General features: G+C 38.4%; 2 protein-coding genes, 1 long non-coding RNA gene and 1 other non-coding gene across 7 annotated transcripts; 2 read left to right on the top strand and 2 right to left on the bottom strand.

Annotated features, from left to right (window-relative positions):
• The first annotated feature begins 10,561 nt into the window (after nucleotides 1–10,561).
• LOC117012133 (uncharacterized) lies at nucleotides 10,562–13,655 on the top strand. 3 transcript variants are annotated; one of them, XR_004421129.1, is made up of 4 exons: nucleotides 10,562–10,666; nucleotides 11,163–11,312; nucleotides 12,466–12,499; nucleotides 12,960–13,655. It is a non-coding gene; the product is annotated as an uncharacterized LOC117012133 (long non-coding RNA). The 3 variants fall into 3 exon arrangements; XR_004421130.1 differs by lacking the exon at nucleotides 11,163–11,312 and having other exon boundaries at nucleotides 10,572–10,666; nucleotides 12,960–13,651; XR_004421131.1 differs by lacking the exon at nucleotides 10,562–10,666 and having other exon boundaries at nucleotides 10,678–11,312; nucleotides 12,960–13,652.
• LOC117012601 (small nucleolar RNA SNORD93) lies at nucleotides 12,553–12,626 on the top strand. The gene has a single exon (XR_004421205.1). It is a non-coding gene; the product is annotated as a small nucleolar RNA SNORD93 (small nucleolar RNA).
• A 42,176-nt stretch (nucleotides 13,656–55,831) lies between the features above and the next one.
• Nucleotides 55,832–56,371, bottom strand: LOC117012346 (ubiquitin-40S ribosomal protein S27a). Its single transcript, XM_033088531.1, has one exon. The coding sequence runs from the start codon at nucleotides 56,336–56,338 to the stop codon at nucleotides 55,868–55,870; it is 471 nt and encodes a 156-aa protein (XP_032944422.1). The 5' UTR covers nucleotides 56,339–56,371; the 3' UTR covers nucleotides 55,832–55,867.
• Nucleotides 56,372–66,646: 10,275 nt separating this feature from the next.
• Nucleotides 66,647–131,771, bottom strand: HYCC1 (hyccin PI4KA lipid kinase complex subunit 1). Of its 2 annotated transcripts, XM_033088481.1 has the most exons (12): nucleotides 131,557–131,771; nucleotides 113,641–113,719; nucleotides 107,125–107,226; nucleotides 100,862–101,041; nucleotides 100,119–100,199; nucleotides 99,278–99,393; nucleotides 98,795–98,890; nucleotides 86,666–86,782; nucleotides 83,469–83,556; nucleotides 82,815–82,974; nucleotides 69,962–70,257; nucleotides 68,606–69,177 (listed from the first exon to the last, which is right to left on the bottom strand). In XM_033088481.1, the coding sequence occupies exons 2-11, from the start codon at nucleotides 113,689–113,691 to the stop codon at nucleotides 69,989–69,991; spliced, it is 1,260 nt and encodes a 419-aa protein (XP_032944372.1). In that variant the 5' UTR covers nucleotides 113,692–113,719; nucleotides 131,557–131,771; the 3' UTR covers nucleotides 68,606–69,177; nucleotides 69,962–69,988. The 2 variants fall into 2 exon arrangements, with proteins under 2 accessions (XP_032944371.1, XP_032944372.1); XM_033088480.1 differs by lacking the exon at nucleotides 69,962–70,257 and having other exon boundaries at nucleotides 66,647–69,177.
• Between the last annotated feature and the right edge of the window lie 12,408 nt (nucleotides 131,772–144,179).

Raw genomic sequence — 144,179 nt, 5'->3', positions numbered from 1 at the left:
ATAGCATTAAGTCAAGATTAAGCACAAAAAGCCAGGGGCAAAGGTTCTGCACTTGAATCCTGGCTCTATCACTTAGCTGTAGGATGACGGTCAAGTTGTTTCAACTTCTCTGAGTCTCTTTTCTCATCTGTAAAAGGGAATAACAATAGTGCTCATCTTCAATCAGTTCTAGTAAAGACAAAGAGATAATATGCCTGAACAGTGCCTTGCTAAATAAACACTTAATCAAAGGTAAGCTGATACTATTATCATTAGTATTTTGCTGTTTGCTTCTTCATGCTTACTGATTTCAGTTTCAAAGATCAATCTTTTTCAGAAGTTTTTTCTCTAGACCCTTCTCCAGGAACTGGCTGCACCTACTATAACACAGCCGTGAAATGGGCAAGGGACATACTAATGCAACATGCAATCAAGTGTAAGCTCCTCGAGGAATACATTTCACGCTTAGTCTCCATTGAATCTTAATACATTGCTATGCAATGGAGGGAACCTAGCAACACTGTTGCTGTGAAGAAAAGAATGCAGGCTTAGAAGTCCCGTGGAGCTCAGTGAGATCAGACGTGCCAAAATTCGATGTCAACTCTGCCATTTACTCAAAATGAGAACCTCAAGAACCAGTTGATAACATATCAGAAAAGCTAATTAATTCACCATGGTTACCCGGAAAATAGGGACTACTTTCCAAAATGCAGCCAAATATATGAGCCAAAATGAAAAAAAAAGGGAAAATGTTATCATGCATCTTGTTTTCAAGAAAATGTTATGTTTAAAAATATATTGCTATTCAAGCATCATTTCCTTTCTTGAATGTTAACTCTTACTTTGTCCTTTTTTTCTGCTAGGGTGTTTTTGGGTGGATGCACGATTTCTTATTGTTATGATACAGTTTGGGATTCTTAAGCACATTAGACAAGCATATGCGAGGAATAAAATTTCCGTGAAAAGGAGATTAGTCAAAAAGTGTCACTGGGACATCAACCAAGTGTAAAACTCTGCCAGGAAAAGGGGGTTTTAGAAAACTGTCATACTCGGCCATTGCCCACAAGGATTTGGTAATTTTATTTGGGGACAGAGTACACATACCCTTGGTAAGACAAGAGAGTATGGGGCAAGGACCAAAATGTGTAGGACAGACAATACTCGTATACTGTTAAAGAATTTGGATAAGAGAAAAGTCACAGAGGGCTGAACTCTTCAGGAAAAACTTCCCTGCTGTGAACCTGAGCTGGTTTCTGATGGCTGGAGAAGAGAAAGCGAAGAATAAAGAAATGCCAGGAAGTACACAATTAGGAGAGAGTGAAATGCTTTAGGTAGAACAGAATGCTCCAAGCAGAAAATAATGAGACCAAGTTATAAAAAGAATGTAAATGTCAAGTTAAAAAATTTGGATTTTAGCCAAAGAGTAGCTGGAAAGTCACTGAATATTTTAGAGGAAAAAAAATTTACAAGGTGAAAGCAATTTATTTTTAGGGTTTAATTTTTTCCATTTTCTTTATGTTTCTTGAAAAGGAAATAAATTCACATTGTCTGAATTTAAAAGGTATAAAGGGGTATATTATAAAAGGTTGCCCTCCCACTTCAGTTCCCTGCTGCCCATTTTTATCCCTGGAGGCAAACCAATGTTTCCTGTATGTTACCAGTTTCCTATATATCTTTCAGAGATATCTATTCATATAGAAAGAAAGACACACATTCTTCCCCTCCCACACACCTTTTTAATGAAATGCATACATGCTTATTTACCTTGTGTTTGACACCAAAAAATATAATTTAGAAATTATTTTGTATGAGTACATAAAAAGATTCCTCGTTCCCTTTTTAAAAAATAGATGGATTGGCCCAAAAGAACGTAACAGTTCAAATTCTCTCTGCCTTTGGCAGCTTCATACCCAGTTTCCTACCTGGAGGCAAGTCAATGTGTTTAGTTTCTTATGTACCCTTCCAGAGATACCTAGGCATATGGAAGCAAATACACACACACACACACACACACCCTTCCCCTGTCTTTTAAAATAAACAAATAGAATTCATACTATACACTCTCCATCACACCTTCATTTTTTATTTTAAAATATTCCTTAGAAACCTGAATAAAGTCTTTCTTTGAATTAACAGTGTTGTACCATTGTCAATTTCCTGTTTTTGACGATGTGTATAACGGTTATGTATAAGGTTATTACCGGGGAAGCTCAGTGAAGGGAGAGTTCCTGTAGGCCAGAAACTCACTGTACAATTTTTGTAACTTCTTGTAAGTCTTAAAGTATGTCAAAATAAAAACTATTAAGGATATTTCTTAGTGATTATTCCAGATCAGTACATACATAGCTTCCCCTTTTATAGATTCAAGGTAGTTCTTTAAATAAATTATTTAACTTATTCCCTAGGAAGGCAAAGTATTTCAGATTTTCTTAAAATCGCTACAAGGTAATAACAGTGTCCGTCTGTGTGTACTCAGTCTTTGACTCCATGGTTAATAGTGGTCTATGCACCAAACGGTGTAACCATGATATAGATTCTAGCAGGAAATCCGTAGCTGGGGAATCAGGGTGAGTTCTTATCCTAGGCTGCTGCTTACTGGTTGTTTGACAATGAGCAGGTCACTGAGCTCTTCTGTTTTGGCTGTCTCATCTGCAACATGGGGCTTACCTGCTCTGGTTACCTGCCAGTTATCTTGAGGGTTAGATGACATAGAGGGAGCATGACTTACTTAAGTAGACTCCCCTGTGCAGATAAAAGATTGGCAAGTAAGACTATCACCTAGAGCCATTATCGTCATCCTCTAGCTACAATCAGAAGTAAGAGGAGTTATCTCATGGCAGATTCAATCTCAGCTTAAGGAGTGTCAAAGAGAGCTGCATCCAAATCTAATTTTTATGTAAAACAATATGACATTCTGGGCTCTTTTGTTTTCTAATCCGGTCACTAATGACTGTCAGAAGGTGTGCCACAGAGTCATAACGATAAATAAAGCATTTGGATTTATCAGCCATTCTGCCTCACTTACATAAACAGCTTAATAACCCATCCAAGAGGCTGACCCCTTGGTAATAGCACATTTTACAGGCAAATCATCCTATTGGACACATAGAGAAGCAATTTTAGTTAAAAACCAGACATTCCAAAGGGTCTTATTCATGGGTGATATTCAGAATATTGGCTTGCACCAATCAGAACGGCACCCAAAGTCACACCTATGCTCGTTCATCTGGGCTGGAAAGCAGAGTGCAGGCTTTATTTTTTCCTAAAAGGAACTTCACGTTGAATTTCGCCAAGAACAAGTATGTAACCAACACCTGCCTTTACATTTTTTCAAGCTAAGCATTTTCTCTTCAGTATTCTATGCTACAGAACTTGGAAAGAGTCAAAGTCTTTTTTCTAAGGAAATAGTTGGCACGTCCTGAGGAGTTGCTCCCTGCACACAGCAGGCTCAAGTGCCAGCTCATTTAAATCTCCACGGCCCACTGTTCACAGGGCCCGCCACTGGTGGCATTAGCCAGGTCAGTGGTTATGCCCTTGGACCTAGGAGCTCTCCTTCTCAGAATGTGTCCTAAGGAAATGATAGCCACTTTGAAGGAGGTGTCAGCTCACTCTGGTCATCAGCCCTCCTCACCCACAGGGACAAGTCCCCAGCATCTCTGTCCAGTGTGACCCACCATTGGCCACTGTTGACTGGACAAAGCATAAATTCCCATCTCAAGAAGAGCCAATCAGTCTTTCACACACACACACACACACACACACACACACACAAACAAAACATGACTACTCTAAGTATCCCACCCAAACCCCCTCGGAGTAGCAGAAAATGGTATTAGTGTCGACATCAGGAAGTAGCAAAACTCCGAGGAAAGAGTAGGAACTCCCGAGTATCAGGGTGTGAGACTATCCCCAGGAGCAGGTTACAAGTTTGGAGGCCCTGGGACAGGGTAGTTTTGGACAGAAAATTTACATTACAGACTAAAATCTAGTTCTCACATCCCTAGAGGATAGGAGGACCCTACACAGTGGTAAACAATCTTGAGAGAGGCATAAACTGTTACTACAGGGAATGTGAAAGGGGGTAATATTTTTTGAAATATATGGAGTTTTTCTCTTTTTTTATTTTGCCATATATTCATTTATTCATTCAGCCAACATATAGTAAGTGCCTGCTATGTGTCAGACATTGCTTAAGGACCAGGACATAGAACAATAAAAAATATACACAAAGTTTATGCCTTCATGGACTTTATCGTCTTGTAGGGAAGGCAGTCAGTAATAGAAATAGCAGCAAATACTTACACGGTGCTTTCATGTGTCAGACCCTCTTCATGTAGTAACTCATTTTGTCTTTATCACAACCTATATGGTAGATGCTATTATCCTCATTGTAGAAATAAGGAAATCCCGGCATAGGCAGGCTAAGTAAGTTGTCCAAGTGCACACAGCTGATAAGAAACAGAATGAGGATTTGAACCAGGAAGCTGAGTTTTAGAGTCCATGTTTTTAATTGATACAGATGGGCAGAGGTATAGATATGGGTATGGGAAGGGTGTGGAGATGGAGGTGGAAATATAGACAGAGATAGAAAAGAATATAACTACATACCTTCCCACAGGACAGGACACCCCTAAGTAAATAATCTTGAAAGAAATGTAAAGTCTCACTAGAGGAAACCCGCTGAGAAATGGATAGATGGATAGATAAATAGATACCGGTAGGTGCCATAAAGAAAGCTGGGTAGAAAAATAGAAAGCAATAGAAGGAGGGAGCTTTTTTGAGGATGGCCATGGCAGGTGATGGTGTATTAGTCCAGGTCAGATCCCCAAGGCCTGCCCAAACCGAGAGCAAGTGACCAGGTCCCAGGTTTCAGCAGTCAACCCCAGAGAAGACCCAGGGCCGGCAACAGTCACTTCTCAAGGCTTCACTGTCCCAGGGCAATGCCCAGGGCAGCAAAAGCCGCTTGGAATGCAGAAGATTCGCATCAGCCTCCTGTGCCGCAAACACCTCCCCACATACCTTCATCAGGTGCCATGGAGAGCAGAGGGACAGGAGCAGAAACCCGAAAGTCTGGGCCTTCTACTAAAATAGACTGAATGTTTCCCTCAAAAGCCTGTTTACATGATTGAATCTGAGTCAATTTACTGGGCTTGACTAACATGCAAAGGCCCCGCGCCACCTCGCACCCTATCTGGCAGAATACGGGCTCTCAAAGGAGTGCAGATTAGCAATGGAAAAAATATAGAATAACTGCTCTCCATGCAATATCTGTAATGCCACTGGCCCCAACCTGAAGGCTACATTCGGTAAGGAGAGGAGAAAGGACACAGGATGTAGCAAGAGAAGCTGAACAGGTCCTGCCGCTCTCCTTCAAGGTGGAATAGTCACAGTTGCACAGATGTTTAGTCCCTTCAAGGGTTAGGAATGAAACGCATGTGTTATGCACATCTCTGGAGAGAGCAAAGGGAGTACCCATTGTTTCATTCAACTTTTCTAAAGCTTAAAGCGTGATTTAGAAGAAGTCATTTGTGACATTGCTGCATTCAGTTAGTCAGCACAGGTTTGGATGGGCCTGGCAGCTATTTCCAGGCTTCCAAATGTAGGTCAAAAATATGCATCCATCAGAAAGGACAATGCAATCAAGTGGCTTCATATTTATCATCATTTCTATGAAAGGCATTTATTAGCAACTGCCTGCCTGAGGTTCAGGCAACCTGGGTTTTATGTACAGAAATCAAGCGGTGAAAATCCTTATCCTCTTGAAATTTAAACCTGGCAATGTTGATTTGAACAATTACATAAATATAAAACTGAACAAAGCTGATCTGCAATTATTCTCCATCCCAGACGCCCATTCTGAGCCAGCCACAAAGAGCCGCTTTCTCGTGTCCACTCAGGAATTCTGTCCACACTGTTCTCATACCTGAAACTTCATCCAGATTAAAGTAGACTCATGGAACATGGTGTTGGGGTTACACCCTTTTAGGAATTGAGAAATGTGGCAACTAATTTTCTGGGTGCAAGAGAAAGAGGCTCACGCTACTGGATACCTAGACAATTTCTGTTACTGTGCTACTTCTTTCCCAGTATGGTTTAGGGTGGTAATGTGCCCAGCTTTTTCCTTTTTAAATGCAGTTCCCAGTATCACTTGCAGCTCCAGAAGGGCACGTGACTCAGTTCTAGCCGATGAGATTTAAGTGGAAATCACCAATTGGGGCTTCTGGAAAGGCATTTTTTAACGAGCTACCTCAGATGGCATTTGCTTTGCCATCCACCATTTCCAGTCTTCTCACCTGGGATGCGGATGAGATGCTGGACGTCCAGCAGCCATCCTGTAACCACGAGGAGTCAATCAGCAGGGCTAACGCTGTATCTTAAAGATGGCTGAACAGAAAGAGAAAGGAACTGGGTCCCTTTGCACCAGTTCTGAATTGTTATATGAGGAAAATAAAACCACTATTTAGTTAAGCCCTAGTCTATTGACTTAGCATATGCAGCTAAGTATAATCCCTGATTGATTCCAAGAATTACGTCGGTGCGGCTGCATAAGCTAAGGGACCATTATGCGTAGAGCTCACTTTCTGACAGTATTTTCTTCCTTTGAGCACCTGTCGTTGTCTGAGGAATTTGGAGGCAATGTTAGCATGAGGGAATATTGCCCAAGTTCAATCATGAGCATTTAACAACCACTGAGTGAGGATCGAAGATGTGCCAGATGCGGCACGATGGACTATGGGTCCACGTCTCTGCTCTTACAGCACTGATGTCCTATTCAGGGGAGAGGGACGACAAACAAGCAAACAAGAAAAGGAGGTGAAAGCGCTGTGAAGGGGGCTAGGCATGCTGGGTGACACGAGGGGCCCTGGCGCTTTGTACAGGGTGGCCACACCAGGCCTCGCTTCCTCGGTGGGGTATTAGTCAGTTAGGACGGCCACAACGAAATACCACAACCTGGGTGACTTACACAAGCGACATTTATTTTCTCACCGTTCTGGCGCATCAAAGTCCAAGATCAAATTGTTGTCAGGTTGGTTTCCAGTAAGGCTTCTGTTCCCGGCTTGTAGACAGTGCTTGTGGCTGTATGCTTACATGGCCTTGCCTCTGTTCATGTGGAGAGGTGGGGGGGAGGGGAGAAAGAGAAATTTCTAGTGTCTTATAGGACACCAGTCCTGCCAGATGAGGACCCCATCCTTAGGACCCCCTTTAACCTGAATTATCTCCCTAAAGGCCCTCTCTCCAAATATAATCACACGGGGGGTTTGGGCTTTGACACATGAACTTTAGGGAACACAATTCAGCCATAACAAGTGGCTTATGAACAGAGACCTGAAGGAAGAGACAGTGAGAGCCAAGATGAAACCTGGAGGAAGAGCATTTCAGGCAGAGGGACAGCACGTGCAAGGCCCTGAGGCAGGAGTATGTGTGGCATGTTGGAGGGACAGCGAACAGGCCAGAGTGGCCGAAGCAAATGAGCAAGAGGAAGCATATCAGGGGGTAGGACAGAGAAGAAACGGAGGCCAAATCCTGTACCGCCTTGTAAACCATCGAAAGGACTTGGCCTTTTAATTAATATTAGAACCAATATTATTATGTTAAATTATATTACATTATATTATATTATATTATAAAGACCCAGTCTTATCTTAAAGTAAAATAAGACCAGGTCTTATATTAATTTTTGCTCCAAAAGACTCATTAGAGCTGATGGTCTGGCTAGGTCTTATTTTTGGGGAAACACGGTATCATACAGAGTTGTTTCACTGCCCTAAAAATCCCCTGTGCTCCACCTGTTCATCTTCCCTCCCACCCCAAACTCTGGCTACCATTGATCTTTTTACTGTTTCCATACTTTTGCCTTTTCCAAAATGTCACATAGTTGGAATTGTACAGTAGGGTAAACTTTTCAGATTGGCTTCCTTCGCGTAGTAATATGCATTTAAGTTCCTACAGGTCTTTTCGTGGCTTGATAGCTTATTTCTTTGTAGCACAGGAGATAATATTCCATCGTCTGGGATGGACCAGTTTATTCATCCATTCACCTGTCGAAGGACATCTTGGTTGCTTCAAAGTGTTGGCAATTATAAAGCTATGATAAACATCTGTGTGTAGGTTTTTGTGTGGACGTAAGTTTTCAACTCCCTTGGGTAAATTCCAGGGAGTATAATTGCTGGATTATATGGTAAGAGTAGGTTGAGTTTTGTAAAGGACAGTCAAACTGTCTTCAAAGGTGGCTGTACCAGTTTGCATGATCACCAGCAAGGAATGAAAACTTCCCGTTGCTCTACATCCTCACCAGCACTCAATGTTGTCAGTGTTTTGGAATTCAGCTATTCCAATAGATGTATGACAGTATGTCATTGTTGTTTTATTTTGCTATTCCCTAATGACGTATGATGTGGGGCATCTTTTCACATGCCATCCTATCACTTTTGCTGATTCTAGTCATTAAAAGAAATTGACTAGGTCCAGCCCACACTCCAAGGGAGGTAATCACACAATGACCCGAATAGCAGGAAATGGGGTCCCTGGGGACCATCTTAGGGGCTGCCCAACATAATTCGATTCAGAAAAGAATGGCGGAGAGGAATTGGAGACAAACATAGACAATCATTTTGAGGCGTTTTGCTACAAAAAGAAACAGAGAAATGAGGGGCTAGTGGCAGAACGATGTGGAATTAAAGAATGGTTTTATTTTACTTATTTTACAACCAACCAGATCATTCTTATCAATAAAGGTGATCTATTGAATATGTAAATAAATAGAATTCTATTTTATCTCTGTATTCATTATTTCCTAGAAGTACGGTGACCACCAATGTTCAGGTTTGTAAATAACAAACCTGAGAGGGGATTTTTTTAATAGTCTGTTTGTACCCATGCAGGGGTCCATATGCCAGAGCTTCCAGGATGCTTATCTGTAATGCCCTCTAATTGCTGAAATCAGTCACCCAGGTTTATTTAGGCAGATAAAACCACCAGGCCTCAGCCTGGGTAGACAGTCTCTCTTGGCTTGAAAACCAGCCTGCAGCTGCTTGGAACAGGCAGGTTCCTGGGCCAAGACCTGCACGTGGCAAATGGTCCAATGATGCCAGTTAAAGTGTTACCCAACTGGAGTGATCATTTAAATCATAAATCATGTCTGCAGTTGCTTTGTCTTCTGACTCTACACTACAACAACACACTGAAATATGCACTAAACACAAAGACGAAAGTAAATGAATGGGCCAATTAATTTGTGAAAGCAAACGTCTTAGTAGATCTGTGTCTGATGTTCCTCCACTGAGAAGAGTCAGTGAGTCTTAGGATCTCCTGGGAATGAGGATCAGGCAACTGCAGGGTTTGGGGAGGGTTGTAAATCATGTGCTTTCTTCCCCTTCCACATTCAGAACTAACTCAGACACAAGATACAGGATGGATATTAAAGTGGTAGCTTTACTACTGATGAGATTGTGTTTTCAGAGCTGAGTCTGTTGTACCCCTCTTCTTAGTTCAGACCTTGGGTCACCATCTCCTTATACTGGTCCTGGGCAGTGAAGGAAGAAAAAGAATGTGAGTCCTCATAGCTGACCACCTTCTAATGGATCAGCTCTTCTTTGGGAAAGATGAGCCATTGGATTCCCCCTGCCATCACATGTGGGGGCCAAAAATTTTCAGTGAGTAAAATGCAGGATCCTGTTATTGCAGGGTTCACGAGAAATACTATCTTTCACTTGGCTTGGACTATCGAAAAAACACATAGGTAAAGGTAGTGACACTTATAATTTCCAATTGCCTGTACTCTGAACCAAGAAACCAAGAAACCCTCAGTGGCTTCCAGGTGGTCACTTCTTACCCCCTGTCTCCCCTGCCATCAGAGAAGACAAGAATCTTAATCTGCTCCACTTGGAACAGAGGACAGGCAGCGGATGGATGCCAACAAGCCTACCGCAGTTTGCAAGTCTCAAAATTCATGTTAGCACAGGATTTTATTGAAATTCCTTCCTCTTCTGAAAGGGAATGAGGAAAGAGTGGGCAGAATCTAGGGGTAATATTGTGCAGAAGTTCTTCCACAATGAAATACGTTGCGGGGCGGGTCAGGGGGGCAAACTCCCCTCTAGGAGCAGCAAAACTAGCCAGAGAGGTGATTACAATCCCGTCTTACACTTCACACTACCAGCACCCATCACAATGCCTGGCACAAAGCCAGCACTCAATAAATATTTGTTGCACTGAACAGTCCTTCCAACCAACTAGGAAGCCCCAAATCTCAAAATTTCAAGGACAGATTAAGGATAAAACTAAAGGCTTCTGGGCCTTGCAGACCACCCGGGGGACGTCAAGGAATACTTGGGTTGGAGCGAAATACCTAACCTTATTTAAGTGCCAGGAGCTTAATCGAACCTGCGGCGAAGGAAATGGACACCACATCCACGGAGGTGTTTGGGGTGGATTTCACCGAGTCCGCAGACTCGGAGGACCGGCCTGGGGGACCCGGGCCTCCGCGTGCCCCGCTTTTCCCCAGCCGGCGGCAGGGGGCAGGCGAGGGCCTCCCGGCAGGCGGGGCGGGTGCTAGGCCGGGGCGGCGGCTGGGCGGGGAGCGGCGGTTGGGCAACTTTTTGGTTGGCTGCCTCCGGGTGCTGACGGCCCAGGCCCCTTTTAAACTTAGTCTCCCCGATGCCTTTCCTTTTCGGCCTCGGCGCGCGACTTGGTAAGTGGCCTCCGACTGCCTTGACGCTGGCGCCGGCCAGGTGGCCTGGGGTCTCTCCGGTGACACTTACTGGGCGTGCCCCTCCTTGTCCCTGTACCCTTCCCATCTGGGCCACCAAGACTGGGGTTCGGCCTCAGCTCGGCGACCCCTCGGGAGACGTTTTTCCAGCCCCAGGGAAGGAGCCCCGGAGGAGTCGCTGTGATGGGCGGGGACACCCACGTGGTGCCGGAGGCCCTTCTTCTCCGAGAAGCACCTTCGTGGGACCTAAGGTCCCCTTTCCCCAATGGCCCGGGCGCCTGCCACCTCGTGCCTGTGACCCGGACGCCGAAGGGATCCGGGCGACAGGGAGCTTCATGCTCCTTTTCAATGAAAAGTTAACATTTGGAGAATCAAACCGACCCGGGGCGGAGGCGCACACCCCGGGATGGTGTCGGGGTTCTTGGCGCACTCGGGGCCCTCGCCTGCCAACCGGTGCTAATAACCCGGACGCCGCCAGTTTAGGAAGTGGATGAGATCATGGATCCGAAATGCTTTAAGTTTCCGCGGCGAGCAGTGTAACAACAGGGTTAGCGACAAACCGAGGGGATTTCAACCACACATCCATTCCCCCGCCACAAATGCCTTTCAGCTGCCACTTCGCATGGTGGTGAGTCTTCCCGGGAGCGGATAACGTTTTCAAGGTTGTGAGGCCAGTCTCGGTTTTCTGTCCTGGGAGAAAAATCTGGACCACTGGGGTCCACCAAGATAGAGAAACAGGCAAAGCTGCCTTGGAGAAAGCTGGTCTCCAGGAATCACTTTTAAGTTTCCTGGAGGCTCTCTTCAGTATCGGTGGGCATTTTAAATGTTCGTATACATTGTTATAATACAGTTGTCTGAATTTAGTTACATCTGTAAAGATCTAAATTTAGGGGTCAGTGAGTGAATGAAAGAATCATTGTAACTGTCATAGGTACCACTTAGTAATCTTCTGCAATGTAAGGCTTTACGCATTGGACCCAGTTGTGAGAGATCCTTTTGCTGACTAGGCAACTAGATAGGACGGTGTATCATGCTTTTAAAAAGGATAAAAGTTGTAGTGTTGCAGGCTGTGTTCTAAGTACTCCTTTTCAGCCATATGCACAGACCTGAAGTATATGAGCAAGTTTCCCTGCCCCGAGTACCTCAGTCTCTTGTAAATAGCACTACAACACTGGAAAAAGCAGTGGCTGGGCTTTGTTTTACAATTGCCAGTAGGTGTTGAGCCAGACTGTTTAAACAATTCCTTGTGAAAAAATGACAGGAGCTGAGAGCCAGGCAGCGTTTCACAGCGGCTTGAGGCAGTGTCTATTTAAAGATCATGGAAACTGAGCAAGTGCTAAAGACTGTTCTAAACTCCCCTGGGTAAACATTTCCCAGCTTCCTTTGGTTTTTAAATCTGTTAAAGATTTGTTTCAGTTTATCCTAAGCAAATACTGTTGCCAGTAATGTTTATGTTTTCTAAAATTGATATTCCACACTAATGTCACAAAGATAAAAGGTGGAAAAATGGTGACTGCTGACATTGTATTAAATGGATTTCCAAAGTATAGGAATGTAGTTCACTATTTATTTTACTCCTGTCTAGAAATTACAGGAGACTCCCAAGTGTCAGGAAATTTGGGGAATGTAACTTTTTAAGATAAGACTTCTATTCAAAAGGAGCTTTTCATCAAAGGTATCTAGTAGATCACCACAATCAGAGAAAGACATTCTTCACCCAAACAAAACATGAAAAATATTACCGTGTGGTATTCTTAACACTGTTCTCACTTTTCTACCAGGCTCAGTCCAGTTCAAGATGCTGAAAAACTTCAGGTAAATGGAGAGAATTTGGATTGAGTTATTATTAAATAGTTGAATAGAATTCTTGGCCAAGGATGAGAACTCGAATCTGAGTGAATATGCTTCTGCTCTGATGGGTTAAAGGATTTACCTGAGGCCAACTTGATAGGAATTTATTAAATGCAGTCACATCTCTCCCCACTTCAAAAAGTACGCTTAAGTAATTGAGCCTTAATCTTTCAAAATATTTATCTTTTCCATGGGTGGCCATTTTGAGTTTAAGTCCTCCGGAAAGAAGGCGGGGGTGAATTGTTAGGATTTTGAGGGGGGAGGAAATTGTATTTATGTCAAAACATTACTGTGTCTGAGTTGACAATGTAATATGTTGGGGAACTCTTATTACCTACAGTTTTATAAACTATTTGTTTTCTTAATGATGTGTCTTACACAGCAATTGCTGATCTAATTACCTACTGTTACACTTCTTTTACAGGGCTGGTGCTTGACAGAAGCTTTTCACATAAATAAGGTGTCCTTGAACATGTGACAATTGATAATATACAAAAAAGTTTTTGCTTTCTTTGTCCCTTTCGTGGTAGCAGGCGTAAATTTTGAGAAGGTGCCAAATATCTGTAAGAACATATTATCTGCCCCATATGAAATTTCCATAGAATATAATTCCATTATTTAAAGGATTTTTTTCTAACAGCCTGCAGTTTGACACAGTAACTAGACTAGCTAGTCTACAACTATCGTGGACAACTTTATCAATTGCTTTAATTTTCAAAGATTATTTTAAAATTCCACTCTTCACTGTTCTAAAGATTATGTGTTCCAAAGTACCCCTTTAAAAACTAGGTTTTATATCCTTCAGATTTTTCCATAAGAGATCACTTTAATGATTAAATTTGACCCTTTTGACAAAACTAATCAATGGATTCCTAAGGGGAAGAGTTGGTTGCACAAGGGCAGGAGGGAGTTTTGAGGAACTGTTTTACATCTTGATTATGGTGGTAAATTGCATCGGTCAAATTTGGAGTGAGTTTTACTGACTGTAAATTATGCTTCAATAAACACGACTTTTAAAACTTACCTTTTCTGGCATCATTGACATTTCCGATGAAGTTGATGAGAAGGCAGTGGGGTCAGCACTTGAATGATTTCCTGAGACACTAAAAGTGACAAAAACGTCAAAAATCACTTTGGGGTATAAGTCACATAATTGACTTATGCACCCAAATACCCGAGAAACAGGACCAAAAGATACACATAGGCTCACTTACCAAGAATATAAAATTTCTCCTTACGGATCAGTCAGGCAACAACATATTCCTCTCCTTAACAGCTGCATTTTAAATCTCACTTGTGGTATGGCACTTCTCCCTCAATCTCAACAATCCCTTTTAGTGGCCACATGGTAGACAAAGGAGTGCAAACGTTCTCTTACCCTGTATATGCCCTATAACTTTGTTAGCACTACTTTGGGTTAACCCTGCTTTCCACATTGGCAACTTTCACTTCCAAGAAAATTTTGAGTGGCCTCAGCCAATATTGGCTAGCCTGGGAATTAGGCAAATGGTGTGAGGCGCTAAGCAATTGGGCTTGAGTCAATCTCAAAGGCATAGGCCACGTGACTTATTCCTGAACCAGTCTGAACTCGCCCTTTTGGGATAGTCAAAGAGGTTTTTGAAAGGAAGGATGGGCCAGGCGTTGGCTGTGAGCCCTAGTTCTATAGGGAGTAGGTCTAACCCGCAGAGCCTGACTGCAGGGTTCCAACAGATGCATTGGGCCATCTTGCCTGTAGGAGCAAACACTGCCCTTCAGATGCCCCCTGGTAGTTCCAGGTTTGAGACATTCCCTGCTCCATCTACCCCTAAGTCGTCCCCTTCCCCATACTATGGCAATCCAGTTGTCCAACAAGTTAAGTAAAAAAAGCATCACCAAAGAAAACTGGGTTGAGAGGTTAAGCCAGTCCCACCGTTTTGCAGTCAAGTTGTTCTTGTTGGCACAGCACATACCTGCGTGTTGAGCAGAACTAAAAGTGGGAGTTGGAGAATTGCCAACATGACTACGAAATGACCAGGCTGTGCGGTTGTGCTCAAGTGCCGAGAAGTGAAGCAAATGGACTCGAATGGAATGTTCTTAAAGAGGATTTATAATTCCAAGGGAGGAGCTTGGGCATGAGAAGAATATAAAAGAATGAAATAGTTTCATGCTAATAGTTATGATTCCATTGAAAATAAAATCTTATTTTAGATGTCCAGTCACTAACCTCCACAGATATGACTTGCCCAGTATCAGTTATGCTATTGCTATGTCACTTCAGGTAGATTAAGTCAATTTGATTTCAAAAATGGGCATATCCCATTTTTGACAGATACTCTACAGCTCTTGAGTACAGGTAGTTTTTGTTTCTTAAAAGCAAGCACATTTTTATAGTTCAAGTGAATATTCCAAACTAAGGTATGTATTTTTGAGATCCCTAAAACCTTAAATATTTATATAATTTGGCAAATATTTACTGTGCTTTCCCTGTGAATTAAGTTGTGTGATAGACAATTTCTGACTTTATGAAGGTTACACGATGTGGCTTACCCGTATCGCTATGAAGCCAGTTAGAATGTGTCTCAATCGACGTGTTACAAGGAGTAATTTCACTTCGTATCTGAGTCAGTATCTGAAAGATTCAATTGTTAGGACAAACTGTGGGGAGACAATTACATCTATTTATACTCCCCACCACCACAACCACCACATTTCCAGAACCGTTGGGTGGCTCATACACAAAGAGCAAACAATAACAATAATGAGAAGACGGAATAAAAGCTCAGCAAGAAGAGCAGGATTATAAAACAAGCCATCAGACTTCTGCTTCAAGCTCCTGCCACTTTAACTCTGAGCTTCCTAGGGGCCAGAGAGAAGAGCAAGTTGGCAAATAAGCCATTTGGCACTTTAATATAAGTTTAAAATGGAGGAAGAGAAGGGGGCAAAGTCATTTGCATTCTAGGCTTCTTGGAACCAAGTGAGAATATGCTTCCCCCTGCTCCCCTCATGGTCTCAAGTACCTTGAAGGATGAAGTAGAACAGAGAAGGTTGTCAGGGATCTAGAGATAGTGGAGACTGATGCATTTGGCTCCAGAGTAGTAAGGTTAGTTGACCGGTGAGCCCTGTGAGGCTGGACCTACTCATCTGATTGTCAAGCCAAAGTCAGGGATAATGCGTTGTGAGAGAAAAGCCTTGTTGAGATTAGGTGAACAGCTAAAACAGCCAGAGATGTGTTTGAAAAGCTTAATTTTTAATTTGTACTCATAAAAGTTGCCTTAAAAAAAGTTGCCTTTCCAAAATTTACCTTGTATTCATACACTGAAAAGTTCTGATTCCACTATTTTGTTATAAAGTTGTGATGTATTACAGTCTGGGACTATGCAACCATGACTGGAAGGACCCCTAGTGGAGTTTATCGGTACCGCAAGGGGCCAGTTGTCTTGAGGTGCCCTCCACCGCTGCCACCTTCATCGCTAAGACAGCTCCACATCTGTTTCAGAGATAAAGAGATAAAATCCAGTCAAATTAGTGTGATCTATGTCATGATTTGCTCCCGGGAACAGAGCAGAATGTTGTCGTTGATGAAATGGAGCCTAATAGCACTGATTCGCCATTGGACAAATGCCCTGGCAGGTTACCCCCACTCTCTAGGGTGGAACAGAGCCCACTGTATGATTTATAGACCTCCTATAGTGGAAAAATATGTGGAACTTTGGGAATTACCATAGAGTCCAAACTGCAGCCCTATACAGTTGCCACTAACCACATGTGGCTATTGAGTATTGAAATGTGGCTAGTCTGAATTGACATGTGCTGAGGGGTGTTAAAAAATCAGCTTAGGAAGAACTAACATTAAAGAATGTTAAATATCTCAATTTTATGTTGATCATAAGTTAAATGATAATATTTTGGGTGTATTGGGTTAAATGAAATGTATTAAAACTATATAAATGTCATCTGCATTGTATTTCTATTGGGCAGTTTCCAAAATATTCATGGAAACATGCAGGCAGTGGTTCCACAATCCAATAGAGAGAAAGGTGTTGCTTTTCTCCTATACAGGACCTGGGGGGGAAGCAAGAGTAAAATTAGCACTTAAAATGCAGAATTTACAGGTAAGCAGCTGTTTTGTTTTTTTTTTTTTTCAAGGACAGAAGGTGCAGGTGCAGGGAGCCAGTGCTACTTAGAAGACCTGACATAAATTCTACACACAAGCTGCGAGCACATCTGGGGATTTTCAATAAAAGACTTCAGAATGTATTTATTAAACCATCTTTTGTTCTAAGACTACTCTGTGCATGTGTTGGTGGGTTCATGAGAATAATCCAGGGCCAGAGGACTTGGTATGCTACAGCTCGTCAAAACACAACTTCCTTAGTGAAGAATCCATATAATGGACAGTTCTGGTTACCCCACCGAGTTGGCTTCCTCTGTGTGTGTGTGTGTGTGTGTGTGTGTGTGTGTGTGTGTGTGTATTTGTATCTATAGTAAGGTAGTCTTTCAGCATTTTTTTCTTTTATGGAAGAGGCAAGCTTGGGGGAGGTGGCACCATAAATATTACCAGAACTTGTATAAAGTACAATTTTTCAGAGTAGCTTATGTTAAAGCAAAATGTTCCAAAATTCTCTTTCCTTCGTTTTCTCTTAACTCAGCTCTGAAAAGCAGGTCTGTGTAAAATCCCCTTCTGTAGTTTCCTTACTACTAGTAACAATGATTTTTTTGTCATTTTGTCTTTTAACAATAAGTTGATTCTTCCCATAGGTTTCACATTTCTCTTAAGCAGTGGTTCTTCAAGGGGGTGGTGATGGGACATGATTTTGCCCTCCTGGGGGACATTTGGTAATGTCTGAAGACACTTGATTCCCACAAGTGGGTGGATGGGGAATGCTACTGACATCTAGAGGGTAGAGGCCAGAGATGCTGCCAAATACTCTACAATGCACAGGACAGTGACACACCAACAGATTGTTGCACCCAAAATGTGCAGAGGTTGAGAAACCCTGTCTTAGAAAATCTCATTCCCAGCAATGCCAACCTGCGAAGGTGCTACTGAGTATGCTACAGCCTATTCCCAAAATGTGACTTTCCCCCACACACAACAGGTCCCTGTACTTTGAGGTCCAAGGGGCCTTAATTACTAGCCTCATTGTTCTTATTTCTAAGTGAACATCTATCTCACAGCATTTACAAACTAGCAATTCATTATTTTAAGCGAAGAGCTATAGAGATTTTCTTCTAGGCTCCTCAAAAGATAGTTTCCATGTCGATAAGTGGCCAGAAACTCAAAATTAGCACATCACAAACAAGTGACTTTCTTAACCAGACTTGGTCAAACTGGACGTCTCAGCTTGGTCACTGAGGTGAAGCTTGCCCAGATCTGTGGAGGGACCATCAGGCCTCTGACCTGGCCTCGGACTCTAGAAACTACCCAAAGGTTGTTCATGATCTACTTCCATCAAATAGCTTCCATCCTCAGGAGGGGCACTTAGCACAACAAGGGAACATTCACAAACCAGCTAGAAACCAAAAACCCACACCCAAGGAACAGAGACCAAGCATCTTTGACCTATACTCCATTTCTCTAATTTTCACATGAACCAAAAAATTCTAACTAATTTTAGAGCCCAAAGAACAACAAAACCCTGAAAACATCGAATCCCTATGTTGGCAGAATGAAACCCCTTCAGATTGTGTGGAGAGCAGTCTGAGTGCAGTTAACGAGCCCTTTCAAACTCTGGCTGGTATCCATCACCACAAAGACGCATTGAATGCAGTGGATACGATTGACAAAATGGTGATGGGTGACACAATTGCTCTCAAATGTAGCAGCAGTGCAATGGAGGCACCTAGTAGCAACGCAGGGAACTCACTGGAAACACTGTGAGATGGGGCCAGTGTTACCAGAGCTCTGAGCAGTCCAGAGGCGCTGCCTACCTCTCAGGTTAAAATGCCCTTCTTCTCTGTCTTCTGAGCATGGGCATTTTTAATCTTACACTTTCTCTCATTAAAAAAAAACAACAATACAGCGCATGCCTCCTGGTGACAAACAGCGGGGAGATAAAGACCAGCACGCCAAACTGCTGTGGACGAGGGGTCAACATGACAAGGATGAAGTGGATGAGGTCCATGAGGTAGTTCAGGGAGCACTGCACGCTGTTCACAGCCCCTCGCTCCCTTTCTGGAATGTTCTCCCGAAGAAGCTGAATCACGGTGAGGTCAAAGGACCAGAGATCTACAGGGCAGCAGTACTGGGAGAGAATAAATGTGAATTCAGTGAGGATCTCGGCTCCAGCGACTGACTGGTTCCATTTGTCATGTTGCCTAAATGGAACTTTCTGTGGCTCAGTGTCCTCATCTGTAAAATGGGAACATTTAGAGCACTCTCCCTGGAAGATTGCATGATATGGTATTGTACAGTGTAGCGAATCATGCCTGGCCATCTGTGCCACTTACCCTTCTTCCTAGTAGAATTACAAATGACCTTGGGGTTGCTGGTGTGCAGTGGAAACTGCACAGGTTAAAAGCACCAGCGCCCGGGATACACTGTGCATTGACTCAATGCAAACTATAGTTACTGCCATAATTTGTGGCATTATAACTACCCTTGTGAGCCACCATTACCACCTTCACCACCCAATAGCAACAAAACTTCGTTTTGGATGTTTTTGTTTATGCTTTCCACTTCATTCCAAAAGTGGTTAGGAAAGAGAGTGAAGTCTTGAGCTTCAAATCTAGTTCCAGTTCCAGAGCTTTCCTCTTCACCCCTGGCCTAGCAGAGAAGGAATTAGCCTTCCTTCTCCCCTGCAACTGCCACTTTCAACCACATAAAGGGGCTGAATTTGATTACACTTCAGCAGCAGCTTCAGGACCTGCCATACAGGCACCGAACAGGCAGAAGCCCACCGTGGTGTTGCCAATGTTGTCTTTGAGTGACAGCATCTGCCCTGCGGTCCTGGTGCTGCCTTCATGGGCACCCACTCCCAGCTCCTGCCTGCCTGGTTGGTTTCCCAGCCAGCTGGCCTTCCAGCTTCCCTAAGACTCAGCTCTGGCCCTCCAGAAACCTCCTGGTAGACCCCTGTCCTGATCCCCAGATTGAGCGCTGTACTCAAGAAGTATTTGGACCAAAAATGCTGCGTCTTCCAGTGTCTGTCTTTGCAGGGCACTGACCAGGCCTTTTGTCCTCATGGCCTGGCCTTGTCACCCTGCTGTGGCCCCCACCTAGGTCCTGATCAGGCCCCCCCATCCTCCTGGGCTGTCCTGACACCCAGAATGACCTCTAAGTCTAGGGGCTCAGCCCACCAAAGGCTTTGTCCTGCAGTGGACTCTGATCTGGAATTCACCTGTCAAATCCCGACACCTGGCCCTTAAGAAGCAGGGCTTGCAGAGTTAGGCAGTATTTGTAACAGGCTGCAGTGGCACAATGTGAAGCGCTCCAGGAAGTGAGGGCTAATTATGCACTGACACCATTTTTTCTAAATTGAGGGAACAAAGCGTTGTAGTTCTTAGATTTTTAGAGAGCAAGGTGACTTACAGACAATGTGCGAAATTGTGTTGTAGCCAAAGTTCTGTGACTTAGTTTCCATCAGGATGGAAACAAGTATTTACTGAACAAATGCCTAGAATGAGCCCTGTGCCCGGGAATACAGGTAGATACCCAGGCGGGCCACAGGCCACGCATCCTAGTGAGAAGTCCAGTCATCACGGCCACCAGGCCTGGCCAGGCTAACCAAGTGAACTAAGGCGTGATACATCGTGAGCACTGGTGCTTTTAACCTGCGCAGTTTTGACAGCATACCACCACCCCCAAGGTCATTTGTAACTCTGCTGGGAAGAAATGAAAATAGCGCTTGCTGGCGCTGGGTATTGGGAGCCACACAGCACCCATTTCGTTCAGCATTGAGGTTCTCTCCGTCTCTCACTGCCCACCCCACACTCCACCCTGACACCACAATGCTCGTGAAAGCACCAACATTACAGCCAAAACATAAGAATGACGATGATGACTGAGGATGAGTTACTGCTTCACAAGCAGCTCCCGTACATGTGCAAGTTTTGTGCTAACCCCACGACCTGCGGGAATGACTCCAACGCATCCTCCAGACTTCCCTGATGCGCAGGCACTATCATTCCTTTCCCATCTTACAGAGAAGGAAACGGGGACGCGGGAAGCTCACGTAACTTGCCAACATCATCAGGTCACTTGGCTCCGTGTCCTGAGCTGTCTCCCTCAGGAGGGTCGAGAGTGTTCTGTGTCTGGCATCTTTATCAAGAGTCAGCAGAAAGAACTGCTATTGCGATGGAGAAAAGCATCAAGTGTCTCTCCTACTGAATGCTTCTCCAGATTGCAGGCGTTGCCAATGAGATTTCATATTTTCCAAATGTGATCATTTCCTGTGTGTCAGGAAGAGTCAAGTCACGTGGGGATAGGAGTCAGTGGGGGGACTTTTTTTTTTCCTTTTGAACGACATACTTGAATAGCATCATATAAGATGAACGGCATAAATCTTAAATGGCCAATCTGCTCTCAGTTGTTCATACAATTAAAGGCTGCATGTGCAAGCCAAATACCCTACTTAATAAAAGATAATCCACCCATCAGGCACGACACTTAAAATATTTTAGAAGTTAGGGAATCGCCAGATGGAAGCACAGCTTTCTAAATCAGTTATTTGGAATTAAGAACATAGCTTCTTTCTTACACATTATATCAGAGAAATAAGGTTCCCAGGCTAGTCCATGGTTTTGTAACCTCTTAAATTGGACTTAACAAAACTTTCCTTTCCCTTCTCCCAATATGCAAAGCTGTGTGGACCAAGGGTTTCTGGGTCTCTGTGGCAGAAATCAGGAACACATCACCCCAGCCCCGTGCTCCCAGCCCACTATGGCTCCAGAGGTGAGAAGGTGAAGCTCTGAGCCCCAAGAGGGCAGGGACCTTGCTGAAGCCTGGTGCCTGGAGTAGTGGACGAGGCACACGGAGGAGCTGTGCAGGAAGTTCACCGAATGAATGGGAAAACATACTTGGGTTTTGATCCATTCCTTCCACCACAACCACCACCACCACCACCACACTTTCCACTCTGCCCCTGTCTGACATGGGAGTGGAAAATCGGCTGTCTCTGACCTATGGCCTCAGGAAGGGCCTTTAAGGGTGGTGCCTTTAGATTTGGAGGAGGGAAGGGGGCTTAGGGCAAAGAAATGATGCTCTCTGGGTGGAAACCTGATCGCTGGGATTCCATACCTAAGAGCAAGGCCCAGACTCTTCCTGGGCTGGGATTCTGCAAGTCTAATCACTCAGGCCAATGTGCTATTACGTGATTTCTGTCATCGTCACTTGTGAACCCCAACATGTTACTGTTGGATTCATCAGGCATCAGATGACCAAAAACTTTTTAAAAGATTTTTTAAATACCCTAATAAATCAGATAGGTCCTCACTGCCAGGTGTGATGACATAAAGTTGGTGGCAGAGTTCAAAAACCAAATTCTTGGGGGTGGGCAAGCTTGTAGACCCTCAGTTAGGACCCTATCCCTGGGAAAGGACTTAACTCCCCCCCCCCAAACACACACACACACACACACACACACACACACAGGCAGCTAAGGAAAGACTTGCCCCCACCAAGCTACCCTTGTGCCCCTCTCCCTATCTCAGTTCTGCACAGAAAGGATCCAGGTCAAAATACTTCTTTCAGGTAGATACCATCTGTAGCATTTCCATGCTTGACACCCAGGAAAGAACTTTTATTACTGTCCCAAATCTCCACGTTTTCACATTTAAGCCTTTGCACAACTGTCTGCCGGGCTGAGAGTACTCTTCCTTCTCCATATCTCCTGCCCTTCGGGGATCTCTTAATTCTGCCTCCTTCTGGGAAAGCTTCCCCAACCTCCAAGATAAGACTGTGTGTCCCTCTGTGTTCCCAATCTTTCTGTCCTTCTCCAACAGTTCCAATCACTTTGTAGTGTTGACTGCGGTTGACTACTTAATTAATGGCCTCCTATTCCATGAGGCTAAGACCTTGTCTGATTCTACCACTCTCATATACCCAGTGTCTTGGACAGTTCTTGTCACACAAAACCTGTCAGTGAATGACTCTCAACATGAAGGCTTCCTTGAAGGAAGGCTTACAACACCACAGTGATGAGACCATCAAATGCTTCTAAGATTACTTAGCAACATCACAGGCTGCAGAATCCCTCACCACTCGTGACCCACTGCTCACCTATTCTCGCCAGGATCACGCCTGAGAAGAGCAAGATGACGGAGATGTAAGACTCAGGATACTCGGGGTCCTGCTCGCCTTCAAACAACCATACTACTGGTTCAGGAACCACATACTACTGGATGGAGGAGCGGTCGGGAAGGATAGGTTGGTTCACATTCATTTCAAAGGAATAAACATGCACCTGGCCCTCGTTTAGCACCTCATGGTCTGAAGAAGAGCGGTTGCTTAATGGGAGTAAGAAAACAGCCAGCTCAAAAGGACTTCCAGGAGCAAAGACGGAAAACACGCAGAGCGCCAGCAACTTATGAGGAGCCAGCTGGATATGATTCCCACGGCTATCGAGCCATAGCGCCCCCTGAGGCTGGTGGAGAGAACCGTGCCCATCAGGCCCGACAGAGCCGAAAGGGCGGCGGGGACGCTGAGCGCTGAGCCTCCGATCCCCTGGGGGTAGGCGTCCCCGGGGGTGATGCAGCCGAACCCCAGCACCGCCGGTAGAGGAAGGCCAAGCGCAGGCCGGCCAGGAAGACAGTCGGCCTGCAGTAACCTTCCCGGCCCTCACCGCACGTGCGCAGCGGCCTTCGCGTGTTTTGAAATCAGAGAGAAACGTGAAAATCCCGTGGTTGTGGCCTGTTGTTCTTCAAGGTTAGATTTGTGGTCCTTTGGCTTATCCAAAGTTTGGGGCTTATTGAAGAATCCATCAGTGTTTTCCCAAGAGCCCGTTTCCCCTGAAATAAAATCCAAATATAAGCTTTAGGTCAGGACGCTGCCCAAATGCGCTCAGCCCATCCCAACGCTCATCGGCTTCCTTTTGGGACATTACCATGGGCACCCACGTCTTCCTAGCCCAAGCACGTGTGTCGCTGCCTGAGGCTCGCTCTCCAGCCACTGGAACATAAAGGCAGGCTCTCCAGTGCCCAGAAGTCAACACCCGGGCAACAGCCCTGGGCTGATGAGTGACAAGACTTGGAGGAGAAACACCTCAGCTTCCTTAGCCCTTAGTGGGACGATTCTGAGGGGTGCCCGACATAGTCGCTTAGAGAACCCCAAAGGGGCGGAGCGCCAGTCACCCTCTGTGGTAACTCCTACATTAATTAACACACCCGTCACTGGCTCTTCTCCTTGCCTGTCGCCACTCACATCCTTTCACCATGCTTCCTGGGATCACCTTCCAAAAAGATTACTTTTCACCCCACAAGAACTGCTTGTCTCAAGAACTGCTCTTGAGGGAACTCAAAGTGGGACCCGGGGTGAAGTGAGGAAGGTGGGCAAAGACAGAAGGATGCAGGGAAGTGTTCACGTGCTTGAGACGTGGTAATAAACTCTTCCGAACAGTGATGGATATTGCCTTTGGTGATTTTTCTGAAGAAACAGATACTCATGAAAAGACAAGGATTAATACCTTTCAGTCTCCCAGGATGGAATAGGCAATGACTTTAAACATATTTTTAAAAGGCATAAGTACTTGTGAGAGGTATTTAGCAAAAATTGACACAAGCTCTGAAAAGGACTAAAGGAGCCAAATAGGGCTGTGAAGGAAGGAGAGAGGGTCCGGCGGGCCAAATCCATTCTAGACCAAGAACTGTGAGAAAGGTAAAGTTCTTAGTCATAGAAAATAATTTATTGCCATAGCAGGTTTGTTTTTTGTTTTAAAGAGATAATAAAAATAACAATGGGGGGGGGGGTGGGGGAAGAAACAGCTAACGCTGACTTGACTAACTGCCAGGGAGAGAAATAGGACTTTATACAGACTATTTTATTTAATTGTCACAACACCCCTGAGGTCAGTTCTGTTATAGTTATCCTTACCTTACAGATAGTGAGACACAGACAACCTGAAATAATTAACCCTGCTTGGTCACGCAGCTAATAAGTGGCAGATGACAAGAATACAGCTCTATCTATCCATCCAACCACCCATCCATCCATCCAACATCTAACTTTCAGTATCTATTCATCTGTCTCTGTAAGTACACATGCTTTATTCATGCAATGAGATCTGGGGGGCTCTAATTGCAAAACAACTGGAGAGAAAAGAGAATTAATTATAAGAAGTTTAGGAAGAGAGACTCAGGTCAGAAGCAATGCTTGGGCTGTACCAGGTGGACAGGCAACATTGTCCATCAGTAGGGGTGGTTCTCATCTTGGGAAAACGAGCTCATGTTTACTGGCAGGTCCTCCTCCCACCCATCCTCACCCCAATGTTAGGGAATTTCTGATTTTAAATGGCTGATCGCAGAGATGGCCAGTTCATGATTTTGTGTTGACTAAAGAGCAGCCCCGTGACTCCCTAACACAGTTGTCTCTGGCTTGGTATCTTTAGGATGTTTATGAGTGAGGCACGAAGGAGTAATCTGCCCAGAGGACCATCGAATAGCTTGTGCGGGTTGTATCCTGTATAGGCTGGTGGGAGTGCCACCCACCTCGGAGTCTCTTTGAATGGAGCCCTTGTGCACAACCTGTGTAACTGTACAACCTGTGTAACTGTACATGGCAGCCCCACCTACCCCTACCAGCCGTATGAACTCCATGACCAAAGCCACAGCTGCAGCCTTCTCATTTCTCACTGTTTCTAGGCAAATTTACAAACAGAATGTGGAGATTAGAGAGAATGTTGAGAATGTCAGACACAGTTCTAGAAAGAAGAAATTAAAACACTGACAGAAAGGAGAAAAAAAGAACAAAAGCCATCTCTGAGTTTGCTTTACCTTGAATGTTCACAGCCTCCTGCTGCCTTTCTAGGAAGTGCCCCCTGCTTGTTGCTGGGGTTTTACAGCCAATTGGGGAACTAGTTGATAAACCCTGGACAGAAATAGAAACTCTACAAGAAGTGAAACCAAGTTCCATCCAAGAATGAAACCACAACCGATCACATGAGATGCCCATGTCATCACCTGGCCCACGGACAGGGGAGCAAATATATGGATGATTTGGTCCAGCCGCCGGACCGCTGCATTCATCCCTGTAAGTGAGAGGAAGGAAACATTGCAACTCAGTGGACCAGTCGTTCCTCCTAGTAAATTTAAGGTCATGCGTTTGCTAGATTTGCTACCGATGCACTGGGTGAACAAAGGTGAAAACAGGAAAGATCCCTTTCAGTCTAACTATAGATTAATCATAGGATTTTCAACCTGGAAAAGAACTTCCAGATCACTTGTTGGAATGTAAACAATTAACAGATGAGTAAAGTGAGGAATAGAGACTTGGTTTCTTGCAGCTTAATTATTCTAAATCCTGTCTCAGCTCTCTTTTCCATCACACCCTACTATCTTAACAACATAATAATATTAATAGCCATTATTATAACTAGCATGTTGACAGGGGAGAGAGGTAACAAGTGGAGATAAAGGGCACAATTGGTTGAATACTTACTCGATGCCAGGCACATAATTCTAAGCCTTCTACATATATTCATCTCACTTAAGTCTCACTACTCTAGGAAATTGAAAATATCTCTCTTTTACAAATTAGGAAACTGAGGCACACAGAGGTGAAGTTATTTGCTCAAGGTCACAGAGAAGGTAAATGATGGAGCTGAGCTGTAAGCCCAGACAGTCTGACTCCAAAGCTTATTCTCTTAACTATTCCACGATCATTGAAGAATATATTTATATAAGATCGTTCAAAAAATTATAATAAACCTCACACCAGAATCTGCGTTTTATTTCAGATGTCTGTAAAATTAATTAAGAGAGACTGGGAAGATTTTCTTTTACCCAAAGACAGAGGACACTTTCATGCTGTGTCACTTGGCGTTTACCCACGTGGCTGTTTAATTTCGGGTGGTATTATTTAAGCCACAGTACATCCAAATAAGTGCACTTCAAAAGAAAACATGATTCTAAGGGGATTCTACTCTTTGTAAGGACTATATTTTCATAGCTTCTCCATAATAGCTTCCTTTATCTTAGCTATCAACACTCACAAACATTTTCTAGAAGAGTACCAATTGCACAAATAGAGGGGAGGACGAGATCACTAGCTTTAAGCTGGCAATTTGAAAATATCACAATGTGAATTATCCAAGTTTTATAAATGGAAGACAAAACAAAGAAGATGCCAGATTCTTCCATTTAGCTCCACTGTTGAAAAAAAATTCTACCTCTCACTGTCAGAAAAATAATGATCAACAGTCACATTTGAGGATGAATTTTTTGTGGGGAAATGGAAGCTTATCACTGGGCAGAATTTTAAAATCTTTTAATTGACTTGTTTTCCAGATGTAAAATTGTGAAGGAACGTCTAGTAATATATTTTGAAAGACTTCTTTCCGAAATGCACAGTTTATATATCCCCTTGATAATAACAATATTACCCATTTCCTATGCACTTCCTATGTGCATAGATTGTGCTAAGTACTTTACAAATCCTGTACATCACAGAATCCTTCCCAAAACTGAGCTGGTGGAAGGGGAGGGGAGTTGTCATTATTTCTCCCATTTTATAGATGAGGCAGGTAAAGTCTAGAGAATTTAAGTCACTTGCAACCGGTAAGAGCCTTAGCTGGTTTTAGCTGGATTCTAGTCTAGGTCTGTTTGAGTCCAAATACCTTTCTCTCAACGGCTACTTTACTTCCTCTCTCAGACCCCTGATTGGCTCACCAGCTCTGTTCACTGAGCCAGGCCTACTTCCCAGCCTATTAGAGGACCTGTGATGACAAGGGTGGCACAGCTCACCAGCCAGCTGGCCTCTGTTGTCACCTGTGAGGTTTACGATTCATTCCTTCTGAATGGTGATGGTCAGTGCAGTGCTGGCCTGGTTCGCCAAGGCCACCAGGGTAACCACAGCATAGCTGGCCACCTACAGAAGGAAGGTAAAGGAAGTTTGGAACTCAAGAATAGACTTTCTCAGCCCATCGTGACACATACAGTTATTTAGCTGACAGCTGACAGCTCAAGGAACATCTAAATGAACACAAAGAGAAAGGTTCAATGTAGGTTTGGAGTCAAACATTATTGTGTTGATTCTAAGCATTTTCTTCTTCCCACCCCCCGTTAGCACCAGATCCGACGCTAATTTGTACCTTGCAGACAAAGACACTATTGTTCTATTGCCTTCATGTCTGTGGGATTTAGACTCTGATTCACAAAGTAGGGGTGAGGACAACACTGGCAAAGGATTAGCCAGATCCGAAACGAGTGAGCAGGGCGGCACAGAGATGACTCACTGAAGGGCATTCAGGTCTTGTCCTGACATTCGCTCTCATGGCGCAAGAGGGAGACAGGAGACACTCACAGTGAACCAGCAGTAGCAGACTTGTTCCATGTCCCTTTTGTAGGAGAACACAAACATCAGGACAACACAGCAGGCGGTGACAGGGCATTCTGAGTGAAGAGCGAGGCATGAGCAACTGTGAATGGAAAGAGTATTTACTCTTGGTTTTAAGAGACAGGTTGCAGCTACAGCATCGTTTGCTGCAGAGTAACTGCATTTGACCAAATTCCTGTGCCAGCCAGGGTTATTGCTTCCATCAGCAATTGCAGGCTTGAGCCTCCAGGAGGCAAAGAGCTGGCTCATGTGCTCACTAGAGGCAAAGCCAAAAAAAAAATAAAGCTGGGTTTTGCAAGTAAATGAAAACATACTTTGAGAGAAAGATAATATGAAAAGCAGGATATTAGATAAATCAAAGAACTTGAAATTTTCTACTGCTATATCACACTCTTCTGAATTTCATTTGTGACTGAAGTTATCAATATGGCCTTAAAGACCAACATTCCAGAGTTTCAATAAGTTAGCCTTTCCAAGGGTGCAGCTTCAGAGAATGCCTTTCTAGGACTTCTAGGTGTACTGAAAACAACCATACTGACTAGTGATCAAAAGAATAGGAAAAACTTATAAAATCTTATATTCTTACTGAGCAAAGGGGGGTTCAAGAGATATTAGAGCCAAAAGCTAAAAGAAGATCTACATTTGAACAAGTAAGTCTCCAGATATTCATTTCTAGTTTAGACAGATTATTTGGTACAGAGATATCTTTTACACCTAGAAATTGCCTGTAATAAAAATAACACAAGTATATAATATATAGGTAAAACCAGAATGTCTATCAAAAATAGGGACAAAGATAATATATATTTCACTTTAAGCTGAGATCCCATATAAGTCCATCCTCAGGGTAAGTAAGGGTAAACTACAAGTAAACCCTTGCCAAGACTTGCAGTCCAGCTTTGCCTCATCTAGATGGGTCAGGAAACCTCAAACCTTGAACTTGTGTATTACGCTGGTCCGAGTAGCTAGTGCCCACGATGCATCTGGTAGAAGACAATTAAAATCCTCTCTAAAGGAAGATATTATCATCTTAGGTTTCAAAATATTCCTACAATAATTTTAAAATACAATGCCCAGAACACAGTCAAAGATAACCAGTCATACAAGGAAATGAAGCACCATGAGCAAGATCTACAATAAATAACAGACAATAGAAACAGACTTACTGAGATGTGAAATATTTAAATTATCAGCCTTAGGCTGTAAAATAATAATGCTTACTGTATTTAAAGAAACAAATGCCAAGTCTGACAATCTAAGCAGGGAATTGGAAACTATTAAAAAATGACACAGCCAGCTTTAAAAAAATCTAAATAGAAATTCTAGAAATGAAAAATAGAGCAATCGAAATTAAAATTGTAAATTCCATTGACAGGTTCAATAGAGATTATAACTAAAGAAAAATCAGTTAACTATAGATATGTCTGAAGAAAAACCCACAGTAAAACACAGGAAGACAAATTGAGGGAAAAGATGGCAAAAACAGAAGATGAAAAAGGAAAATAAAAACATAACGGGCCAGACAAATAGAAAACATAAAATAACATGGCAGATTTAGCTTAAATATAGCATTATTTATCCTTAAGTATAAATGAACTAAATGTTCTAGTTAAAGGATAAAGACTGACAAGTAGGATTTAAAAATATAAGTAGATGCTGTTTGCAAGAGATACATTAAAAAAAAGGAATAAGAGAGATTGAAAGTAAAAGGATGGAATTATATACTACGCAAACACTAACCAAAAAGAATCTATGTCAGTTGCCAGATGGGAGGGGAGTTGGGGAGATGAGTGAAAAAGGTGAAGAGATTCAGAAGTACAAATTGGCAGTTACAAAACAGTCATGGGGATATAAAGCACAACAGAGGGAATATAGTCAATAATATTGTAACAACTATGTACGGTATACCAACAACTTCAAAATACATATGCTTTTTAAGCAGATGAAACATTTGTAGAAATTTACCGGATCATGGAGAAATCTTAATTTCAAAATATTGAACCATACAGCGGATGTTCTCTGACCTCAACACAATTAAGCTAAAAGTAGATTAGGAATAAATCAGAAATTCTTTATATGTTAGTAAATTAAGGAATACATTTCTAAATAATTCATAGGTCAGACCAGCAATCATAAAGGACATTATAAAATATTTTTAACGAAGCATATCAAAACTTGTCAGATGCAGCTAAAGTAGGGCTGAAAGATAAATTTATGGTTTAAATATGTATATTAGAAAAGAAAGACTGAATTCATATAGATAGGAACTAAGTATCTACATGAAAAAGAAAACGAACAGCAGATTAAACCCAAAGAAAATAGAAGAAAAGAAATAAGAAAGGTAAGAGCAGCAATTAATGAACTAGAAAATAAGATACAATAGAATAAAACCAAAATCTTGCTCTTTGGGAAATGAATTAAATAAATAGTGGTATATTATACAATGAAATACTACACAGCAATGGAAAGTACAAAACCAAGGTTGCATGCAACAACACAGGAATTGCCGATAATGTTGAGTAAAAAGAAGCAAGACACAATAGACTATATATGTTAGGATTTCATTTATAGAAAGTTCAAATTAAACTAAACTATATCATTCAGGGATGTCTACCTCAGTGGTAAAACTATAAAGAAAAGGAAGGAAGTGAATATCATAAAAGTGAGGTTCATGGCTACTTTTCATTGATGAGGAGGGGTGTGATTGAGAAGGGCCCCTTGCGGGACTTCTTGGGTGCTGGCTACATGCTAGTTTTTGACTTGAGTGGTGGTTGGCATTCACTTTATAATTACTTATTACAATCATTCCTTATACATATATGTTTTACGCACTTTGCTCTATGGGTGCTATAATTGGTAATTCAAAACATTTTTTATCAAAAATATACACACATTTTGTATCATATTTTGAGACATTCTAATTATCTATTACAGTTCTCTTAACCATCCAAAGCACATTAATTTCATTTTGATTCATCTTACCCATATTGATAAGGCACAGCTTACATAAACCACAAATCTTGGGCTCATGAGGTAGATCAAAGTTGCTCCTAAAACACATATATACAAATGATAAACATTATTCAATAGTAAAATATATATATTTATTTAAAGCAAAAGTTGTTAGTTAACTCAGAGAAAGCAAAATCCTGCTTAACGCAAATTTGCTTTTAGAGAGTAGCCTGGTGCTAAATAAAAACAGTTAACAGAAAAGTACATGGTTTTGCTGAACAAATTAGGGGATTCTCAGGACTTTTTTATTTTTTGTTTGTTTGTTTGTTTTTCAATTCAAAGCAGTCTTCATTTGTTACTGAGTTACCACTAGGGAAATATTCAACCATATCTCTTTTCTCAAGGCTAGAGATGGAAACAGAGAGGTAAGCAAACCTTTATACTGCAAGACATGCCATAAAGGAAGTAGCCCAGAATATAACGGAAGAATACAGAAATGGCAGCCAACTCAATCTGGGAAGGCTGGACTGGGGCTTTGAGTGGACGTTACCCTGAGCAAAATCTGAGGGCCAACAGTGAAAAACAATGGCTTGAGCTTGGCGCTGAGCCACTGGTGGGTGGCCAGTTGGCTAAGTGGTTAGAGCTCAGTGCTCATAACACCAAGGTCACCGGCTCGATTCCCACATGGGCGAGTGGGCTGCACCCTCCGCAACTAGATTGAAAACAATGACTTGACTTGGAGCTGAGCTGCACCCCCACAGCTATATTGAAAAACAAGGACTTGACATGGAGCTGATGGGTCCTGGAAAAACACACTGTTCCCCAATAAAATTATTTTTTTAAAATCTGCCCTCTTTTATGGATTCACGCATTCAAAATTCCATAAGCATCTGTCTTTCAGGTATTTTGACAGGCACTGGGGATAAAGTGCTAAAAAAAAACCAAAAAACAAACAAAAAAGTTACACAGGGTTCTTACTCTTCTATTAGCCAGGGACAAACAGTAAACAACTAATTAACATTCAGTGTCATGAGTTTCATATTAGATGGCGCTGGAGGAACCATGGCAAGTCGCTTAAGTGGCCCCCTGGAACCCAAAGGGCAGTCGAATGCACTGAGGAAGGACATGAAAGTTGGACACACCATCTCCTGACACAGGAATACTACCCAGCTACTCAGCCCAAAGCTGGAAGACTAGTGGCTTGGGTCTTTCATACCTGAAGAGATCACAATCCTGTGGCCTCTCCCCAGGTGCTCCCCCATCCTTTACCACCTCAGCCATACCCAAGGTGTCAGGGTTTTGCTGTCTACGTCACACCCCACCACTGGACAAATCCTCCAGTGACAGGAACTGCGCTGAAGAGGAGAGTCTTCGCTGGTCCCACAGTCTGCTCCAAGACAGCCCCGCGACCCCCAGCTGGCAGCTAGAAGTTCTTGAGAGATGGCCTCTCACACCAGGAATTCCCTGGAATGTTTTCTGATTTTCCATCTGGCCCAGCCAGAGGAGAGGGTCTTGCCAGGGGTATATCACCCCTTTCTGGCTCATTTCACTTGAAATTCATTCACTAACCAGAAGTAGGTCTTTAGCCACTCCCCTACCCCATCAACTGCATTTTTCTTGTCCATTACTTTCCCGCCATTTTGACTTCTTTTCTGAAATCTTTCCTGCCCTCACTCTGAGCTGATTTCCTCATTTCCTATGTCACTAAAGATACAAAAGCAGTGGAAGAGGACTTCCTTGAATTCCTATTGTCGTTCCATCATCATACCTGCCCACCTGCCCACACATGTGCTTCACCTTCCCTCCTGTACTTATGGGTGCCTGTTCATACTCCCAGCAAATCCAACCCCTCACCACAACTCTCTGCCCTCCTCTAAGACATCTATCCTTTTCTTAAAAAAAGTGATGTATTCTTATTATATTAAGGTTAAATCAAAAGGAAATGTTTCATATACAACACTGGGGGAAATCACTTAAAACATTTATCCTAAGGGTTAAATCTAAGTTTGAAGGTCGAACCGTCACATGACTTCTATCAGCAATAGGACAGCTCCAAGGTGTCACTGCAGAGAGACAGGTGAGCCATAGGCTACAGGTGCAGCCCCAACAAGATACTTGAGTCAGGGAGCCTGGTGGGCCTGGTTGACATAGTAGAGAATGGGGGGATCTTGGGCCTGTTCCAAATCAGCCCTGTAGCTGGGCCTCCATGTAATGGTCAGTGCCACAGTAAGTCACATTCCAGAGGTTACCCAGAAACGGGGGACAGCCAGCCATGATATATTTGAGCATGACACCAGCCATCAACACCAAATGCTGAATCATCAGACAAAGGTGCCATTGTGACAATGAGGGGCTTCTGGACCCTCAAAGACCTCTGACTCCAGCCATGAAATTCTATGCCTTCCAAGGACACGTGACTATGGCTCCCAGTGATGTTTAGGTGGCTACTATTGGTTTGGGAATTCATTCCAATACTTCTCCAATGAGCATGTAGCATCCTTCTGAAAGAAAGCCTACTCTTGGACCAAGGGCTAGGGAAAGGGACAGGAGGGAACGCTGGTTGTGACTATAAGTCGCTGTGATCAATAAATGCGCTTCCATTTAAAGCACCCAGATGTTGAGAGTATCCTATTATACTGACATCACACAGGTTGGAGAGAAAGTAGAAATTCAAACAGTCGCTGAAAGCTTTCTGTTTTCTCATTCTTCATTAAGTCTGATGACTCAGATTGAACTGGGGCTTTTTGTAACAGCCAGGCACATTCTTCTTGCATAAATGACATAATGTGTCACCCACCCATTATAGGGCCTTGCGTATGGAGGACACTCGATCAATTATGGCTAATAATAGGATGAGTAGTAGCATATGTTCTGTTCTGCTGCATAATGCCTGCCACAGTGCGAACCACCTTTAAAAGTAAACTGTATATTAAAATGTATTACCACACTTGAAGGTAAAACAAAAGATAGCTTTCACAGGTGGTTAAAAAGTTTCTATTTCAGTGGGCTAAAGGGACGGTGTGCAGGAAGATAAGAAACCCAGTCTCGTGCTGGGCACCATTTATCTTTCTGTTCAATATCCTCATGACATAGGGCAGGATGAGTTTTGGTTTTGGTTTCATTTATAATCATTTCTGTTACTTGGTAAGACAGAACACCTTCCTTCTAGAGAAACAGGGCATCTGTTCAGCAAATGGAAAGTAGCTGCCATTTTCCCTTGCTTGTTAACAGCACATCAGCTATGTTCAGGGAGACGGTGCCCCCAGAGCCCAAGGGGATGAATCACAATGGATATAAGTCACTTACTTGGACGCCATTTCCCAGACCCCCTTGGGCAGAACTGGTCTCTGACTGTTGTAGCCACTGAGACGCAAGCAGAAGTCTCCTAATGGCTTCTGAGAAAGAGTCTGCTTCCTGACAAAAGAGGCAAGTGCATGAGGAGAGCTTGCTTTTGCTGTTCTTTACCTCCACTCCCATCCCTTGGTTGTTTTTTTTTTTTTTTAATTGGGGAATATTGGGGAACAGTGTGTTTTTCCAGCACCCATCAGCTCCAAGTCAAGTAGTTATTTCAATCTAGTTGTAGAGGGTGCAGCTCATTGGCCCATGTGGGAATCAAACTGGTGACCTTGGTGTTATGAGCACTGCGCTCCAAACAACTGAGCCCACCAGCCGCCCCTCTTTTTGCTTTTTCAAATTTACTTATTACATTCATTGGGGTGATATTAGTAAAATTATATAGGTTTCAAGTATACATTTTTATAATGCATCACCATATATTTGACCCCCTTTTCCCTCTTCTATGACCACCACCCTCCTTACCCTCTGGTAACCACCAAGTAGTTGTCTGTGTGTATGAGTTTTTGTTTCTTTGTTCGTCTTGTTCATTTGTTACTTTCAGCTTTATATCCCACATATGAGTGAAGTCATATGGTTCTTGACGTCTTCTGTCTGACTTACTTCTCTTAGCATGATAATCTCAAGATCCATCCCACCCCTTGTTTTGAATGTGGCTGTGATGCCCAGAGCTGCCAACACTGCCTTGCAATCGTGAATTAACAATATCAGAAGCCAATGGGTTTAGGGTGCCAAGGCAGGTGCTCAGACCCCAGTCCTGATGGCATCACTGAGTTGCTGACTGGAAAATGTCTGGATTTCTTGTTTAGTAAATAATGAATCTTAAATTTCCAGCCCTTGTCAGTTGAGTTTTCTTTTACTTGCAGCCGGAAGTATGTCCAACTGATAAGACAGACCTTTAACTACTGGTTCAATGACTGCCCGTATATCTAAATTTGACTATTGCTAATATTTATCACATTTGCTTTTTCTCCGTATGTATATGTTCAGTATATGTTGAAAATAAGTCGTAGATGTCCTAACACTTTACTCCGTCAGCACATAGTCCTAAAAACAAGCACACTTTCCCTCACGACCACAATGCCATTATCCCTCCTGAAAATATTACTAATTCACTGATGTTATCTGAGAGTGAGTTCTTATTCAGTTTCCCCTATGATGCCCCAAATTGTCCTTTTGTGATTAGAGAAAACTCCCATTTAAGTAGTACAAATGGGACTTGGGATTTTGTTTTACTTTTTCTTCTTCTTTTAATTAAAAAAAAAGAGAAAAAGAAAAAAGATTTGTCACTCCCTCCTCCTGTAACAACAATTTCCACCTCTGAGGCCACTGTGGCCTCAGAACCCCTGGGAAGATTTGACTAAAGCTTTCGAATTAAGACTGTACCAAACCACCTCAGAGCCTCAGCCACATATCTTTCAAAAGTGTAGTGAGAATTCCCATTGGAAACTTATTTGGGATCGAGCTCGTGGTGCATTCGTGCTCTTCTCAATTAGACCCGAGGCAAAGGACTGTAACCAGTTCATGTGGGGTAAAGCTGCTCTAATTTGAGAACTAACTTTATCCTCCTCCCCAAAAGGCCCTACGCCTCCCACTCCACCATGTACAAGAAATGGCGTGTAAAAATGAATACAAAATGGCTTCTTTTTTTTTTTACCCACAGTTGTGGTAATTATAATACAAATTGTGTATTTGACATAGTCAACACTCTTTATCAGCATAATTAGGAAAAACTAAGATGCACCCACTCTCTCTAAGAGAGAGATGGGAAAACAAAGCTAATTGTCTCGTGACATTTAAATTAGTGAAATCAATTAAAATTTTTACAGAACATTGTTATATAAAAGGACGAATGTTGCTTGATTATCTTTGCTTTTTTCTTTTTTTAAACCTCCTCTTTTAATTAAAGCCACGATGCTCAGAGGAACTGTGCAATTTAGGTTGATGATGTGGCTGCCACAGGACCACGTCCACAGAGCAACGTGCCTCCTTTGTGAAGTAGAGCTTCTTAGAGCAACGTCTCACAAGAAACTTACCTAAACGACTCTTCTCACTCGTCATTCGCCAGGTGCTTGCGCTTTTATTCTGTTTTTCCTCAAATTTTCCAAAATGTTCAGTGTCATTTGATTCTCCCACCATTGCTATAGGCTAGGAGAAAAAGATTTCAAATGATAAACAATGCATTTAAACGACCGTAGTATGGTCATCAACTGGAAGAACTCAGTGTGCTTAGACTTAATTCCAATCGGAGTCCTCTAAAACCATTAATATTTCAACTGCAGAAAGTTAATTGAGTAATCTATTATAAAGGCTTTATTGCATATAAATAAAGTCATAGCAATTGCTGCTGACAGATAGAGGCCTGTTATTAATGCTCACAACCCATTATTTTGGAGGAAACGTTCAGCCAGCTATATAATCAGAGACACAAATTTTTCACACATAAAAAATGGTTAAACATACGTTTTGACTAAATTATCTGTGTTGCCATTCAACCCAGGGACAATGGTGTAAGTACTTTGTCCTTCTTTAGTGTGTTATTTTTCCAACTTTAACTTTTCAAAGGGGCCAATTTGTTATGCTTGCTATAATAGCCAATGCAAGTCATAAATAAAAGCTATGTTTTCACCAAAATATATCCCCGAGAAGCAAATGCTTGCTTCTGCTAATGACTATTTCACTTCTAAATAGAGTTAAAACAAGGAATTTCTAAAACTTGATCACTCGGCTTACCAAACATAGAGAGTGGGAAGGTTTGCAGCTTTCACTGGACTCCCAGAGGCCGCCTAAAGAGATGAACTACAAAGCAGTACAGTAAACGGCGTCTGAACACCACACGGGCATCGCTGCCATGGACCGCTTTGTGTGGAAAGTGCTGGGGGTGCAATGTTTCCTGTGGGCTGGAGAGAGAGAGGCCAGCAATTTCTTCCACCCGTGACCTCCCAGCACAATATGCTCTGTAGGGGGCCGCTTCTGCACCTGCAGGTTGCTGTAGTGGGAGAAACAGACACATCACCTCTTGTGCCAGTGTGGATGAGGACGAGAGATGTCCAAAACATCCCTGTCTTATAAAAACCCAGGCCACGTGCAGGAAGACTTAGTAAGATTCTTAAAGAAGAAAGTTTTATTTTGTGACTTGAAATATGTTAGAAATCGCTTAGAGTCCAACAAGAGCTGTCGCTCGGCCGAGTTAAGTGGCAATACGTCCTCGGATGGCCTCTGTGCTTGCAGAGGGCCCCTTAGGGCAGTGGCACCCCCAGCCGTTCCAAGGCAAGGCTGCCAAAAGCATCTTTCTCTTTCTCCCTCCAGGCTTTAAAGCATAGATGCTCATCTGCGCTGCTTCGTTCCTCCGGCAAACTGGGCAGCCCAGGCCCTGAACAGATGACACCCACTAAAGGTTAAGACCAAGCGAAAGTTCTGGGCTGGTCCTCCTAGGTTGATTGGTCTTCTTTCCAAGAGCAATGCCAGCCTAACCTAAAGGACTTCATTTTTTATGGGAATTTCAGGAAGCAGCATTTTCTCTTGGGGAGAGCAGTGTGGGACTCGGGACATTTCCAGTTCTTTGGTTCATAACATTCTGGATAATGCTTAGTGGCAGCTGTGGACCAACAAAATCTGTGTTTTGTTTTGTTTTGTTTCCTGTCACAAAATCTTAGAGCATTGAGTAAAAAATCCTTGGGGCCCTGATTCACTTCAGTTATCACCTAAAATATTTCTCTCCAACAGGTTTAGAGTCTTGAGACTGCCTCCATGATTAGTCTATCCATCTTGCTTGCAATTAATGGCAGAGTTAGTTGAGAAATCGAAGATAACAAGGCTTTACTTTACAAATGTTCTACTAAAGAAAGTCAAAAAAACATCCTGAAAGCGTTCAGTTTGACACATTCCAGATACATTATTTAAATTTTGCTGCAAATGCTTCAGCTTAAAATAAATGGCTTTGTTTGCAGAAATGTGCATGGTATCACACATTTGTCAAAGTGCCTCACTTATCTGAAAGTGCTGTAGTCTTGGCAACGGGAAGCCCAGCAAAGAGTCCTGCAGGCTGGCAGGGTGTGACATATGCCCCATGAGGGCAGGGCTCACGTCTGCTATGTTTATCACCCGCTCAGGTCCCAGGCACAGAATCGGCACTGAGCCCGTTTGCTGCATTTACAAATGTAAAAATATAGCAATAGCACTAGGCCATGAGCTTGGGGGTCAAAGAACGAAGAGGACATGTCCCCACTTTATCTTTGATGTATACATGTGTTACACCACGTGGAGGGTATTGTTCTTTTCAAAAGGCTAATAGTCACAGAGTATATGGAAATAAGAACACAACTCTGAAATGGCAGGTGGTTTCCCTAAGCAGAATTTGGCAGAAGTGAAAAAACAGCCAACTTAGTGTTCTAGGCTAAAACTTGATGGTACTTAGGAAAAGAAGCAGAATTTTACAGTTCTTCATCATACACACAGATATATATATTATAGTGTAATAGAGATGTATATATACACACATAAATATACATACATAGTGTACGCACATATATATATACGTAAGTATATGTACATATATTTAATCAAAACTTCCTGTGATCTACCTCAAGCTCTCCATGATGAATCAGAGATGCTTTGGTCATGAACAGAGAAATAATGAAATAATTCCCAAAGTTTAGACAGAAGTGGAGGGCAGGGAGAAAACTGTTTCTTACTTAGCATAAGACAACCAGCTTCCTAAAAAGTACCTTTCTCTACATCAACTGTTAAAACCATTTCAAAATTTACCACTTTATCCTTTCCATACCTGTAAGGACCAGAACTAACATATCCAAAGTCAACAGTAAAAGAAGAGAAAGGAATTATTCACTAGCCTCCCACTCCCTGGGATGCCAGCCCTCCTCCTCTCTTTGAAAAGATGTTTCTTATTGTTATTCTTTTTTATTTATTGTCATTTTAAGCACGTGGAATTGGCAATTGGGAAATTGTTGCAAGGCTTACACGTGATAGTAGATGGGTTTTTACTCTCCATGGGAGAATCTTTTCCCCCTCACTATACATTGCCTGATAGAATTATACACCTGATTTAGTATCCCAGAGGCTCAAAGGAGCGCAAAGAGAAAGCAATGGGGAATGGACATTAGACAGAGGCTTTCTCCAAAGGCATGGACGTTCTGGTTTAGACCAGTTGTATTTTCCAGTATAGATGCCTCCTTCCTACGGACACTAATGGTCCGCGTTTCTCCAAGCCCAGGAAGTGCTGGCACCTGTCACAGACTCCAGTCAGACTGCCTCAGTTCAGATCCAGGCTCCTCCACTCACCAGTCATGTGGCTGCAGTCAGCTTCATTGACTTCTTCAAGCCTCAGTTTCTCACCTCTAAAATGGGGATAATCATAGTACTTACCTCACAGGTTATGAAGATCAAAACAAGAACGATAATGAATGAAGGTGCTTAGAAGGGTATCAGGGGTAGAGTTAGTGCTCAAAAGAGTGTAGCTATTGTCATTTATTATTAGCAGGATATACGTATTCCACTATTATCGTTGTTATTAATATTATTATCACCGTTATTATTATATTCAAGAAGTTTGGCCTTATGTGAAATGGCAATTATTGGGAGGGAGAAGGCAATGAGTAGTTTTGGGGAAGATAAAATCAAATCCACAGACTCTCTCTCCTTTCCCGTCATGCCAGACCATCCCCCCTAAAGCTTCTGTACGAATGTAGGCATTCCACTTGGATTAAAGGAACAAACTGAGTCCCCCTGAACAAAGCCATCAGAGTGACACAAAAATACAACAAAATAAACGTCATTTTCTCTTTTTAAATTAATTCTTAAATAATCAATGCATAAATAGATTCTCCTCATAAAAATTTGAACACTACGAATAAGGACAAACTTTCCTTGGACCACTATCGCCAATTCTAGAGCCCTCCCCTGAGGTACGTACTGTTACCAGGGTGGAATGCATCCTTCAGACCTTGTCCCTAGGAGATAGACACTATTCATTTCGGTTCACATAAATTGACTCCTACTCTATGTACTATTTGGCAACTGCTTTTTTCATTCAATAATGTCTGGAGATGTTTCCATGTTGGTATATATAAATACTACGTTGTTCATTCTTTTCTATGTGTATCTATTCCTAGTAACCGAATGGATTACTTTAATGGGTCTGGGGAGAATCCATCCCTTGCCCCTTCTGTCTGTTCCAGAAGCAGTTGCTTTGTGGGAGAAACATCACTAGCTTAAAAGTCTGGAGATTTGTGCTTTGGGTCTGGCATTTCTAATTAGAAGTGAGACCTTGAGATAATCATTAAGGCGCACTGAACATCAGTTCTCTTATCTATTTAATGAGAGAACTGGATTACATGGTTTCCAGGTTCCAATACAGCTACAGTGATCAGTGCTTTTGGTACTAAGACAGAAAAACAATGTCTCCCAACTACTGGAACGAGGAAAATTGTGTGAAAGGGTGAAAGCTGATGATTTCTCAAGAGGTTCTTCCTGCTAATACATATATGCTTTCCACAAAGTTGGGTCCATTCATAGACTAGAGTCTGCCTTACCTCATTCTTTGAACATTTGACATAGTATTCAATAGTTTGTGGGCTTTATTTGATATCGCAAGAGTCGCGGTATTTTTGAGAAGTCACAGATACACAATTTCATCTGGTAGAAACTGGTTGAAAATAATTGCATCTGGGCTGTTCATTGGGGACAGAATTAGAGTGTTAGAAGGCAGACTTGGAGAAGTGAGTGCTAAAAGGGAGGGATTTTAGTACCCTAAAAAAGTTTATTCTATGATTTGTTGAACATTTACTGCCCACTATGTCCGGTGGTGAGGATGTTAAAGAACCAAATAGTTAGGTTTGTGCCTCCAGAATCTTAGCCATTGCCTGTTCTCTACCCAAAGGGTGTCTGCATTCTGGAGTAGTTCTAATGATATCTCATTCATCACCGAGCTGCTTTGCTACATGAAGCCTTGAAGAGCTGCTTGTCAGCATGTCTTTTTAATGAGATTCCATTCAACCCACCATTAATGTTTTATTCAGTAGAAGAAGGGGGAGGTTGAAAGTAACCACTTCATCACTCTTATCAGGGTGTCTGGGATAGATTTAAAGTTATTGTTACTGACGCCAAAAAGAAATATTCTCTCAACAGAAAACTGGGACCTACTTTGGAGTGGATGAGCAATGATAAAATTTGGAGTGAGCGGGGAGGTTGAACGTGAGGATTGCAGCGTTGGATGAGTGGGAGAGGGAGACCCAGCAAAGCTTCACCTACCTTCTCCCATTTATTCTCTGAACTGCAGGAGGTTGTAAAGACCTGGGGAGTCCATAGCATTACCAGCCCCCCACCCCCGGATGCTGAGCCCTCGGGGAGGCTAAGTGCCACTCCTTCGCCCCACCTCCCCTACGTTCTGTTGGACCACTTCACACCCCCAACCATGTTCCTACTCCCTAGATGTCATCCCAGCGCTCCAAGGTTGAGGAGCTCCTGAACTTATTTCTTCCCTCACTTCCAGGATTAGCCTCATCTATGGAGTTAGAGATACAAGAAGCACAGAACCTCCCAACTTCCTCTGGTTCTCTAGTTGTCTTAGCCTCCAGTCCCGAGACTCCCTGCCTGCCTGCATCCAACAGAGTTATAGTCAAGTGAGCACTAGAATAAAATCCTGGTTTTCTTTCATAGAATGCTAAACATAAACCCATGAAGCGCCAAGCCAGTCTTCCCTTCTCCCCATCTCCTACCACCATCCTCCAGCCTCCCCACACTAATCACAAGTATAGAGCTTGTAGAGACTACGGCTGGTGGCCTAAGGGGAAACTGTTAAGGCAGTCCCATTTATTTTTTTGCAGCCCCCTTTTCCTTGCAGTGACTTCACCTGTGACGTCCCACTGTCTCTGGATGCCAAGGGCTCCTCACTGCAGGAGAACCTTCCAGCCTCACCTATCATCACAGTGTCCCTTCCCAGGGGCTTTGTTAATGGTCTGGACCACAAAGAAAAGGATGGGATAAACACATGCCGAGCCCTGGGACTAGGTGCCTGCCCTGTGCCTCCCAAAAGACAGGTGTTGTGTAAGAGGCTCCCTGGGGGCAACGTGTTTAAAACTTTGTCTTTAACGGTGTATTTCAGATCCTATCAGGTGAAAGGGGGTTGGACTTTTTTAAGTGATAAGTTTTTTTTCCGAAGCAGCTCAAATCCCCCCACATTGCCTTGCTAATAATGGAAATTCATTGTTCTATGGGTTTTCCTAATATCCCTGTTCATCCTCAAAACTTGAGAGCTGAAATCAGGGAGTGAAATTGCCACATCCCTACAGCTCGGCAAGAAAGAACAGACTATGAGCTATAAGTTGTCTTTTATGTAAACTGAAAACAAATTTAATTAACAGTAAATTAAAACTGGACACTTTGGCAAAAACACTCTGGACTTTTAAAGGCATCGTTAACTATTATGTCTGTGTTAGGCTGAAATTGTCAAATAATATTCCACATAGATTGCTCATGTATGCATACACTCTTCTCTGATAAACCATTCCATTTATATTAAATTGATGGCAGAAAAAGCTTTGACTGGCTTAATCTTGAGATTTCCCTTTTAAATGAAAATATTTGAATGATCAAAAATTGCATTTTGGATAGAGTTAAAAATGCATGTGTATAGTTTGTGTGCATGTGTGTGTATTTAATAATTTATTTAGAATTATAATTTGTTTCCACTGTGACTAAGAGCATTCTAGGTATGGTGGAAAGAGAAATATGTAAAATTGAATAAAAGGCCTCACGTCTTTCTTCCTGGTTTTCATTCACTTACAACCCTTCCCACAGTACCAGGCTCTGTTAAAATTTAGTTCCATTTGAGGCATTTATATGCAGATGATATCTTGAAAAAAAAAAAAAATCTCCAGACATACTGGCAAAAATTACAGAAACGGAAAAACTAATAGTCAAGTGAAAAGACCTAGCCAGGGCTGAATCCTGCCGGGCAGGTCATCCCTCTGGGGTGGATTCAGACCCCTGAATCCACAGGCATGGGGGGCCTGCTCAGGGTAATAGCCTTCCTCACACCTTTTTCTCCCTGTGAACTACTTTGCACTAGTCTCCTAACTGCTATGTGCTGTTCGGACATTCTTGTCCTTTTCTTTTTCCCTCGCCTAAATGTTATTTTGCCCCCGACAGAGGCAAACAACTGTGAAAAGTTTTAAAAGCATCATTTACACATTGCAAATCATCATATTTCATCTATTGAAATCCGTTCATTGCTTCTTACCTAGTCATCATAATTTAATTTTCCACCTTTTAGGTCCCTTGTGTGCAGTGCTATTTCTCTAAACAATAGCACACAGGAAATTGTGTAGGGCAAAGATAGCACTGGACCGCAGAGAGGCTGTTTTTATTATTGTGATTTCCCTACGTTGCATACACTGTCATATCCAGCTAGATGAGCTCTGTGGTTAATATTATATTTGAAAATGAGAAAGAGTCCAAGTTCTTCAAAATTTGCATTCTCAAAAGCTGTCTTCTTGAATTTCTACATGTTAAAAACAATCTTCTGACAACTAAGGTCGGATTTAAATTGGCTTTGCAAATTCCAGCAAGAGACTGAGTCCAAATCACTCGAGGATCTATTCTGTCGACTTCCCTTGCTTCCCCCTAGCCAAAAAGATAAATCATTTAAAATTTTGTATAATTACTTTTTAAAAATAATTGTAAGTATTCAACATAGAGCTAGCTAGGCTCCCTGGGAGTTATGGTACAGACGGAGAAAGGGACAAAAAGATATAACGCCAAGAACTGGAAGAGGAAAATGCGTATATTGAATACGATTCTAAAGCAATGGAACAAAGGAAACATTCACGGGCCGACTGCCATGCTGGCTTAATTATTTCTGAACTAACCCTGAATTAATTTGTCCAATGTGACCCTTCCAGAGCTGCTTCAAGGGAACACGGATCACGGTCGCATGAGTTCCTTTCATATGACAATTAAGCAGCAAAGCTAACGCATACAGCTGTCAAGCAAAACACACAGCCCAGAAAGAGAAGTGGGCTTTAGACCTAGTTTAGCTGCAGACTCTTGACCTGACGAGGTCTCTAAAAGTGTCCGCACCTTAGTTTTGCCTTTTGTACAGTTCTCTTTGGTTATTGCATAGATTAAAGAAAAAAAAATGTTCCACTGAGCATTCCCTGGCAGAGGAGGAAAAAGGTCTCTTCTGCGTTCACCTCCCATCCTAAGCTTCTCTGCAATATCTTTTTTTTTTCCTTCCCAAAGGTGAGTCTTCTCTGACAGCCCGGGAATACAGAATGCAAATCCACCTTTATTAGTATAGCGTTGAACATTGGGCATGTGACTTAACTTCTCTCAGCCACACGTATTCATCAACAAATACTGAATCACTCTATGCCAAGCAGTTTTCTAAGGGCTGAAAAGGATAAAGCCCCCAATTACTAAGCGCTCATTCTTAGGAAGTGAGAAACAGTGAACAGACGGACAAGGAGACATTTAATATAATGTCAGGTGACATGAAGTGCTGTGAAGCAAAGCAAAGCAGGGAGAAGGGAAGAGAGAGAAGAGGGAGGCTCCTTTAGATAGACCCATTAGGAAAGGGCTCTCTAGGCTCTGAGGTTGGATCAGAGATTAAATGGAGTAAGGGAATGAGCAGAATCTCTGGGGATAGAAGAGTGACTGCAAATGGGAACCGGCGTGGCCTGTCCCAAGAATGGCCAGGAGCCATTGTGGCTGGAGTAAGGTCAGTGTGGGGCAGAGTAGAAGAAGAGGAGGTTGGGGAGGGGTGTGGGACCAAGTGCATATGTGCCCTGTGGGCCACTGTGGGGCTTTCGATCTTATTCAGTGACAGAAGTAGTTGAAGAGTTTTAGCAGAATAGTGATATGATCTAATTTCATGTATGGAAGTGGCTCTGGTTGATTTAGTAGAGAACGGACTAGCTGGGGGTTACCATGGAAGCAGAAAGACCAGAATGGAGGTTACAGTAATGACTGTGGCAAAGGGCGATGGGAGTTCACTAGTCTGTAACATGAGGGTGATGATAACAGCTGCTTGGCACTGCTGTGAGAATTAGAGGAGATAACACGTGTAAGTGGCTCCGCATGGTGCCCAATACATAGCAGCAGCTCAATGTCGGCGTCACCATTATTTGGGGGCAATTCTTCTACCACAACTGGGAGCTCCTTGTTGAAGCTTTGGCCCTTCCTTTGCTCCAGGGATTCCAAACACTCCTTTCTCCCCGCTAAACATTTCCCCCTGTGTTCTACAGCAGCCTGGCATACAAGAGGGCTTATGTATTTGGTCAAAGATGTTCAAAATGCTTTGTCAGGTCTATTTTTATTCATTGTGGTTATAAGTCCTGCCATGTATGACAGTAGAGAGGCAGCATGGTGGCGAGCATTGGTACAGCACCACTTCCCAGGGGGCATCCCGTCACGTGGGGGGCCATTTCTAGATGTTACAATGACAGGGCATAGTGCTGGCACTAAGTGGGCGAGGTCCAGGGATGCTAAATGGTACAGCTCTGCACGATAAATGATTTCCTACTCAAACTGCCCACGTTGGCCCTCCAGAAACACTTAGGTGGCAGGAGAGTTTCCAGGAGCGCTGTACAAGGCCCACCTCCAGGGTCGGGGAGACCGGGAGCTGCAGGTGTAGAGAAAAGGTCATTGGGTTGAGGGCCACGTCACAGTCTCAACTCTAACAATACAAGTCACGGGAATTTACATATTTCATTCATTGTTGTTGAGACTCAGCTTCCTTATCCATAAAAATAGAAGAATTTTCCTTGCCTACCTCCTTGGAAGATTAAGGAAATGCAATAAGATAATGCCTGTTATGCATTTATTAATATGAATCATCATGAGGCTGAATAACCTGTCTCTCTGTTCACACAAAGCCCTGAGATAGAAAACACAATCTCTGCCCTAGAGAATGAATAATTCAATCATAATTAACAAGAGCTGCAAGCTCCCATTAGCGAAGAAAGTAGGAAATGTGTTTTCAAAATCACAGGCCTGGTTTTCACAAGCCAAACATTTTATATTTAATTAAACTTTGCAAAAAGCTAATTCTTTTTTCCCCTAATTAAGCATATTTTCCCAAGTATATTCATACTGTATAAAAGGTACTAAAAATGTTACTTAGGCTTTTAAAAACAAAATAACAAGTAAAATTGTTTATAACACCTACCTTCTTTTTAAAATGGGAAAGGAAACAATCCAATGGTACAAATTAAGCTTTTCCTGTTTTGCTTTTGCTTTTGTTTTAATTATGACGACCTCCTTTATGGCAAAATAATCTCATTGGGAGAAATTCTGATAGAATAAAATTGAGCTGATCTCTTACCAAATTTCATTTTTGTAGTCAGAAGATGCTACTTCTATGCATGTAGTCATTATTCACTCACTCACTAATAGGTCATAATCATTTCTACCACAGGCAGTTTTATACAAACTTTCAAAATTTATTTTAAAGGGCACTCCTAGCCCAATAAACAACAAAATAGGAATAGGAAGTATTGGGGCAACAAACACTAAAAGCTAGACTTCATGTAATTCTTTGAAAGAGAGTTTTCTGTAATTGGTCGAATAAATTTTTAATAACAAAAAATAATTGTGTTTAAATATTACATTGTTTTGTATACCTTAAACTAATAAAAAAAAAAGAATTAAAAAAGAATTGTGTTAAAATGTACTGAGGTTAAAAATTTGGCCAACGAAACATATTAGACAGGATTAATTACTGTGACAGACACTGACTGTTTAGCCCATATTCACTCTCCCTTCTTTCCCACTAACAAACACCAATGTATTCAGGTAGTAGGCAAAGGCCCCGCTATATCAGTCTAAATGGATTTTTCCTCTATTTCTAGAATATGAGTTTTGATATGTCTACCCCAGTCACTACCTGTGGACAATGATTGCTATAAAAGTAGTGATAAGACCCAGGTGTAGCCAATGAGACATACATGGATATTTGCTAGGTGGGCTTCTGGGATAGCTTTTGACCCACTGTATTAAAAAGACAGGATCTGCTCAGGGATGCATATTTTCATTTCTAGAGCAACCACTAAAAACAATAACAAAAATAATAATAATAACACAAAGAGGTGGAGATAAAATGCCAACAGATAAGTTAAAATGAGATACTAAGACAAAAATTTTAAGCAAAAAAGTGGGAACAGAAAAACAAAAAACAGAGGGGACAAATGATGAGATGATGAGATGGTAGACCTAAATTCAACCATATAAATAATTACATCCAGTTAATGATCTAAATACATCATCTAAAAGGCAAATGTTATCAAAGTGGATACAAAAGCAATACCAACTATATGCTCCCTACAAAAGTTATACTTTACATACAAAGATATAAATCGGTTTGAAAGAAATGGAATTTGTAAAATGCCATGAATTCTAAAACAATGTTTAAGCAACCCAGAAAAAAAAAAACAAATAAACAAAAACAGAAGTAACTAATGGAAAAAAATAGAATGGCAGACTTAATCCCCAGCATATCAATAATTATATTAAATGTAAATGGTGCAAACTTAGCAATTAGAAGACAAAGATTGGCAGGGTGTCTGAAAGAACATGACTTCACTATATGCTGTCTACAATGGATATGGACCACTGAATAAAGACTAGAAATGTTGCTAAACATCCTACAATGCACAGGATAGTTCTCACATCTCCAACAAAGAATTATCAGAGCAAAAATTTCAATAGTGCTGAGGTTGAGAGGCCCAGAGCTATAGTAATTAAGACAGTTTGGTATTGGGGAAAAAAAATAGACATATAGTCTGATAGAACAGAATACAATCCAGAAATAGATCCATACACATATGTTTAACTGATTTGAAAAGTGCCACGGCAATTCGATGGGAAAAGGAAAATCTTTTCAACAAATGGTGCTGGAGCAATTGTATACTTACATGGGCAAAAATAAACATCAACTCTTTTTGCAAATCATACACAAAAATTAAGTCAAACTGTATCTCAGACAAACCTAAAACTACAAAGTGTCTAGAAGAAAACAAAGTAGAAAAATTTTTGTGACCTCAGGATAAAAAATGTTTCTTAGATAGAAACACTAAAACATAAATCATAAAAGCAAAAGTGATAAATTGTACTTCAAGAACTAAAGAAGATATGTAAAAGACTAGACAACACATAAAAAGATGCTCAATATCATTGTCATTGGAGAAATGCAGATCAAAATCATAATAAGATACCTCATCACACATACTAGAATGACTAGAATAAAAAAGATAGGTAATAGCGACTGTTGGTAAGGAAGTGAAGAAATTGCCCTCATAGACTACTGAAGGTTGTGTAAAATGGTGCAGTCACTGTAGAAAACAGTTTGGTGATTTCTCAAAAGGTTAAACATAGAGTTATCACACAACCCAGAAATACTGCTCTGCTGTGGTGTGAATGCTTGTGTCCCCACCCACCAAATTCATATGTTGAAGTCAATGCTCGAGGTGATGGTATTAGAAGATAGGGTCTTTGGGAGGTGCTAGATCATGAGAGTAGAGCCCTCATGACTGGGATTAGTGTTATTACAAAACAGATACCACAGAGCTCCCTAGCTCTTCCACCATGTGAGGACATATGGCCCCTCACGCAACCATGCTGGTACCCTGATCTCAGACTTTCAGCCTCCAGGATTGTGAGAGGTAAATTTCTGTTCTTTAGAAACTACCTTGTTGGTGGCATTTTATAGCAGCCCAAACACACTAAGACACACTCGTAGGTATACATCCAAGAGAAATTAAAATATATGTGCACATAAAAACTTGTAATGTTTATATCAGCTTTATTTGTAATATCCCCAAACTGGAAACAACCCAAATGTCCAACAACATGAATGGGTAAGCAAATCGTGGTATATCCTTACTTCGGAATACTGTTTAGCTATCATAACTACAAAAAGGACAAATATTAATTCACACCATACATGGATGAATCTCTAAAAATTATGCTGAATGAAATATGCAAGACGAAAAAAAGTAAGTACTTTATGATTCCATTTATATAACTCTAAAAATGGAAACTAATTTTTAGTGGCAAAAAAGCAGATCAACAATCGCCTAGGGATGGAATTGGAGGAAGGGATAGAATCTAAAGAGGCACAAGAAAACTTGTTTAGTTCTCATTTAAGGAAAAATAAATGAAGTATGGCAACACAGCAACAATATTTAAGTTTATATAGGGATTGAAAAATGTGCAGCAGAGAAATTGATCAAAATAAGAAATGTGATTTGGCTAAATTTCCTTTTAAAAAGAATAAATATCTGAATTAAAAAGAAATCCAACAAATCTAATGCTTTCAAGGGGCATCTTAAAATATATATAGAGAGAGAGGAGCTAAAAATTAGGATCATCTAAACTGTAATCAATCTGAATTGTAATCAATCTGAAGAAAAGTAGGGATTATTATCATGATAGTGAGATTTCTTAGCAAAAACATTATGAAGAAGCTCCCTATATGGTTACACAAGACATTAAAAAGAGAAAACCTCTTGAAAGTGCCAGAAAAGCATGAAAAAAATGGAACTACAAATATAATTAAAAATCTCAAGTCCATTATCAGAATATGATAAGACATAAACAGACAATCTTAAAAATTAAAAGTTGAATAAAATAATAAATAATGTAGTAATAACTCCATAAAAACTTAACTGTAAGGCAAGAAAATATACATTTTCTACATTCAAGTTGTGAATTTTTCACAAAAAGTAACCGTATTTTGGGAAACAATGATATGACTGGGAAATGCATAAATGCAGAAATTCTACACACCATGTACTCAGATCACAACAAAATTATATATGACCAAAGTAGAACTTAAAGGTGTCCACATAGAAGTACATTTCTATATGCCTTCCTGATGTTTAGCTAAATTACAAAATAACACAACCTATAAATATATTATATCAAAATTTATGGGGTATTACAAAAGCACAACATTAAGGAAAATTGTATTGTTTTAAAGGTTTCTAGTTTGAAGGGGGAAAAAAGACACATCAGCTGAGTTCCTACTTTAGTTTGAGACAAAGCAAACTAAACAGCAAGTCAAGAGAAGTAGGAAAGGGGAAATAATAGAATTAAGAATAAACACATACTAAGGAAAAGGAAAAATAAAATTAATAACACCAATGGTTGATTCTGCAAAAAACATATAATAATAAAAAACCTGTTAGCTCAAATAACGAACAGGGGAAAAAGAGGATACCAATTAGTAGAATTAATTGCTGCATAATAAATATTTGTTGAAGAACAAATTAATGAAAGAAGACTACAAATATAAAAGAGAGTTAAAAATAGAAGAAATATAATTTATGTATGTGATATGTATAAAGTGAACATGACAAAACGTTAATAATTGATTCTAGGAGTCAACATTTCTGTACTATGTATTTTAAAATTTTTGTTATAATATATTGGAAGAAAAATAAGGAGAATTTTCTTATATTCTAATAAACGTTATTACTACCTAGAAGTAGACAGCTATAAAAATACTATAAATATGAGGTGTGATCAAACAATACAGTGAATGTTTAAATTTTAAAAAATTATTTCAATAAAAGACACATTGCCATTAATCCCCCTCAAAATACTCCCCTTCATTTTGAACACACTTATCCCATCATACTTGCCACTTTCTGAAGCAGTTCTGGAAGTCCTCTTTCACGAGTGTCTTTAGTTGTGCTGTCATGGCTGCCTCGATATCCTGAATTGATTCAAAATGTTTACCTTTCATGGTCATTTTGACTTTGGGGAAAAGCCAGAAGTCTCACGGTACCAGATCCAGTGATACACCCGTAATGTTTTTATTTGACAGAAGTTGCTGTACCAAAAGCGATGTGTGACACAGAGTGTTGTCATGATGGAGGATGAAGTAAAGACACTCACAACAGAGGACTTCCAGAACTGCTTCAGAAAGTGGCAAGTATGATGGGATAAGTGTGTTGAAAGTGAGGGGGAGGGTTTTGAGGGGGATGAATGGCAATGTGTCTTTTACTGTAATAATTTTTTTTTTACTTAATTTTTTTTACTTAAAACATTCATCGTATTGCTTGATCACACCAATGTTAAAGCTGATAAAACAAAAGCAAGAAAATAGAGTAACATGGTAAGACCTATAAGATAGAAAATGTAAAAATCAAATTCTAAAGAAAACTTAGTATGTAATTGAAAAAGAATTTGTCTTGGGACCCCATACTGCTTATTTCTGGAATGTAAAGTAAAATAGAGCATGATTTCTAAAGAAAAAGGATATAAGTCACATTTTAAATATCATTAAAGAAAATTTGCCAAAAAATAAAAATGTACTATAATCTCATAACTGTTTATTTTACATAATTCTTTGTAGTCTTTTATCAAATGCAGATATATATTTTACATTGCATTACTTATTCTGGTTTTTCGCATAGGACATCAAATATGTTTCATTTGTACATGTTATTTAATAGAAGTGAATTACATTAGTTGTAGAGGATTTCTTTAACATGATTAATAATTTTACCATCTCATGGAAGGGATTTATTTACAGGAAAATACAAAACTTTAATAGAGGGAAAAATGAATTCATGAAGACATATGCCTTGTTCCTATCTGAAAAGACTAAGTAAAATATTGACGTGTTTATTAAGTTAGATTAAATTAAGTACCAGTTAGTTTCCAGTCCACTCTCTTGACAAATTAATAGTGAAACTTACCTGGAAAAATTATTTTTAAGACTATCTTATAGTGCCATTATTTGGTGACGATGATGATGAATAATAGTAGTAATAATAGTAATATCATCATCTTAATGCTGGCATCTTTTTTCCTAGAATGACACTGATACTAACTGATTGATCAATTCATGTTTCCATCTCCACTGACTCCTTAATTAAGAAGAGAAAATTCATATATCAGTGTAAACAAAGAAGCAGTGTGGGGCAGAAATAACTCAAGAAAAAGGACAGGATTTTCTTTTTTTTTTTACTATATCAAAAGTTGATGTATTAACTCTGAAAGTAATTCCAAATAGGTTATTATAAAACATTAAAAGCTATTCTAAAAGCTAGGGAAAAAATGCAGTGGTATATTTCTCTCAGTTATGGACGAATGATGTATGACAAAATGGAGGCCACTTTCTTATGTACATAAAATATAAAACTTTCATAAGAGTATACACTATCAGTGATCAAAGAGAGAAATATGTAATAAACTATTGATAAAAGTTTACCATCCAAATTATTGAACAATTTCAAATATATAAGGTTAGCACTTTATTCTACTTGATTTATCATCAACATGGACAAACCATTTACACCTGCTGACTTGCAGACATCATATCACTAAAATGAAAAACACACAGCCTTCCTGGCTTTCTTTAACAAAGAAATGGACATTCTATGGCACAATTGTATATTTATTAAAAATTAAAAATGAATAAAACTCAAGATTGAAAGCACTGGTTGGTGGAAGTTGGGGTTGGACGGCAGGGGGAGTAACTCATAGATACTAATGCATAGATGTCACACACAAAAATTAATGCATAATATGCAACAATGCAAATTTTTTTATTGTTCAGAAAAATCTACATACCAAGGAGTCATAAAAGAACTAATGTCTTTAAATTGGTAATTCTACTTAGGGGACTATAGTGAAATAGTAATAATTTGAACCACTATGTTCAAAGGATTGGTATAATCCTGGACAAGTCATTTAATTGTTCTTGGTTTTGTTGCTCTTAACTATATGTGATGGGTTGGACTAAAGCAATGGTTCTCACATTTGGGGTGCAAGCCCATCACCTTGCCAGTGCGGGTCCAAGCTCTCACCAAACAAGGGTGTCTAAGAGAGGTGGGGAAACTTCATTTTGCCTGGATTTTTAAACATAAACTTTAGTTATGAAACAAAGGTAGAAATAACAAAAAACGTATCAGCACCTGGAGACATCTAGCCAGAGACTGGCTGAGGCTGGCACAATCCCTCAGCCCCTCCAGCTAGATTTTTGAATCTAGGAGATATGTTAGGACAGGAGAGTCAACGACTATTCAAAAACATTTACTGAGGGCTTACAAAGTGTTAGATACTTCACTGAAACAAATATTCTCTAGAGCTTATCTAAACAAATCATCATAAGGAAACAATTGTGAGTGCGCAAAACATTTTGAAGGACACATGGGTGGATCCAGACTGATAAAATGCAGATTCCTGCGCCCCCCACCACCACCCGCCCCACATCCCTCACCTGCTGAACCAGAATTTCTGTTGATGAGGCTGACAAATCTACCCAGAAGACTCTCATGCAGGCAGTTTGAGTGCTACCCTCAAAATAAAAAGTGGACTTAAAGGAGCTTTAAAATCTTTCTGGCGCCCAAATTTTCTGGGTCTATAATTTTGTTTTTAATAATTTTGAACTTAGAAATAGCTTAAGAGATGACAAATGGGGAAATGAGTAAGGCATAGGATTGTACAAGAGAGTAGCAGAGAGGTCCATTTGACCAATTTCTTTTGGAGACTTTGGTGCTCTTCATTTTATTGAAGAACAAGAGCCCCGATTCCCCATAGTTTCCTTTCTGCTGGGACTTCCATTGTATGTTCAATTTAAGCAGATTTCCTAGTTAGATATTCTGGCATGGCACTGATGTGAAACACATACCCCAAGGCTCCAGCATCCAGACACAACTTGGCTCTTCTTTTGCTTATGATTTTGGTTTTATTAAATCTCTACTGTAGTTTTCTCAGAGTTATGTAGAGGGAAGTAATGATAAAAACAACATTCCCCAAATATGCTGGTTCATTCCATGTATCTCTTTAATCTATGTCTTCTGTTAATGGCATTGATTGACCCCTTCTCCTTTGTCACCCCACCAGTGATCCTCTATTCTGCCACTTGCCACCTTCCCAGCCTTCCATGGACTCTGTATACCAGCCAGAATGAAATCTTCATGCCTTTTGTAGTAAAGAATTGACCTTACCCAAAGAGAGGTCAGGCTTTTGCCCTAGAGCTCCTGGGAGGTGATCCCAAAGCCCGTGGAATGCTCTGCCTATTAAGAGAGTCGTTGTTTACCTGGGGACTTTGGACCACACTGGATAGTCTAACACTGTGATTTATGGTGGGGTCTTCAGGCCATGCAGCATCACCTTGACTTCCAGAGGGACTAGAGACTAAAAGTTAGCAGGTGGTCAAACGTATGTACATGCCTGAGCCCCGGTAAAAACTCTGTACATCAAGGCTCAGGTGAACTTCTCTGGCTGGCAACCTCCATTACATTGTCACATATCACTGCTGGCAGAGGTTAGTGCTATCCAGGACTCCACTAGAAGACAACTGGAAACTCCACATGTGGAATTCTTCTGGACTCTGCTCCAGGCTGATTTTAATCTGTACCTTTTTGCTGTAATAAACCATAACCATGAGTATAACAGCTTCTAGTGAGTTCTGTGAGTCCTTCTAATGAATTACTAAACCTAAATGTGGTCTTGGGGACTTCCTAACCTTCCATGCCTATAATGCTCTGAACACATTCTTCCATTCCTCCTGCAGTTCCTTCTATCCGATATCCCTTTTCCTATGAGCCGCCTCTCCCCTACTCATCTGGCAAAATCCTATTCTTAAATTTAGGATAATTAAACAGCACCTCTTTTGTTTAGTCCTCACCACATGCCTCTTTCAGACAAAATCAGTCATCTCCCACCCCACACCCGCTGCACTCCCACAGTTCTATCAGGACATCTAGCACAAATAACCACGTCCTTCTCACTTTTGCAGAGTGCCTGGTACATAGCAGGTATTTAATACATGTGTACGGATCAAATGAACTACATATGGACACAAGTAACTAAAATAAAGGGGGGAAAAACAGAAAATATGCACAAATGAAGTACAACTCAGTGAAAAATATGTAAAGCCATTAATAAGCATTAGCAAGGAATATCAAGTAATGTCTATTTAACATTTAATATTAATTATCTTTAATAACCAGAAAAGGTGAGTTTTCTTTTAATATGCGAAAGAAGGGTAGGACTGCTACAATAAAAATTATTTACCAAAGAAGTATATGTATAATTACAGGATTAGGAACTCTAAAATATGATGTGTAAAATGTTCTGACCATCTGGGTGGGACAGAAGGCTGCGGGAAACCCAGATGTCCTCTAAAATGGCCCGCACACAGACTCACTCACTCGCAGGCACTCACCTTGGGCTCTGGTGGAGGGACAGTGACTCGGGAAGTGTCGGAGACATACAGGGGGCAGACTGAGGTGTGTGGCTTTATGGGAGCGGACAGTCGGCATTTTCCCTGGGTGAGGTCTTCCTCCCAAGCAGCCGGCAGGTGGGCGCCATCTTTCCTGTGTTGAGCCCACCCCCATCATGGCCAAATTTGACTTTGATTGGCCTAGTGAGCTCCACTATTCCGCGCTGCCTACTCACTGGGATTCCACCCCACCCAACTCCCCCAACGCTAGAAGCACTTTCTCTGAGAGCAGCCAACTCCACCAGCATTGCACTCATTCTTTTTTTTTTTTTTAAGTTCATGTCTTTTATTAACCCATATACAATTACTTGTCTTCTGGTTTGTTGAAGCAATAGGTCAGACAACATTTGCCACAATAATGTCTGTCAAAGTGGCTGGCCATAAAAACTCCAGCACCACATTCATCTGAAGGGCACTCCCGACGAAGGCGACTGATTTTGCCATTCTCATCCACCTTATAGTATTTCAGGACAGCCAGCTTAACCTTCTTTCTCTTATGCTTATTCTTCTTGGGAGTGGTGTAAGACTTCTTCTTCCTTTTCTTAGCACCACCACGAAGTCTCAACACAAGATGAAGAGTGGACTCCTTTTGAATGTTGTAGTCAGACAAAGTGCGCCCATCTTCCAGTTGCTTGCCAGCAAAGATCAGTCTTTGCTGATCAGGAGGAATTCCTTCCTTATCCTGGATCTTGGCCTTTACATTTTCTATTGTATCCGAGGGTTCAACCTCGAGGGTGATGGTCTTCCCAGTAAGGGTTTTCACGAAAATCTGCATCTTGACGGCGATTCCACCGCAGATGGCGGATCGGAAAGCTGCACTCATTCTTGGAAAACTATCAGGACTTTATTGGGGAACAGTGTGTACTTCCAGGACTTTTTTCCAAGTCAAGTTGTTGTCCTTTCAATCTTAGCTGTGGGAGGGGGTGCCATTCAACTTCAAGTTGTTGTCCTTTCAGTCTTGTTGTGGAGGGTGCAGCTCAGCTCCAGGTCCAGTTGCCGTTTTCTAGTTGCAGGGGGCGCAGCCCACCATCCTTTGCGGGAGTCGAACAGGCAACCTTGTGGTTGAGAGGACGCACTCCAACCAACTGAGCCATCCGGGAGCTCAGCGGCAGCTCAGCTCAAGGGGCCGGTTTCAATTTAGTTGCAGGGGGCACTGCCCACCATCCCTTGCGGGACTCGAGGAATTGAAATGGCAACCTTGTGATTGAGAGCCCACTGGCCCATGTGGGAATCGAACTGGCAGCCTTTGGAGTTAGGAGCACGGAGCTCTAACCACCTGAGCCACCGGGCCGGCCCTCAAAGCTATTCTTAAGTCCATCTCTGGTAACACTAACAACTGGGTCATCTGTGGATTTGGTTGTATTGCCTTTTTGCTCATGGTTCTGTTCTTTGGCATTCTTTATAATTTTTGACTTAATGCTAGGTATTGTATATGATACATTGCACAGTATCTTATTTTTACACAGAGAGGAATCACTCTATTCCCTGGTAGGAAGATAGAGTTGTGACAGGCAGATCACATTAACCCAATACATAATTCATTGAATGTGAAACTACTCATAGGTTGCAACTTTTGTAAGGACAGATTTACTTTGATTCTGTCCTGTTTCTAGGGTGTAGCTGCCAGAGTTCTTAAATGAGATTCTGGGGTATGTATTACAGCTTCTCCCTCTTGATGTGTCCTGAAATCCAATTTTTGCCTCTTCAATACCATGATGCAATATATATTTTAAAAAATACTTTTGCTTTGGCTTTCAGCAGATTTCTGCCCCATTGCCCCCTTTTAAAAACCTTTCTGCTCGGAGCAGTCTGAGTTCAGCAAATACTCAAGGAGGATAACTAGCAGAGTGTCAGGCTCACTTCTCTGAACCTATTGGGATCTTAAGATCTTCCAAGTGCTGGTTGTTTTGGTGACTCTAAACTTTTTGTCTCTCCAGTCCTGTGTGGTTGCCATTATTTGTTTGCTTCGGAACCTTAGCAATGACTCTGCCTGGGCCTTCTACCCAGACTTGTGTCAAAAACTGGCAAATTCCATAAAGTAAGTAGTAGCTGCAGAACGTTTGCTTACTTCTGTGGTTACCTTCTGGGTTGCGAGTCCCCAACACAATCCTCAAGTTCAATGATTCAGTAGGACTCATGGGACTCAGAATACAATCATACTCGTGGCTACGATTTATTACAGCAAAACAAAACAAAACCAGCAAAGGGGGAAAAAATGCATGCAGTGAAATCCAGAGGAAACCAGGCACAAGCTTCCAAAAATCCTTTCCCTGTGGAATCACACAGGATGTGCTTCATTTCTCCGTTATTGAATTGTGACACCGTGTGTGAAATGTGGTCTGCCAGGGACACTCATTAGAGACTTAATGCTCAGGGTTTGTATTGGGAGCTGGTCATATAGGCACCTTCTGCCTAGCACTGTTATAATGAGACTCCAGAAGGAAAGTAGGTGTTCAGTATAAACCATGCTGTTTGTATGAACAGTTTATACTTAGTAAACTACTTTAACAGTTAGGGAATTGTGGGAACATTCCTGTAATCCAAGTTCTCATTTGTCTGCCAAAGGTCAACCTTGCAAGCAGGGCTTTCTAAAGATAGTGTCTCAGGCCGGCTATTAACTCTTTTCTGCACACCTTCTCTCTGGGATTTTGGCTCTTAAAGGACTGTTTGCCTAAAAATTCTTCGATGGCTTCAGTTTCGATTTTTTTTTTTTTAATTCAGTGTTGTTAGTTGTTCTCATTGAGTGGTGCTCTGCTATCGAAGTATCTGGTTGTTTTTTTCTTTTCTGTTGGACATTTAATTTGAAAAATGGTAGAACTTGAGGCTTAAGATATTTTTGTTTTGTTTTGTTTTTTTTCCTTTATGGAGTATTTGTTTGTTTATTGCCAAGCACATAGGTGATTACTTTTATCCAATTAGGAATTGAAATTATTTCAGGCTGCACTGAATTCCTTGTGTGAGTGTGGAGACAGTAGGTAGCTTCAATTCACTTTTACTTCTCTGGTGGAACTTTTTAGAGTCCTAAAACAAAGCATGGGATTTTCCCAAGACCTTCACCATGACTTGGCAGAAACTGGTTAGTATCTAATTTTTGTCCTCCTAGCCTCCTGGGGGTAGTAAAAAGCACTGTTTATCTCCTCACGCAGTTTTTCTAGAATCAGCCAATACCTCCAGTAAGAAGTAGCCCCACTGTTGGGCTTGCCTCTCTATGTTTTCATATTCAAAAAAAAAAAATTGTGTTCAGATTATCTATTAGGTTGGTGCAAAAGTAACTGCGATTTAAAAGGTTAAAAATAATTGCAAAAACCACAATTACTTTTGTACCCACCTAATAGTTATCCATAGAAATTCTGATGGTAATTACCTAGTCTGCCATTACTGGAAGTGCAATCGCCCCTCTGCCTTACGTCTTACACTGTAAGTTTCTTAGATGCAATATTTTGAAGAAAATCATGATGGTGAATAGGGTACTTATTTAGCATTGCACACAGAAGCCTGGCATAGAGGGAAGGCAAATCTAAATCCAGATTCACATAACTGTCTATTTTATGAGGACAAATAGCTGCCTCTCGGTGAGAAAGGCCATTTGCTATAATACACCTGCCACTAAGCAATTATTTGTTCACCCTAGGGCATGACATCAGGGTTGATCACTCCTGCTGGCCTTCATGAAAAGAGGGCCATACTGCTGAAGTCCCCGTGTCGCCCAGATCCTTCCAGTACAGCCACTTTGTTCATAAGCTGACTGAACAAGGACCGGGATGTCAGAGATCTGCTGCCATCCTTAGAATTATCTAGCCTCTCCTTCACAATGGGACCTTTGTGTAGTATTTATGTGGGAAACAATTATTGTTACAACCTGAGCCCATGTTGAGAAATCCAACCACACATTGGGCTCCCAATTTTTTTCATTCATTCTCCAAGCTTATTAGGTCCGTGTCTTCCACCACCTGGCCAACCACATGCCATCTGATCTGTACCTTGGGATATGTTACCTTCTGTGCAGACAAGAAACACTGCTCTGATTTATTCTCACTGTAATAGAATCTCACTTCCTTTCCTTACTATTCTCCACAACCATTGTTGAGTGGGGTTGTAGTGCCATAGCCGGCTTCTAGCTAGTACTAGCATACTGTGTAGTTCTGCTTGTATAACCAGACTCATTTTTTTCTTCTTAAGTGAACTGAGAAATAAAACATTCTCTCCTATTATAAGTATAGGTCATGGGTTTGCTTGCTTGCTTGTTTTCTCTTTCTTTCAAATATATCCTGCCTCATTAAATTGAATTTAGCGGATACAAATGCATATTGAAACAAGATTCTACACTAGAGTGGAATTAGAACCGAAGAGGAAGTGGTGACATGTTATTCCAGAGGCTTACATATTAAGAGATTTGTAGAAGAAAATGTTACCAAGTTTCCCTGAAAATAAGACTAGGTCTTTTATTAATTTTTGCTCCAAAAGACACATTAGGGCTTATGTTCAGGGAATGTCATCCTGAAAAATCATGCTGGGGCTTATTTTCTTGTTAGGTTTTATTTTCGGGGAATCACGGTTGTGTAAAAGAATAAAGCCCAGGGAACAAGACAGTAGTAGAAGCATCTTGGCTAAATGAAGAGAGTAAAAGTTTTAAGATAAATGCACTACAGGCCTTCATTAAGTGGCAGTGAATCTGGGATACAAAAGTTAAATATACTTGTAGCTTCTACAAAAGGAAGCAAGTGAAGCAAGAAGTGAAAATGTGTAGTGTTGAAGTTAGGCCTCTCCTACTTTATGTTCTGACGAGTCTATATACCACTACTGTGCACCACACATACACGGAAGAAAATATAAAAGAAAAAAAGAACAGAATAAATGTCAAACACTGGCTCAGAAAATTTTTCATGCTATTCATTAAGTTAAAAAATGATATACCGGGGCCGGCCCAATGGCTCAGGCGGTTGGAGCTCCATGCTCCTAACTCTGAAGGCTGCCAGTTCGATTCCCACATGGGCCAGTGGGCTCTCAACCACAAGGTTGCCAGTTCAATTCCTCGAGTCCCGCAAGGGATGGTGGGCTCTGCCCCCTGCAACTAAGATTGAACACGGCACCTTGAGCTGAACTGCCGCGGCGCTCCCGGATGGCTCAGTTGGTTGGAGTGCGTCCTCTCAACCACAAGGTTGCCGGTTCAACGCCCTCCAAGGGATGGTGGGCTGTGCCCCCTGCAACTAGAAAACGGCAACTGGACCTGCAGCTGAGCTGCGCCCGACACAACTAAGACTGAAAGGACAACAACTTGAAGCTGAACGGCACCCTCCATAACTAAGATTGAAAGGACAACAACTTGACTTGGAAAAACAGGCCTGGAAGTACACACTGTTCCCCAATAAAGTCCTGTTCCCCTTCCCCAATAAAATCTTAAAAAAAAAAAAAGATATACCATAATTTACTTTTCAAAAAACATTTATGCACATATACTTTAAAGAACCAAATTAGTCACGTTTACTTCATCTTTCTCTCTGTGCAGATGTACACTAGAGAATCAGGGAGTTTCACAGACATCTCTTGAACGGAAGAGGAGCAACAGAGTATCTCCTATGCTGTCACACGTCTTGGATTGGATTCATATTCTATCTAGTAAAACAAATCTTTATTCCCTATCATGGATTACGTATTACACTAACCTCCCACAGTGCAATGGTCCAGTGGGGAGATAGATAAGTGAAAAGATAATCACAGTACAGTGTGATGAGGATTATATTAGAGCACTTAACAAGTGTGAACTAGGTGTGATAGGTGGCAAGACGCTTCAGAAAAAAATTTTGAGATCATCAATACAAACGTAAGAAAACACAAAAGACATCAAGATCTGTATCTGTAATACTGACTTCCAATCTTTGAATAGGGAGAAATGGAGCTGAAACGATCAGTGTCAATACGGCGTGGTAAGACTGTAGCCCACCTATGTCAACAGGATTTAGCTATTTATTCCAGGAAAACTTTGCCCAGGAAAGATAAGATTGTAAACAAAAGAGAACAACACACAAAACAAAAGAAGCAATCTCCAATTTTTTTGTTTGCATAAGGAAATTCCTATAGGATAGAGACAAAGTAATCTGCTTACCTGGGCAAACAGCCAGCTAGTCAATCAACAGTCTACTTATCAAGCCTCTTCAGGCTCTTACTCGCTGTCTCCACCAGCCCGAAACCATTTCATTAACTTCACCAACTCCAGTCAGTTCCCTGTCTTCACAAACATGCCTTAAACCATTTGAGCACAGACCCCAAAGCTCTACAAATATCCAGTTTTCTGCTTCTGAGACACAGCGAAGCGTATCAAAGTGATGCACTTGCTTACTGCAGTTTTAGGACTTAGTTTTGCTTTCTAACAGTTTGTCTGATGATATTTGGGAGAGTTCAGAAATAGCACAGTTTTTTGTTTGTTTAAGGATTGCTCATTTAATTGGTGTGTACTGTTCAGTACACACACACACACACACACACACACACACACACAAACAAATGGAAATTATCCAGCCATTACAAAGAAAGAAATCTTGACATTTATGGCAACATGAATGGACGTGAGGGCATTATGCTAAGTGAAGTAAGTGGCGGGGGAGGAGGGGTGGGGGGGGAGCAAAATGGATGAACAGACTTAAAAAGTACAAACTTCTATTTATAAATACGTCACATGAGGATGTAATTTTAAAAGTTCTCATCACAAGACCAAAACAAAAAAACCTGTGTAACTATGTATGGTAATGGATGCTAACTAGACTTATTGTGGTGATCATTTCACAATATATGCAAATATCAAATCAGTATGTTGTGCACCTGAAACTAATATAACGTTGTATGTCAATTATGCCTCCTTAATTAATTTATAAAAGAAGTTTATTCTTTCTAACTATAAATCACTACCAGAGACACAAAGATAACCGATTCATTGTTGTCAGCTACAAAGCCAAATGTTAAGTCTGTGTAAGAATCAACTGAAGAACTTGTTAGAAAAACAGGTTACCATGCTTCATTCAGTGATTCTGATTCAGGGGAATTAGCACAAGGCTCAGGAATCTTTTTTAAAAAGCACCAGATTTTTCCTAATTCAGGCTGTCTTTAGATCTCTCTCTGGCACATACACACACACACACACATTAAACGTTCCACATACTTATGAAAATTAGGATCATACTCTTTCTATATGTTGTTCTATATTATGCTGTTTTCACAGAACATTGTATCATCTTTTTGAATAATCACATACAGATCTGTGTTGTTTTTAACGGCTACTTTATATTCCACTATATGCATGTACCATACTTTATCTAGTCCTCTATTAATGGTCATTTAGATTCTATACTTTTTTTTTTTTTGCTACTACAAACAATGCTGCAATGAATACCTTTACACATTTGCGCTAACATTTCTGTAGAATATAGAGAGTGGAATAAGCATAGAAGGGTAGAATTGTTAGGTCAGAGGGACTGTGCACTTTCAAGTTTGATAGATCCTGCTGAATTTCTCACCAACTTAGTTGTACCAATTTACAGTCCTGGCAATGGTCTCAGAGATTAATGATTTTTCCCTCTTTTTAATCTTTATCTCTGTGACAAGGTAAAAAATTGCATTTTACCATGTTTTTAATATTAGAATAACCAGCATTCAGTTTACCACTGAAACACAATTATCTAAATTTCTATAAAACATAATTTATTTTTGGAAAACATTTATTTTTACCTTAAAATAACTTATATGATAAATGGGATGAATAAATTTCAAATATATGTCCATTATGTAGTATTTACTTAGAATCCTCTTTTATTGAGCGATATAAGAGAAGTCACAGACCAGTGTTCAAGCCCGGGCCTTGCCACCCCACCCGGCAGTTGGGTGGGCTTCAGCGTCACCTGCCTGCCTGAGAGCTTCAGTTTCCTCTTTTGTAAAATGGGGATTATTCTCATTTTATAAGATTGTCTTGAAGATTAAATAAGATTACAATTTTGATTACAAATATTACCTATTACTGCTACAATAACAATGCAAGGAAAATTACCAAATGATTAGAATTGTTTGTAAAAGTCTTTAATAATTATGCTGGTATTACCAAAGTCAGATTCTATTAGGGGAGTCAATTGTTCATTGGGGTGACTACGGTCACCAGAAGAGTGCATATTCTAGGCCTCACATACGGCTTACATAATCACTGCTCTGGTTCTCTATGGATACTCCTTTAATAGTAGTTCAGGACATATTTCCTAAATTACTTAGTTCCTTAGATGAAATGGAATTATCCAAATTATAATCAACTACACACCAGGATATTTATTTCAAGTTTCTAAGCACACACAGTAATGCCATGGAGATTTCCTAGAGCCAATAAATGAAATTCTAAAATTTTACTGTAATATATTAGAGATCTTATCCTTGATTCTTTCCCAAAACTAACATCAATCTAACTCATTCATTCAGTAAATGTCTCAATACCCTCCATGAACACAAGTCCGACACTAGGTACTAGGGGCATATAATCTGCGTTCAAGAGAGAGATTCATATTGAAGATAAAAGGGCAAAGCATGGTCTAAATTTGCTTGTGCTTCTGGGATGACAAATAATCAGCCAATGGTACACAACCAATGGAGCTCACCTTCCTTTGGATGGACACTAACAGACCTGTCATACTTCTCATCCCTCAGCCATGTAAAACATAAAGCCAGGAATGAGATGTTACTGTCCTATGACTTACTCCCAAAAGTTCTCAATGGCTCAACTCACCTAATGTTTCCTCCTTTATTATCTTCCTCCACATCATGACTTTTGCAAAATTTATGATGATTTTTTCAAATGAGTAAAATGATCTGGAAAAAGTTTTTCAATTTTTATTTCAATGAAACAAGAGGCAACACTGCTGTATAAAGTATTGCATATGGAGAACATTTACACAAATATACAAAACTGCAAAAAACTAAACTCGTTTATTTCCATAGCCTTAAAAAGGTCGAGAGCACATAAAAATATTCAAAGTCATAGTTTATTCTTTAGGAATGTAAACTCTCGGAATACAATTAGAAACAGATATACTTACTGTGGAAAGATTAGTATCACTATATGATTAGAAGTAAAGGCAAGAGGTATACAATAAACTCCACTTAAGAGAAAGCAACAGTATATGAAATAGGATCTTGAGTTCAATCCTAGAAACGTCCTATCCAGACACAGGTAGGTACTCTAGAATGCTACTATACTAAACACAAAAACATCTTCAAAAATGTTTACTGCTAGTCTCTAGATATGCACAAGTTACACAGTATAGAAGACAACATATTTATGTTATCTAATGGAGAATCTAACAATATTCAACTTAAATGAGAATAACTCAAAGTATTAAGTACAATTTTATTAAGCAACAAATCTAAAAGTATAAATTCATGCTAATTTAAGGAGTAAAGGGTTTTTATTTTTCACCCAAAGATTGGGAAGACATTATTATACATTCATTTCTATCTACAATGCTTAGTTTAAGTACCCACAAATTATTCCTTCTTTTTTAAATGGCTTTTTAAAAAATATTTTTTCAATTACATTACTCAACACATTTCCTTGATGTACTTCCCTTTAATAAAGTATAGATTTATTGTGCCTATAAACTCAAATGTTAAACAGCCTATTTTAAATATTTGTTTAAAATTATGTCTGAGTACATTCATTTTCTATAATTTAAAATTAAAGGTTTTAACACTTTAATTTTATTCTTCCAAAACAAGCACAATCCCTTAAATCTGGGATCATTTTTGTACCTTATTTTGGTTAAAAAAATATATTTCCGTTTAATTCTACTTTTTGTTTTTAAATGAGTAATGTTTGCTAAGCGGTTGCATCATAATTGAAAAGGGCAATAAAATATTGCATTTTCAAGATGAACTTTGTCATCATTTAAGGACTAGAATTTCTACTCTGCAAGTCTACAGAATGCCTTCAAAAATTCACTGGTGGTATACAAAGGATTCTAGGGTGGTCACTTGCCGTGGGTCCTCTGGGGAAAAAAATCTACTTTGTTTCTTTCCCTACTTGGATTCCGAAAGACACATGCTGGGACCCAACTTCACTAGAATACCCCAGGTATTTGGGTATAGTGATAGGTTGGGTAATTTCAAGAATCTCTAGAGGTTTAAATTGTGGAGTGGAGCTACAATTCCTGCTCAGATCCTCTGAGTGATAAGGTGCAAGGCCCCAATTTGTGCAGAATCCTTCTCATGATAAAAATGTATTGTTCTGGATATACAGGAGGTCTGTAACCAAATGGTCACATCAGCATCTTCACGAGAAAATGACCTACCAAAGTCATTCCAACTTTCAAACTTGGAAGGGCGAGTGGAAAGAGAACAGTAGAGATAATTACAATTGTTACCATAGTTAGCATTATCCAATATTTATAATAGCTCTAAAAAAATTTCAAATGTATAATCCTTACTTGAAATAGTATCAAAGCTACTATAAAAGAATTTTATTGTTACTATAACTCCACACTCCAGAAAATTAACAGATGGAGATTACTTGGAACAAAAATTCAGAACCACTCCACTGAGTAATCCTTCAGAGTTTTTAAAAGAATACACACATGCAGATTTGTTGTATATTGTATAAAAGCATGGTACCCATTTCATACTTAAAATTGTAGACATCTACAGCTTTGATTCCATTTATGGTTAACAAGAAAAATACAAAATTTTACATTTTTATTGTAAAAATAAATGAGAATCATTAAAAATTTAGAGTTAGAGAACTTAAGAAGTGTTATTAACAGTATTAAAAATTAATTTGCTTTTAAAAACAATGACAATTATAATGATCTGATATCTAACATATTTGATCTAGGGGTGTGAGACTACTGAGAATTCTAAATATCAGGTAAGTAATTTGTTTGCACTTTGATACTTTCTTTTTTTTTTTTTGATATTTTTAACAAGATGCAAGGTGATGCCAAAGCTACTTACCAGTCCTCACTCAGACCATGAGAGGCAGCAGTCTAGAGTAATACCAAAATGAGTGTCTACTAGAGCAGTTGAACACTAAAATCTGATCTCTCATTTGTGCCAGCTTATGTTTCCTCAAACTTATTCTACAATGTTTCCTAAGCACCTAAGCTTGCTTATAACAAATGTCAATCTTTTAAATTAGTTCGTAAACCTATTACTACTGTTAGTAGCTATGCCTAGGGGAAATTCTTTGTTAAAGACAACAGGAAATTCACTGACATTTTACAAACATTTTAAATTGTACACAGGATTCCTATTCAATTAATACTATATCAACTTTCACTGTCTGGTTGCCTTTTTTTGTTGTTGTTGTTACTACCATTTATGCCAACAGACTATTTATATTACTACAAAAATAAAATTTGCTTATGTTGAAAATCATATTCTATTCAGGGTTAATGAATGAAAGTAAGTTCATGCCTTTTGAATAATTAGATTTAAAATGGTAGCCAAAGCAGTTATGGTCAGAACTGCATTCATACTGTAAATGTGGTAGCATTTTTCACCACACACACATATTTGAGCTCTGCAGAAGCAGGTATATGAAGAAAACTTGCATTTTTTCATTGTGACCACAGCTAGAGACCATGAATACGGAAACCACTCTGTACTAACAGTGAAAGAGATCAAGCAGACCACTCCCTAGGCCTTCTTTCCCGGTCCGCTTTTTCTTATCCTCAGCTCTGCTTTCTCTTTTTTACTCTGAATAATAACTTTAAGTATTCTTGATTTACAGGGAACCTCAACCATAGCTGAAATGACCACTACCGGCAAACACCAAACTTTTGTGTCCATCTAGAGGTCACCTAGTTCTCTATAGCGACATATAAGTATGTTTAGCTTCTGCCATATTGCCTTGTTTATTTTTATTTTTTGATTGGTGGTAACTACATTGATTATTCTTTCTGTCACAACAAGAACATTTAAAATAGTCCTGTTCATCAAAATAAAAAACCCATTGAATTTTTTTCATATTTTATAATTTTAAATTTAAGAACACATAAATAACTTAGTATGTAAACGTCCTTTGTCCATATTTTACTACCTTTATTTTTTTATGATTTTTCCAGATGAAAAAATTTACCTAATTTCCTTCATTTGCAGACAAACAATATTGTTGACGCTGGCATCTTGAGAGCTGTGTTGCAAGATTTACAATTTCCAGGAAGTCTTCAATGATGTGTGCTCTGAATTATAGGAATCCAAACTAACTAGGATTTCCGAAGTCAAGCAGTAGCAAGTCAGTTTTATGGTCTATTACATCTTAGAAACTAAAAGGGATTTTCATCTGCTAAATCCAGATCCAATACTTCAAAACAACATGTCTATCAGCAACTTGATTTTTTATATAAAAATGTTCCAAAGATAGCAACAGAAATCCCTCTGCCCATCTCATGGAATCATGGAAGAGTCTAGGTACCGAGTTTCCAGGCATTTTCCAGGGCTTTATATAAACTGTTCCATTAATCTTAAAGATGGTCTAGTTACAAACATTCTTATCGGCACTTTTCATATACATCATTTTTGGTTTTTCACATGCCTGTTTTTCCAACTGGCTTGCTGAGCAGCCAGCTGTAGAATTCCTGGTCTTGCACCTCTATCTTATCCTCAGTTCCTACACATGGAGATTTCCTTCAACTCTCAAGGCCATACAGCTACCAAAATAGGAGTTATTGGGGGGGAAAACAAACTCACAACCTCACATGAGATGTAACCAATCTGACCAGACAACCTGCCAAAAATGTACTGTCACACTGACAATCTTAGGGCAACAGAAACAAACAAAAAAGGAAAAACAAAAAGACCCCTTTTCAAAAGGGGAAAAATACACAACCATGTAATAACAAAACCTTATCTCAGCTTACTGCAGCTGAGACATTTTTCCCTTCACTAAGTCGGGGTAGCCTTCAGAATTTAAGACACTGGGGCTCCTGTCAGGAACAGGGATGAAAGACCCTGGCGCTTTCATAAAGAACCAGTCCTATTTCCAGATTCACCGGTCACGTGAGAAAACTCTTACAAATTAATCTGTGGACAGAGTAATGTTAATACTAGGAGGTCTCTGCTGACCTGATTGGTGCTTCCCTGGAAGTTCAGTCCTTTCAGAAACGTAAATAAGCGTTTCTTCTTGGAGACTACAAGCGGAAAACCTATTGGCATCTGTCCCAGCCCCACAGCCCGCAGCAGACGATGGGTTATGTGGGACTGTGACACCACTGACTTGTTCAAAGGACTTACTAAACACAGTGGCAGCAGTCTTAGCCAAACCATGGCTACTAGGTTTCGGCAGCGACTGGCTGGTTGTTAACGTAAGTCTCTTCAAGGAGAGAAGCTCAAGATTCTCGCTTTGGGCTCTCGGAGTTTGTTTTCGAGCGAAGTAATCTTTGCAAGACTCCCCCGTAGTTTCTTTTTCTTTTCCTCCAGTTTTGTTTCCTCCTGACCGTCTCTGAGTCTTTCCTACACTTGTCTTGCTACTAGAATTGTGACTGCTATTTGATAAACCTGACTGGCTGGTACTAGAGGCAGCCCTGGAATAAAATCCCTCGTCAACTTCAGATATGTCCATCAGTTCTTCTTGACCTGTTAATTCTGCATTTCCTAAACAAAGAAATAACAAAGATTAATTAACATTAAGTACTTTCAGTAATTCTTTTTTCATGATTAATACCAAATCAATTATACTTCAAATAAATTAAACTTTAGCATAATTAGGTAAGCAACAGATTATAGACCAAAATCAAAGGATAAATCAAAAACATTCTATAAAATGTCAAAATAGTTCACTATAATTATATTAACAGTAATTTAGAGTGTAAAAAGCATGCCATAAACCACACTTCCCTGTGTTTTTAGAAAGAGTTCTCTTATTATTCATGCAAAAGATCAGAAACACATAGGAAAAATACCACACAGTAAATCTCGGGGCAAGCTCTCCTCCCGTAACAAAGCATTAGAAAATCAAAGCTCTTACCAAGGAACTTTTTAAAAAAATAGTATTAAAACATTTTAAAGATTTTTATAAAGGTTAGGTCCTAGATTATTTGACAAAGATAAAAAATAAGACCATAAGTATCACAAGCTCAAACTTGTTAAAATTCTATACACATTTCCTTCATACTGAAGATGGCAAAAATACAAAGATGAAAAAATAATTTTTGATTCTCAAAACATAAGCAGAAAGTTATTTCGGAAGCAATTTTCTGCCTCCGTTTTCCTAACTTACTCAGAGACAAGATAAGTACGACCATTCCAAAGAGCATTAAGAGTCATTGAGAGATTATGGTGCATAATTCATGCATTTTGATGATTAGATGACATGCACAATTTCTGTGACTCTGCTACTGTTGCTTAAAACATGCAGTGGCCCTTTGCCACGAGATACCTTGGAGTGCAGTTATACAGTGCTGCGCTAAAACTGCACTCTGCCAGGGGAGTTTATTCCGTCCTCCATCATTTTTCTTACAGATTTTTGCCTCCTGATCTCTGGCAAGCCTTTGCTGTCAGTCCTAGGGTCTGTGGCTGTTTCCTGCACACCCTGCATATGCTGAGCATCAATCTCGCCTAGTGTTCTGCCTTTTTCCCCATTCCCGGTTCTCTCTCCGGCCACATTTGTGACACTAATCTCGGGAATGACAAGGATGCCCAATTCAGTAGTATCATTATTGTTGTCAGGTTGCTCTAGAATTGAAGATGATAAGACAAAATGATGGCTGAAAACAAAACAAAATAAAAATGCAAAACAGGAACAACAAAAGATCCCAAACAAAAGTTGGATGACTGAATGTTATGAATAAATTAAGTCAAATATTTACATGGTAGAAAATTTCATAATTTATGACAGCACTGGAGACAACAGGGTCATGTTCTTTAATTTTAAATGACAATGAAAAAACCCACAGAGCATCAAGTCATGTTCTGCATTTTTCACAGACATAGTTGACATGGACTATGAAACAGAAATTTTTTTATAAATCAAAATAGGATTCCTGTTGTTTTAAAAGTAGTATTGTGACCTTATGTAAAGCCTTAAGCAAATATTCAAGGATGGACAGCCAAAACTCTAACTTTTGTCAACAACAGGAACCAAGCCACTTAGAAATTCTAATTTGTACACTTAAAATGCTATTTTTTCACTAGATTACACTGAGGCTGACAATAAACCACAATATTGGAAAAATGCTCATTCATTTATGATATCATGGTTAATAATGCTACAGGTATAGTTTTTGTCTCACACACCAAATCGTTTTGTATATTAGTAAATATTAATGCAGCTGTGATACAATTAAACAGCCTACTCCTTCAGACTCATACTAAATTCATAAATTTAGGTGAGCTTATAACAGTTCATTACTAAACTGGAAAAAAGTAACAATGGATTTGGAAAAACAAATTTTTAGTCTTTTATTCTGAAAATGGCCATTGTAATCAAAGGTATGAACTTCCTGACAAGTTAGTACTTGCAGACATTCTATTCTGTATCTTACATCAGAAAGGCATGCTTCTATTTAAACCTGTCAAGGAAATATCTATAATAAATGGGAAAATAACATAAAGATATCTACCATGGGCCAGCAATGAAAGTTAAAATTCAAAACAAAAGAAGACTATGTAAAGTAGTATATACTCTTTAAAAAAATGTAGAACACAAATCTGCTTGAGGGATGTTACCTAATACTTTCAAATGTTTTCATGATGGGATTATCCAACTCTCACTAATGGTGCTAAGGCATGTGAAACAGTAAGAGGTAGTAAAAGAATAGAGGCCAGAGCCATATATTCCTGTGGGTCCCAAACTTTGTGGCACATTGGTATCATCTGGGCACGCCTGGCTCTCACCTTAAATGCTCTGATTTAATTATCATGAGGTATGACCTGGGCACTGGGATTTTTAAAAGCTAGCAGGTAACTAATGTGCAACAAAGTTTGGGAACCACTGCTCTATTCTGTTTCTTTCAAACTTTGAAAACTTAAAACAAAAGTTACTATGTATGCTCTGGGTACCCCATAACTAGCAGCAGTATGCACTTCTGGAGGTCTTCAAACTTTCATGTTCCCTGGGTTGGTGGACCAGTGTTCTGCTATAATAATTTCCCATTTATTTAGTGCTTCAGAAAAATTTGACTGAAGGTTCTCTAAATGAAATTTTTATTTCCTAGACAGGCCAAAGCATATTGGTGAGGTAGCATCACACACAGCAGCTTCTGGGTGCCCCTTTAACAAAGGTTTAATGAGACTAGAAAGTTCTGTGTCTGCCCCTTTAACAAAGGTTTAATGAGACTAGAAAGTTCTGACCCCAAAGTGAGGGCAAGTAAAATGTTAGTGAGGTAAATGCCAGCGGCTACTGCAACTGAGAGTAAAATCACCATGGCACTGTTGGGTGACAACCAAGACTTGTCCATTTACAACTGTAGAACAGTTTCACAGATCTATTAAAGAAAGGGAGCATCAGTACACAAAAATGATAAACTATGGAAATTATCCAGACATAACAAAGTCAATGAATATCAAGACTTACCAAAATTGTAAAAGATAAGCATAGGTGGTCTAACAGAATAGGAAATACTACTACTTACATTGAGTGGCACTAAATAGCTCTTTTAAAAAGTGTTCACATATATTATTCAGTTATATTCTCTGAAGTAGACAATTTGACTCCTATGTATAGACAAGGAAACTGAAGTTCAGAAAGAGCTACACACTATTCAGTGGGGCGCTAAACAGCAAAATCTTTTGACTTCAAATGTCCATACTGTAAGTTCTAACTCCTCAATTCATTAAAAACAGTTTGAGTTAAATGTCTCTGACATACTTCAATTAGGTTTAACTAATTTGCTTAGATTCGTGGTCACTTCACAGAAAGCAAATAATTTACTTTGGCTGAACAGAGAGCAAGAGCAAATAAAAGTCTCTAAGAAAACCTAAAAAGGTCATAACTCTCAAGGTTAGTTTTCCTTTAATTGCATTGATTTTTTAAAAGATATTAATGAAAATTATTAATTTTAAATGGTGAAAATTTAGAATTCTGCAAAAAAAAGCCTAGAAACTGACAAGAAGAATAACATAAAGCAGCACTAATCACATTTATCGGGATAGTGGGAAAGATCTGTAGCCCAAGACGCAATGATATTAAATTTTTTGAAACATGAAACTAAGTGCTAAGTAGAAAAATGAGATCATGTGTTTTTCCACAAACACAAATCGTTGACTAATTAACATATGTATGTTACTCAAAAATGGTAAAAATGGCAATTTTTTAACTCCTGATTAAAATAAATTCATAAAAAGAAAAGCATGAAATTGTGTACAGAGCTAGAAAGAACAGAAATAAAATTCTCAGGAAAATTACAGAATAAACATAATTATGTAACTCAAACAAACATTTGTTACATGATCTTTTACTTCATTATGTCTCCAACTTCTTCCCCTATGTAACTCCATGGCCCAGACCTGCTATTCACACATTCTTATTGGTCTTACTGTTCCCTACACCTGGAATGCTCTTTCCCATACAGCTACATGGCTCATCTCTTCACTTCCTTCAGGTTTTTTCTCAAAAACTTTTTTCTCAGTGAAGCTCTCCCTCATTATCCCTCAAAATCCCCATATTTCATATACCCTTTTCCCTACTTTGTTTCTTCTTCGTACTACTTAATCACTCTCTAACCTACAATTACTTATTTATCTTGTAGATCAGATGTAAGTTCCATGAGGGCAGGGATTTGTGTTGGTCACTGCTGGAAAAGAGCTTGCATTTGATAGGCACCCAACAAATATTTGTTTGATGAACGGAACCGATTTCCTATTATGAGGTGAAATTATTATTAGAACAAATAAAGGTGAAAAAACATGCAGAAGACATTAAAAAGACAGGCTAGGAAAATGTTACTTGAATTTATAAAAGGGAAAAAAATACACAGCTTATGCTAATAATAATTACTGAATGGCAGAGAAAAGCGAAGGCTGTTTCTTTTGGAAAAATGAAGTAGCTAACTCTAAATGAAGCCTTATTAAAATGCTTAGTAATGTCAAAAAGATTTTTTTAAATCTACAATTCTTATTATGTTACCCGTAGGGTAACATACCTAGCTAAGAAGAGGAAGTTAATCCTTTGAGAAAATTGTAGAGGAGACGTTTTAAGGAAATATAAATGCATAAGAAAACAGAATCTGTTTAAAAGCTCAGAACTTAAAACTCTATGAAAACGTGTCATGTCAGAATTCTTCCATACCTATATAAACAATACTTACATTTGACTTTAAATAATTCGAAAAGTTCAATAAAGTCCAAAGAGAAACTTCTCAGAGAATATTTTATTTGTATAAGCTCTATAAATAGGTAAACTTCTCTCCATGTATAGAAATGAGGAGAGTTAAAAGATACTTTTAATAGACATTTCCAAATTGCTTATCAAAGGCACTCAAATCATTTCACCCTACAAAATTTCTCCTGGTTTCAAGGGAAAAAAAGTGAAACAAATTGCAAATATCATTAAAACTGATCATGATTTCTCCCACATATAATTTTATAATCACAAATATCTACTCCATTATGTCACTCATGAAACTCTCTATCCCAACTTTACTTTTTATATTTTCAAGGCTGCCCTTTTTACTAAAAGTGGCAATTCAAATTAAGGAACAATTTATTTATTCATAGAATTTATATAGCTCTGTACTCAGACTGCTTGATGAGTCTCAAGGAGTCTGGTTATGACCCAAGACACTTACAAATTTATTTGTAAAAACAATAAAATAAGCTGAAGCTTTAAAAAAAAGTAATCCACATCTTAAATGTCTGCATCATACAATTTTGACATTAACTATTAAAAGTATTTTAGAGTAAACCCCAAAGAAATTCATATACATTTCTTTACAATTTAAAAGATATAAATATTTTAAATGTCACAAAATACCTGAACAACTTCATACCTTTTAATCTAGTCAGTTTATGTTTAAAATTTATTCTATTCAATGGAAGAAAAAAATGCTATCTATACTCATTAAGTTATTCATTGCAGTGTTATCTATAATAGCAAAAATTTAGAAACAAATAATTTAATGTATTAAGGAAATGGTTAAATAAATGATGGAATATCAACTCAATGTGGTATTATGTAGCCATTAAAATAATTGGACACACTAGAACTTGGGAAAATGTTTGACAATGTTAACTGAGCAAAAGCAAAATATAAAAAAAAAAATTTTTTTAAATTTCAATTTAAACAGAGCATAACTATGAAAAATACATACACATATGGAAAAAATTGTAACTCTTTAAGTACTGGGATTATAAGAGAATACCCTCTATTCAGTTTACTATCATGTTGTTGTACTGTTTTTCAATATAATGGAAAAGAAGGAACAAATTCCTCAGTCTATGTCGTATACTTCTTTATCATTCATTTACTCATTCATGCATTCAATGACTATTTATTGAGCACCTACTATGTGCCAGACATTGTTTTAGGCTCTGCGGATACAACGGTCAACCAGACAAAGATCCTGCCCTCACAGAGTTTATACTGTAGAATGGGAATTAAGTAAACATGGGAGTCTTAGATAGTGGAAAATGCAATGAAGAAAATAAAAATGATAGAAGACAGTAAGCAGGGTGGTAAGGGAGAAAGCCTACTTTAGATGGGTGGTCTTGGAAGATCTCTTTGAGGTCTGAGCTGAGACTTGAAGGCTGAAACATCACTGGCTACAAAACGATGTGGAGGAAGAGTTCACGCTGGCACTTTTCATCATTTAAATCTCAGCTCAAATACCCCAAATTGCTAGTACAAAGCCCCCTCTGCAGAAATGGCTTAGTATGTTGAAGGGTTAGAAGGAAGGGTGAGAGTGGTCTTTAAAGGAGGTCAAGGCGGTAGGTAGGCAAGCGGTCTTATCACTAGGGCCACCTATGCCACAGTGTGGAGCTTAGATTTCGTTCTGATTGCAATGGGCAGCCATCGGCAAGTACACAGATAAACTATTTGCGTACTTGCATAGCAGTTTTTATCAATAGAAGTCATATTTGCATAACAGCGTAACAAAAAATATCCAGCATGAAGTCTTTCCTGGGTTAGAAAGAGTAACACTGTAACAATTCATAGCCTGGGCCAGTTATTTGCAAGTCAGATTAGAGGAAAGCAAAGCTGCCACAGAAACAAAATAAGGTCTTGAAAGTTAATGGACTATACACTCTGAGCAAGGACATAAACAAAGACTAAGAAATCTGGCTCCTGAAGCCATAGGTAGATCTTCCAGATGAGAAAAGAACAGCCTGGGGCACACAGAAAAATGCAGTCTGGACAAGACGATTTATTTATACCAGTTAGGAACTATTACCAATTTCCTTAAGTAAAGAACAATCAAGTCTAGCTTTTGTTGTATATTAGTAAATGATACAATTCTCCTTTGAGGTGGATTCAGTCACTCCCAATAACTCCCTTTGTCATCTTTATTAAGCCTCAAGCTAAAAAAATTCCTTCAAGAATTGCAACATATGGATGCTGCTGGACCAGGTGTATCCTTCCTGTTGATTAAAGACCCTCAGGATCAGACAGAACAAACACAGGTAAGCAACATTTATTACAAAACTATCTATAAAAGCTTATTTCCTCCTGTGTGCAATGTGCAACAAATGCTCCTAAAAAGAGGCATTAGAGGGACTCAGTAGGATTCAATGACAAGTAACAATAAATAATAATTTCATTAACTACAGCAAGAATTATGTAAGTCCTTCTTAGGAAAAAATGTAGAACACAATGATCGACAAGTGTTTTTGCCTCGTAAGACCAGTAATTCTGAAATATCTTACTTCTCTATATAGAAAATTATTTTACCTAGAAATAGACTAAGACTTTTTTGTTTTCTTCTAAATTTGGCTAAGCCAGGATTCTGAGACCACTCTCTTTCCTCTTTAAACCTCGTGTTCATATGTGTCAACTATACCAACATGATATTTTAGCTCTTTGGTTAATATGTCCTTTTTCTTTGAGTCATCTAATATTTCCTATTATTTTACCTAGTCCTCCATGAGTATAAAGAATCCCAGTTAAAATTCATGCAATACTAACTTTGGCCAGAAGGAAATGTTTATTTTTGGTCTAAATGTTTTATCATCTATATCGGGAAAGGAAAATTCATTCCACAAATCGCATTTTAGAATCTGAAAATAATGGAGCTTCTCAAAATAATACTAAAAACATTTAAACCTTTTTATAAAACTGCTAAGTAGTTTTTTTAAATTCCTTTAGTAAGTATAGATAACTTAAAATAAAAATATAAGCATTATACATTTCTAATTGCAGATATAAAATACTAATAGCCAATTCTTTAAAATTTGCTACCTTTGGGTTTAAAATGATCATTTCTGCATTTTTCAAAATGCATTTATAACTGATAATAACTTTGTTTCAACTAAATGCTCTTCTCATAGTCATAAAATCAGGTTCACAAAATAAATGTTTAAACAAAATAAATGTTAAAACATTGTAAAAAATCCTGACTGTAATGGTGATGTAAATGTCAGATAATAAAGTACTGTACTGCAGGGTTACAGAAATTACAAAAAAAAATCATTAAACTGATTGTTACTATTTATAACATATGCATATTTTTGTGTTTGATACTACACTCAATCTAAACATGTTTATTTCTAATTGACAAAATCCAAACTATAAGTTTGGAAAACTTACCATTGTATGAAAGGACTAATCAATCACAGGACCATCTGAATAACAAGCTAACTAATAAAAACTTATCAAGAACATAATTATTATATAGCTAATAAAGTAAATTAAACAGTTCTTAATTAACAATCAGCCTTTACGTAGTGATTTAAAGCATACCAAATGCTTTTCACTCACTTGTCTCATTATCTTACAAATGCACAAGTGGAAGGAATGGTGGGCAGTAATACAGAATTGGGATTTTACTAGATAAGCCTTTTTATTAGATAACTAGTTGGCAAAAATTATAAGCACACATTATTTGCAACCATAACTTATATTAGGGAACTTTTATAGAATGAAGGAGTGGTATTTCAACAACCATTTTAAAAGAAATTATCTATACTTGTTCCAACTACAGATAAATTTTTAAAAAGTGGAAGAGTGAGTCATGGTGGTGGTAGTCGTGGGGAAACAGACAAAAAAATAGCAACTAAATGCTCTGGAAGAGGAGAGGGAATGGAAAAAGTACATGAAAATAAGTAAGTATAGAGCCTATGAAAGAATCTTGAAATGGTAAGAATCACACATAGATTTAACAGGGCTCTTATAACTGACAAGGCAGATAATGAAGATAGCTTTAGAAGTAACATTTAAGAATGACTATAGATTTGAAGCATAATTGTAAAGAAATACTTTCTATTTTCCTTTTAGCTATTGTGGATTTTTTAAGGAAATAAATATTTAAGAAAATAAAATTGCATTTCTATTATTTATTTAAAAAACCAGATTATTTCACTGTTTTATCTTATTTTTCTTATTATAATTTTCATTTTGATTCTTGTTATGTTTATAATCTACTCATTCTTCTCTTACCTTTTATAATGGTTTTTAATGTTTATTCTATTATTATCCTTCTCTGATTGCATTTTACTTTCAAATTATGAATTCTAAATGGACCTCAAACTGTAGGTTGCTTGAAAATCTAGGTTTAAAAAATACATACTAAGTGAAACACAATATGATTAAAAGAATTAACAATATATAAATAAAGCTATTAATTCTGAAATTATGACCCTTAAAAGCAGCAATTCTACATTGTAATTTTACTTTCTAAACATGTATTAACATAAAGTCATTAAAGTAAGTGAAAAGTGGGGGGAAATCAGGCAAACATATGAGTTGTCACGCATGTCTCTCCAAAATAATCCATCAGTTGAAACCAACCTTTAAAAATCACTATTTAATCGGTATGAGACTGTACTGTTTAGTCAAAATTAAAATTCCAAGGCCTTATAAATATATCTTTCTGATGTGAGATATTGACAGTGGTAGAAGATGTGGTGGTGCAGAGGGCAGGTGGGAACCCTCTACTTCCCACTCAGTTTTGCTATGAACCTAAAACTGCTCTGAAAAGAAATAATAAAGTCTATTAATTAGGGCCAAGCAAATAATAGAACTGGTCAAAATGTAATTCTAGAAATTTGGGTTGTTATTCAATAATAACAAGATCATAACAAGGGACGTATGTTCTGACATGTGTGGAAAAGTTAAGCTAAAGTAATTTTTTACCTTCCAAAAGAACAGTTTCCATTAAAATATAAGCTATCGATAATTCTTAACTTTAACAAAAGAATGGCAGATCTGTGAGGTTTCAGAGAATCCTGAAACACATTCTAGGTAGCTCAAAAAATTTTAATGTAAGTAATTAAAAATGTTCCAAATTAATTTTAAAAACAGTTTGGCTGTAAAGATAAAGAGATTTTTCTGTTACAAATAAAACAATAAATGTGATTAATTGCTCCAATTTAATGTATTTACTTGCATGTAATAATTTTTGGTGACTCATGTATGCAAACACACTAATATGTTCACATGGCTTAATTATCTATATTCCTTAATGATAAAGAAATATGGAAAGAAAAAAGTGAAAAATAGAAACGTTCTGCTTGGCTGCTCCCATGGGAAAACCTCATTTACTCTTCTCCCTTTTCTCCCCAGATAGGCTGGAAAAAGGAGAAAAAAGGAGAGAGGCAATAAATATGGAAGCAACCTAAATGTCTACTGATGGATACATAAAATGTGATATGTATACAATGGAATATTATTCAACCATTAAAAAGGAAATCCTATTTATTATTGCGACAACATAATTATGCTAAGTGAAATAAGTCAGACAGAGAAAGCAAATACCGCATGATCTCACTTATATATGGAATCTAAACAACAACAAAAAAAACCAAACCCACAGATACAGAGAACAGATTGGTGGTTGCCGGAGGGAAAGTTGGGGGCGGGGGGTGAGGACGAGGGACGGGATGAGCAAAAGTGATCAACAGGTATGAATTTCCAGTTATACAATAGGTAAGTCCTGGCGATGTAATATATATGTATAGCATGGTGACTATAGTTAATAAAATTGTATTTTATATAAGAAAGTTTCTAAAAGAGTAGATCTTAACGTTCTCATCACAAGAAAAAAAAACTGTCACTGTGTGGCAATGGATGTTAACTAGACTTCCTGTGGTGATCATTTCATAATATATACATATACTGAATCATTATGTTGTACACATGGAATCAATATAATTTTATATATCAATTATATCTCATTTAAATATATATATATATATATATGAAAAAAGAGGGGTAAAAAGGAAAGAAACGCAAGGAAACAAAAAAAAAATAAAATAAAATAAAAGGGCCAATTTCCTTTCTTCTTTCCTGCACTGGCAGAACAAAGAAAGAGGCAAAAGAAAAATAAAAAGAATATTCCTTAAAGGTCACGTTTCTTGTCCCTTCTCCTTCCCCAGCCCTCATCATCACTGGCTTAAAGTTGCATATTCCACATTTCGACTGAATGATGCAGTTCGGGGTCTGAGAAGAAATCCCTCCTCCTAGGAAGGTTGGTATGGTAAGGATGTGGTAGGGATATGGGTGCAATGGTAAACGAATTTAGTGTTCCATCCAATGAAGAAACTCTAAGTGTGTTTTCACACAGTCATAAAATAAACCTACAATCTATATTACTCTGTTTCAGAAACGTTATGGGATGAAAAGGCTTTTGTGGGTCACCCTGGAATCTACAAGCCCTTTAGCACTGTTTCTGCAAAAATTAGTGTACAAATAAATTAAATTTTGTTGTAATTCATATATACAATTTATATATTAATGTAAAATAATATAATTTACAGATAAATAAATTTAATTTAAAAATCAATTTATAACTTGAGCATTGTTTATATATTTAAGAACTACAGCAAAGATACTTATCTTCTTCACAAGAAGCCAGTGCCAGCTAAAGAGCCCAGAACAATAATAAGGTGTTCAAGTAGGAATCAGAACCACAAAGATGGAAAACAGAAAAGTGTTTAATGCAGCAGAACAGAGTAACAATGAAAAGTACAGCTCTCGGAAGGAAAGCTAAGACTACCCTAAAAAGGGAGAATGCAAACTACCTGTACAGGTAAATAAGGACCTTAACTAGGAATATTTTAGAGTCCATTGGATAAAGGGAATTCACATTACAGAAGAGTGCTAGACAAGACTAAGCCATATTCTGCATCTGCTCCAGGCACCTGACTTGTTTTTTATAGTTCATTCTCTTCTAAATCCTCATATGTGACTTTTTGTTATCACAAACAGGAGGTGCCCCGGTGTTAGAGTGGTGAAGGGGGAGTAAATGTAGGGGGATAGGTGATAAGGAAAGTTACTTTAATGAGTCTGTAGCCCTAAGACACAGTGCCAGCTGCTCAAGTGGTGGCCAAAATGTAATCTGGGAAACATGTAGGCATCTAACAGATACAATATACTTCAAGTAATCTTTTCTCTTGATAATTCATTCCTGCTACATTTCTGGAAAACACCTATTTTATTGCAGGGTACACCTCTTATTCTGTTAAACACATACATGGACACATATACACGCCTCTTTCTCACACACACATGCACAAATACAACTGAACTTCATTATTTCACATTTTTAACTGCAAGACCTATATTTGTCTCCCTAATTTCCAATACAACCACCTAAATAGCAAGAAAGGAAAGTGGGAAAGAGATTAAAATTCATTCTTGCATTTCCTGTAGTGGTAGTTTGAGAGACATTACGGCTACAATGACCCATATCATCTGGTTCATTGCCTCTGTGCCTATTTTCATTTATTAATACTAAACAAAAAAATGATCTCTAGTGTACCACCATATATAATTAAACGACTTTCTACCTGCAATCTAGTCCCAATCAGTAGCATAATTTTCACTAAAGAAACTGAAGTATCTGACTATGTTTTAAATAGTAGCATAATTTGCCTTGCTAATGGCAAATATTACCACTTCTTTTATGCTTTCCTAAAGGACTTTCAAGAATTGTCACACTACTTTAAAAAAGAAAAAGATTGAAAATGATCATTGATTAAGCTGGAAAATTCCATCATCTTTTTTTTCCCCTAGATTCCCTGAGAAGGAACAATGGCAAGTGTTATCATCAATTTTCTATTTCACCATGAATAATCTCATTCTTCTCACTTTTGCATTTCTCTATAGATACTATAGGGACAAATGGAACCAAATATGCCAAAAGGAGCTACCATTTTCATCACAGTTTATAGGAAGAAGAAAAGAGAGAATGGATTTACCCCTAGTATATATGTCAGCTTAGGGCAAAGATGTGGCTTTTTGCTTCCCATTCTATGGTTACCTTCTGACAAAGGTGATAGTAATCTTCTTCTTACACTGATTCTTACCACTACAATAACTTGTAGGTAGGAGGACAGTTATAAAAAGAATAAGAAATTAAATAGGAAGAGAAATAAGAAAGCATTGAGAAGGCCTGGTGAATAAAATTAACTTTCAGTAATAAAATGAAGTCAAGAAGAAATATTAAAACAAACAAACAATTACAACAATTATGTATAGGGCTAAGTGGGTACCAGACTAACCAGGGAGATCACTGCATAAATTATATAAATATCTAACCACTATACTGCACACCTGAAACTAATACAATACTGTCAACTGTAATATAATGTCAACTGTAACTAAAGAAAATATAAATAATTAAAAACAAACAAACAATCTTGGGAGACAATTAACTTCCAGAAAACAGAAATGCCGAAAGTTGCATCAATACTATGGCATTCTTTATAGGAAGTCCAGAAGAAAATGTTAAAATCTCTATTAGTTGTTCTACTTTAATATGCAAGTTTATTGCTAAAAAGTGAGTTGACAAATCAGAAACATTAAGGAATATTTGCAAATAGTTGTGAATAGAAACCCAAAAAGTATGAATAATTTTAAAATGCATTTTCCTACTCTCCTACTCTATTGAAATATAATTTAAAAGCCAACACAATGTTTAAATAAATTTTCATTCATATATGTAACATAAGGGGCTCTATTTTCCTTATTGCCTGTCACTCATAGATAATAAGTTAGAAGTTAAAGGTGAGCCAACAGTTCTTTCTTCCAGGCCAATATGATACTATTTACTAAAGCTAGACGTTATATAGCATGACAAGTACAAAGAAAAATGTGATAGAATCAACAATTTTCTAACGTGTAGTTTTTGGTTCCTTACCATGTCTTTTCCACCTATGACCTCTTATTGACATGCTGGTTACTGCATTTCTTGATATTCTAGAGGAAGTTGGTGTGATTTCAACTTGAATACACCTTGCACCCTCCTTACTAGATTTCATGGCAACATGAGGCAATGAAGCCTTTATTGCATTAGCAACCTAAGAAGGAAACATATAGTTTAAGATTGGTATTAACAAATGTATTATTATACCCTTAGATAAAGTGTTACATTTTAACTGGTTTTATAAAAGAATGCTTCCAAGGTATTTCATAAGATAATATATAAATACTCTAAGAGCTCAGAAGGAAACTTATAGTTAAAAATAATAAGTGATGAAATTAAAAATTTCAAAATATTAAATTATATTTCCAAATACCTAATGCTAATTAATAAATATAGCTCTAGCATGTTAAGAAGAACATTCTTACGAGCTAAAAGGACTATCAGCTATCTAAGAAATTAGCTTAATAAAAATTTCAAATTTTATTATATATACCTTTTCAAGTATCAAATTGTCCTAGTATAACAGGAGCATGAATCACTGAGTATTAATGACATATTAATGCATTATGAATGGCTACTTCTCAATTTATAGTTCGAAACTGAGACATTTTAAATTTTAAAATTTACATAAATAAGTGAGGCACCTACCAGCAATGGTTCGGGATATAATTCTAACTGGGCTCTGTATATAACATCATCCAATGCCTCTTGAGCTAGATCCCATTCTCCATTATAACTATAAAATTAAATCAAGAAAGTATAATTATTTTAAATTAATTCTATGTAATTGAACAAAATACAATGAGAAACTTTATTTTTACTGAGGAAAATAAGAGATCGTATTAGCATATTGCTTAGCATTCTACTGTCCTTAAAAACATATTTTTAAACCTTTGAATTTCTTTCAATTGTATCTGAAAGCCTATTAACAGCAAAGGAAATTTTATAGATGTACATTTCTTCTCTAAAGAACATTTCTATTTACAGAACATATACAAAAACGCTAGGCAATCTCAAAGCATTTTAAACTTTCAAAGCAAGTCAGAGCATCATACATTATATGCCTTAGAATAATGTTCAAAACACTTTATGGTCAAATTATTCTTTAACTCCCATGGTTTTTAATGAGACTCTACAACTACTGTGGCTTGCAATAGCCCAAGTAGTTACTTCCTTGCATTTTGATACTCATTTAGAAGTGTGTGTGATGTACGTAGCAAACATCAGAGATATATTGAGAAAAAAGTGTGTGTAATTTTCAAAGACATGACCAAACTTTTCCTAAAAATTGGCTAAATGATGAAAATGGACAGAGAAATAATGGCTTGGTCATCTGCTAATAAAATAAAGAAGTGTGAATTACATCAAGAGTGCAAAAGAGGCCTTAAAAATGGAAAGAACATTTCTCCTATCATGAAAACAAGATAAATCTGCAAAACTGTAATTTTTCATGAATCCAGCAAGAAGCTAAGGGCAACCACATAGCCTAAAACCTATGGGCAGACAGGTGCTGCTAAGGAGAGACAGGCCACAGTGCAAGTGAGTAATAAGAATTTGGCTCAACTTTTTAACAAATTGCTCAAATTGAAGTGTGAGCCAGCACAAGAGTACAGTACGCCTGGACGGAGATACAAGGGGAGCTCATCCCCACTCACCAGCACTTCTCCACACACCCCTCCTTTAGGCATTCACAAGAAGAACTGAGGGCAAGACGGGGGACCAGACCGCAGCCCTTGGTGGTGAGGCCTGAAGGACAAGAGGCCGGAGCAGGAAAGACATAAAGATGCAGCCAGACCCTTTTCTCACATGGAACAAACATTTTAAAGCCTTTGGGGAAAGAGCAGAAAATCCTTTCACTCCAATGACAAAGGCTGAAAACCGACTATGGATGTGAAGGAAAGAAAAAGGAAGAAAAAAAAAAAACCTCTACCAGTGGGAAAGGATCAAGAAATCATTCTATGCTGAGACTACCAGAGGTCTCTTATCAGTGGAGGAGGGATGGGACCACTGAGCAGTGAGGACCTCCTTTTCCCTGCCCCTCCAAAGACAGGGACCTAGGGTCTACTTAGAGGCTGGACCAGGATAGCAGAGAACAACCATTCTCCCCTCCCCCCAACCAGACTAGTACACATCTAGAAACAAACAATAGCGCTCTAGTGCTAGAGCAGGGCAAGAACATGGAGAAAGGCCCTCTCAGAGGAGCAGATGCAAAGGGAAAGCTGAAAGCTGAGGATGGAGCAAGAATAGTGAGAAAAACACTCCAGTAATCCACCTCCTCCCACCTTAAGTACCAGGTAACATGAGAAGAATTTGAAGTAGGTGGTGCCCTGAAGGTAACCATAGCAACAACAAAATCCAACCCCAGCTCACTCCTGCCTATAATAACTCCACTAGCAGTCTACAAGAAAAGAGGCATGCCCATTTCCAGGCTATAAATAATATTTACCTCACTATCTACTGTCCTACCCATGAACAAAATGAGGATCAATAAAATGTTACAAGGCACACAAAAAGCAAGAAGAAAACAGGCCTCTGTCAAGAGACAAAGAACAATAGAACCAAATTCAGAGATGACTCAGATGTTGCAGTTACCAAGGAAATTAAAATAACTACGATTAATATATTAAAGGCTCCAGTGGAAAACATGGGCAACATGTATGAACAGATAGAGATTTCAGCAGAGAGATGGGAACTATAAGAGTCACATGAAAAGGCTAGAAATAAAACACACTAATAGAAATGAAGAACCCCTTGGTAAGCACATTAGTAGACTCAACACAGTGAAGGAAAGAACCAATGAACATGAAGATAGATCAACAGAAATTACTCAATGTGAAACACAAAGCAAAAAAAGAGAAAATAAAATAGATCAGAGCATCCAAGACTGTGGGCTAGATAATAAATACTTTTTGCTTGTGGGCCATACAATTTTTATTGCAACTACTCAACTCTGTTACTATAGCACAAAAGCAGCCATAGACAATACATAAACAAATGAATGTGACTGTGTTTCAATAAGAATTTTTTAAAAACAGGCAGCAGGGTAGCCGGGTAGCTCAGTAGGTTAGAGTGCAGTACTCATAACACCAAGGTCGCCAGTTCAATTCCTACATGGGCCAGGGAGCTGCACCTTCCACAACTAGACTGAAAATGACAACTTGACTTGGAGCTGATGGGTCCTGGAAAAATGGGTCCTGGATGGGTCCTTTTTGTTTGTAAAAATTACAAACAAAAAAACAGGCAGCAGGTCAAATTTGGCCCAAAGATCATAAATTCTGTTTTCAGTTAAGTTTACAACCTACTAGGGAAAATTAAAGTAGCAAGTGAATATAATGCAAGATATAGTAAGATATGAGTAGTAAGAGAATTACAAAGTAAAAGATAGGGTTCAAAAAATAATATTAGTATCTGAGGCATTAAGACTGAGCATAAATATTAGAAATTAATAATAAATTATTTGCATTCAAAGAGGCTCTAAGATGTTCAAGAGTTAAGATTTCTGGAAATGGAAAAAGATATTCATGGGGGGAAGCTATTTAGAAATTACAGGGAAAAAAAAGAGTAATGAAGAAAGGAACTGTGAGTACATTTAGGTGCTGCTAATATTCATTCTGTCCTTGAATTAAAAAAAAAATAATGAAGTGTTTTACATGGATACAAATTCTTCAGAATATTAAAAGATATGTTTGAAATAATAAAAGTATTGTCAAGATCTTGATTGACACTCTTTCACAAAAATATGCTGATTATTTAGCTAGTGAGATTATAATACGGTAACAATAAAGTAACAGACTATAATTTTCCAAAGAGATCAAAGGTTTACTTTGTATATGAAATAAACTTACAAGGCAAAATAAATTCCTGTTAACATCTGCACCATGAACCCTGAAGAAACCGGTATCCTGCTACTTACGCCTTTGTATTTTCTTACATGTTGCCGGGGATATCCACAAACACAGATTCTAAAGAGATCAAAATAAATATTTTTGTAAAATTGGTAAAAATTTAGGTAATTTATTTTTTTTAACATTTATAAGCCAACAGTGTACTACGAATGCTCTCATTACAAACCTAATGGCTATGAATCAATCTTTCCAAAGAGAACATTTGTCTGTAACATTTTCCTGAGCAAGTTAGACTGGGAAAGAATGTATAAAGCTAGAGGTATGTCAACATATAGTAAGGGAACCAGATTCTCAGAATTGATTCACTCATTTTGATCAATTCAATTCTGAATAATTTCTGGTCATGGTAAAACCTATCACGAGGAATTCAGCACTATTTATCATAAATAGATCTGTGGTATGATCCTCTATTCTCTATTCCTGACAAAGTTCTTGACACAAACTGCAGGCTCCAAAAAAATCCTCTAACATTAGACTCAAACATCACGCAGTACACCTTAATAAACTTCAGATAGAGTGAAATTTTTAATGTTAAAAAACCATAAGAGGAGACGTCATCAAAATGGCGGCGTGAGGTGAGCCTCTGTAAAGCTCCCCTGGAATTTACAACTAATCGAACAACAATAACTCCACAAAGGACTCCCTGCACAGCGGACAGGCAAGACAAAGAGGCCCACTACTGAATTCACCTAAAGGTGGGCGAATCGCGCAAGCGGGGGAGGAGGGAAGGGAGAAGTGCGGAGACGGAGCCGCGCGGGCGCAGAACGAAGACCTAGCTCAGTGCTCCAAGCTCGCTGCATCCCGGAACTACCGCAGCTGCGGGAGAGGGAAGAACTCGGACTGCTAGGGCTCCACTTATGGCCCACAGGGCTGAGGGGGCAGCATATAACACGGCTGAACCCAACGCTCACGGCAGAGACCTCAGAGAAGGGACTAAGGAAAGAAGGCTGAAAACGGTGGTTTAAGCCCTCACTGCCGAGCAGAGAACAGAAGCCTTGGGCACTGAGACTAGCCGCCCCCTCCCTACCCTCCCAGAGCTCACCCTGCCCCCACCTGCCCGGTGCTATAAGCGGAACAGTAGCAGTGTCAGATCAAAAGAACAGAATATTTGCTGTTCTGAGAATTGTGGACGGCAGACACAGATTCGCAGCCCAACTAGTTCCAGCAAAGGGGAGGGAGCTGTGGAAGCAGGACCGGCTGTGGTGGTGGTCACTGCCATTGCTCTGGGCCACCTCTCACAACTCACCCTGCCCCTGGCCCCACCTATCTGGGTGGATCCCTGCAGGAGTAAACAGAACTGCTGAAACATACGGGCTTTGAATCTGGTGCAGGAAGAGCTTTGGAACTTCAAAGCTCTCTGCATACCCACACAGACACTGCGCCCTGTGACCCAGGAGAACTATTAACAGAGGAGAAGCTGGTCTCCCAGGGAATCCCCCCATTGTGTGAGAAGCTGGAATAGTGCAGAGAAAACATAGCACGACCGAGTGAGAGAGGGGGAAAAAGGCTGCAGTCGGAGAGAAAATAAAACATTCTACCAACACGTACTGGAAAACAAAAGAAAGACCTCTTCCTATCAACCTGTTGCAGAAGCCACTCCTGTAGATGTCTAGGATGAGAAATAATAAATCAGTAATTGCCATGAATAACCAAGGCAACAAGACAGCTCAGAAAGAAAGTGAAAAGTCTCCAGAAAAGGAACTTAAAGATATGGAAATATGTGACTTAAATGACAGAGAATTCAAGATTGCAGTTCTGAAAAAAATCAACGAGATGCAAGAAAACACAGGCAGTTTAATGAACTCAGAAACACAATCAAAGAACAACATGAGCATTTTACAAAAGAGATTGAAATTTTTAAAAAGAGCCAAATAGAATTTCTGGAGATTAAGAACTCAATAGAAGAAATTAAGAATGAAATAACCAGCTTAGGTAGTAGAGTTGACCAGATGGAGGAAAGAATCAGTGACATCGAAGATAGAAACCTGGAAATTACAGGGATGGAAGAAGAACGAGACTTAAGACTTAAAAGAAATGAAAGAACTCTACAAGAACTTTTTGACTCCATCAGAAAGAGCAATATAAGAATAATGGGCATACCAGAAGGAGAAGAAAGAGAGAAGGGAATAGAGAATATATTCAAACAAATTGTTGATAAGAACTTCCCAAACTTGTAGACAGAACTGGATCCTCGAATCCAAGAAGCAAATAGAACACCTAATTACCTCAATCCCAACAGGCCTTCTCCAAGGCACATTGTATTGAAGCTGTCTAAAATCAACGACAAAGAAAGAATCCACAAGGCAGCCAGGGAAAAGAAGACAGTAACCTACAAAGGAAAGCCCATTAGATTATCATCAGATTTTTCAGCAGAAACTCTACAAGCCAGGAAGAAGTGGAACCAAATATTCAAACTATTGAAAGAGAGAAATTATGAGCCAAGAATAATATATCCAGCAAAAATATCCTTTAGATATGAAGGAGGAATAAAGACCTTTCCAGACATACAGAAGCTGAGGGAATTTTGTAATACATGACCTGCACTACAAGAAATACTAAAGGAGGCTATTCGACCACCATCAACAGGGACAATTTGTGGCAACCAAAACATAAAAAGGGGGAGAGTAAAGGCCTGAACCGGAATATGGGAATGGAGAAAGTAAGCGTGCTGAAGAAAATGGAATACTCTATATATCAAACTTTCTTTTACATAAACTTAAGGGTAACCACTCAAAAAAAATCCAGAACTGAAATATATACTGTAATAAAAGAAGAAACAGAGGGAAACATTATAGAATGTTTCCACCACACAGAAATAATAGACAACAACAAAAAGGCAAAGAAACAATGGAGACACAGCCTTACCAGAAAACTAAAGATAGAATGACAGGAAATCCTCACATATCAATAATCACCATAAATGTAAATGGACTGAACTCACCAATAAAAAGGCACAGAGCAGCAGACTGGATCAAAAAACTAAACCCAACCATATGCTGTCTCCAAGAGACACATCTCAGCTACAAGGATAAGCATAGACTCAATATGAAAGGGTGGAAATTGACACTCCAAGCAAATGGTACCCAGAGAAAATCAGGTGTAGCCATAATGATATCAGATGAAACAGACTTCAGGGTGAAAAAGATAACAAGAGACAAAGATGGACATTTCATAATGGTAAAGGGGACTATACAACAAGAAGACATAACAGTCATCAATATTTATGCCCCCAATCAGGGAGCAATGAAATATACCAAGCAACTACTAACTAACTAACAGAACTATACTACTAACAGAGCAATGAAATATACCACGCAACTACTAACTAACTAACTAACTATACTACTAACAGAACTAAAGGGAGAAATTGACCAAAACACAATTATACTAGGGGACTTAAATACATCATTGACAGCTATGGACAGATCATCCAAACAGAAAATAAATAACAAAATAGCAGCACTAAATGACACATTAGATGAAATGGACATAATTGACATATATAGAGCACTTCATCCTAAAACATCAGACTATACATTCTTTTCCATTGTGTATGGAACATTCTCAAGGATAGACCATATATTGGGACATAAAATCAGCCTCAGCAAATTTAAGAAGATTGAAATGATGCCAAGCATATTCTCTGATCACAAGGCTTTGAAATTGGATATCAACTGCAAAAAGAAAGCAGGAAAAAAAAAATAAATACATGGAGATTAAACAACATATTTTTAAAGAACGACTGGGTCAAAGAAGAAATTAGAGGAGAGATCAAAAGATACATAGAAACAAATGACAATGAAAATACATCCTACCAAAATTTTGGGGAAGCAGCGAAAGCAGCTTTAAGAGGGAAATTTATATCATTATAGGCCTATCTCAAGAAACAAGAAAAATCCCAAATAAATAACCTCATGTTACACCTTAAAGAACGAGAAAAAGAAGAACAAGTGAAACCCAAGGTCAGCAGAAGAAAGGAAATAACAAAAATCGGAGCAGAACTAAATGAAATAGACAACAAAAAGACAATAGAAAAAATTAATGTGACAAAGAGCTGGTTCTTTGAAAAGATTAACAAAATTGACAAACCCTTGGCTAGACTTACTAAGATAAAAAGAGAGAAGACACTAACTAACAAAATCAGAAATGAAAAAGGGGAAGTTATCACAGACACCACAGAAATACAAAGGATCATCAAAGAATGCTATGTAGGACTAGATGCCACCAAATTCAATAACCTAGAAGAAATGGACAAGTTCTTAGAAACATATAGCCTTCCTAGGCTGAACCATGAAGAACTGGAAAATCTAAACAGACCAATCACCAGTAACGAAATTGAATCAGTCATCCAAAACCTTCCCAAAAGCAAAAGTCCGGGACCAGATGGCTTCACTAGTGAATTCTACCAAACCTTCAAAGAGGGTCTAATACCAATCCTGCTCAAACTCTTCCAAAAAATTGAAGAAGAGACAGTACTCCCTAACTCATTTTATGAGGCCAACATTACCCTGATACCAAAACCTGGTAAGGACAACACAAAAAAAGAAAACTACAGACCAGTATCTCTGATCAATATAGATGCAAAAATCCTAAACAAAATTCTAGCTAATCGAATACAACAATGCATTAGAAAGATTATTCATCACGACCAAGTGAGGTTCAACATCTGCAAACCCATCAATGTGATACATCACATAAACAAAATAAAGGACAAAAATCATATGATTATATCAATTGATGCAGAAAAAGCATTTGACAAGATACAACATCCATTTATGATTAAAACACTTAATAAAATAGGTATAAAAGGAAAACACCTTAACATAATAAAGGCCATCTATGACAAGCCCTAAGCTAATCTCATAATTAATGGTGAACAACTGAAGCCCTTTGCTCTACGTTCAGGAACACGACAGGGCTGTCCCCTATCACCTCTGCTTTTCAACATAGTGTTGGAAGTCCTTGCCAGAGCAATCAGGCAAGAGAAAGAAATAAAAGGCGTCCAAATTGGGAATGAAGAAGTTAAATTATCACTCTTTGCAGATGACATGATGCTATATATAAAAAACCCTAAAGACTCCACCAAAAAGCTATTAGAAACAATCAACGAATACAGTAAAGTTGCTGGCTACAAAATCAACATACAAAAGTCCATTGCATTCCTATATACTAACAATGAAATCTCAGAAAAAGAAATACAAAAAACAATTCCTTTTGCAATTGCAGCAAAAAGAATAAAATACCTAGGAATAAACTTAACCAAGGATGTGAAGGACCTATATGTTGAAAACTATAAGACATTTCTTTCAAAAAATTGAAGAATACACAAAGAAATGGAAAGACATTCCGTGCTCATGGATTGGAAGAATCAACATAGTTAAAATGGCTATATTACCCAAAGCAATATACAGATTGAATGCAATCCCCATCAAAATCCAATGGCATTTTTTAAAGAAATAGAACAAAAAAATCATCAGATTTGTTTGGAACCACAAAAGACCTCGAATAGCCAAAGCAATTTTAAGAAAAAAGAACAATACTGGAGGTATCACACTCCCTGACTTTTGCTTGTACTACAGGGCTCCCATAATCAAAACAGCATGGTATTGGCAGAAAAACAGACACATAGACCAATGGAATAGAACTCAGGACCCAGAAATAAAACCACATAAATATGGACAGATAATTTTTGACAAAGAAGCTAAAAACATACAATGGAGGAAAGACAGCCTCTTCAATAAATGGTGCTGGGAGAATTGGATAGCCACGTGCAGAAGAATGAAACTGGACTGCTATCTGTCACCATGTACCAAAATTAATTCAAAATGGATCAAAGACTTAAGCATAAGACCTGACACAATAAACTGCATAGAAGAAAACATAGGTACTAAACTTATGGACCTTGGGTTCAAAGAGCATTTTATGAATTTGACTCCAAAGGCAATGGAAGTAAAAGCTAAAATAAACGAATGGGACTATATGAAACTTAAAAGCTTCTGCACAGCAAAAGAAACCATCGACAAAATAAAGAGGCAGCCAACTGAATGGGAGAAGATTTTTGCAAACAGTGCCTCCGATAAGGGGCTAATATCCAAAATATACAAGGAACTCATGCAACTCAACAACAAACAAACAAACAACCCAATTGAAAAATGGGCAGAGGACCTGAAGAGACATTTCTCCAAAGAGGACATACAAATGGCAAATAGACATATGAAAAAATACTCAACATCACTAATTATCAGAGAAATGCAAATAAAAACCACAATGAGATATCACCTCACCCCAGTCAGAATGGCTATCATCAACAAGACAAATAGTAACAAGTGTTGGAGAGGCTGTGGAGAAAAAGGAACCCTCATACACTGTTGGGGGCAATGCAGACTGGTGCAGCCACTATGGAAGGCAGTGTGGAGGTTCTTCAAAAAATTACTAATAGAATTACCAAATGACCCAGCAATCCCTCCTCTGGGTATCTACCCAAAAAATCTGAAAACATTTATACATAAAGACATGTGTGCTCCAATGTTCACTGCAGCTTTGTTTACGGTGGCCAAGACATGGAAACAACCAAAATGTCCTTTGATAGATGAATGGATAAAGAAGTTGTGGTATATATACACAATGGAATACTATTCGGTGGTAAGAAAAGATGATATAGGAACATTTGGGACAACATGGATGGATCTTGATTGAGAGTATAATGCTAAGCGAAATAAGTCAGACAGAAAAAGCAGAGAACCATATGATTTCACTGATATGTAGTATATAAACCAAAAACAACAAAAGAACAAGACAAACAAATGAGAAACAAAAACTCATAAAGACAAACAATAGTTTAGTGGTTACCAGAGGGTAAGGAGCGGGGGTGGGAGATGAGGGTAAGGGGGATCAAGTATATGGTGATGGAAGGAGAACTGACTCTGGGTGGTGAACACACAATGGGATTTATAGATGATGTAATACAGAATTGTACACCTGAAATCTATGTAATTTCACTAACAACTAAAACCCCAATACATTTTTAAAAAACCGTAAGAGAAATAAAACATAAGCAAATAGTTACATATTCTTTGAATGCCTAAACATGATACCAAAGGTAGAATCCTAAAGAAAGATCAATAGATTTTTACCAAATTTTTAAAAAGAAACTACCATAAAAAACTGAAATGTAAAGAACTGTTTATTACAGTTAAGAATATTTAAGGAGTACTATAGTTAAAAATATTTATTATAATGAATAGAAAGCCACCTAAAGTCCAGCACAGGGGACCAATTATAAAAATCATTCAGACAATACTCTGAAACAAACATGACATTTTGAAAGTCTGTTTAAATGACAGGGAAAAAAATGTACAAAATAACACATGGAGCCTAATTCCATGTTATAATAAACAAATAGGTGGGCATGTGTCACTGCAAAAAAGATTATATACAAAGTCACAGAGTTATCTCTGAGATGTGGGATTATAGACTTATTTTCTTCTTTATATATATTTATATTTTATAAAGTTTCTGTGATGAACACATACTGTTTTTAAAATAAATAGTAAGTTTCTGTTTTTAATAAAATAGAAAAATAGCTGTTTTCTCATAATATGTTGTGGTTGATATAATATAACCTTAATATAGTACTAGTCCATAGACTGTAACTATTTAACCGCTCCCCTAGTGCAATTACTATCTGGAACTTAGTATTTCCTCTACTCAAGGAATCTAAGCCTTTACTTAAACATGCCCAAGTATACCACAGACCATTTCAAAAATTATCCCCCTGAGGATATCATTAATTCAAAGCAACTTTAAAGAGTAAATATAAATTCATTTGACACTTGAGATTGTTGTCAATATATTCTGAATTTCAAACCACAAAATGATTAGAAGGCCCAATTCCAGTGGGGCTAACTGGAGAGAGTATTTATTCATGAATATACCAGAACCTAAGGTAGAAAAGAAAGTAGATTAACTACAATCATAAGATCATCAGATCAGTGAGGAGAAACTAGCTGGGAAAAGGGAAATACTTGTTTTTCTACTTTTTAATTTGAGTAATTTGTACTTTTTAATTTGAGTAACTTAAAATTTGGTCCAGTCTACTAGTCCAGGAAAGCAGGAAAAGGGGAAGTAGAAGAGGTAAGGGAGAAAAGAGAAAATGAAAGAACTGCCTATACAATAAATGAGCACTTTACTGTTTTCATGCTTCTGCTCTTCGAAATTAGGAGCCTAATAAAGGCTGTGTTTTCTGTCACTTTCCTCAAGAGAATACCACTCGCAAAAATAGTGCTCAAGTTGTTAGAGAAATGACTATTTTAATTGGGTTATGAAGGATGGAGATGATTTGGATAGATAAAAAGTTTGCAAATAAAACAGTAAGCAATGAAAACTCAACTATAGGTTCTTTCAACAAAAAAATGACTTAGTGTAAGATATGTTCTAGAACTGTTGGTAACAGCAAACAGGTGAGAAAAAACAAAGAGATGTGCTGCATCCATAGTGAACATGTGTTCATCACTGGAGTACAGTAACAGCTGTCATTCATTGGATGACAACAAAGTGGCATACACTTGTGATTGATATATATAATTTTATCAGTCAGGAGAATTAATCGGCAGAATGGTTTATTTGCACAAATGTGTGCTTAATAGACAGAAAACAAGAAGAAATCTGCTTATATAGTCAGGAAGGTTGATTTAGGATAAGGGCTGGGTTTCATTACAGATACACAAGAACAAATACATTGATCAAGGGTCCACTTTGTGAGGAGTATAAATGTCTATTACGTTGGTTTGTACACCTGAAACTAATAATAAAATAGAACAGAGTAAAATAAAATAGAACAAAATAAACAAAAAATGGAAAAAAAGAGTCCATAGCAATACATACCCAAGTCAGTCAGCTGAGTGACTTACCAGGTAAACAAAATCAGGACAGTCCTTTAGACAACGGGAAAGGATTTAACTTACCAGCTTAGTACAGTTTCATCTTTAATATACTCCACATCAAAATACTTTCCCAAATTTAGAGGACTTTGATATACGAGTATACTAGCAAAACATATTTGTAGTATTGATGGGTATATATACCTGTTAGGAAGGCCATATACATATGTTTAGTACTAACAGAAAATAGAAATTTGTTGACTAAAACTGCTTCAATCTAGCTCTCGCCTCCTTTCAAACCTCTTCTTGACGCAGTCTGTGCACACTGTGTATGAGGCGATCAAGCTGGCCATCAGTCTGAATCAGGAAAGCAAAGCTCATAGTAACTGAACAGATTTCTGCTCAGCAGAATGGATTTGTATGTATGGGTGGATGGTGGGAAGTGTCTAAGATTGTTTTAATTACTTCCACAATTCATTATAATCAGAGGTTAAAAAGAAGAATGGGACACATCTGTCACTGACTCTAGCTCAGATACTGCATGATTTTTTTTCTGGTTGTATTTATGTATCCTTCCTTCTATTGGGTTGGTGCAAAAGTCATTGCGGTTTTTGCAATTATTTTTAACCTTTTAAACCGCAATTACTTTTGCACCAATCTAATAGCTACCCCAGTCAATCATTTTTGGCACAGTCACCAACTACCAAGTTGAGTAGCAATCTGAAACCCCTGCCACATGGCCAAAAGGACTGGCTCAGCCATCACACAGTGTGATCACTTTATTCTTCAGGAAAACCTGCACTAGGACCAAGATCAGCAGGAAGCTCTTACACTTTACCTATCATAATCATTTATAAATTGCTTATCACCACAGTTCTGTAACCAATTTTCTTTCCATAGGCATGGATTAGGCTTTGGTGACATACAAGTGCTTTCTAATTCTTTTCTGTTCATTAAAATGTACAAAAAAGGTCTTTATTAGAATATTTGATAAACAGGGAACCACAAATTAAGAGAAATGAATAACTGGATTTTAAACCTTTGAGAATACAGTAATGGGAAATCTAAAAAAAAAAAGCAAACTAAAAAAGAGAGGAATGACAAATTTGAAGGAGTTCCTCTTATATCATGTTCTTAAGAGTTAGCATTACTTAAAGCTTAAGTCTTTTGAATTACTTAGATCTCTTTCCTCTCGTTTTCTTGCAGATGGTGAACATTTATACAGAATAGTTTTTCTCGTGACAAAGAATTAATTTAATGTTTCTACTAAAATCTTCCTTGGCCAAAATCCTACAGCTAGTTTTTAAATAATCTGTTTCTCTTTGTTTTTAAAACCAGCTCTTGTGTTCTCGAAGGATTATTTTCTACCCAGTTATTAGGTTGGTGCAGAAGTAATTCCGGTTTTTGCAATTATTTATAACCTTTTAAACCACAATTACTTTTGCGCCAACCCAATAGTAAAAGTAATTATATTAGAGGGCAGTGCATTGGAGTTACAGAGGACAGAAGCCTGTGATACATGTTCTTTCCTAACTTTTCCATCAGCAGTTTCAGGAAAACGTCAACAGCGGCTCTTATTTAGGAGGTTGTATTAGTACATCTGAATGTATCAGAATATTAGAGCTTCAAATGTATCAGAACATTTTATACACACACACACACACACACACACACATTCCTGGGTCGTACCATCTAAGACGCTGTTTAAGTGTAGGACCTGAGCTTTGTAGAGTGACTTAAATTCTACAGGTAAAAAGTTGCTGCATCAAGTTATTCCTTAAAAGAGTGTTTCTGAAGTTTTGGTCCTTGCTCTAATTTTAGACCGTAACAAAGCTTTCCCTTGACCATAGGGAAATGAGAAACAAAGAAAGCTAAACATCCCATTTTTAATTTATAACTTATTATCCTTCCACTCTCCCCCTTTTTTGATGTTAAAATAGTCTCCCTTTGTTAAATAATGTTGATGGCAGATATTTATAATATAATGACTTGGCAAAAAAAAAAAGTTGGCAACACTATGTAGATACCCATCCACTCCAGCTTTTTCGAAATTTTACAGATCTTACAAAATTCAAAAATCTGAGCACCTCTGACTTTATGGGATTTAAAACAAGAAACCTATTAGAAAGACTCAGTAAGTGGGAGAGAAGGCACATTGGTATCATCTTCCTAGGTGGAGGAAATGTGATTATGCTCTAACTCAGGGATCATCTGAAAGACTCTCCACTTCTGTCTTCTCTAACAAGTCCCTTGCCTTATTACTTCCCTTCTCCTTCTGGTCCTCTATGGTTTTCTATCCTATTTTGTACCAATTTCTGGTCTTTTGTTTGTTTTGTTTTGATTTGATTTCTAAGTATTGCTCTGTGTACCCTCCTTCTTACTAACTTTTCAAAGTTGCATTTTCTAAATTAAATTCCCCAAATCTAAATTATTCTACAAGGTCCTTAATTCAATATTTTCTCTTAATTACTTGAAATACCAAAGGCCTTTTCTGTGTCTTTTTTGTTTTCTTTTCTTTTTTTCTTTCTTTTTTTTTTTTAAAAAAAAATAACATCTTTATCATAGCAAATTTAGAGGGGAGAAAAGTACACAGGAAAAAATTAAAATAAACCATAATTCTATCAATTAGACATAACAATTGTTAATATTCTGGTCATATACAGTCAATGCTAGAATCACACCATATATACCCTATCATTAAATACTCTTCTAAATCAGAATTTAAAAATTTTTGCATACTACACCTAAGGACTATCATAATTTATTCAACCAACCTCTTCCCTCAATTTTTTTAAACAAAGAAAATTTAAAAACTAGTATCTCTTACTTATTTCTTGGTACCAAATTAGAGCGCAATAAATATAATAATTTTTTTAAAAGCAAACAAAACAGAAACCAACCACATGCCAAAAATGAAAGGTCATTAACAGTTCCATTATTTTAATTATATAGTATGGTCCTTTCTAATTAAGTATTCCATTGAAATGCTATTCAGTTTTACCCTCTTCATTGTGTTTTTTGGTGACTGTCATTTATAGAGAGCTATGTATTGGCTAGGCTCAGCTTCACATTAACTTATTTAATGTTTTAAACAATTCACTAAACAAAACAAAAATAACCTAGATAAGTAACAAACCAGTATCCTAGATTCATATATTTCAATATTAAAGATATTTAAATTTTAATTTACCTTGAACAAATTTGACACAGTGATTGAAGAGAAACACTGGGCATATAGGTTAAGGCAGCATTGTAACACAACAAAAGAAATGTCAACACTTCAAACCTAAAGATAAACCAAAAGAATATTTAGAAATCTTTAGAATTCTAAGAAGTCAACCATAATTAAATTTAGCAGGCATTAGGGAGAGATATTATGCTATGGAACAGACCTGTACAAAATAATCACAACAATAACAATACAAAGCTAAAAGAAAAAAGACGACTACCCAAGTAACAGTCAGATGAAAATTATCTTAAAATTCAATGTTCCAGATGACATCTAAAGCAAAGTATGAGTGACAAACTGGGAAGATGTTTTTCTCTTGTATAAAATGACTCAATATATTTTTAAATTGTTATATACAACTCATTAAACATTATTTATAAATCTACTGAAATACTATTTTTAAATCAGTGTGGCAGGATAGTAGGTGATGTCTCCACAGTATACCTATTCTGTGCTGTCAGCATCTCCCTTTGGGGATGTGGTCCACTGTACACAACTTTTGACAAGCCATGCTGGGATAGTGCACTCTCGGTCAGAGCCATGGACCCAATGCTGGAAGGCTAAAGAAAGACATTTGAATGAAAAAGAAGAAGAAAAAAACATTCTGTTGAAAATATACTTAGAACACATACACCACTAAGAATGACTGCCTTGAACATCACATATCTTAAAAATATTCAAATGACATCAAAGTCTGAAGTTTTATAATTATAAAAAAGACTCTCTTCATCATTGCCCCCCAAAAATAGCAAAATACAGAAAATGGAGCTCACTGATATTTTTATAAATCAAACTCAGAGGCAAGATGCCAACTGACAGCTATTTTATTCATCTCAACTTCCACATTGTGAATCAATTTTACCAATTTTTCTGTAAAAAAAGAAATATTCATATTGCCTACTAAATTTTCTGCTCAAAGATTTTATAAATAATTAACAACCAAACAACAAAAATAAAATAAAAATATGTAATTTCAAAAATTCTACCATGGAAATAAATAATTGCTACAAAAAAATGACAGTCTTATCCATCAATAAGAAAAGAAAAACATTTTAAAATTAATACTTTCAGTAGCTCTCTTACAGTTAGATTTTCAGTTTAAAGTTTAATGATTTTGATTTCTCATTTTTCACTTTAAGAATAGCAAATACTTTGTGTGGTGTTTTATACTTTTTAAGGTTCTCATAAATTGACCAAAATTTTTTGCCTCAATCACCACACTCTAAATTTATAGCAACTTCAAATCTTAGAAACATTAAACTTACTTTGATAAAATTTCACTTACTTCATGATATACAGATGGTTTAGATAAAGATGGAATCGTAAAACTCAATACTTTGCTATGTCCCTCTTTGTCAACTATTTCCTACAAAAGTGAAAGAAAATATCTTTAAAATATTTATTTTTTACACATATGTAGTGTCTTAATAATCATTAATTTTTCTCAGGTAAAAAGTTACATTTTATAAATCAATTAACACCGTTATGAAATATGTCAAGAAAAGGCCCTTAAATTTCTTCTCTATTTTAATAAGTACAAATCTTAAGTCTATAGAATATCATACTAGTTAATAAACAAACACTATTAGTAATGCAAACTATATGTTAAATCAATGGTGTGGATTCTGGAGACAGTCCAGATTTTATAGAATTATTAGTGGTAGATGTTAGACTAAACCTTTCTCCTAATTTTTTTGTGAAGATCACAGACAATTCATAGCTAAAATAATCGTAAATTCAACAATGATATTTTCAGATACCACTATAAAAGAATTGAAATGGTGTGATTTGCAGTCTTCGATCAATCCAAAAAGGTTTATTTACATAATTACATGTATGCCCCTATAGCCCTCAACCTCCATAAAGTTATTTTTGGAAGAATGAACTATGAGTCATTTGATGTATAAAAAAGCAAATATTAGCTTTACTAAAATGAAAAGTAGTTACTATTATGTATTTGCTTTTGCTGAAAAGGTTATATATTTGCTTTTGCCAAGAAACATTTTGTTAACTACATTAAATACAAACCAAATTGTAAACCCCTAGAAGAAGAGCTTCAATGCATCCACTACTATGCACATTTCTGCTGGCAGAGACCGCAAGGTAGCACCAAATCAGTTCTGGAAGAAACTGCAGTGTAAATCGAAGCAACTGCTCCTCTCCACTGCGATAGAATTCAAAGAGCTGGTGACAGACAGGTTCTAGCAACTGGAAGAAAGACAAATGTTAATTCAAAGACTGGATTGTACTTGAATGACAGTGATAGATGAAATACAGGTTTTTCTCTGGTTGGTAATTACTGAAATACATAAATGTTTCCACTTTGGAAGCAAAACTATTCACTGCTAAGCTATTTAGTAAAACTCTGAACTCTAGTGGAAGGCCAAACAGTGCAAATCAAGTATATATGGAAGCACTGTGTACACTTTAAAATATTCTATAACTCTAAGGCAGTATTGTTATTAAAACCATATCTTTTTCACTTCTTAAAATACTGAGGTTACAAGAAGTTTCTTCCTTAATATCCTTTCTGACTGATTAAAAAAAAAGCTGGGCCAGCCCGGTGGCTCGGGCAGTTGGAGCTCTGTGCTCCTAACTCCAAAGGCTGCCGGTTCGATTCCCACGTGGGCCAGTGGGCTCTCGGCCATGGGTTTGCGGGTTCAGCTCCTCGAGTCCCGCAGGGGATGGTGGGCTGCGCACCCCGCAACTGGCGAGGCCGACTGGACCTAGGGCTGAGCTGCGCCCTCCACGGCTGCGATTGAGAGGAGAAGAACTTGGCTTTGAAGGGAGTCCTGGAAGTGCACATTGTTCCCCAATAAAGTCCTGTTCCCCTTACCTAATAAAATCTTAAAAAAAAAAGAAAGCCAATATATAAAAGAATTTTAAAAAATGTCAATATATAAAAGAATTGGGTACAGAGTTGGAGAAATTGAAATGGGATTCCTAGGTAGTACTGTCACCTCCTGGGCTTATAATCAGGCAGCATCAGACAGCAATGACTGGTGTGTGGAGTAGCTGAATAATCATAGAACCCCTAGATCTAGATCCCTATTGTAACCATGGTTAATTGCCACTGAATAATCTAGACATCGCTGTCACTTTGTCTTACACATGATTTGGAGTTACCTATCACCTTTCCTCTCCGACCACACTCCCAGCATTATCTGGTTAACAGAGCTGACTATCTTTATAACAGACATTTTTTTTAAATCAAAAAGTCATGACAAGAGACCTTTATAGATAAGTATTAACTTAAAGCATATGCAATGATCACACACAAGTCGTAAACAAATATGTATGTAAAACATTCACAAGATACTTAATTTTTCAAGCCATCAGGCTATTATTATATTTAAAGTGAACTATATATAGTTCATTACTTTACTAACTTAGGCAATAGATTCAAGTCAATTTACTAAACAGATTTTCAACTACCAATAATTATAATAAACAGAAACTAATTTACAGCGGATGTTTTGATTTCAAATAAGTTAAATATATAAAGTAAAGTGGGTGTGATTAAACTTAGTATTATTTATACAAGGTATAGCAAAAGTTACATTTCAATAAATATTAACCAAGTCAAACTAGTCTTTCCTATTGAAAACTTATCTAACTTCTAACAGTTAAGGAATAGGTTTTCCATTCTCAAAATGGTCATTAGAGGGCAACAGGTGTCCGTCCACTGTGGCATGGCAAAGGACGCTAACAGGAAACTGGAGGGCCAGAGGCAAAGTAACCCCATTCGTGAATAGCAAAAAAAGTTTATAGGGTAGGAATCTGAAAGAATGGGGTTGGGATGGTAGGAACAAAGAAAGACTGGTAGGGGAACTGAAGAATTCTCATTTAGAGAATGAGTTTCAGGTACTTTGCTTTCTGTTGCTTTTACCTAATGCTGCACAGGAGTTGAAGAATCTAATCAACCACGTTGCTTAACCAATAGAATGCCTTTTTCTGAAGGACATATTTGGTTTAAATTCCACCTAAATTTTCTGGCAGATTATTAATTATACAGATATATTCTGTTTGTAATTAAACTGAGAGTTAAACAATTTTGAAAAAAAGACTGGTAGGGGAAAGTTTAGTTTTCAGGCGTTTTCAAAATTTCTTTTTGGACCAGTGTCCATTCATAATCTTGCATCATCTCTAAATACCTGGGAAAGCTTTGATTAAATCGATTGATGTAGTCTAACAAGTATTTGCAAAATTATGAAACCTTACGTTAAAAATTTATTCAATAGTCTACATGAGTACAAAAATCAATCCTCAAAAGGTTTAAAATCCAAAATTAAAAGGGTTTTTGCTTTATGCAAGCAGAACCAAATGAAGACAGATTCAAAGGGGAAGTAGGAATTATATGTTGCAATGAGATTAAATCATGCATATTAAACTAGTAGAGACAAATACCAATATCTGTGCATTGTTTTACAGCTTACAAAATGCTTTCACATACGTGAACCCATTCAATTCCCACACCGCTGTAGGTTAAAATATCATTATGTATACTTTCTACATAAGAAAATTGAGACAAAAACGCTATCTACTATGATCAAAATCACACAGCTCACAAAGGTCAGAACTGGAGCCAAGGCTCAATTGCAAGTAAACAAGAAAAATGTCAGAGAAGAATAAAATGATATATAATGTGGGAAATACAGGTGGTGTTTGACTTATCTAATTTGAATATACTTGAGACAAGTATTAGGGCATTAGGACATGCTGTACTCCTGGGGTCTGGTTTGAATTTTTGAATGTATTTTCTCACTGTTATATTTGGTGGGTAGTTTTTATGGTACTATTAAGAGAGAACTGCACCTCAGGTATATTTTCATGGGTTAAATGGGCTTTTTATGAGTCTCATGAGAACCTACTCACCATGTACCTTCTTTCCACTCTAAAATACATTCTGCATTCTAAAACAACTAAGTTACAAATGAACTCTTACAACAATCCACTCGTAAGACATCTGTATCCTAAGAGAGATTTATAATCATAATAGAAATGCAACTTAAAAATGCCTTTAAATGACTAAGACAGGAATAGAAGACAGGAAAGAGTTAAGTTTGGGTAAATTTACCAAAAAAAAATTGTGCAAATTTTTTTGCATTGAACAATTACTGAGGAACACAGATAGGAAGAAGATACAAAAAAGGTGGAAGGACAGTACTATTCCGGTGCCAATAGCCATTGAACTGATCCTCTCTTCACTCTGGCCTCCCTACATCTAGAACGGCAAAGCAACTTACGTGACTCATTCAAAAAACAGATGGTTTCATAACAGTCTTGAGCATTGTTGAGCCTCTACTTACATGCCTTTCTTAAAGTTACAGCCAGTTAAAAGCACCAGTCAAGAAAAGCGCATTGTACCATAAATTGCCTCTTTAGAGTTTCCTCAACACTCCATACATACCGTTCTTAGGGCCTTTGCACTTTCTATTCCCTCTCCTGGAAAGCTCTTGCCCCCCGTTTTATTTTCTCCCTCTAATTCATTCAGACCTTGGATCAACCATCACCTCCTCAGTCCCAACTCAAACTCCCCGTACTCCATTTCATTTATCTTCATAATTTTATCACTAAATGACATTGTATTACACATTTAGGTATTTGTTTAATGTCTATCTTACCTACCAGAATACAAGTTCTCATCCATAAGGATCAAGAATTTAGTCTATTTTGTTCCGTGCTGTATTTCTAAGTGATTTCTGGCATGTTATATGAGTTCAACAAATATTTATTAAATTAATTAAAAAATGAAAAAGTACTATTAGTAAAATCCAAATACCAAATTTGCTGGACTTCAAACTACACCAGAGCCAATGTTGCAAATTTCAAAAATGCCAAAAGGCAATCATAACAACTCTTCAGGAATATCTCCAAATTAAGATGCAACATAGTCTAAAGAGCAAAAAGAAGGTTGTGATGTAAAAGTAGATTACACTGTCATATTTCAGAAGCATTTCCAAATATATTTTTTTAAGATCGAGTTGTCTTTTAAGAATACAGAATACACACAGTGTTCACCACATTAATCGGGTGAAAAACATAAAACAAACTATGTGCAAAACCTCGGAAACCAGCATTCTGAATGTGTGGTGCCTGGACCGAAGGCCACCCACAAACTGTTACCAGTCCCCAACAATATAAATACAGAAATTGAAAGGAAGCATTTAGAAACTTTTATAGCAACTTGATATTGCTACAACATCCAAGTAGGTGATCAGCACTTATTGAACAGGGTACAGGTTAGTTAAAGGTTATCAAATTTGTGTGGTATTTCACACGATGTGAGTTACCTGCTCATCGTGTACATCAAGTACAGATTGGAAATTAAAAAACAAAAACAAAAATCTGGTCCTTCACCACAAATATTTTGAGAAATACTGCTATGAACCCTTAGAGCTACATTCACCGTTAATCTGAATAAAAGAAATACTATGAACCAAACTAGCCTGTCAGAAATTTACCTTACAAACTCTAGCCTAAGTAGCTTGGTTGAAACACACTTCATTAGAGGAATAATTTTTAAGTCTTTCAAAAATACTAAGCAAGAAATGATAAGCAAGATTTAATGTGTTAAAAATAAGTAATAAAGTACATAACTATACTTAACTCTATTTGGTGAAATAATTCTCAATTAAACATGGAAAACTTTAAAACAGCTTCTACCTAAACCCATTAAAAACCCTTCAAGAAACCAATCTACCTGTACAAACTATACCAATTAAGAAGCTTTGGGGAGGACGGGGAGACAAGCAAAATATGATTGTTCTATTCAGTTATTCCAGTTAATGTTTTTGGCATGTCAATACACTCCCTAAACTTTTCTTCAGCGCCTAAAATTCATGGTGTACATTATAGCATACGTAGCAAAAGCTGGATTATTCCAGACTCCCTTAAAAAGAGGTTAACTGCTCAAATAACAAAAGACTCTAGTTTCGATAGTTTCATCCCAAAGGTGCATAGGTTCCTATAGGACTGGACTCCAGAGCATGTTACTTTACCACTGAATAATAAGATTAGTGGAGTTAGAGCTCACACTGATCATGTCATCTACCAAACACAAGTACTAAAATAAAAAAAATTACACACCTCATACTTCTCCCCTCTGCCCCACCTCTTTCCATTCCTTCTGACACTGCCCTAGTTCCGGTTCTTAACAGCTCCTTCCTAGGCTGTTTTCAAAGCCTCCTTCCTAATCTTCTTGCTTTCAATTTTTGTATTCTCCAATTCATCCTCCACATAGCCACTCTCTTAAAAGAATAATCTGTCATCCCTTCAGTCCAAAAAAAAGTCTAAATTGCTTACGATAGATCTCATGACCCACCATAGTTGCAACCTAAACCTATCTTTCCAGCTTTAGTTTCTATCACAGTCTTATCCTCTTGTTAACTACTGCATTAGCCTATTTGCTTTTTTCCAAATGCCAGGCCTTTTTATTGTACATGCTATTTCCAATGCTTTCCTATGTCTACTATGAATGGTGGGATTTATAAGCACCAGAATCTGGAGTATAGATCATTTAATTACCTTCAAACTAAATTTGCTGTTTAAAAAAAAAATGAAAAGGAGATAGGGGCAAGAGAAAAAAAGGAAGGACTGGGAAAACCACCAGCCAGACAAAACGACACGCCATTCTTTAAATGCCTTGCATTTTTTCAGGCCTCCATATACTATCTTGCACACCTGGCAAACTCATACATATCTATCTAGACTCAGGGAAACATTGCCTTGAAAGCATGTGTTTACTTATTTTCTACCCCTTTCCTCTTTTGGGATCAAGCCCATGTATTACTCACCTTTGATTTTCTATTGCCTAGCACTGCAGCTGGCTCATAATGGGCACACAAATATTTGATGAATGAATAAATGAATGTAGTGATCCAGACTTTGCTAGGCTACCTCCAGCAAGATAGGTAGGTAGGTAGGTAGGTAGGTAGGTAGATAGATAGATAGATAGATAGATAGATAGATAGATAGGGAGGAACATGTTCAGAGATGGCTTTTGAAATATGCTAATAATTTTATTTCTTGGTCTGGGTTATTATACACTGGGGTTCATTTTTAATTTTTTTTTTTTACTCTGCCATTTTCTGAACATAACATTCTTCTCTTATCCTCCCTACCCCATTCGTCAAAGGTAATCAGCTAAACATTCCATAATATATACTATAGTTCTTTAAACACATACTTTTTTTACTCTGTTATGTATATATCTTATATTTCCCAATAAAACATTTTAAAAAATCAATCAATTGAATAGCACTAGTACAATAAACTCTAAGAGCACTTACCTCACTTTGTGGCTCCTGGATAACTTTATAGAGAGATGAAACTAAAGAATTCTTGTCTTTCAAATTTGTGGCATAATTTAGTAAAGATGTTTCTGGTAGTGTCTAAACAAATTAAAAAATATATACATTTTATTTTTGAGAAATGTGCGAAATAGGCAAATCCACAGACAAAAAGTAGACTGATTAGTTGTTGCCAGAGATTGGGGCAGAGAGAGCTGGGAGTAACTAACAGGTACGGAGTTTCTTTTTGAGGTGACAGAAATGTCCTAGAATTAGATGCTGGTGTTAGTTGCACAACACTATGAATATACCAAAAACTACTGTATTTCCACCTAAAAACAGTGAATTTTATATCATGTGAATTATATTTCAACAAGATAATTGCAAAAAAACCCAAAAAATATGCTTAATCCTCTTATCATCAACAGGGACATAAACTAAAATCAACTTCATCCTTGATCACACTTTGGGGTTTGAAATGAAAATACAAATCATGTGTAAAGACAGAAATACAGTTTCTGTATCATTACATAAGCTACAAATCTCCTTAGCCATAATGATCCTGCTTCTTAGTAAACATTGTGTTAATAAACATTGTTGTATAAGGATCTAATAATGTTTGAAACCTTAAAGCCACAGATCATCATTATCAAGGTAACTGCTGAGTTTACATACTGTGACTGTTAAGTTAGGTAAGGCTGTTCTCCTTTACAGAATTGGGGGGAAATTTTAGACTTCTCAGAACTAGAGAAACAGGTAGCCACACTACCAACAAATTAGTTTTCCTAATGCCACTGAAAACATATACAACTAATCACAGCTTGCCAGCACCACCCACTCAGAAGGGAAACCATGACCAGAGAGGACCGGGAAGAGACAAAACTCTAGTAGTTAAGTCAGATGGTGTGGGTAAAAGCAGTAGGGAAATCTGAAAACAAAAACAAAAATAAAACATTCCATTATAACAAATGATAACAACCTATCCTTCTAGAATATACCTCTTTCTTAACATGTTTCCCAAGTCATTATTCTTTCTCATGCAAAATACATCCTTCAATCAATGTTAATCCAGTAGATACAATCTCAAAATATTGCTAACAGTCATTCCAAGATATACATTATTTCTTACATCTCCCATATCCTAGTATTACATGGCTTAAAGTGGGTTATTGTTAGTGTACATAGAGGTATGTGTACATAAACACACACAGAAAATTAAGCAGCATATATTTTTATAACAAGGATATCTGATTCTTTTTTACTTTATTGTGAGCTCCTTGAGAACAAACTGTCTTATTGTCCCCCCATCCATAGCACTCAGCACAAGTTGTGCCTCATACTCAAACTTATGCTGAAGGAATATATTATAGATGAACAGAATAAGAAATAAACACTGTCACTATTTACACTTCAGTAGATTTTTTAAAAATAGGTCACATTTCACCTTAGGATATATAAGTGAACAGATTTTTTTTTTTAATTTATTAAGATAGCTTTGTTTACCAGAGTGGTAAGGTAAGTGAAAGTGAACTATCCGGGAACCTTCCACCATTCTCGGGAGGTAGAGAGGTAGAGAGGGCGTTTCAACTGCAACAGCTTACATAAAGAGGAGATTAGGGGATTCTTCAATATTTCAAAAGCATGTAACAAAAGAGCTCCAGGCAACATTCCATTTCCGTTATTTGATCAACAGTAACCTAATAGTGGGGGAATTTATGTAAAAGGAAATAATAGTCAAATAAACAGCAGATTTCTAATCCCCTGAATGAAAATGAACCCAAATTATATATGTAAAATATATTGTGTATCTATATATTATATATATAATACATATGTATGTGTATAATACATATACACACAAGTGTGTGTCTAACTATAAATTTTAAAACTAAGTGAATTGAAATATAAATCTTAAAAAATTAGTGAATATAAAGGTTATTATACTATTATATATATTATCTAGGCTAAAAATGGAATATTCATTAATAATGTGAACTACAATTTTTAGTTTATACACCAATTAACCTTCATGAGGTAAAATATTTTCTATAAAATAGCCAAAGGCAAAAGGAGAGCTCTTTTCTGAAAAGACAAGTTCTAGAAAATACCCTGGACCTAGGCTACTACTGCTAAATAAGAGGAAAATCTCCTAAAAATTAGTGCAGTGAATTACTACATCTTATCTGACAACGTAATAATAATTCTGTCATTATTTCATTTTGTGAATGTGAGAGAAATTACTTTTATTTATAGAAGGGAGAAAATATAATTGCTATGTTTATGAACAGCATTTTGAAAAACTTAAGATCTAAAAGAGCCTAATGATTTAAAAAGTGTTATAGCAAACCTTTAAATTTTCCTGCACTGTATTAAGAAGGTACTGGCCTTCTTAAACACAGCTAAGCTTTCTCACTTTTCAGAAGGCAGAACTGGAGACAAAAAAAGTAATAATGGAAAATTACTCTTGGCAAAATTTGAAGACAGATGCTTCATATCATTTGGCAGATGGTTTGTTGTTTTTTTTAAATGTAAGGATTTGATATGGGTTGAGTGGAAGAGCATTAATGAAGATGGACAGATGGGTGGAGAACCAATAAATAAAACAACTCTGCTCAACAACATTGTACATAAGACTGAATTGACATTCAGTGACTACCAGAAAATTGAAAAAATTAGGAGCCTGGAAATCTGCTAGATAAATCTACATATCACATTAAGGAAAACATAATACAATCTGAAAGATAATGTTACAGATAAATCTTTGAAAAGACAGAGATTGAACTATTCATGAACTCTTAAAATAATGAAGTCCCAGTCTAAACATTTTGTTGGTATATAAAGAGAGTACTAACGACGAGAGCCCAAAGCCAGAGTATGTACTGAATAGTTCTTCCAAAGGGGAAAAAAAAGGATTGTACAAGGTGAAACTGTGTTGTTTTCGTGCATTTGACAGAATGTTGAGTGAGGTTATGAGGTTGGGAGTTCAGACTGTGACCATGGAACTAAAATCTCCATAGACCACCTACTTCACATTTTTCTGATGAGAATACTGAGATCCAACGAAGTACGTGATTTGTTCAACATTAAAAAATCATCTAACAGAAGAATTATGAGTAGATCAGAAGGTTTCTGACTTCTCAGCCCAATGTACTCTGTACTACTCTACCAATCACGATGACCTTGGCCTTATTAGCACTGTGGTTATTAAATTAAACAATCAGAGACTTTTTATAAGGATGCATAGATATACCCCAAATTTCCTTTGCTAACTATTTTAACCAAAATACATAATTAATATCACAAATCATTTCAAAAGATACTCTAATTTTAAAAGTACTTAAGAGGTTTGTTCTTAAGCACTGTTCTATCTAACATTCCTTCAGTATGCTGCTGACTTTGCCTGATGACCTCTTTATCAAACATAAACAGAGCTGAATTCAACACACATTAACACAATTCAAAATAACACACAAAAATAATTTTCAGGAATGCTTACTAAATTAACAAAGGAATAGGAAACATCTTTCTTTTACCTGGCTATAGACTTGACAATAATTTAAAACATTTGTTATACCAAATTGATTGAAAATTGGGTAATTTTAATCTCACATGATTGGGGAAAAATTAAATTATTTTATTTCATATGTTACAGGATTTCACTCCCCTCCTCTCAATGGAAAAGTTTCCTTACCCTTGAATTAAATTTATAAAAATTTTAATAAAATATCACTACCCACATAACATATGTTATATTGATAAAATATTACTTATATAATACGTTGTTATTCAATCTTAGTTTCTTTTAGTGAAAGATGGTATTTAGAAAACAAGATCTGTGTGCTTGGTGTACTCAAAGCTACTGGGATGTCACTGCTTCTTGCTCCTCTTAGTGAACAAACTAGGAAATATATGTATGCATACATGTACAGATACACATATGTAAATATATCACATACATATTTAGATCCATGAGTTCATATTGATCTTTCTAATTCCAATCCAACACTTCACGGTTCTTTCTTGCCTTTCCCTGTTCCATGTTTCTAATTCCTTTGTCAGACACAGAAATCTAACTCCCATTATCCTTATGTATTTACTTATTTGCACAAAGTAACCAACCTACCAATGTAACCATTCTGACTGACTCTTCTACCTGCCATTTCTGCAACCCTTCCCCCCGAACCACCCACTTCCCCCAACACTAGGGCACACTGCTGCCCTTACTGTTGCACTGCCCCCCAACCCCTTGCTGCTGTATTTCCAAGGGTATCTATATACATATCTAAGACAGGAGGGGAAGAGAATAAACAAACAGATGGGCAGGCAAGGGAAGGGAAGGGAATCAGTCATGATTTTTAATTATTTACCTTAATAGTTGACTCCTCTCCTATGCTCCATCCTTTAACATGCCCTCTTTCCACAACTCCCACATTAAAGAATGGCTAACTGGCTATATTTGCTTTTGCAAATTTAACTTCACCATTAAATATAAGTATGCCCTGGAAGTGGTACTCAACTGCTAAATGACAATTTTCATCAACCTGCACTTCCCTCCAAAAAAATCGTGATATACTGAATAAATTAAACACTCCTGAAGCAGGAAAAAAATACTTAACAACACCTTAAACACTTATTCACAAAGACAACATGTGCAAAAAAAAGCACATATAAGATTGAATCAAACTATTACAAAATGTAAAAGGTACTCTATACAGTGTACTTTTATAGTAGTATACATCACTTTATGATGACTTAGAAGTTCCATAGAAGGACTCAATTCATGACTATAAAAGCTGACAAGGTGAAAATCTGCCCAGCCATTCATTCATCGGGATGAGATGACAATGACCGATAAGGCCAGCTGCAAAATTAATAGGAAACATCGCTTCTCTCAAGGACACACTGCTGCTGAAAAGTGTCATAACAACCTCCTTTTTTGAATGACTATTGTATTCTTACTCACTGAGAAGCTTTGTTATCTAAAATCATAGACATCAAAAACCTTCCTGTTTAAACATACATCGGTAAAATGAAACACCCCACTCTTGCTGGAGGATCTAAGTCACCTTGATATAGAGAATGAGGCTCAATTTCCAGCTTAAGTGTAGAACTTCAGAGAAGGGGTTTCTGAACACAACACTCCACACAGATGTTAACTTTGTAGTTTTCAAGACAACAGGACCCTGGGCTTACTTCGCAGTTAAAACCAGATGTTGACCCCATTTATACATAGCTCTGCTTTGTTTTGAGTCCATCTGTCATGCAGGGTGACAGGCAGGGTCTCTGGTCCCGCTCCCCACATAAGAACACAGGATATGGTGAGGCGAAAAAGGAACACCCACGGAGCCATAGGTAGGGGAGTCACACCACTGTAGTCTCACTGGAGACTGGATTCACACGACGTGCGACCTGCTGTCTGCTCTTCTGCCAACTGACCGACTCCCCTCGCTAGCTGCAATCCACCGTGCTAACTTCAATCCGCGCTTGCTAGCTGAGCCACCATCTTCTTGCTAGCCCCCATTTTTCTGCTAGCGTAGCCACAGCAGTTATATCAGTGGCCAATGGCTCACTGGTTACAACTGACGGCCAACTAGCCACAGCTGATGGCCATCCAATCACAGTTGATGGCCATTTACTACCTGAGCCAGCACCTTTCTATGTGAGGCCGAGATCCTGGAAACTGCTTTTTGGGGCTCTGTCCCCACACCATCAAAATACTGCTTTATTTAAATTTCATTTAAACTCCACCCTTCCTCCAAATCCTATAACAATTTTATCTTTTCCTTTGGTAAGATGCTTGCACAGTGTCTGTTGTGTAGTCTTCCTCACTGAAACAAGCCAGTAAGTCTGACTGTCAGACTATAGGTCTATCCCTAGAGGTCTTGGGTTGAACAAAAAAGTGACAGTTGCAGCCCAAACCCTTCATTCCTGTGGTTCATTGATAATGAACTTCATGCAATTAATTATGTGTAATAATGAGACCCAGAGGATCAGGGAAGATAATTAACTGGTTAAAGCAACACAATTTTAGCTATCATTGAGAAGAGTTCACGAAACAAGAACAAAGAAGTTTCATTTTCACCCCTTATATATATAGTCCCTGGGTTAGCCACCTACAGAAAGTTCCACTGGTAGAAAGTTGGGTAAATGTCTTCCCGTCTTCTCCTCATTGTTGATCATGCCCACTCCCATTACACAAATTGGGAGAAATATTTCAACACTGAATCTTTGATGGTGGTTGGAGAGAGTGACATCAACACTCAGAGATTTTAACCATTCTTCATGGTGTTGCCATGAAAGGGAGAAAACAAACTCTTTGACCCACTTGGAAGAAAAAACAAATTAATCTAGAAAAGATTACTATGTGTAAATAATTCCCTATTAAGGTTTCTTGGAACATACTTCTGCTTCCACAAATATTTAGTTTTTCCATCATATTTTAAAAGCCACTGGAATTTAAACCCCAGACAAAACTTCTTTGGAATATAATTATTATATTAAAACAGTAAACATTACCTTAAACTCTGACAACCATTCTTCCACAACCCCTTTCTCTGAAGTGAACATCTTTCCACATTTGTTCTAAACCTTCAACCTGAAAATTAACATAGAAAATAGTTAAAATTTTGAATACATTTTCTTTATAGTCAGGTTACTATGGATAGAAATAAACCTACAAAAATTTAGTTACTTCTTGTTTGTGAAATTAAAGCAATTTCAAACATAAATTACTGGGTTCATTTCAAAACCAATGTGCACAAACAATCATTAAAATGCAAGAATTGTGACAAAAGTATAAATATTATAACATGAAGAAACTGGCTCTGCAATTTTCATTCAGCTTTCAGGAATACCAGCTGCAAAACATACTGGACATTTCTTCTCAGTTTCAATTAAATAACTTCAGATAGATAATGCATCTTAAGAAAACTGCAGAAAATATTTTAAAGCTGTGAAAATATAAAAAGACATGCATCCAAAATTGACTTTACAGAAGGCATTAAAATAATTTAATTTGCTTCTATTTCAGTTCTTTACAAGAGTAAGTATCTAGGCAAGCCACTTGGTTCCCTGAAAGCTTAATATTCATAAAACAAAAGTAAAAGTGATAATATCCGAGATAATGACTATATTCAACAATAGTTATTCAGAAGATTGGAATTACTTAAGTACAAATAAGAAAAAAAAAAGGAAGCTAAAGAAAATGCAAAACAAAGTTATCTCAAGCAAAACTTGTCAAAGACAATTTACTTTTCTCACCCATGCATCTATATGAGAGTAAGCCTAGAAACTGTTTCTTGAGGGAAAACCTTAGCTCTATCTAAATCTCCTGTCTAATTCAGGTACACATCCTGAATTAGCCTTCTTAATTTTCATCAGCATTATCAAGTAGTAGAAACTGAGGCAGAATTGCCAGAAACTGAATCCTAATTCTGTTACTTACTTGAAGTATAACCTTGGGCAAGTTATTTCCCTTTTTGTCATCTGTGAACTTGGGATAACCAAGTAACTACTTTCAAGGGGTTATTGTGAAGATTCAATTAAAAAAATGCAAATTAAAAAAATTATTATAGTAACTGGCAAAGTATTATTACTATGCAATTTTATTTTTGAAGAATATCAACTCGAATAGCCTCTGCTCAGCTATCAAAGTATACAGATATGCCTTAATGAACAACACAAGGTTCTTGCCAAAAAATACATTCTAAAATTTCTGTTGTCTGATTCCCATGAAAAACATGGTTAAGAAAATATATATACATATATTCATTCATGGAGAATTAATTACTCAAGAGACACGCATTTTATTTTTTAGAATAAAAAATAGCACATTTTTTATGGGGAAAGAAATGAAAAAGCATATCCCTGGCACTTACCACAGTGACTACGGATCTTAACATCCGACAGTATGGATGTGGCTGAGTTTAATGCCAAAATTAGACTAAAATTCCTATTGCCTATAAACTAGAGGTTTTTGTTGTTTTGCTTTGTTTTACTTTATGGCAAACACAATTTTTTAAAAAACTCTGGGACTGAGATCTCTATTTAATTCACTCATTAATTTAGTACCCTAATCTCAGAATTCTGGTAAACTGCTTCCAAATAATGAAAGAGCAAATGTTCTATTCTTGTATACGTTCAAAATTTTTCTCTTTCAATATCTGAAAAACACTAGAAAAGATCTCAAGGCACTACAAAAGACTTGACTAAATAGCACTATTTGATGTATGACCTAATTTTAAAAGAATAATAAATGGTAAAAATTGCATATATATTTGGCTTATGGCTAAAGCAGGTAATGAAAAAAATGCTGAAAATGGTTGTGGCAACTGCGTATGACTGGTTGTGGATCAAAGGGTACGGCAACTATTAAAGCAACAGGCATGATGAGCCAAAAGACACCCTACTCTGCTACTGTCGGTCATAACAGGCAGAGTAGCGCTGCTAAAATTATGCAAAAGCAATTAGTTCAAATTAACATCTGATTAAAAAGTATTTTATTCAGTCTTCCTCTTCCATTTTCTACTTTGAAAAAGCAACCAGGTCTGTTGGCAGAGGCTCTTCAACACTTAAGAACACAAATACCCCAACACTTTCTCTTCGCCAAAACAAACAAATCCAATTGAAGTTAATGGCAAGCTGCTTGCCATTAACTGACTGGATTGAGGTGGAAGATGAGTAATTACTTCTTCCCTTAAGCCATCCAAACTTCCCTCTCCCATGTCTTGCCAGGGGGAAGTGTATAAAGTTTTAAGGTTTTGGCATTGAGCTTGGCAGACTATTCCTTAGAGATAGGCAAATTATAGGCCTCTGGTATTTTGCTACATCCAAGAATATAAGCCACCTGTATTTCTAGGGTTATTGTAAAAAAGTACCACAGACTGTGAGACTTAAACAACAAATTTATTTTCTCACGGTTCTGGAGGCTACAAGTCCAAAATCAAGGTGTCCACAGGGTTGGTGCCTGCTTAGAGCCATAAAGAAAGAATCTGACCCAGGCCTTTCTCACTGCCTTATAGCCAGTCTTCTCCCGGTGCCTTCACATCATCACGTCGAAATTTCCTCTTCTTATAAGGACATCAGTCAAGTTGGATTAGAGCCCACCCTAATCACCTCATTTTAACTTAATTACCTCGGTAAAGACACTAGCTCCAAACATGGCTACATCCTGCAGCAGCGGGGAGTAGGACTTCAACATGCGGATTGCGCGGTGGAGGGAGGACACAATTCAGCCCATTAACACCATCAAAGCTGCAGCAACTAATCTGCCTCTCTCCTTGTTCCAGATGTGCTTGAACATCATCCATTTACTCATAAATTATCAGACGTCTGTCCTATATGCCAGGTTTACAAAAATGAACATCACGTAGTCCCTGACTTGAGGGATTCAGTCTATCAGGGGAAACAAGTGAACCTAAAACACAGCACAAGTGAGTCTCCTTTAATCCATTTTGAAACAAATCAAGGCAAATTAGGGTACAGTAAAATCAAATAATAAAAAAAAATGCTATGAGGAACGTAAAAGAAAGCTCAACGTAAGTATTATTTTGTAATAATTTTGCTATCATTTGCCCCTCTTCCTTGACTTTTCCCCAAAGTAATGGCATACAGAAATACAGTTTCCAAAGCACGGCTCTACTTTCATTCCTTTAAAGCTTTTGTAAGGGTTCAGAACAAGTCACCCCAAGATGTGCCTCTGTGTTATGTGGATTATTGTGAGCTAAAGTCTCAAGAGAAACTTCTGCCACCCCCCAACCCCACAACCGAGAACTTAAATTAGGGGCCTTTTCCATAATACGCGATTATCAGAACTAACCTTTATGACCCATCTACATGGCAAGGCAAACTACTAGTTACTGAACGTCCGCTCTTATCTTCCTGCAATGCCCCTCCTTCTCCCTGAGGCTCCTAGGTGCCTTACCTCATCTTTAGCTCAGGATGCCACATATACCTCATTTTCCTTCTCTGTCTCTGAACCTCATGTATGTGGGGTCTCTGTTTCATATATGTAAAGTTCCCATGTACATGAAATTAAATGTGATTTTCTCTTGTTAATCTGTCTCATGTTTTTCTCATCATTCAATCAACCAAAAGAACCAGAGGAGGGAAGGGGGAATTTTTTTCTTCCCCACACTTTTTGCATTCTAAGTGACAATTTTCCCTGCTCTAATGTTGGGGGAAAAGGAAGACAGCAATGTTAAGAGAACCAAATTCCATTGACTTGTGGGTTGGATGATGTCTTAGGGTGAGTCATTGCCCTTTAGCAAATAGCAATGAGACTCTCAACCATAATGAAGTCTGCTAATAGAGGCTCAGATGTTCAATTAGAAAATGGTGGGGGCAGAGGGGGTGCGATGAGATAATGCAAGTAAACACAATTAATGGTAGTAATGTATACTAATAGAATCATAATAATAAAAGCGAAGGGAGGCAGAGTTTGCACCCCAAAATATGCCTTTTGGGATATTAATTATTTTAAGCTGGTGTTTTTTTGAAGTTTTTAAATTAATTTATTTTTTAATCTTTTAAGATTTTTATTAAAATACAGTTAACATATAATATTATATTAGTTTCAGGTGCACACCATAGTTATCCAACATTTATACACCTAAAGAGGTGATCGCCATGGTAAGTCCAGCCACCATCTGACACCGTACCTCACTATCACAATATTATTGACTATATTTCCTATGCTGCATCCCCAAAACATTTACATCCCCAAAACATTTGTTTTATACCTGGAAATTTGAACCTCTTATTCCCTTTCATCTCCCCCTGCCCTTTTTTTAATTTTTCATTTACAACTGACATTCAATATTATTTTATATTAATTTCAGATGTACAGCATAGTGGTTAGACGTTTATATAATTTAAGAAGTGATCCCCCTGAGTAGTCTACCACCCACCTGGCACTATACATAGTTATTAATATATTGTTGATTATATTCCCTATGCTTTACTTTATATCCACCTATTTTCTAACTACCAATCTGTATTTCTTAGTCCTTTCACATTTTTTACCCTGCCCCCCAACCTATCACTCCAATAAACTAGTACCCATCTGACAAGATACACAGTTATTACAATATCTACTATATTCCTTATGATATACCTTATATCCCCATGACTACTGTGTAACAACTAATTTGTGCTTCTTAATCCAATCCCTTCCCCTTTTTCACCCACTCCCATACCCCCTCCCATCTGGCAACTATAAAAATGTTCTCTGTATCTATCAGCTTCTTTCTGTTTCGTTTTGTTTTGTTCTTTAGATTCCACTTGTAAGTGAAATCATATGACATTTGTCTTTCTCTGTCTGACTTAACTACATTCAGCATAATACCCTCTAGATCCATCCATGTTGTCGCAGATGGCAAGATTTCATTCTTTTTTATGGCTGAGTAATATTCCACTGAATATATGTACTACCTCTCCTTTATCCACTCAGGGACACCCAGGTTGCCTTCATATGTTGTCTATTGTAAATAATGCTGCAATGAACATATGGATGAACCTGTCCCCTCAAAGTTGTGTTTTGGGTTTCTTCAGATACATACACAGAAGTGGAATTACTAGATCCTTCTTTGTCTCTTGTTATAGCCTTTGCTTTAAAGGCTATTTTGTCTGGTATAAGTATTGCTACCCCAACTTTTTTTGCTTTTTTTCATTTCCATTTTCGTGAAATGTCTATTTCCATCCCTTTTCTGTCTGTGTCTGTATTTAAATCAGAAGTGAGTCTCTTATAGGGACCATCTGTAAGGGTCTTGTTTTCTTATCCATTCAGCCACACTATATCTTGATTGGAGCATTTAATTTATTTACACTTAAAGTAATTGTTGATACATCGTTATTGCCATTTCATTCTTCATATTTTTTATATTTTTTTTCTTTTTCTTTTCATCTTAAAGAAGTTCCTCTAAGATACCTTGTAATGCTGCTTTGCTGGCGATGAACTCCTTTACCTTTTTCTTGTCTGGGAAGCTCTTTATCTGTTTTTCTGTTCTAAATGATAGTTTTGCTGGGTAGAGTAATCTTGGTTGTAGGTCCTCACTTTTCATCACTTTGAATATTTCCTGCCAATCCTTTCTGGCCTGCAGTTTCTGTTCAGAAATCAGCTAATAGTTTTATGGGGGCTCCCTTGAAGGTAACTAACTGCTTTTCTCTTACTGCCTTTAAGATTCTCTCTTTGCTTTAAACTTTGGCATTTCAATTATGAGAAGTGTCTTGGTGTGGGCCTCTTTGGGTTCATCTTATTTAGAACTCTCTGCGCTTACTGGGCTTGGATATCCATTTCCTTCACCAGGTTAGGGAAATTTTCTGTTATTATTTCTTCAAACAGGTTTTCGATTATTTACTCTCTCTTTTCTCCTTCTGGTACCTCTATGATGTAAATATTGGTATGTTTGATATTGTCCCAGAGGCCCCTTAAACTGTCCTCACTCTTTTGGATTCTTTTTTCTTTTTGCTGTTCTGATTGGATGTTTCTTGCTACACTATCTTCTAAATCACTGATTTGATCCTCTGCTTCATCTAATCTACACTTGATTCCCTCTAATGTATTTTTCATTTTAAGTTTTGTATTCTTTATTTCTGAGTGGTTCTTTTTTATATTTTCTATCTCCATTTTTATGTACCCTATCTCTTTGTTGACGTTCTCCCTGGGATCACTGAGCATCCTTATAAGCAGTGTTTTGAACTCTGCATCTGGTAGATTGTTTGTCTCCATTTTGTTTAGTTCCTTTTCTGGAGCTATGTTCTGTTCTTTTATTTGGGACATGTTTCTTTGTCTCCCCATTTTGGCTGCCTCCTTGTGTTTGTTTCTATGTAGGACAGCTTTGCCTCCAGTCTTAGTAGAGTAGCCTTATGTAGTAAGTGTCCTGTAGGACCCAGTGGTGCAATCTCCCTGCTCACCACAGCCAGGTGCTCCAGGTGTGTCCCTTGTGTGGGTTGTGTGTGCCCTGCGTGCCCTGCTGTAGTTGAGTCTTCATTGCTGTTTGCCTGTAAATGGGAGAGAATGACCCTTAGGATGATTGATTGTGAGGACTGGCTGTGACTGCAGTGGAGGAGTTGTGGTGCAGGGGCTGACTCTACAGAATAGGATCCACTCTAGCAGAGCTTTGGTGCCTGTGTAGTCTGCCCTTTGGTGCCTGTGTCATCCTTGGAGGTGGCCGGGTGCTGCTCTGCTCAGTTAGAAGTTGGCCACTAGGCATGCCAGCCTTGGGGCCTCCTGGGAGGGGACCTGCTGCAGGCCAAGTTCAGCTGCAGCTTGTGCCCTGCCCAGAGCCAGCTGGCATGAGTCACAAAGTAATCCACAGATGGCCACTGCCCATGTTGTGCTTGGAGGTGCCTCAAGAGGCTAAACCATGAACCAAAGCCAGCTGTCATTCGTGCCACACTTAGGGCAGCTCAGCCCATGGTATGGGACATGTCGGAACCTGATGCTGCTTGTTTGAGTTTTGTGAACCTTTGACTTTAGGAAAGTGTGCAGCATGAGCCACAGGAGGCTGTTTGTATGAAAAAGCCACTGGAAGCAGCCTGGGTATGCCTGCAAGTTGGTTGGGGTAAGTCTCTGAATCACCAAGGTGGGGCAAACAGTGTTAGCCATGTTGATGGAGACTCAGACATGGCAACCATCTGCATCTGCATGGTGGGAGGGGTGAGAATTCAATAAAGAAACAATGACTTCTGCCAGCTCCTCTGTCCAAAAGAAAGCTGCTCCTCCAGGCCTTGCCCAAAAGCCAGATAACTCAGTTCCTGCCTGTATGTCCCTGTCACCTTTCCAGCAGCTGCCCCAGCTTTGTAGCTCAGAGTGAGTGAGTCTGTCAGCAGGTAAGTCTATGCACAGGCCCTTTAAGGAATGTCTATGCACAGGCCCCTTAAGGAATGTCTGGGACTGTAGCCACCCTCTGTCTCACTCAGTCACAATCTATGCTGGTTTTCACAACCAGAAGTTGTACGGAACTTCTCTCCCTGACACTGAAACCGTGGGCTGGGGAGCCTGGTATGGCACTGAGACCCCTTGCTCCTCTGTAGTCAAGATATCTCTCCACAGCTGAGCTATCCTTCCCAATAGGTAATGCTCACACAGATGTGGGACTAGCCTAGTCTGTTCCATATCTAGCCTCTCCTACCAGTCTCAAAGGGCTTTTTGTCCTTAGTGATGGGGCTTTCGTTCAGTTAGACTTCAGGCGACTCTCAATGATGGCTATTCTGTAGTTTAGTTGTAATTTTGATGTGGTCATCAGACGACATAAGCACTTAAGCTCATTATTTTTAAGAAACAAAAGACTCAGGGGAAACCTCTGACCTAAAAAAATTCAGATAAAGGACCTGCTGGAGGAAGGGAGACATCATCATAGATAACTATAGTTTTATATGAACTAAGTGGGACTGACAAGGATGAACCCAGCAAGGCCTGTCTGATGAAAGTCCTCTCTGTGTCCCATTGTTAAAGATGGCCCAGCAAACACTTATTTACCAAACATTTGCTTTTCCATCTCCATGTGAATTGCATTCCTCCCCTGTGAAGTCCCAAACACAACCCCCTCACCCTTCTCCTTAGCTCAAGATGGTATAGAAGCCTCAACTGCCTGATCTGTCCTCATGTTCTATATTCTTAGGGAAGCCCCGTATGTACTTATGCAACAAACTTAGCTATTTTCTCCTGTCAATCTATCTCATGTTAATTTAATTATTAGTCCAGCCAGAAGAACTTAGAAGGATAGAAGGAAAATTATTTTTCTTCCCCAATAAAAGCAACAGATTTTGACTGTACTACAAAATTCTATTTGATTCTTCTCTATCAGAAACTCAGTGGATCTTATTGGTTTAAAAAATTATACTAACTAAAAAAGAAAGAAAAATTATACTAACCAAAGCAGAAATAAATAGTTCAGTATGACCATGTCTATTCATATTAATTGGGGTAACAGTCAATTTGTTTTAGCAGAGGCTGAATTATTAAATTATTTTTAAAATACTTTGCAATAATATTAAGTGTTATACTAATGTAACAAAATGTAACCTAGACATTGCTTTGCAGCTTAATACAAAACTAAAATTAGTACAGCAAAAATTTCTATCTTGCTGTCTCCCAAAGTACTTGAAAGTCCTGTAAAAATGTTTAATCTCTAAAGTAGTTTAAGCATTCTTTTTCAGTTATGCATTGTTTCCGAAGAAAGGATTTATAATGGAAAACAACATCTGTTTGGACTCTTTCACCACTAATTCCTGATTGATGGAATCAAATTCAATAAATCACATTACCTTACAACAAACTCCGGAGCTTTATAATCTGGTGACATGAAAAGTATCTCCCCTCATTACCATCTTGTGACCAACTCAATATGATATCCATGAAGAGGCTGACCTTTCTGAAGTGCTACCTAAAATTGTATAGTATGTTTAAAGTTCTCATAGTGAAAAGAACAAATTTTACTCTTAGTTGTCTTGATGTTGTCTTTCTTGGCCTGTCCATCTTTCCCCTCAGTCTATCATTATCATGGATAAAAAGAACATCTCATCTCCAAACAAAGTAATTGTGAAAAATTAAATATTATACAAATGATAGAAGAGCATATTGGAAGGAATCATTTTATAAAACATTTTAAATGGAAAATAGTTAATACAAAGTATAGCAAACATAACTAAAATGTCTCTTCTACTCCTTTCTATAGGGAGAGGAATCATACCTATGTCCCTTTAACAATCCCCCCACCTTACCCCAGTGTTTTAACATAGCTCAATAAATAGAAGAAGCTACATGGCATAATAAAAAGGTCCAACAAACTCATGACCATGTTCCAGAAAGTTACTTAAACTTTCTAAGTCTCAGTTTTCTTAACTGTGAAAAGTAGGTAATAATACTTGCATTACAGTAATGTTTTAGAGATTAAAAACAATGCAAATAAAGCACTGGCACACCACAGATGCTCACAAATGATGGCTCTAATTATCTATCACTAACAAAATATTTATCAAATGGACAATTGAGAATGCATTTCAAGATCGTATAGTTCCTGAAACGGAAAATGGAGGGAGGACGGAAGGGAGGATTTATTCGATTCTAATGCTCTAGTTATTTCCGTCCTTACTTATTCTTCACTGATTCACTTTCTGATTTAGTATCCTAATCTACTGGCACTGCTTCCAATTATTTTGCACCAATTTATTCCTTAATCCTCTTTACAGTATATATTGGTTCTCATCATATACTCTCCATGACCTTATAAATGACAAATCTACTGGTTTTTTCTCTGTACTCTTTCTTTAACCTTGTCACAAGTGTCTTCCTTTCTGAAACTCTACTCAGAAGACTTTACTGACTTCAGTATTCTGGTTCTGTCGCCCATGTAACCATTCTTCTGGTTTTCTGTACTTCTCTCACAGTCTATTTGATTTGCACATTTCTATCTACCCCACTTAATGGCTGCTTCTCCCCACACTCATTTCTAAAATACTTCCACCTTCTTCTCTATTCCCTTATCAGGACCCACTTGAAGTCATAATTTCTCAAAATTGTCTCTGCCTCTTCTGAACTACTGAAGTGTGGACTGCTTTGTGGACTATGTTGTCATTCTATTTGCAACAGTAATATCTATAAATTAACAAATTAGCAGGGACATTGAAATTTAGATCAAAAGGGTATCTATGTGCCTAGCAGGTTGAAAGCGGTCAGACTGGCAACTGTTTATGACCCCCCTCAAAGGGCAGAGGTGGGGAGTACAGTATGCGTATGTTTATTAGAACGAATACCCTAACTGAATTAATTAAATGTTGTTTACATTTAAAGGGGCAAGCCCCAAAAGATCTCAAAAAGATAAAAACAGAGTTCATAATTGCTTGCCCAATTTAAGCACTTTTAAGGCTTATAGTATTCTCTTAAATTTCCAAGCCTATAAGTCACTCTAGAAAAGAATAAATGTAAATCTTCCAATAACCAAAACCTCAAACAATTTTCATAGTACAGTTTAAGAACTCATATACAATGTTTTCATTAAGTCTAGTACAAATAACTGAATGAATCCTTATGCAGTTATCTGAGAAAGCAACTAATGTTCATCAGCTAATCAAAAGACTCTTTGTTCAAGAAAAAACACACCAAACAAATATCACTTAACATTTACTATTAAAAAGGCTACTCTGATGCAAGCCTCAACAATGACAAATATTTAAACTACAATGGAAAAGTACTATTTCCAAAACTTGATCTCTTATACGTGTTGCATTTAATAGTCTTTAAAAGGTACAAACACGATTCAGGAATGTAAATTGGTCTTGAACACCTTATAAATTAAAATGTGAATTACATAAAGTGCATTATGTAAATATCACCCCATTCCCATTCTGGCATCTTCTATCATAACCATACTGGGCTGTATTTGTTAAAAGAGCAGAATACATGCTATCGACACAGAATAGACCAGTAATAATTATGATAAGGTTACCAAAAACTGAACCTAATTGGGCAAAGAGGAAAATAATAAGACATGCAAATAAAATGATTAAATTTACTTCTTGGTAATACAGAGTAATGGAAGAGTCTTGGTTAGGAAAAATTTAGGAGACTGACTGAAAAACATGAGTTATAGCATCAGGTAGAATGGAGTTTAAATTCTCTCTACCACTAACTAGCTGTTGATCTTAAACTCTTTGAGTCTCAGTTTCTTTATCTTTAGACTAAGAATAATAATACTTATCTCATAAAGACACGTACAGATTAAATGAAAGTAATTATGCAAAGTGCTTAGAAAGTAGCAAATATTAAAATCTCAATAAATTGATTCAATCCAAAAAGACCTACACATTTTTATAGCTAAACTATTTCAGACCTTCAAGAGAGAGATTGTCAGAGCACATAAAAAGATAGAAAACTTCTCTCTCTCAGCTTCTCTCTCTCTCTCTCCCTCTCTCTCTTTAAAGCTAGCATATTCAGAAACCAAAACCTGAACAAGGTAATAAAAAGGAACATTAGAGATCAATCTTACATAGCAATCAAATCTAGCACTACTTTAAAGAGGTATGCTATTATTAAGTTGCTTTGTTTGGAAATCTAATATAATTCATCAACTACCAGATAAAAGAAGAAAAACCACATGATCATCTCAATGTATATGACAGAGACATGTGATCTGTTTCCAATTTAACCTCAATCCAAAAAAAGGGGTGGGGAATGGAGAGTCGAAGACTGTTTCCTTAACATGCAAAAAAATATTGTCAAAAAGAATACACAACTGTGAAACCCTAAAGGCATTCTTATTTGAATGAGAAATTAGCCAAAGATGCTCACTATTCAGTACTAAAATTAACATTATTCTAGACATTCTGATCAATGCAATTTAAAAAAAAATAAGGATTAAATATTGGCAAGAAGACAAAATTATCATCATTTACAAATATTGTAACTGCCTCATTACAAAATCCAACAAAAACTATTAGAATTAAGAGTTTTATAAGATGACCAGTTAGAAAAGAATATACACAAATCACCAGTTTTCCTATGTTCCATCAGGAAGCAGTAATCCTCCTTAAAATACAATGAAAAAAGATTCTATTCATAATAGCCATAAGTTCTAAAATACCAAAAATTAACTTTAAAAATTAGGCAGAACCACATGAAGAAAACTACATAAAAGATCACTTGGAGAAATGATGAAAATATTGTAAAGATATCACAACTATCTCTAAAAAATTAATTTAGAAATTCCAATGGGGTTCTTTTGGGATCCTAATAAACTGAACGAAAGGTAATCTGGAAAAAGAAATATATGAGAAATGCTGAAAATGTTTTGGAAAATTTAACAGGAATTAACACAACCATATAATTAAATACATTAAAAATTACAATAATTAGGACTGTTTGAAATTATTGGAGGAAAAAATAAAGAGCCCAATGAAGCAGAATAAAAAAGCTAAAAGAAAATCATATAGTATATATAAATGTGACTTGGTATATAATAAAAATGACATTTAAAACCTCTGAGGAAAGATAATTGTTTAATAAAAAGTGTTAATATAATAGACTTGCCACTTTAAAGTAATATAAGAAAATAGAGGTGAATAGCTATATAATTGGGGAACGCAAGAAGGATTTTCTAAGCAGGCAGATACCATAAAAGAAAAATTTGATAGATTTAACTACACTAAAAATGTTAAAAATCTGTTTAGAAAGAAAAAAACAAGAAACAAAATTAGGATGCAAATGACAAACCAGAGAAATTATTTACAATGTAATTTGACAAAGGTCTAACAGTTTTATATACAAAGAGCTCTCGTAACTCAGTTTTTTAAGATCTCCAATATTTTAATAAACAAGGGCCACTAATAGATAATTCACAAAATAGAAATATTTAACATTAATAATCAAATAAAATTTATAGAAAACACAACTTTTCATGTCAAAATAGCAGTTTTTTAATTGCCAGAGCTGAATACAGAGAGGTTGCTGGCATTCTCAAACACAATTAATAAAAATAAATATTAATTAAACTTTTCTGGAAGGCAATGTATTAATATCTATTAAAAATAATTTAAATATGCATAACTTTTGACTTCATAATTTATCCTAAGGAAATAAAGATATGGGCAAATGATTAATCTATCAAGAAGCTAACTGCTACACTATTCACTCACAATTATTGGAAAAAGCTTAAATTTTCAACAGTTGAAAGGGTGGTTAAATAAATGATGGTAAATCTATATGCCAGAATATTAGTCACACATTTAAAATGATACTATGTTGTAAAATATTATATTGACTCAACTAAGCATTCATTCAGTTATAAGCTAGTGACAAAACAACACACACACATACACACACACACACACACACACACACACACACTACATACAATATGGTTTCTTTTTGTTAAAAAAAATTAAAAAGTAAAACCCATTAAAAAGACCTTCAAGAATATTCACCAAAGTGTCAATAATGATTTTCACTGGGTGGAGGCATTATGTCATTAATGCTTTCTTGAATTTTCCAATTTTCCTGCAATTATTATGTATTACATTAGTAATTAAGAAAATACCAAATGTTTACAATATTGCTGTGACTACAGTAACAATAATACCCCAAATCGTGCCAACACTGATATTCCTGCTCTATTTAGGCTGCACCAAAATTAGGGATGCCTACCCTCTCTAGGTCAGAACATACTTTCATACTTTAATCACAATGAATTTTCAGAACTCTAGGAGCCAATCAGACAAAAGTTTTCACTGCATCTTTATAATCAAGTACAATGTCAAAAAATATTTACATATTAATCATTCTGCTAAGGAACAAGCCCTGGACCTCAGAACCAGTAGGGCTCAGCTTTTACCTCCATCCAAATCCTGAGCCAGAAAGTTTTTCTAAAAAGTGAGTGGGGGGAATATAGGTATTATCTTTTTGGTATAGAAAGTGTGGGCTTTGACAACTTCTAATCACAACTCTTCTCTGCCTCATTTGGGAGACAGAGGAATGATTTTTCTCCCCCAATGTATTTAAAAGGCATATATCCAAAGGGCAAGCACGCCCGTTTTCTTCTGAACAAAGATGCTGTAAACAGGAGATTTTCAAATGTTCAATGTTCTCTTTCCTCAGTGTAAATATGCAGCCTAACTCCGAAAGGGCCAAAAAGACTCTGGCGGTACTCTGGCTTTCAACAATAAGCAATAGTCAAACTGTTCATTCCATCTGCTCCCCTCCAAAAAAAATGACAAAGTATTACATGGTGGTGCCAGGGGTCTCAGGCTCCATTTAAGGGGTTTTATGAAGGACATCCATTTTCACAATACTAAGATACTCTCTAATTTTTTAGTATTTCAGAGAACCAATCTTGATACTACATGACAACTTTGATGCTGACATCTTTACCATCATATTCTTTGTTAGAGATGTTGCTTCAGAATTGTCTTTCTTATTGGTCAAAAGTTTAAATTCCAACCACTTCTATTGTCTCAGGGACTTAGTTCCTATACATATCTCATCTTTCTTGAATATCTTACTTCATGCTTTCGTTATACATGTAAAGAAACAATTACAATAGTGTTTAGAGGGGGATGAAACCGAGAGATTACAAAGGTATAGGAGAAAACTTTGGAGGAGATGAACATGTTCATTATTTTGATTGTGGTGATGGTTTTGTGAGTGTAAACATGTCAAACAAATTGTACACTTTAAATATGTGTAGTTTATTATGTGACAATTATACTTCAATAAAGCTATTGAAATACTGATGTCTGGGTCTCACACCACCCCACAAATTGGTATGGGGGTTCCTCCTGGAAACTGGGATTGTTAAAAGCTCCCCAGATGATTATAAATGTGCAGCTAAGCTTGAGGACCACTGCTCTATAGCTATCATTCTCCCCTCTCTTCTTAAGTTTTCTTGAAATGCCTCACTCGAGCATGTCTACTTTATTGCCTATTCTTTCTTAATCTTCTGAAGACTGGTTTCTGAACCAACACTTAGCTAAAACTGTACTTGTTAAAGTCACCTATGGCTTCCTGACAAATTTACTGCTCTCTGGAGTCCTCTCCCTACTTGACACCTCTTTACAACACTCAAAATTGTTGACCCATTCCCCCTCTATTTGAAAATCTCTCCATTCTTAGCATCTCTTCTGATGGTCCTCTATCTTTCTAACTGCTACAGTCCACTTCTATCTCTTTCACACTAATCTTCAACCTATTTCTGCTTTTTTATCAGAGTCTGTTCTCTAGCTGCTGCGTTTATCATACCTAAGGCTTTCCCTGAGTCGTTGCAACATCACCAAATCAATACAGCTTCAATTGAACCCCCAATCTTCCCTCTAACCCTGATTTCCTTTACAAATTCCACATCGGTAGATCCAAACATCTACATCTATCTTCATCTGAATGTTCCACAGCTTCCTTAAATTCAAACACTCCAATACAGAATTTATCATCTTCCCTCCATTTATGTGTTTCTCATTTCCAATCAATGGAACCAAGTCAAATCCTCAGGGTCCTGATTCCTCCTCCTTTCTTCCTAAAGGTGACAGGACCTGTCAGAGTCTACCTCACTCTGCCAGACTGAGGGTCTAAAACACAAATCCATTAACCGGCTTCTTATCCATCACTTTCAATCCAATCCCCTTAGGCAAGGATGCAATGCTTTGGTCTGGCCCTCTACCACCCTCCCTGTTCTCAATCTTCCACCTTTCCCCTATCTAACCCCTGTATTCAAGTCATGTCAATGTCAATGTTATTGACTTTGGACTTGTCATTGACAATGATTTCTCTAAACTGTCATGGTTTCTCATTTATTATATTCTCCGCTTGGAAAGTTATTCACTTACCGCCTACACTTGGCAAAATTATATCACACTTCAAAACTACAGTGTGCTCCTGACTCCACCTACATCCGAGCTGAGTTAGCCATCTCCTACTCGACTCTGCTGCTTCACTAGACAGATCTCTAATCACACTTATCACATGGTATAATTGTTACTTTACTTATCTATCTTGTACATTAGACAGTAAATCCTTGATGACAAGAGCTATGGCATTCATTCCGTATCCCTAGTACCTACTCAGCCTCGTGTTCCAGTACAAAATAAGTTTGACATAATTTCAATTACTTACAAAACATAAACTTGAGGTTCCAAAAATGGTCTTGATACTAACATTATTTAAAGATTTCTTAATGTTCATTATAAAATAAGTATTAGGCAACAGGATCCTGAATAAAATAGTTGACTACAAGGTATTTTTAAATGTTGTCAAAACGACACCACTCTAAAAAATGCGACCAAGAGCAGATTTCAAAAAATAGGAATTACACAAAGAAAAGGAGGAATAACATACTGACCTGGCCAATGCCTCATTTGATGTCCATATCCAGGTACTGTTAATGCTGACAACAAAGGGTTTATAATCCCTGTATGGCAATAATCATAGTAAAAGGATAAAATAAGCCAAATCCAGACTTTGTTTTCTAACTATGTGGTGGTTTTCTCCCTTGCCACTTTGTTTAAATGAAGTATTCGAATAACTGACTTGGAAGCTACTCTTGGCCAAGCAGATCCTAAAGATTTTTTACTTTCTTGCCCTTCCCTGTGCTTTAAAAATGCGGTGCTTTGGACTAATTTCAACCTTAAAATGTATTAACCTACAGGGGAAAAAAAAGTGCTTGGAAATGGGGGTGGGGGTAGAGTGTGGATGTTAGGACAATGTTCTTAAGGAAAAGAAGCCTCTTTTCACACCGACTCACGATTACACCTGTCCTTATGACTTTAGGCAGATAAGCTTTTCAGAGCAGAACATCTCCAACTGTAAAGGGCGACGTGAACCACAGAGGTGCCATACCTGCTTCCAACACTGCGCGCGACTCAAAGGGCAGACAATGTACAGAAGGACAGCCTGGCTCTGCTGCCCGCCGTACGGTCTCCGAGATAAGTCGGAGCAGCCAGTGGCACACACTCCCCCTACCTGAAGAGCCGAGCGGCTGCCCGGCGTGTCACAGCGGTGGTTTTTTTTTTTTTTTTTTTCAAAGAACCGATTCTCTGTAGTCGAAACCACGAGGGCAAAATTAAAATCTTTCAGGAACGTCTCAACTCTGAGCGTACAAAGCACACCTAGCACGCTGAAGGGCGGATACCCAGTTCTGCTGAAGCCTGCAAACTTGGAGCCTTGACGCGCAACAATTTCCAGCCAAAACGCCGACGATTCCCGAGGACGTTAACAGGAGCCCCGGGAGAGGAGTAACACGAAAAGGAGGCGGCGAGCGCTGAGGAGGAGAGCGCCAGTGTAGTAAGCAAGGCGGGACTCGTAGCGCTCTCTGGGTCCCTCGGTCCTGCCAGGGACCAAAGCCCCGGGCGAACGCCGCTCTCAGAGACGAGGGGAGGTCGACGGTGACCATTTTGGCCACTAGACTGGACGGAGGGCAGATGCCTCGCGGGAGTGGCGGGGAGGGGGTGGGAGGGGTTGTGGGGTGGGAGAGATCAGGCCGGAGAATCGGCAGCGGCGGGGGGTGGGGGAAAAGGGGGAGGGGCTCCCCCCCCCCCCCGGGCCGACCCCGCAGAGGGGCGGCCGGTCCCGCGGAGGCGGCGGCCCCGGGTCACGCCCGGAGTCTGGACCGCTCGTCGCCGGGAAGAAGACCCGAGTCCGCGCGCACAAAGCTGCCGTCGTCCAGGCAGCGGCAGGAGGGCTGCGCCCAAGTCCGGGCGAGCAGCCGCCGGCAGCAGCCCCCTCACCCGGCCCGGCGGCTCGCCCCACGACCTCCCCGGCGCGCAGCGCCGTCTCGCGCCCACCCGCTACGCCTAGCGCGGGAGCCGTTACCCACAACGAAGCCGCCGCTCGGGGGACAAAGTCTCGGTCCCCTCCCAGCCGCCGCCTCGCCCGGGCTCCTCCCTGACAAAAAAGTTATCGGTCTCCGGCCGCCTTGGGGGCCCCGCCGTGGGTCGCTCGGCTGGACTCACCACAGCGGCTCCCGGAGCTTCACCTCCAGAACCTCGACCTGTCTGGCCCGCAGCGACAGCGATAGCGGCTGCTCTGCCTTCTCCTGAGTAGCAGCACCACCTGCCCCCCTTCTTCCTAGCAAAACGGGTCCGGACGAGCCATCTTCCCCCTCCGCTCACTGACTGACAACCCAGCTCCAAGAGCCGCCACTGCCGCCAGCCACTCTGACAGGCACTACTAGGGACCCGTCCCCAGGCAGCCAACCACCACCGCCCCACGCCAGTTCGGCCTATCGCCGTCCCCCAGGGCGGGACCAGAATAACTTCTTCACCAATGAGAATCTTCCTCTGCTAAACCTGGGGCGGATCCTTGAAGTGAGAGGGAGGGCGATTTTATGTGGGCGTGATCTGAGCAATGGGCGTGGTTGGAGCGCCCTAGAAGAGATGATTGACTGCAAGATTTACGGCAACGGCTAGGCAATAGCGATGTTTGTCCTGGGACAATGAATGTCCCAGACTGAGCTCTCTCAGAAGAAAATAAGCCTGTCGAAGGCGTATTATTACGGATGTTAACCGTAATCACAGAAGACAAACTAACTGATATTTTAATGTCTTGGTCAGGAGGATTTACTTCCCAGTAATTGGAAATGCAAGAATTTGTCAAAATCTTATCAAATTCCAGGAGGAAAAAAAAATGTACGTTTTTGCAAAGTGCATAAAAAGTTTCCCCACTTTATTATATCATTATATTCCTTAGTCTGGAAAAAGTCAAATATAATTCCCCAATTTTCTTTCCATGGGCTGTTTTTTTTTTTTTTTTTTTTAACTCCATCTTCCCTTCCTGCTCTTCTCCCAAACACATATATTATTTTGTGTAACAACTGGAACCTGAGCACATCTGAACTAGCTCCTAAATATAGTCCTTCCGTTTTTTGCCTCCTCGACTCTTCCTACCACATCTCTCTCAAGTCAAATCAGAATTAGAAGAAAAATGGACCTTCAACCTGGAAGACGGGAAGTCATTCTAGATTTATACTATAATAGAAAAGGGAAAGATTTCTAAAGCACCAAGTGATTTTTTCAAACACGCCAAGCACGTAAATAAGAAAATATATTGCTTGATATCAAAAGGGCCTCAAGCAAACAATTCCAGGTAATCATTAGGGCAGAACTACAAAACAGACAGGATCCCTGTTCCAAGAGCATAGCCAGATGTATAAGCAAATGACAAAATGGAGTGATAAGGGCAAGAAAGCTAGGTTCAAAGAGCAAGGAGAACACAGAGGAAGAAATGATTGTGTTTAAGAGAGTCAGGGAACTTCACAAAGAAGGTGATGTTTGAATTGGATCTTAAAAGGTAGGTAGGAGTTTGCCTGAGAAGAAAGTCAAAGGGCATTTCAGGAAGAGGGAATAGCAGGCTCTAAGGTATGGAGTTGTGAAAGTGCACTGAGTGAAAGGGGATCATTGAAAAAGTACGTAGGGCTGAAAGGGAAGTAGAAGCCAAAAATTAAGCTAAAGACAAAGGTTGAGATGAGATTGTAAAAGGCCTCATGAACTACACTGAGGTATTTAGATGAGCACTGTCCCATAGAGCTTTCTACAAAGATGGAAATGCTCTATATCTGTATTGTCCAATGTGATAGCCACATATGACTAATGAACGCTTGAAATATGTCATAGGTGAGAAACTCAACATTTATTTGAATTTTAATAACTCTCATATTGGACAGCTCAGGTTTAGACTTTATTCTACAGGCAGTGAGGGACCAACAGAAGCTTTTAATCATGCGGACAACATAATCAGGTTTCTTTTAAAAGGGGAGAATCCTAAAGACAGTGTACGAGTATCTATTCTTTTGGAGTGGAATCTCTTGACAGATCAGACCAGGATAATGATGGAGGGTTGGCAGGATAATCTAGGTTGGCTGGGCCAGCACCTGGCCTGGGAAAGTGTGTACCCAAAGGAATAGGGACAGAAAAATCTAGAGAGTATGTTATGACATCATCGAGAACACAAGCAGTCTAAACCAGAGAAACTGAATTCTGCTGGCTAAGTCCTAGCAGAGAGGAGAGTAGGAGAGCGAGGGGCCAAAAGGGAAAGAAAGCCAAAGGGTCAGCTAGATCGTAACATAGGAAGACAGCAAGAGTGAACAGAAGAATACACATACACACAATCAGTTGTACTGGCCATTGGCCAGGTGAGACACCAGGTGTTGGCCTGTTTTAGAGCCAGAAAGTCTAGTGTCAAAAAGGCCCATTAGGACCAGGGCAAGACTCCAGGAGAGAGAAAGGCCTGAACCACACCTGTGGAAATAGGGATGGAAGGGAGGGCCGATATTTAGTGACTTCCTGCACTGTGCAAGGCACTCAGCTTGTCAAGGACACAAAGGAATGCTACAAGCTTACAGTGTACGCAGCTGGATAGCAGGTGAAAAGTTAGGCAAAGATTAATCATGTAAGACAACAGTGGAAGAGATGACACAAAGCAGTATATGACTTATTCATTGTTCAGGCGATCTTCTAGGCGATAACTGCTTGTGTGACTTCTGAAGAGGGAGCAAGCAAGCTCTCTACTCAATGACAGCCAGGGAAGGCTTCATAAAGGAGGTAAAACTGATGTGGGTCTTGAAAAACAGGCAGGAATTTGAATCAGAAAAAATGTGCAAGGAGGATCCTCTTGGAATGCCTGGAAAAGGAACAGAAGAGGAAAAGCACAGGCAATGTACAAAGGGCTTGCGAGGCCATTTGGGTTAGCCAGAGCCTGGCAAACTAGGTTGGGGAAAGATAATAGAGCATCTTGAATGCAAACTCAGATATACAGATTCCGTCCTTTTGCTTGGTGGCTTCCTGTCTGATTCTTAGAATTACTTAGGATGCCTTTCAAAAATATAAATGCCCAAACCATACCCACACAACATAAATCAGAAAATTGGGGGAGAGAGGGTGAGGCCTGGATGTAGGGTTTACTTTAAAAGCTTCCCAAGTGATTCTAACATACACCCAGGGTTGAGAACATGGGACTGACATCATAACATTTTACTAATGCCAAATCAGGACTGTGTATTAGATGGATTGAGTGGAGAGAGACTGAAGGCTGCCCATGCATATTTACATATCTGCTTCCTTTCTGCAAGAAGACAGGAAATGGTGACTTCACTTCCCGTTTTGCAGTGGTAAGATGATACAGAGGCATGTTAAGTTGTCTTTCCTCTAGGTCAGAGTAAAACCAAAACACAAATTTATGTTTGTAATCCACTCTCCTTTTCATCACAATTTGTGCATATAAAAATACCTTTCAACAATAACGGTCTGCAGTTAACCACTACATGTAACTATTAATATCTTAGCAGCAAAGCACTAGGAAAATGCCTGAAAACATTGTTTGAAAAGGGAAATGCTTTTAATAAATACTTTATTAGTCAGCTTATTCTGGACCTTCCCTACCCATCTTTGCTAGTCTCTAATATCCGTAGGTACAATTCTACATTAACAACTAAAATTCATTTACCTTCTTGCAAATGAGTTTATTAAAATGCCAGTTGAACTTTATAAAGCATGAACATTTTCCCTACAATATTAAATTTCAGGAATTTTAAGAAAACTTTAGCTCAAATATATTTCCCTTAAAATCAGCCAGAAAGTAGCTAGGCAACATGAGTATTTTTTTGCAGCTCTATTGAGATATAACTGACATATAACATTATGTAAGCTTAAGGTGTACAATGTGATAATTTGATACACATATACATTGTGAAATGATTACCTCCATAAGGTTAGTTAAGACATCCATCACTTCACATAACTACCTTTTCTTTTTCTTTTTTGTGTGTGGTGAGAATATTTAAGATCTACTCTCTAAGTAATTCTCAAATATACAATACACTATTGTTAACCATAGTCACCATGCTGTACATTACATCCCCCGAATCTGTTTAACGTGTTACTGGAAGTTTGTACCCTTTGACAAACGTGTCCTCATTTCCCCCAACCTCCAGTCTTTAGCCACCAACAATCTACTCTTTGTTTCTATGTAACATGACTATTTTAAATGAAAGAGTGAGGAGAATTTTGCCTTGAAAAAGCATTTTAAAAATATGTTACTTTAATGGTAAGAGTGTTAAAATATGTATTTTTTTAAATCAAAAAATAACGTGCCTAAGAGGTCATTCTGTCTTGCTGTGCCAGATTTCCCTTCTACAAGAGCCACTCCAGCCAGTGTCCCAGCTGTGGCAGCAGCCTAAGCCATGATCTGGGACATGCAACCCCGTTCCTAGAACCACATAAACCGAGGCAGGAAAAGGTGACGTGATGTGAACACTCTATCCAAACAGGGATGGTGGTGACTACCCACACCCATTCTCTTTCAAGAATTTGAACTAGAAATGGAAAGGGAAAGTTGATCACATGGTGGGAGCAGAAGCGAAAAAATAAGGCAGCAGAAAGAAGCCCTGAGAAGCCCTAAGAGGGACAAGGTATGCGTAAACTCAAGACATTAGGCAGAGAAGAGACATATAAAGTAGAAGGTGAAGTAATTGGTAACGAAAGAGCAGTAGAAGTAGAGAAAGAGTAGAATGAGTCACTGTAACAAAGATGGGGATCCATGAAGCTCTGCTGTCCAGGGAACAATGAGCCCATTTCCTACAGCTACACTGGATCACTCCGGTTCCCAGTGTTTGCGTTCAATGTCTGTGAGGTCCAACTGCAGCTCTTCCCAGAGTCCTGTGAGATTTCCACCTGCATCACCTAAGATACTCTACATGAATTGTTGTACACCCTGTGAAAACCAATAAACAGACTTCCAGAACTGAGGACCAAGTGAAAGAAGCTGGGCCAATTGCATTTTGCAAAGAGAACTTTCTCCTTCAAGGTTGGTTACAGGTTTTTCTAGGAATAACCTAGAAAGGAGAAAACAGCCTCCATATCTTTCTTAAAAGATTCATAAATTAAACTTTTAATATCTTTATAATAGATATTTTAAAGGAAAAACACCTTCTTTCTCTTGCCTTTTAATAGCGGAATTGATCTTGTTCATATTTATGAGACAGCCGCACACATAGTAGTGGAAAAACTAATGACAACTGCTACACTCAGGTGATTGGAAATGAAAAATAGCCACATAGATCTTCTAAGACATATATTAACTAACGTCTTCTAGAAAAATTATTGTTGGTTGAGTCTTGTTATGCAGCTTTTATGCAATTTTTGAAAAATATTTTGTGACATGGGGAAAAGATGAAAAAGATGGATACATAGCCACCTACGTGACACGGTCACAATTTTGTAAATGTTTGTGTCAGGAGAATCTATCTGCAACATGTAAGCATGGAGAAATCATGGATGGATTTTATTTTCTTCTTCATATATTTTTTTAATTTACCAAATGTTTTACAATAAGCAGGAATTAGTTTTATAACCCCCCAAAAAAAGTGTACATTATTTTTTTAAATGAAGAGATAACAACTGACTGCATATCATTTATTAATTCTGCCCAAGTGAACCTCATTTAAACATTCTTCTTTTACTTTTAGCCAATTTATTATTTAAAGTTCTTTAAAGTGCTCTCATAAATCTTGTTATTACTGACTAGCAAAAGAGCTCGCTAGTGAGAATTTAGTGTAGAAGCATCAACTTGCATGTAGATTTTCTCTTCCAAATGGGGACCCAGATAACAGAAAACACAGAAAAAAAATATAGATAACTGTGATAAACAATGGCACCCCTTCTACCACCATCTCCCCGCAACCCCAAGGAAGTGGAACTGTGTTTTGTCATATTTGGGTCCCCGTAATAGTATTAGTAATAGCTTGGCCCATAGAAAAACTTCAGAAACACAGGTTAAAGGAGAACATGAAAAGATGGCAGTTTTCCTCCACTATCTCAGTTTAGTTTACAAATCTTTTTCAGATCTGCACACCTATCCCCAAGTCCATAGGCCAAGTGGAAACATGATCTCTCCCCTTTCTGACCACTCACTGCACTGTGATGCAAAGTATTTCCGTTGTATTCAGTGTAGCACGTCAGTGTATATCACCTTGGATATTTCGAAAATTGTTTCCCACGTGTTAACCTCTCACCCAGAGTGCAGAGGCAGCGATCAGGCCACCCACTTCTTTGCTTTTCTTGCCCAAGTGGTGTCCCCAAGCAATCCAACAAGCACAAGTCATAGTTGAAGGGTAGATGAGTCTGGGAACTCAAGGCCCAGCTGCAAGGAGAGGGATAAAAACAAATGGCAGCAAGAGGCACATCCCCAAAGAGTTTTGCCAGTCCATTCACTGTTGTATGTGAGACTTGGGTTAAGAAAGTCCAATATATGAATAATAGTTCCGTTTTCCAAATTCTGTTCTCATATACTTAGTCATCATCCCCACACCCTGATATTTATGTGAGTAAAAAGTTTCAGCAAGGGAATGCAACATCATCAGCAATGTTCAGTAAGGACATCATCAAGCTAGTCTTTCTTGATGCCCGCTATGGCTGGCACAACCGAGGAACGCCTTCTCTAGACGTCTCTGCTTAACTGAGGCACGTCTCCAGCACAGGCAAGGGATACTTGTCCAGGCCCAGCTACCTTGTGTCATTTAAAGGATGTCACCCCAGCAAAACCTCTACCTCCATGGTCTGAACCATGACACTAATACCTAAAGTCACTCTTGAGGATAATTTTTCAAATTTGAATTACACCAGGAACAGAGAAGTTGCAAAGATTAAAATTGCAAAGATTTTAATTGCAAAGATTAATTGATCATGTCCCTAAGGAAGAGCAGGACAGAGCTTCAGGAAAGAAAACAGGGAGGACAGAGGGGAGGAATGTAGACATCTGAGCCTGACAATACCTAGGGACGTCTGTCACTCTGGAGACCATGGTCAGTAAGACACTATCAGGAACTGAGAAACATCAGGGGAACAATGGAAGGAAATATATGCTGAAAGGGTCAAGGAGGGGCAGGCTGCGTAGTCTTGGATCATTCCTGCCAGCTCTGCAATTATAATTTTTTTTAATTGAAGTATATATATAGAAAAGTAGAGAAAACAAAAATATGATTACCTCAGTGGGTTGTCATAGGTGAACACTGCAACCACTGACCCAGGTCAAGAAAAAGAACATTGGCAACAACCCAGAAGCCCCACTGCGCCTGCTCCTATTCATTACTCTCTCCCTCCTTCCCAAAGGTAACCTCAGTTTTGACTCCTGACTCCTGCTGCTTTGATGCATCTATGCCGATTACATTTTCTGTAAGTGGAATCCTACAGAATATATACTTCTGAGTCTGACTTTTTTCTCTCCATGTTATGTTTGTGGAATCTATGTATCTTTCTTACTGAAATTATAGTTTATTCTTTTTCATTGCTGCATGGATTCTACTATATGCCACAATGTATCCGACAGCTGTATACAGCTGATGGATGTTTGGTTGTATTCAGTGGAGGGCATTACAACTAACGCTGCTGGGAGCAGTCTTGTACGTGACTCCCAGTGCCCATGTGTGCGCACTTTTATGGTATATATTCACAAGGGGAATTGCTGGGTTTAGGGTCAGCATATGCTCTTCTTTACATGATACTGTCAAATCATTTTCCAAAAGTAATTATATCATTTACACACCCATCAGTGGAATATGAGAGTCCCAGTTTTTTCACATCCTTATCAATATGTATATAACAAGTCTTCTAAATTCTAGCTATTCAGGTGGGTATGTAATGGTATCTTATTGTGGTTTTAATTTGCATTTCCCTGATGACTAATGCAGAGCTTTCCGTGCTCTGCAATTTTAAAGCATCTCTGCCAGTCTGTTTTCATTGTAAATCACTGCTCAGCCACATTTTGAATCAGAATCAATCATTTTTTTAATTGAAATATATTTGACATATAACATTGTATACATTTAAGGTGTACAACTTGTTGACTTGATATATTTATATGTTGGAATATGATTACCACTGTAGCTATAGTTAGCACCTCTATCGTGTCACATAATTATTTTTTGTGTGTGGTTGGAATAATTAAGATCTAGACTACTAGCAAGTTTGATGGTTGTAATACAATATGGTTGTCTGTATTCACTGTACTGTACATCAGATCGTCAGGACTTATTTGTCTTCTAGTTACAAGATCAACAATCACTTATTAAGTCCCTATTGTGAGTCTGAGATGACACGTGTTAGTTGCCTTCGTGTACATGGCCTGAAGATGGTAGTGATTTCTGATCAATCCTGCTGGTTTAGCTCCAGTATATTGTTACAGACATTGTGGAGAGAACACTTCTGGGAGAAGAATGTGCAAGAGGCAGAGAGAGGAGTGGGAAAGGAGTTAAGCATGAAGACTAAAAACCAGCTAGGGTTTCAAACTTTACAGCTTGAAAATAGTTAATGACAGTTTCTACAACTAAATAACAACCTATCAGCTATAAAATAGGATTACAATTAATATTGATACAGATAATACTGGTACAGATAAAAAGGGGAACAGTGAACTTTGACAGGTGTTTAATGGTATTGTGAAATGAAAAGCTCCTGGAAACGTCTTTCTTTCAATGACTCATAGAACAGGTTCTCTCAACATGTGGGTGAACCTCTGATAGCCTGATGTTCTTTCAGGGCCAAAGAAAGTTTTGCTTGGCCTCCAATCCCGCCTAACAGAGGTGTTTTTCCAGAGCTGACTACGAAATACGTTCCTCTGCATCTCAACCAACGTGTTGCGTTAGATGACCTTGTCTCTGCTCTCTCTATCCCAGGTTGATTGGAATGTGTGAATATTCTATCAGAGCCTCTATTTATCAGATTGAGATACTGTGAATATGGAGACAGTGGCCAGGAATGAGAACGAGGGAGAGTGTTGGGAAGGGTAACACATTAACGTGCCAAGGAACAACCTTGAACAGTTAAACACACCTTTGTTTAGCAGATCTCCTGGTGAAATTTCACTAAAAGGGAAACCCTAAAGGACAGATAAGCCTCTTGACTGAGCAGAGGGCCAAGGACAGTCTGAAATGCTGGGCCACATTCAAGGCAGGAGGAGGACTGGTTCCTGGCTAAGCCGGGAACTAACTCATGGTGACAAAGAATGAAGGGGAGGAAGGAAACTTGGAAGGAGGAGTGAGCATGAGGTGACGTAAGGCAAAAGTGAACCATTTCCCAATTTTCCCTAAGGCTGGAACCTAAAGTGTCCTGCATTCCCTGGGTGGCCAAAGCCACCACTGAACGGAATAATAGAGCCAGCATTTGGGCCACCTTAGTTACCCATCACCTGTGGGTTATTTGGAAGGATCAAGTTACCCTCTCCTGGTGAGCCAGTTTCTCCTTATCCACCCAGCTGGCCCAAAGACATGTAGCTGAGCTTTAATGTAATCCCATTTTCATTTCTGTGCAATTTGCACTTTATTCAGATATGTAGCCTAGCGATGGTGGCATATATCTGCCTGGAGAGAAAATCTTCATCTCTCTCTTTCCTCTCTAGGAGACACCGAAGATGTGAGAAACTGAATTTTGAGGCAGAAGTAAGATAATGAGTAAACCCAGAGCGTCTAAAAGATGCAGACTGGGAGAGTGGAAAAGATGCGTTGTGGAACTAGAAGTCAGGATTGGGCTGAAACCTCACATTGATCTTCTAAGATGTGTGACTTTGAGCAAGCTCCCTGGACCTCAGTTTTGCCATCTGTGCAATGAGAAGATTGGACTCTGATCTGAAAGTAAAATGTTCCCTTACTTGATATATTGGGGTTTTGCTCAAAGTTTTTACCCAGAAGTTGGAAGTGTGGCAAAAGAGGCCTGGTGATTGTCCATCTCCTCCGCAGAACCTTGCTTGCTCTGCTCCCTGAGAGGTTCTCACTTTCTGGTTCTGTCTGGTTTGGGCCAGTGGAAGATGCCTGCAGGAGAACCAAGGGGAGAGAGGGAGAGGCAGAGAAAGGGAGAGAGAGAGAGAGATTGATTTCCTGCTTCCTTCCTGCTTTGATGTCCCATGTCTACAAGTCCAGCTTCCATGGAGTGACCCCTCCTCCAGCTGGTAACACCTTTGCTCTCCTGTCTTCTCCAACCTACTAATAGTAATAGCTTCCCACTGCCGCCAGTCCCTGGGGACTTCAACATCCTTGCTGGCTTCCTTACCCATGCCCTCCTCTCTGCAAATAGGTGCCTTTTCTAATACCTCTTCTGCTGAACTCTTTTGAATGGAGAATTCGGCTTCCTACCAGGATCCTGGCTCATACAAAAACTTTCTCTACAAAAAGGAAGCTGTGAATTACAGAACTCATCATTCCTCTGCTCCCCGCTTGATGCTATTACTCTGTTTCTCATTGCCAGAAAATGATGAGGTCTGATGGATGCATTGGAGGAGGGAAAAATATACAGAGTTAAGAGGTTTCTCTTTTTATTATTATTACTTACACTACTGTTTTCCTGGACTTCATCAGTGCTGCAACTCCCAACAAAACGGAGCTACATACTTTACACAAAAGAAATCCGGGTTTGGGAATGGTTAAGTTTGACTAACATAAATGCCAAATTACAGGATCCAAGTTCCAAAGACCATTCCCTCCCTCTCTACAGCTCCTCTGACAAGAATGATTGCACTTGACTTTGAAATATGATCAGATTAAGCAGGCAGTTTCCAAGATTTCCTTTTCATTTTGCACCAGGATATCATGATCCATGACTTTAATTTTTGTACATTTTAGTCGTAGTCAGGCGTTGGCCGTTTTTCAGAGAACTGTGCCAAGTTTCATTCATTTACTGAAATTTACATTTTTCCCTTTCTGATTATAACCTTCCTCCTACGTGTCTGTTTTCCTCCTCCTCCAGTCATTGTGGATCGAGGCCACCATATCATCCAGGAACAAAGGGATTTGAGAAGTTAAATATCTATGATAGATACCTCAAATGTGACTAGAAATGTCTGTGAGGTCTGAAAACTAGGTATGTTGAGGACACAGAAGATTGGCAAAGAGGTGGGGAGTTTGCAATTGTGGAGAATAAAATCTGGAGCTTTCAGAGCACAAGAGACCTTCAAAATTAAGGGAGGAATGAAAAAAATGTTTAAAAGCAAAAATAGCTTGGATCAGCCTTTCCTGAAGTGTGTGCCATGGAACACGAACGCTCTACCTCCTGTGGGAAGAAATGGGGAGGGTTATGGTCAGATAAGTCTGGGAAATACATACTGCAGAATTTGGCACTTTCTTGGACAGCCCCAAAGCATCTGAAAGGCACTAAGACCTCATATATTAAAAAATTCTCTTTAATGGTTAAATCCCATGTTTCCTATCAAAAATTTTTAGCCATAATAACTTTGAAAATAACACCTATTATCATTCTCTTGCAGCAATATCAAGGAACAAACTTTGAGAAACACAGTCCATCATACTAGGAACAGAAACTCAGGAAGTAAAAAGGAGAGAACATGATTTCTATCTTCTCCCTCTCCTATCTCCTGGGCGATATGGCTCTTGCCCTGGGAGCCAAAATCAGATTGCTGCTCTTTTCCACCCTCGTGAACATTCTAGCTGAAACTAGTCTATAGTACCAGCCTGGCAAATGTTAGGCGGTCCACAAACATTTGTTGAATGAATTAATGATTGCATGAAAGGAGATAATCAGCACAATGCCTGATAAGAAACGCTATTATTAAAAAAAAGAAGAAGAAATGCTGTTATTATTATTCATCGTGTTAGTTTAGAGGAAACAGAAAATCTCAAAACTTCTTATTGGCTCCTTTCAAAATAACTTAAAGGCTTAGATAGTCTCTGTCCACAGGTAACATACCTCTGAAAGAAAACCAAATGATTATGCCACAATAAAATGACCTTTCACAGAGAGAAGTCTTACGTGAAATGTATCAGAATCACGGACAAAAATGTCGTTTGCCTACAGTCAGGAAGAATGAATGGCATGTTTCTACAAGGAAGAAATGAACTGGGTAAACATATGTATTCCAGTTCTGTGATGCAAGAAGGAAGAGCTGATATGTCGTTTGAGAGCTTCGCTTTTTTATTTTTAATATCTTTCTCATAGTTGTAGTTATTTATAGTAACAATATGGAACATGAAGGAGGTAAGGGAATTTATTTCACTTCTATTCCTACCCAGACTTACACATCAGAATGGAAGCTCTAACAAACTGCAAGTGTTAAGATTGCGTGGATGAACTTCTTTAGAAGAAATTTATCTTGTTTAAGAATTTCAAGTGTTCCTTAATTTAGTAATGTACTGGAATATGTTTCTCACCGACAACGACTAACTATTCACATCAGATCTTTTGAAAGGAAATTGTTTTTCCTTCCCACGGTATATCGTGAAAGCATTAAGAACAGGGTCGTGCTTTTATTGTTTTATTGAGCACTTTTTGTAATTTAAAGCACAAAAATAGATTATTACTTATATATGTATTATCTCATTAATGAAAGGCAAAGTTGTCAGTTATTTGGGAAAGGAAAAGCTGGCCTTAAATAAAAATGTTACTTACATCAAATTCATGTATTTTTATTCTTTGGAGTTTCAGGAATTTATTTGACATTAAGTAGTTAAGCATGACCAGAGTAATAGAAGCTCTGATTTAAAGTAGCTGAAGCAAGGAAATTTGCACCCCCTTGCATATCAGGAAGATCAAAGTGCAGAGGAAGATCAAGCCTCTGGCTTGGCTGATTCAGTGGCTTGGTA

The sequence above is a fragment of the Rhinolophus ferrumequinum genome, chromosome 20 (genome assembly GCF_004115265.2).
Source record: "Rhinolophus ferrumequinum isolate MPI-CBG mRhiFer1 chromosome 20, mRhiFer1_v1.p, whole genome shotgun sequence".
NCBI classification, from domain to species: domain Eukaryota; kingdom Metazoa; phylum Chordata; class Mammalia; order Chiroptera; family Rhinolophidae; genus Rhinolophus; species Rhinolophus ferrumequinum.
Note: the sequence above shows the minus strand (reverse complement) of the source record. Positions and strands in the feature narration are given on the sequence as shown.

Bases quoted from the DNA above. Each gene is read 5' to 3' on its own strand.
- LOC117012346 (XM_033088531.1), bottom strand. From the start codon at position 56,338: ATGCAGATTTTCGTGAAAACCCTTACTGGGAAGACCATCACCCTCGAG.
- HYCC1 (XM_033088480.1), bottom strand. From the start codon at position 113,691: ATGTTCACTTCAGAGAAAGGGGTTGTGGAAGAATGGTTGTCAGAGTTT. The intron at 107,227-113,640 runs GTAATGTTTACT...TAATTTGTTTAG, and splicing joins AATGGTTGTCAGAGTTTAAG to ACACTACCAGAAACATCTTT. The intron at 100,200-100,861 runs GTTTGTATTTAA...TCACTTTTGTAG, and splicing joins TTCTAGGGGTTTACAATTTG to GAAATAGTTGACAAAGAGGG.